Source organism: Vitis riparia, chromosome 9 (genome assembly GCF_004353265.1).
Source record: "Vitis riparia cultivar Riparia Gloire de Montpellier isolate 1030 chromosome 9, EGFV_Vit.rip_1.0, whole genome shotgun sequence".
In the NCBI taxonomy this organism is placed as follows: domain Eukaryota; kingdom Viridiplantae; phylum Streptophyta; class Magnoliopsida; order Vitales; family Vitaceae; genus Vitis; species Vitis riparia.
In genome coordinates, this window is record NC_048439.1 from 16,873,869 (window position 1) to 16,995,764 (window position 121,896).

The window sequence follows — 121,896 nt, forward strand, 5'->3', positions numbered from 1 at the left end:
TGATGCAAATAGACAAATTCATAGCAAAAGGCTAAGAGCACCTCATGTGAAAGTTGCATAAATTTATTTATGGATTAAAGCAAGCATTTTGCTCATGGAATAGATGTTTTGATTAGGCTATCAAGACTCTTGAATTTGATCAAAACAGGATGAGCCTTATGTGTACAAGAAAATGCAAGGAAGCATGGTCATGTTTTTAGTCTTGTACGTCGATGACATTATACTTATTGAGAATGATGTAGGGTTATTGTCGCTAGTTAAGATTTAGTTATTTACTCAATTCTAGATGAAAGATCTAGGTGAGGTGCAATATATTCTTGAGATAAAAGTCCTTCAAGATTATAAGAATAAGAAGATTACATTGTCTCAGGCCACCTATATTCACAATGTTTTGGTCAAGTATGTGATGTAGGACTCCAAGAAGGGGTCTACTACTCTTTAGGAATGAATGTCTCTTTCTCAAAATTAGTATCCTAAGATGATTGAGGAGAAAGATTGCATGAAGACATTAGTACCCTATGCTTCTATATTAGGTAGCCTTATGTATGCGATGCTATATTACTAGACTAAATATTTGCTTTGTTGTAGGAATGGTGAGTAGATATCAGTCCAATCCAAGCATAAAGCATTGGACGGTGATCAAGCACATACTCAAGTATCTTCAGAGAACGAGGGATTATATGTTGGTGTATCATTGCAATGAGTTTTTATCCCTTAGGTATAGGCATTCAGACTTTTAGTCTAATAAAGACTCTTGCAAGTCTACCCCCAGTTTTATGTTCACTCTAGGTGGTGGGTGTCACACCTCAAGACCCACACCAAGGGCGTGACAGTCATTTCACACCTCAAACCCGAAGGCTTAAAGCATAACCTGATCCAAACAATTGTCTTGTAATTGGAAGTTACCAATTACCAAATACCTGTTCATAGTAACGGAACAAAATTCTAAAATCTTCAAAACTGAACTTTAAATCTAAGCATCCATCAACCAAAATCCGTTATCCAAATAAATTGCAAACTCAAACAATTCAAGTCCTAACAAAAATTTTCATAATCTCCAAATCTCAACTTCAAACTATCATAAAAATAAAAAATAAAAAAATAAAAAAAAATTAAAAGTTCAATATCTAAATAGCTTCCAAAAACCAATTAATCCAAATGAACATAAACTCATAAGCTAAAATGTCCAAAATAACATCCTAAGAAAAATCCTAATGATGACCATTCCCTGACCTAGCCATCACTCCTCGCCCGAACTAAGGGTACCTGAAAAGTAATCAACAAATAGGAATGAGCTCAAAGCCCAATAAGGAACATTAATGCAGTATATGGCTCAAATATTTCAAGTTCACTTGCAAAATAGGAGATATTATAACTAATTATTTTCATAAATCTTTGAGTCGGTTTTGTCAATACATTCAAAACTTTTAATTTACACTTTCATTTCTGATTCAAACATTTTCATATCAAATTCAGTCAAAACATTCAAATCATTTATTTACTTTGGTCATCAAACATCAAATGGTGTCTAGTTAGGTGGGACTTTTCAAATAGGTGGCTAGCCTTAAATTGTTCCTTTAATGTGGATGGAACCAAACACTACTAGTACTAGTAACCTCTAACCAAACTCCTAGAAGCTGCGGTCCAAATCAATTACATTCCCCACCAAAAAATGTAAAGGTCAACTATTATATCCCGTTGACCAGGGCTAAACAAACCAGAGTCAAACACTTATTTCAATTATTCAAAATTTCAAAACATAATATCTCCACATTTCTCTATTGTAAACAAAATATAAGGTTCTAACATACTTTTCATGCAAAACATATTTGATCCATGCATAAAAAGAATAATAACTCAAAACGTTTCCAAATGATGTATATAAAAACTTATTTCTAAAAAACAACAACTGCATTAATTTCCCTTACCTTAAAAGCACTTAGAAACCTTGAAGAGTTTAGCCCCAAGAATCTAACTCCCACCTAGCATAACAAAAAGATACTATTATCACAAAAACTATTTTCCAACTTCTTAACCAATAACAATTTAATTAATTAGTTTCCCTTTATTTATTTTATTATTTATTAATTACTTTTTCTTTTTCAAAAATTTATCCTCAATAATTTGTTTCTAATTCCTAAACTAAATTGAATTTCTTAGAAATATTTATTTGAAATAATTTCTCTCATCACTTTATACAATAATTTATTTATTTAATCCAACCCCATCATTATGTAGGTTTTCTAGACCTACTTCTTCTTTTAATAATATTAACCTATATATATATTCTTTTTTTTTCCCATCCCAAATTCTACATGTCATTTAACTTTTCAAAGTACACACATCAATTCTACATGTCATTTGACTTTCCAAAGCACACACACCAAATGACATCATCTTCAGAATTTCTTCATTTTTTTATATACCCAATCACATCTCAAATCCTCCCTCAAAGACTTCTTCCATGTTATTTTTTTATTTTTATTTTAAAAAAAAACCCTAATCTAGATTGGGGTTTCTTCAAAAATTACCTAAAGTTTTCACAAAAAGTGACAGATTTAAGAAAATAAAATTGAAGAATTAGAGGGGAGGGAAAAAATCTTACCTATAGAGATCTGTTCTTCAAACCCTGAATTCCGACTTCAACCTAACACTCTCTGAAATTCTGTGAACATGAACGTTATTCAGAAAGGAACTAGAAGAACAATAATTTCTAATTTATACCTAGGGTATTTATTCAAAAAATTATATTTTTACCCTTCTTTCATTTTATTAAATTAATAAATTAATTAATTTAATTATTATTATTATTTTCCTAACTTCTCCCTAAAAAAAAATTGTGCGTTATAGTGGGGTTGTTAGTTAAACAAGTATGAAGCAATCTTGTATTACTAACTCCATTATAGAAGCCTATGTTGTTTCTTCTAAAGCAATAAAGGAAGTTGTTTGGCTTCAGAAGTTCCTATTAGGACTTGGGTAGTGCCCTTGACTGTATCGCCCCTAGTACTCTTTTATGATAACAATGGGGCAGTGGCACAATCTAAAAATCCAAGAAACCACCAAAAAGTTAAGCACATTGAGAAGAAGTATCACTTAATACATGAGATAGTATTGAGAGGAGATGTGGCAGTGGAGAAGATTGCTTCTATAAAGAACTTAATGAATCCCTTCACGAAGACTTTGTTTACTAGGGTCTTTAATGGTCATAGGGATAACTTAGGTGTCAGACGTGTTTCCAACATGCTTTAAGGCTAGTGGAAGTTTGTTAGGATTGAACCCTTGAAAGCATGACATGATGTAATATATAGATATTCATTTATAAATTTATTTATCTATCTTTCTTGGTTTCCTATCTATTATACCATATGCATTAATTGGTTATTTGAGGATACACACCCCACATCACTTGCATTGTACATGACTTGAGTGCATTAAGAGTTGCACAGAAGATCCAAGTCATGAGTTCTTTATAGACTAATTAGTTGTCCATTGTTAATTCATGGATTTAGGCAATCCATATGAGACTGTAGTGCACTACTTCCTAATTAGAGGGATGGCTTGTCTTAGTTGTCGAAATGGTTTTCACATGGTGAGTGCATTAATGTTTGTGATGCATACTGGATAAGACCTACGGTGAATTATGACATAAGATTATCAATTGTAATGATTTACCAAGTTACTATTGAGAGGATATTGAGCTTGTGTCAAAGTCAACTATAGGCTTTAAATTATGGTTGAGACCCTAAGGTGGTCATATATCCCTATGAATTGAGTTCCTATTGATGAAGGCTGGTGACAATGGGTATTCTCAATAAAGGCACCATGATATCTCATGGATCAAGACAGTATGTCCCCTTAGGTGATCCAAAGGACATGTGATTTAGAAGACTATGGTCATAACATTTCCTTTAATGGAAATTTGACATATGCTTCTTGTCGTTAGAGTATGTCAGTTGATCACATAATAAGTGAGATCTATAACTCAAGGTTGAAAAAGTAATCTTGATAAATGATAGCACTACTTTGTTATATTATAGAGACCAATTCATGAGACGTTTGCATACAGTGGATATTAAGTCACAAATCTGAGCTTCATGTCATTGTTATTTACATAAGGTATTATATTGCATTTGATTTTTTTTAGTGGATTATGAGAGATTTAGTACTCCTATGGGTCCCAATGGTCCCCACTCTAAACTCATATACTATGATGACACGATTTAGGAGAGTTAGATTAACTCTAGGTTCACTCTTGTGTGTAAGGCTATTTTGGTAATTATAAAAGGTTACACATGGGATAGTGAACAAGTTTTTTAGGTTAGGTTAATTGATTTATTAGATAACCTTGTATAGTTAATTAATCAAGTAAGACCCTTTTTGTGTTAAATTAATTAATCCAAGACTTGGTGAGTTCAAGTCACTTAAGCCCTATAGAGGAACCTTATAAATACCTTCTTAAGGATTAAGGTTTCCATCACTTTTGAGAGATATTCATTTTTCACCTCCAAAAAGAAAGAGAGAGGATCTAGGATTCCTCCCTTTCAAAGCCCACACTTTGGAGGGTCAACATCATGGTTCAAGTCATCGGGTAAAAGATCTTGGATGTACAAAACCTAGATTCTTCTTCATTGAGTGGAATTTATTTGGGAACATCCAAATTAAAGGTAAAGTTTTCTTAAACCCTATCTCCGGATCTTAGAATGTTAAAAAATTTATTTTTGCTTCTATTGCATAGGATCTAAAGGCCTATGGTAGTTTGCATGCACTTATACAATCCAGGATATGGGAACGAAGAAATCCAAGATTCCCAACAAATAGCACATACCTCATTATATTATGAATATTAATTAATGGGGAGTCTGCATATAGTGGATAATAGGTCAAGGACCCAAGTTGTATACTACCATAAAAAAACTAATTTCAGGAAGCTTCGTTTCATCGTGCTCTTAAAAATCATGAACACTGGGAAAATTAAGGGTCAATAATAGTGCTTCATGGAAATAAGTCAATCTCAATGCTTATGACGCGTGTGTACCTTGTCCTTCTAAAAGTGTCACTATATAAATATCCACTATTTATTGCAACCTTGGTGCTTATTAGAAGTATCATTTTCTGTCTCCTTACATAAATGCTTCAATTTCTCATTCCTAATATTCAAGTCCTCACACTTGACATCCACCCCAACACTTCGAAAAGACCTTGAATCCCTTTGAGCCAACACCCACACTGATGACCTTATAACTTCTTTTTTAACCACCACCGATGACCTAATCTCGAAAATAAAACCCTCACATCCCTAGAAACATCCACATATGGACAAGACTAGAAAATTTAGAAGACACACTCATTTCAGTAACATAAGAAGAAACTATATAGTTTGGATCTCAGTATTAATTGGTCATTCTAATAAAATTTGCATACTTGACAAGGACTTTAAAAGTGCTTGATCCAATATAATTAATGAATTTTGGGTTTAAGTAAGAGTTTTTTTTTTTTTGGAGTGATGTCCTATGCTAGAGAGATAGACACTTAGCATAAGCACTCTTACCTCATACTCCATGTTTTATATGAGGAAAAGGACAAGATGGAGATTGAGAATAATAAGAGAAATGGATGGTAGATGTTGGAATTTGATTTTAAAATTCAAATTCAACCGACACTTGTGGATGGGTAAAACATGGGTCGAGGGTTTTTTATTTATTTTGTTTTTAAATTCAAAATGGTTATGTAATAGAATGGAGATAGGCCCCATTTGAATTACCCTCTTTATCCGCACCAATGGGCATACCTATAAATAAGACAAACTATTAGTGGTTCTTTTGGTTGCTGCAATCCTAGTTATAGAGAATCTCTGGATTTTTTCTCTACTTCTATCCTATGGTATCCATCTGCAACTAGAACTTGAAGGCTTTGCAAACAAGGTATTTTTATCTATCTTATTTATTTATTTATGTTTATTTCTCACCCCTTAATTTGTTTATTTAATTGATATAATAAATAAATAAATTTGATGTTTAAATATTTTTGTTAGTAAATTATAAAAATTATTATTATACTTTCACGTATATTTAGAATCCATTTTACATTGATTCTAAAAGGCATTTTTAATCTAAAAAGTATTTTTGAAAAAAAATTAAGTGTACGTTTGACAATAATTTTAGAAAACGTTTCTAGTCTGTTTAATACTTGAATTATATAAATTTTTAAATATTAAAAAGGTTAAAAAAAAAAAAACTTCATAAAACCACCATCAAACGGACTCTAAGTATTTGCTAAAATTTAGACAACACTTTTAAAAATCTAAAAAATTATTAGCAGTATTAGAAAATTACTTTTAGTGTTTTTCAAAGAAACACTTGATAGGTAATTCTCTTAAAAACACTTTTTTTTAAATAAAAAAAAAACATTTTTACTAAAAACACTTCAAGTAAAAATACTATCAAATACATTCTTAATTTACTTCATAAATTTTATTTTAATAAAAAAATATGGTTTTATATATTAAAAGATTTTTTAGGTAACTTACAATATTTTAAATAATGTCTAATTTAAGCAATATCAATTTTAAATTATGTATATATATATATATATATATATATATATATATATAAAAGGGAAGTCTACACAGATTTTTTAACTTAAAATATTTTTACCATTTAATGGATAATTAACTTATTAATTGTTTTTATCATCTTTTTAGGGGAGATGATGATGAGATGCAATAAAGAGTGATCATGGTGCATCATGTGTATTACCATCCTAACAAGATAATATAAAAATGGCCAAAGTAATCCAAGGAGCATTTTCCAAAGTAATCTAGTGTTATAATAAAGGAATTTCTCCAATACAACCATTTTAAAATATTAAGGGTAGGTTTGACATTGTTTTTTTAAAAACATTTTTAATCTAAAAGTATTTTGGGGAGAAAAAAAAAAAGTATTTAGTAAAATTTAGAAAATATTTTTAAAATTTCAAAAAAAAAACACACACACACTTTATTGTATTTCATGGAAAAACACTTTATTGTCAGATTTCCTAAATACGCTTTTTGAGGAAACATTTCCACTAAAATCACTTCGAGTGAAATATTGTTGAATACACTTTAAATATTGTGGAGAATAGGTTTGTTAGTCTAGAAAAGAAATAAAAGAAGGGAAAACTAAAAGTGCATTTGAAGTACTTTTATCCAAAATGTGTTTAGGGGAAGTGTTTTTTTAAAAGGGTTTTTAAGATAATCGTCTATCAAGTGTTTCTCCATAAAATATTGATTTTTAAATTTTTAAAAGTGTTATTTAAATTTTACCGAATACCTAATTTTTTTTTAAAAATACTTTTTACGTTAAAAGTGTTTTTTAAAAACATTGTTAAATGAACTTTAAATTTGTGTGACAAGAATTTTAAGAAACCTTTATAACCTTTTTAATACTTGAAAACAACTCTTTTGATAAGAATTTTGAAATGTTGGAAACATTAGAAGTACTTTGAAGTCACCAACTCTTTTGATAAAAAATTTGAAATGTTAAAAACATTAGAAGCAATTTGAAGTCACTGTTGATTTCAAATTTTATCTATGAAAACCACTACAAATGTATTTAACATATAAGATTCATTTTTCAAGAACAAAATTATTTTTTTAGAAATTGTTAAACATACCCATCTAAAATATTTTTACTTAAATTTTTTTATAAATAAATTTATAGAAGTGTTAACCGATAAAATTCGAAGAGAATAAGAAGAAGAAAGGGTTTTGATATTAACCCAAAAAAGAAAGAAAAAGTTTTTTTAATCATTTTTCTTTTTAAAAAAATAAGGATTTTGACATTTTTCTCAATAATATCTCAACTATTTTTTTTGATTTTTTTTTTCAAAAAAGAAAAAAAAAAAACATTTTTCTCCATAATATCCTACTATTTTTTAAAAAAAAATTCAAAAAAAAATAAGGAATTGATATTAAACCTGTGATATTAGATGAAGAATATTGGGACAAAAGAGTTAAAAGGGCTAAGCTTTTGCTTTGAAAAAAAAACATTGAAATTGAGGAAGGCTATGATGCCTAATAAATAACACCTCGTGTATGTTTGATTCTTAAAAAATATTGAATATATATGTATATATATATATATATATATATATATATATATATATATATATATATATATATATATTTAAAAAAAATAATTTTTTAATATTTAATTATTATGAAAAATATAAAAAAAAATTAAGTTTAATTAAAATTAATTATGAATGTTTAAAAACAAAATGAATTTAAAATATCATATAATAAAAAGAAATTCTTTTTGTGTGTATTTTCTCTCAAATTCTCCTACAACCAAACATGGCCATAGGCCGTAGGCCACAGTTTTCGGTTTTCCCGCTAATTATTAGCTTTGAAAAGGAAGGAGAGGACTGGGGAGCAGGGTTGTATAGTGTAGTCAATTATTTTGAATAATATCCCATGGACATGGTAGTACTAGTCCCACATGGTCCAATCAGGCAATCACCCTTATTATAACAATAATTGACCTTTACTTTTATTTTATTGGCCACAAAACTTTCTTGGGCCCCGCACTCTGGCATGTGGGCACCCACGGATACCACTAGGTTTAGACTCCCTCATATTATTCTTACAACTATACTATATACATATTCATTCATTTATGGAATTATGCTAAGATACAATCATACAAAAGCTGTCACATGCCATCTCATATTTCAAATATAATATTGACACGTGTAATTTATGTCATATTTATGATATATAAAAATTTGCCCAATTTAATTTATACCTTCAAATAAATTCGAGCCCTGGTACTATGGGCCTTACTTATCATAATAATACTTATAATTATTCCTTAAAAGAAAAAGTTAGAAGAGTAAAAGAGTGTTTCGTCCTATGATTTAAAAATAGTCTTTTATTTTTCACTATTTTTTTTAAACAATTTTTAAAAACAAAAAACATGAGTTGTTTTGACCATATTTTTAAAATTTTGTTTTTAAAAATTGTTTTTAAGTTGAAAGAATGAAAAACAATTTTTAAAAATATGACCAAATGTCCTTTAATATTGCAGGATTTTTCTCAAATTTTAAAATAATGTACTCCTTTTAAAATTATTCTTAAAATTAATTTGCGAGTGCGTTAAACAATATTTCTATTCAAAGTGTTTGGTTTCAATGAAATTATTTTCATTGAAAATATGTTTAGAAGAATCACTCATAAAATATTTCTTCAAGAAACATTATAAGTGATTTTTCTTTTTTTTTTTAATTTTACCAAACACTTAATTTTTTTCAAAAACACTTTTTATGCAAGTTCGTTTAACAATGATTTTAGGAAATATTTCTAATTTTTAAAAGATAAAAATTTTCGAAAATTAAAAAAATTATAAACATTTCCTAAAATCACTACCAAATACAAACCGTTCCTACAATTATTACCAATCAGACTCAAAGTTTCTTCTTTATCTAAAAAATAGGGTTTTAACTTAAAAAATCCTCTTTGATATTTTTTTTGGAAAATAAAATTTTCAGAATTTGTTTTAAGAAAATACTTATTTTGTAAGATTACTTTAAGGTATTTTGAGGTTTTTTTTTTAATATTATGAGAGGTAATTGGAAATATGAAAAACACAAAAAAAAAAAAAATGGGAACTTTTATCACATGTACACAACACCTTTTTGCTACCCCTTTAATAATTTTTTTTTTCTCTTACAAATGAATACTACCATTTTAAATTTTTAAATAATGATTTATAATATTCGAAAAACTCACAACTCTCAGTTTATTTTAAAATATATATTGATAATATAAAAATTATAGGGGATACAATAAAAGCAAAAATATTTTTATTTTAATAGATATCATAAAATATTGACGTTCATATTATAGTAATGAACAAATTTTATTTTATTTTTATTTAAAAATGAAAAATAAAAAATAAAAAATAACTCTTGGCCTCTTGTGCTCCCTAAAGAATAAAGCATATTCTTTTGTACATGCCTTTTGGGCCCAGAGTCTATAGATATACGGGTTGATCATGTGTTGTCTTCAATCTTATCACCATTGTCTTGTACAGATTCTTTCAACAACTCTTCAATTGCAAAATTGATCTGATTGATTCCCTGCTGCAGATTGCATAAGGTTGGTTTTGCAGACCTGGGCATATTTCTTCCCTGCTTAAAGCATCCTCCATTTTGAATATGATCAGGGTATTCCAGAGACCCTGGGCTTCAGCCTCATCAGCATTCTGGGCTCACCATCATCACACTCCCAGGATGGGGAGATGAGAAATGTTCTCCTGTTCCAACCTGAAACCAGAGATTATAAGAGCACGGAACCATATGTTGTTAATCTGCATTGTTTTAGTAGACTAAAGGTGGTTATGGGTATTCTGACACCTAAATAAGTCATGTTATTATTTATATGTATACAAAGTGATGGCAGAAAACAGGATTCTTATCTAACTAGCAAACCGAAGAGGATGGAAATTTCTTAGTTTCTATAGAAACATCGAGTGCATTACACAAATTAAGGTAAAAATAAAAGAAACAGAGAAAACTCCAACAACATCGATGCCCCAACATCTGACTTGGTAAGAGCTCGAAAACCATACCTCTTGGTGATTCTTAGTAGAAGCAAGGATTATAAATGAACAGATTGGAGGTTTTCTAGCATGGCAGAAAAGCAAGGAAAATAGAGGACAAGGAAGTTCTGCACCAATTGCTTGGAATTGAAGAAATTGAAGGGGAGGAGGATACAAAAGTAGTCAAGAAAATCTTGGCCTTAGTTCAGATCTTCCATACTGTTTTTACACAATGAACATCCCAAAATGGACTTGACTAACACACAGGTTCCACTATTGGTGTGTCTGTAGGTGTGGGTTTTTTCCTCTCTTTCTCTGAATTATGAATTAAAACAAAATGTCAGAAGGACAAAAACCCATGTAAATAGGGAGATAAAATGGAACACCCAAGAGAGAATGGAAAATTGCAAAAATAAATAATTAAGTAAATGATTAAATAAAAATAAAAATAAAAGAATAGGGCTGAAAAGGCACACAGAGACTTACCAAAATCTAGCGAAGAAATCCTCCTATACCCTAGAGCCTCAACTGTAAAAACATGCAAGGACTGCAACACAACTTCTTTAATTCCTTTTTCTGAGCCCTAATCCATTCAAACATCCACAAATTGGACATCTGACTCCTCTCCAGTCTATTACATTTGATGACTATTCATTCATTGCCTATCAGATTGCTTCATATCAGTATGATTGGATTATTTTGATAGGTAGGACCAAGCCCAATGGTAGGTTTTGTTGGATATGCAGAAGATTGATACCAATTTGTTGGAGTAATGAGGTTGATAGAGAATCACACAATTACAAGGAAGATAAAATTGGGGAGAATTAAAACTTTATTGTCTTCTATCACTTTCTCATTCAAATATTACATAATCTCCTATTTATAAATACTTGAACTAAACAAAATAAAAACTCCTAAAAATAAGATATAGAAACCATCTAGGATGACACAACTCAAAAATAGAAACTAAATAACTACTCAATAAAATATTCTCCCTCGACTTTTTGCGACCATTGCCCATGAAGCATGGTCAAAACTGACCAAATCGCATGCCAACCCATCACAATCTCTTATCCTCCATCTCAAAGGCAAACTCAAGTCACCAACCTACGGAGACAAATCTATCTCCTAGTATTTGCAGACACTAAAAAAATTGTCTAATCAGCTTGCCTTATGCAGTGCTACTCCCATTGAAGAAGATCTAGTTATCCTTGCCATGAACAAACTTGGAAACGAGTGTAAAGAAGTATTTGGTGTCATTCACAACCAAGGAACTCCCATCTCCTATGAAGAACTTCATGATCAACTAGCTGATAATGAAGAATTTCTAAAAAGCAATACCACCCACCTTGAACCCATTCCCATCATAGCCAATCTCACCCAAAATCCAAAGTTGAACTCACAAGGCTAAAACCCAAAATTTCCCCGCTCCTTCTCAATGACAGATCTGAAGCAGTTTGGGATGAAATGGAGAAGTTTCGTAGAAGACTATCGATGTGGAAAAAACAATACATCTCAAAAGGGGGACGACTTATTTTGATTAGAAGTACTTTGTCGAGCTTGCCAATCTACTTCATGTCCTTGTTTGTAATCCCTAAAAGGGTAAGAATGAGACTAGAAACAATTCAAAGGGACTTCCTTTCGGGAGGTGGAAATTTGGGAAAGAAGCCTTATTTGGTTAGTTGGACTACTATTTGCACGGATAAAAAAGGCGGACTTGGTATTAGAAGCCTCTCTTTGCTTAATCGGGCCCTCCTTGAAAGTGGAGTTGGAGATATGTTTCTAAAGGGGAAATCTTGTGGAAGCAAATTAAAGAGGGGAAATATGGGAAGGAAGGAGCAAGCAAGCACCCTTTGTGAAGTTGGAGGTGGTTATGGGGTTGGTGTTTGGAAAGCTATAAGGAAGGGATGGAATCTATTCTTTAGTAAAACCTCTTTTGAAGTGAGTAATGGTAGAAGGGTTAAGTTTTGGACCATTAGATGGTGTGTGGAGGAGCCTTTGTGTACCTCTATTCCCTCTTTGTATGCTTTGGCTTGATCAAAGGAAGCTTAGGTGGTGGATTTGTCGGAAGACTTAGGAGGGGGAGGACTTTGGTCCCGCACTTCACAAGGAATGTGAATGATTGGGAGTTGGAAGTTGTTGAAAATTTCTTTTCAACGTTGCAAGTAAAGACTATTAGAAGAGAAGTTAATGACAAGGTGATTTGGAAATATGGAGAAAATGATTGTTTTCTGTCAAATGCAGCTTTCAAGGACTTTGGTCCCGCACTTCACAAGGAATGTGAATGATTGGGAGTTGGAAGTTGTTGAAAATTTCTTTTCAACGTTGCGAGTAAAGACAATTAGAAGAGAAGTTAATGATAAAGTGATTTGGAAAGATGGAGAAAAGGATTATTTTCTGTCAAATGCAGCTTTCGAGGAGGAGAGGTCAGTCCTTTTCCCAAAAAACATCATCTAGAACCCATGGGTCCCCTCTAAGGTTAGCTTTTTTGCATGGGAAGCAAGTTGGGGAAAAGTATTGACTTAAGACAATCTTCAAAAGAGAGGGCAGGCTCTAGTGAACAGATGCTACATGTGCAAGCTGGAGGGAAAATCCATTGATCACATGCTACTTCACTACTCCAAAGCAAGGATTCTTTGGCACCTTTTATTCTCCTTATTTAGAATAGATCAGGCAATCTCCTCGGTCAAAGACACCCTTTTAAACTAGCATGACTCCTTTGTAGGGAAGAAAAGGAAAAAGGTGTAGAAAGCCGCCCTTCTGTGCATTTTCTGGACAATTTGGAGTGAACATAATCAAAGAGCCTTTGAAGATACAGAACAAATGATCAAAAGTTAAAACTTTCTTTCTCTTGTAATCTTTCTGCTTGGATTAGCTTGTATATAAGTGAAGCTTCATTGCCTTTGTTTGATTTTATAGAGTGGGTAAGGTCCTATTGAGCGTATTGGGTGTTTTTTGTATCTTCTTCCGAGACCCTCCTTTTGGTGCTCCTTGTTTATGTCATATGTACTCTAGTGTATCTTAATTTTTCCTAATATATACTTATCTATCTTTACCTATCAAAAAAAATTCTTTTTAATCACATTATTTGGAATATTTAATAATTTTTGAAAAAAAATAAGAATTCTAATAAGTTATTGCACATGTTAAGCTTCTTTTTTCATGGTTTTATTCAGTTTTTAGGGCTTTTCAAAGCTTATAAATAAAACTAATTACTGTAAAACGGGATTAATAATGAATAATAAATAAAAAATTTGCACACCTTACAACTTTCAATTGTGAGACTTCATTGCTATTTTTTTTTTTTTTTTATTGGAAACGCCACAAAGATATATTAATATAAAAAGAAGTACAAGAAGAAGGATGAGAAATCCTCCCACCAAAGACAACTAAAAAACAGGAAAAAACACAAAAACAAACGAACTCCCACTAAGGACCAATCCCTATGGAGAAAACACCGCTATCCAATCCAACTGAATCACATTAAGGGGAGTCCCCTTAAATGCCTTGGAACAGAAAGTCCAAAGGGAAGCAAGGAAAACAATAGAGTCCCAAAGGGACTCTGAATTCCTTGTTTTATCCTCGAAAATCCTTGCGTTTCTTTCCCACCACACAACCCGAATTAGAGCTATGCTCGCAGCTTGCCACAAGACTACCCCTCTCTTAGAATTACCGAAGCCTTGAAAATTGATGGACATCATGTCATATATGCTCCTTGGGGAAACCCAATCCATCTTAGCTAACTGAAATAGCCTGTGCCACAACCCAATCGTCAAGGAACAATGAAGAAAAAGGTGATCTGCTGATTCCCCGTGCTTCATGCACAGGATACAAATATCAGGACTAAGGGCTTTGTAGGGTCTTCTCACTTGCAACATGTCATTAGTATTCACCTTCTTGTGTGCCACTAACCAGACAAAGGACTTCACTTTGAAAGGAACTTGAGACTTCCACACGAACTTTGAAGGAAAGTTCTGAGGAGATCCAGAAGATTGAGATAATGCTAGAAAAAAGGATTTGACTGAAAAAAGCCCTGAAGAGGATAATGGCCATAATCTAGCATCTGGGACCGCAGGGGAGAGATACAAATCATCAAGAGAGCGCATGAGGCCTTCTAAGTCCTCAATCTCAGAATCTGACAGGTTACGGCGAAAATTCAAATTCCACAAGAAAGGCCGAGATGGACCGAGAACTGAAGAAATAGAAATGTTTTTATCCACAACTACTCTAAATAGTCTTGGATATTGGGTTCCCAAAGATTGGTCCCCCCGCCACAAATCTTCCCAGAACCGAATTCTTTCCCCGTTTCCTACCACAAACCGAGTAATCAAAGAAAACCCCTGAAAGACTTGAGCAATAGCCTTCCAAGGACAGCGATGTGACCATCTAACTAGAGTGTTAGCATCCCAACCATTAGAGTGTGCACCATAAATGCTTAAAATGACCTGATGCCAAAGAGCTGAACCCTCTCTAGGGTACCTCCATAACCATTTCCCTAGAAGAGCGAGATTCCTCCAAGAAATATTCCCCAAACCCAAACCCCCTATTGTCTTCGGTTTGCACACCACGTCCCACCTCACTAAATGATCCCTTTTGCCTTCCCCTACCCCTGACCATAAAAAATCCCTTTGCAACCTCTCGATTTTTGCAGCCACTGAAGCGGGAATTTTGAATAGGGAAAGGAAGTAACTTGGCAACTGGGAAAGACAAGATTGGATGAAAGTTATCCTCCCCCCGAAGGATAAGTAGGCCTTTTGCCACTCATCTAATCTACTTGAGATTCTCTCAATCACTGGATCCCAAAAGCCACGCGCCTTAGGGTTCCCGCCCAAGGGGAGACCCAGATAAAGAATAGGTCATTCAGACGCCTTACAATCAAGCATCTCAGCCAATCTTGAAAGATGAACCTGATCAAGATTGATGCCATAAATACTACTCTTGTTAAGATTGACCTTGAGCCCAGAAATGTGCCCAAACACTAACAAAAGACTCTTCAGAGTCTGCAGCTCTTCCTCCCTTGAGTTAGAAAAGAATATGGTGTCATCAGCAAATTGCAAATGGGACACCCTAGTTCTATTCCTACCCACCCTGAAACCCTCCATCAAATTTCTTTCCTCAGCTCTCATAAGCATCCTACTCAGTACATCTGCGACTAAAGTAAACAAAAAAGGGGATAAAGGGTCGCCTTGTCTCAATCCTCTTGAAGCCTTAACCCACCCTTTAGCACTACCATTCACCAAGATTGCATAAGATACCGAAGATAAACATCCACTCATCCATTTCCTCCATCTAGGACTGAACCCCTTCTTTTCTAACACGTGATCCAAAAAATCCCACTTCACGTGATCGTATGCCTTTTCGAAGTCTATTTTGAATACGACACCTTCCTCCCTTGACCTTCTTCTCTCATCCACTATCTCATTCGCTATAAGAACCGCGTCCAATATTTGTCTCCCTTGAACAAAAGCGCCTTGAGTATAGTGGATGGTCTCATGTAAAACCCCTCTTAGACGCCCTGAGAGCACTTTGGCTATTATCTTGTAGAGACTAGTAATCAAACTAATGGGTCTAAAGTCTGATATTCTCTTTGACAGACTCTTTTTGGGAATTAGAACAATGAAAGAGGCATTAGTGCTTTGATTGATAATTCCACTCCTATGAAATTCAGCGAACACTCTCACCAAATCCTCCTTAATCACATCCCAAACTCTTGGAATACGGCAATAGTAAAGCCATCTGGCCCCGGAGCCTTGTCCCTATCCAACTGAAAAATGGCCTTATAAATCTCTTCTTCAGTGAAAGGGGAGTCTAACCTTAGCGCACTCTTTTCCGAAATAGGGGACCAATCTAATCCTTCAACACCCCAAGACTCTCCTGTAGGATTTGTGTAAAGCTTTTCAAAGTAATGTAAGATCTCCTCTGTGATACTCTCGGCGTTCTTCAGCACTAAGCCCCTCTCATCCTCCAACTCCTTGATGTATTTCCTATTCCGCCTGCCATTAGCCACTTTATGATAAAACTTAGAATTGCAATCCCCTTCCTTGACCCATTTCACTTTGGCTTTTTGTCTCCAATGAATTTCCTCCCTCAATATTAATTCCTCTAGCTCCCCTTTTCTTGAGGCTCTTTGGCTTAACAAATCAGGATTGAGACCCCCTTCCTGCTCAATGACATCAAAGTTAGCTAAATCATTGAGAATACTTTTTTTCTTTTCTTTAAGCTCTCCAAAAGAAAACTTATTCCACTCCTTCAACTTAGCTTTAACATATTGAAGTCTCCTCATGAACTTATGACCTTCCCATCCGTTTCCTTGAAACCTACTCCACCAATCTTTAAAGTTCTCCTTGAATTTAGAGTGTTGTAACCACATATTCTCAAACCTAAAAGGTGTTGGCCCCCACATAAACGGGTTGGTATCCATAACAATTGGCCAATGATCCGATGTCCTTCTGATTAAGGCTTCTTGAAGGCCTTGGGGGAAGAGCATCCCTCACTCATTTGAGTAGAGAAAACGGTCCAATCTCTTACACACTGGAGACTCTTGCATATTCGACCAAGTGAATGAAGCATTCCGAAGAGGCGGGTCAAGCAACTCACATTCTCTAATAAAACTATCAAAGTCCCTCATGCTTGGAGTTAGGCTAGAACCCCCCATTTTTTCTGAGCTTCTCCTAATGACATTAAAATCACCGCCCACACACCATAGCGGGTAAGTTAATCCAAATATGTCAAAAAGTTCCACCCAAAAATCCTTCCTTAGAGAGGGACTATTTGGACCATAAACAGCAGAAATCCAAAGAGGTCCACATTCGTCCAAAGAGAACTTGACTGAGACCGAGAAAGATCCTATTACCACCTCCTCTCTACACAGCTTTTTTGAATCCCAGATAATCAAAATCCCACCTGATGCCCCAGACGCCGGAAGAGCGACCCAATCCTTATTTCTGATCGTCCAGACACTACCCACAAACCTTCTATCACACTTCTCCTTCTTTGTTTCCTGAATCATCACAACATCCAGATTCTCTGACCTAAGAAAATCTTTAACCATCCTACGCTTATTCCTTGAACCCAAACCCCTCACGTTCTAGCTAATGATTTTCATGGGAAAACACGAAGACCCTAACCTTTCGAGCCAAAACCAACAAGTCTCAATAACCTATGAGGCCTCTATTCTTCCTCCTAGAATACACCTTAATGTCAAGAGAGCATAATACCTCTCGCACTTTGGCCATTTTCCCGGGGGACAGGCCATCAATAAGGAAATCCGAATCCTCCTTATGCGACCTGACAATAGATTCCTTAGGGGTACAGCACTCGGTCATCTGGTTAGATAAAGCACACTGGTTCTCCTCCTCAACACGGTCAGGGATGTCACCAGGATTTAAACAGTCAACACCACCTTTTTCATAAAAAAATTTTGAGATGCCTTGATTTTCCGTAGGAGACTGAGGAAGAGGGACTGAATTGGAAAGAAGAGGACCAGAGGGATTCATCAAAGGAGAATCCGGACTACAGAAAGGAAGAGAAGGAAACTCGGGTGGCTGAGAAGAAGAGGGCTGACATACCTCCAAGATTTTGGCTCCCGGAATTTCGCAAATCCCCTCAAAGATTGGTCCTTTACCTCTGGTTATTGAATTAGAAGGTGAAACCATGTCTGAATAGCCACGAGGATCAAACCCCACTCGTCCCATTAGCCCTCGGTTGACTTCCACGCAGCTCGCCGAGGTGTCCTCCTTCAAAATATTACCAGTCAGAGGACATCTGGAGAGAGGATTCACTATGATTCCTCGCTCCATCTGAAAGCCCATCCCAAACTCCTCTTCCATGATGCGGTCTTCACTTGACGACAACGATCCCCGTATGAAAATGGGCTCACTGCGACACTGATCTCCCTGTCGTCGATCGGCACTTGGAGGGAAGAGGTTAGACCACGTCTTCTTTGAGATTGCCGTCTCTTCCTCCTGCGTAGCATCTCTCGTGTGAACCGCGGGGGCTTTCCCCTTCCTCGCTTCGATCTCTTCCCTTCGCGACGAGACTTCCATACCAGAGGGCTTCATTCCTCCTAAGATTTGGCCCAACCCCGACGGGCCTTTACACTTACAGCCCACGGTGTTGTCTGACGATGGCCTAGGGTTGGGAAGGGACTGGGCCTTTAGCTCAACGGTCCGACCTTCTTCTCCAAAGAAAGCGTCGGCGCCGGCCCTTGCATCATCTGGACTGATCTTCGCGATCGCCTTTGTAGGAGAAGCATCTCGCTAGGGAGAAAGGGACGATGTCGATGCAGACTGGTGGGCTTGAGGATCTTCTGGGCCATCTTGAAGCCCACTATGCCTCATCCCACTTTGGGCCCTAACCTTGTGGGCTTTAGAGGAGGACTCTTTCTCAGGCCCAATAAAATCAGCTGGACCCGATCTGCTCCATCCTCCTCCTATCTCCCCTTTCTCTGCCAAACGCATCCTTGATTGCCGATGACGTGCCCGGGGAAGACTCCTCTTTCTGTAGCACTCGACGTCCCTAACATTGCCTCGTAGCCCTTCTGCAACTTTTGGCAACTGAGAGACCAACCACCCACTCTCACCCACTCGTTCCTACTACGATTGATTTCAGACGTGACAGCGTCGGCATCGTCGTCTTCTCCGATGACTGAAACTGCTACTGTATAGGACCATTCTCCATCTTCCACCTCAAGCAACGCTGGTAACACGACGTTTGGAAGCATCTCCACCCACAGCTTCACCCTCGTCAAGTCCACCAACTTCAAAGTTTCCTTTGCCACCTTCGTCACTCTCCCCCATTGCTTCAAAATGAAATTCAGCTGGATTTCATCCCACAAATGGAAAGGGAGACCTTTCAGAACTAGCCAGCCCCTCCTGAACTTTCCTTGAACCACCATATTTTCCTTAGGCGACCATTTCCTTAGCAGAATCGTCCTTCCTTTCACTAAAAGTCTTCCCTGATCGTGAACCCTTTCCGCTCTCCTTGTTGAACTCACAAAGAAGCATCCTTTAAAAGCGGAAATGGGGTTAATGGACACCATTCCTTTCATCCCCATCATCCTCGCAATGGCTCTTCCTTCGTGAGTCCAGTCTTGGACTTTTTCTTGGCTTTCACATATTACAGCTCTGGCCCATTTTCCAGCTGACCACGTACCTCCAGTCCTCAAACCAGCCTCTGCCACCACTTCTGCATATGACCGTCCTCCTCTGAAAGTGTCCCCATTCATCCGAATATCACCATTCTTCTCCTTCGAAGCTCCTCGTCTCGTTCAGAATACTCTTGCACTGATAGAATTGCCTTCCTAAGATCTTCCCATCCTTTCCCTTTGACGCCCTCGGGGACGACAAGAAAAAGAGGTTTCCTTTTTGTAACAAATTCTGTAATTTTCATGAACCGCCCTCTGTTATTGAAGCATATCTCCATCAAGAGGGTCTTAGTCTTGCCCCTGATCTTTCGTACAAAACCCCTGGAAGCCTCCACCTCCACAACTTTCTTCAAATGCTCCATCAGCCAATCCAACTCCTCCATGTCAAATCCTATTGAAACTACGAAACCTCGGCTCCTCTCTGTTACCGATACCCAAGTTCCACCATTCAAACCTTCAAACTCTACCTGAAAAGATTTTTTCTCCACAATAATCCTTTCAGCTTTGCACTTCATTCTCCTTTCCAGACTTCATTGCTATTCTAAGGTTATCTTTCTTTCTTTTTTTCTTTTTTTTTTCCTATCTTTTTTTTTTACCTTTTACCCAGCTACTATAATTGTATTCTTGTTTCCTTCCTTAAATCCTAAAAATTTGAAACCCTAGCCCACCTTATTTGATTGTAGATAATCATCTTAGCATTATCCTACCATCAAAATGTCCTAAGGTTGTCCTACATCAAAGTGTTCCCAACAGCTAAGATCAGTCAATACAAATCACTTGGCTAAGAAATCTGCCTCTTGATTTGGCAATTTATAGAGCAAGGTTGAGAAGCATTGAACCCTGAAGCTAGCCTTATTAGAAATTTCTTTAATCAACCAAACAACATCTATGAGGAAGATTTTTTTTTTTTTTTTCCTTTTGTATGAAAAACAAACATTATATTGCCATAAAATTAGTAAGCACTAAGTACAAACAAGGATAAAAAATTATTTTCCCATTACATAATCTGATGTATGAATTTGATCAAAAGAAAGAAAATTTGCACTACTCAGGAAAAGCGAAAGTAATTGCACAACTAAAATGGTCATAAGAGGAAGGACTTTAAATATACACATTTAACCTTGAACTCTTTCAAAGTTTAAAGTTCAAGAACCTCATAAGAAACCATCCTAAAAGATAACTTCCATTCTAATGCTTACATAACAATAGTTGATATACACAATGATAAAATCAAATTGACAAATCACATTTCCAGATATTTCATTCCATTACCAATAGATTGTCCAAAATTAGTTGACAAATGCAAAAAAAAAACCTTATTCTAAAGATTTATGACAGAAGAGGTCAGTTAGGATCCCACCATCAATATGCATCATAGTTTAGAGTTTTACTTTGAAGCAAAAGTGATCCTAGAAAATATTATCTCACAACTATAAACAGGAAGTAAATTTAAAATGCAAGTTATGCACAGCATTTTGATTGTTCCAACAATTTTGAAAAGGTCAAACTATAGCTAATCTAGTCCCTGAAATTCTAACTTTGATCAGCCAAATGACAAAGCAAAGGACAGAGCAAAAATATTTACCTGTGTTATTATGATAAGAATAATATGTACAACAATCAAAACAATAAAACAGTCATTACAGAACCAACAAGTTTATAGGAATCGTAACAAATTACAAAACAATTTTAATAAGCAATTTCCTTGAAAATGATGCACAATAAACCACATAGATCAGAACAAATGCATACCAGGAATAATGGCAATGACTGATGAAAGCACTGAATCTGTAAATTTGAAGATTTCCAATGAAACTTTCCTCATAAAGATAGTAGCAATATGCAAAAGATCAAAATTGCTCCCATAAAGCGACACCAAATTCATTCGGCTTAAACAGGCCACGAAACCAACTGGCCTCAAGATTCCTGAGTATAAACCTTATGCAGCTGCAGGTCTTTCAGGGGTTTCCCCAATATAGATATGATACTAGTTTCTCATGATTAGCATGATCAGCAATTCTTACCAGGCACAGACCTTTTCACCGAGCTTTTGGGTTTTATGTTTAGTCAGAGCTTCAAATTAGATTTTACAAGTGGAGGCCTTTTTCTTGATTGATTTCCCAGTCTTTTCCATCTCATCATACTGCTTTTCCCATGATGTAATCTCACATCTGTCTTGCCTTGCCTCATCCACCCTTCTCTCTCACCACTATCGCCTTCTACTGGATCCTTCAAAAGCTTCTTAAGCTTTGGATCATCCAAAAATCCTTTTGATCTCATCTCAGCATACAATTCTCTTGCCTTAACTAACCAGCCAAATTTTGTCAAGCCTTCTATCAGTAACTTGAAATGTTCAGAACCAGGCACTACATCAAACTGTTTCATTTCTACCCAAATCTTCAATGCATTCTCAGGTTGATCTAACTTGAATAAGTTATCGAGAATAAGAAGAAACGTATCACCATTAGGACCAAAACCAGCTGTTCTCATTTGTTTAAGCACTTCAAAAGTTTCTTCGTAGCTAGCACCCTCAAGAAATGCATGGTAAGTTTCAGTAGTTGGACCTAGATTTTCCCCTATCATAGCAGCCAATATAGTTCTTGCCTCTTCTAGTTTTTTTGCTTTACATAAAGGACGTATCATGCAGTTGTAAGAGGCAGAATCCAGTTGCAAGCCCATCTCTTTGATTTTTCCCAGGATTTTGAGAGCTTCCGTCAAGCAATTTTCATGAGTTAGTACATATATCAAAGAATTGTAAACCTCCAGGCCAGGGATCCAACCCCTTTTTTTCATATCATCAAACAATCTCAGTGAGTCAAAAAGATTTCCAAATTTGAGAAGCAGGAAATCATAAGAGTATAAGTAGTTGCATTAGGAACAATACAGCATTTTGACATTTCTCTCCAAATTCTCTTGGCTTCAAATATATCAAGAGCTACATTAGACCATCCATTAAGAATTATATTGAAGCCCTCAGTCTCCAAAGGAAAGAGCTTCTTATTTTGAAACATGAGCTCTTCAGCATCTTCAACATTCCCATGTTTACATAGAGCAGTCAGCAGTGTGTAGAATGCTTCCTGATCTGGAGATAGTCTGAACTTCTCCATAATGTGGAATGTTTTAATGGCTTTGCATGGATCATTTGCAGCAGTATATCTGTTAAAAACACAAATAGAAGAAAATAACATAATCTTACTCAATATTTATGGGGTGTGAAATAAACAAACAAAAATAAAAATAAAAATAAATGTGAAATTTGAATAAATCCTGCCAATTTAATTATCAGAAAAGACAAATGCCCTTTTTCTAGTTGGCAAAATTGAAGAAATCATTTACTTTCCTTTTCGAAAGAGAAAATAAAATAGAAGTGTGTTTTGAACTCAAAAAGATCAGTTTGATTTGGATTGTAAAAGTACTTCTATATGAGAGAAAAGACAAGAAGCCTTTTTTTCCAAACAAAAAACGACAAGCAAAAAGGGAAAAAAGGGGTTTATCAAAATATCACTGCATAACCATAAAAAATGCTTAAACACTATTACCACCCATACAGCAGCATCTGCAACTGATAAGCTAAGACAAAAATATTTATTTCTTAGTTTTTAATAAAGTGATCTTTTTAGCAAAACAATTTAGCAGACTTGGCTTTTGCTTTCACTTTGGAGCAAATCAGAACAACATAAAGCAAATATATCGCCATTTTCTTATCCAACTAAACCACACAATAAATAAGTGAAATTTCACTTTTCTATTGCAAAATTCAGAGCTCAAAAAATATAATGTACTAAAGAAGGTGATTCCACAATGAGATCCCAAACCAAAGTGTGACAATGTTCATTTTCACTCCAAAAAAAACACAAAAAAAAAAAAAACGAATGAAACTGTAAGAGACGACATAACACTGGATTGAGAGAAACAACTATCAATTTTTTTACATGCAGCAATCATACAAAGTTCCAATTTTTTTTAAAAAAAAATGGGGATGTCATTAAATCATTCCATTTCATTATTCACTCATATTGCTAATTGGTTGATTTAACAACTGCATTTACTTCCTTCAAAATTTATCCCAAATAGAATATATATATTTTTTTTTTCAATAACTAAAACTTATCTTTATTTCATTTTGTTATCTTATGGGGGCTTCTATACTCTTCATTTAGACCTTTTTCCTATTTGAGAATTGAAAGACAAGTGGTCTCACTCACTATTCATGGCAGGCCCTTAATTAGGCATCAATTTATAGAGGATTAGCATCATTTTAGAGTGTCAAAAAATAATATCAAACTTTGATGTACCATACTTAATTCTATAGAACCACAAACAGAATGGATAAGGCTTCCTAGGTGAAATAATTAAAAATTCAAGAGAGGGGAGTGGGGTGCAGAAGTGGGAAAAGGTGCAGCAGGATGAAAATATTTTTAAAAATGTAACTTATTTTTCCCTTTTTTGATCCAAAAAAGATTACAATATATTTTATTTTAAATAAGGAGACTAATCACTTAAAATTATATCTATGACCTTTTGTTGAATAATAAGACATTTTATTTTGCAAAAGTAAAATGCCATATAAATTAACGAATTGTCTTCTAAGGCAAAAGCCTTTTAGGGTGCCCAATTGATTAGGGCAAATGCCAGGATGTGTGGTAGAGGCACATAGTCTTAGATTCAAATTGTGCTACTAGTTGAATGCCTTGGATTACCTAGTCCTTATTATGGCAAGCACAATCAATACACCAAGGTTTGAGCCCCCATGAAAAGTCCGAAGGGCTTAGCCATGGAAGTTTCCTCGATCATCAAAAAGATATGCCGTGTAAGCCAGTAATCAATGAATAGATGTTACCTACAAAATCCCTTCTATGAAGCCTAAAATCATAATTGTTCTCTCTCAACCCTCTCAAGGAACTCCATTCTTTTCAAATACCTTGACCCTAAGTTTTCAGCACCTTACAAGTAACTTTACCAATCATTTTTTACTTTTTGTAAAGATTTCCTTTTCTATGTGGTGCCTTTTGTTTCTTAAATCTATTGGATAATAATGTTGCACAAAGGGGGTTGCAATGACTAAGCCCGAACGATTGTTTACCAAAAACATTGGTCTTTACAAAGTCGTAAGACCATGTAGTAAAATACCAATTTTCCTATTGCAACCTAATTTTACCTTCATAGACTTCTCAAGATATTTTCTCATGAAGTTTTGTTATGGCGGGAACGTTGACTAGAGATTTCTTATAAAAACATTAGTCCCGCCTAATTTATAATGAGAATATTTCAATTTTTTAGGGGCGATTCTTATAGTGCTATTCAAGGATTCAATAAGCTAATTCTTGTGTATGTCTATTTGTCAAGTTGTCCACCTAAACAGGAGGTTGTTATAGATGCTATAACAAATGATAATGTTGGTTTTTGGTTTAGGAGTTGGGTTTTTTATTTTCTTGAGAAACTAACGAGGCTTAGTGTTTATGTCATAATTGTTAAATGCATGCTTCAAGGCACCTAGGCTCAAGGAGCAAACACTCCCTAGCTATAGCCCCTTGCCTACCAACACATGCACATTGTTGGAGAGGCACACCTCATGTGTATTCTTCTTTTTTTTAATATTTTATTCTTGAAATTTCTAATTGTAGATTGAAATTTTATATAATTGTGTTAGTTTATTGTGCATACTTATTTTAAATACTTGAAATCTTAAATCTTTTGTTCCTCATATTGAATTTTGAGTCACATTTTATAAAATCAACATGTATCATATGTTGCGCCTCACTTCACTTAGGCGTGCATGTAGAGTTACACCTTACACCTAAGCTTTAGGACACTTTTGCACCTTAAGTGTGCTTTGCGCCTTTTCAAAACAATGTTTATTTTCCATTTTTAATTTGGTTTCTAGAAACACACACACACACGGATATATATATATATATATATATACACAGATCATAGCTGTGAAAGGCGCACCTAGGCTCCAGGTGGCACAACGCCATCCTCCAAAGCCTCCCTTGACTGTAGGCGCCACCCCTTCACATGCACACACACACACATATATATATATAGAGATCATAACTGTGAAAGGTGTACCTAGGCTCCAGGCAGCACGATGCCATGCTCCGAAGCCTCACTTGACTATAGGCACCACCCCTTCACAAAGGTGTTGATTCGGCGTGCAAGGCGCTCGCCTCCACCAAGGTATGACACCCCCAACAGGTGCGCCTCCTTCCTCATTCTTCTTCTTCTTCTAGTTTTCTTCTTCTTCTCCAGCGATGAGTTGCAGTGGAGAACATGATCAAACCTAAGCCTTTTTTCTTTTCTTTTTTTTTTTATTTGTTGAGACCAAAATGACATCGTTTTTCCCTTTTATTTTTTATTTTTTAAAAAAGGACCAAAACGACGTCGTTTTGGACCCTGTTATTTTAAAAGAAACAGGCCAAAACGACATCATTTTGGAGCCCATTTATTTTTTTGAAAAAAAGGATCAAAACGACGTCGTTTTGGACCTTTTCTTCACTTTCAGCCCCTAGATTGCTCATTTTGAAGCCAACAAAACCCAAAAACAAGCCCTAGCTTAGCCTCTGCCTCTCATGTGCCTGTGAAGAACAGAAGAAGACGAAGAGGAGGAGGAAAAATAAAGGAAAATTTATGGGGCCTTGGTATATGTGCTTAGGACAAATAAATGATTAGTAAATTATATTATATTATATTATATAAAATTATATATGTAAGATAGGGGGCGCCTCATTTCACTAAAGCTCCCACCTTAGACTCTAGGAGGACTTTGCACCTTAGTGCGCCTTGAGCCTTTTAAAACTATGTTGTAGATATACATAGTTTTAAAAAAATGGTATTTTTCAGCATTACTATGTTGACACATGCACACACACATATATTAGCTCACGATTGCAAATATACGTAGTTTAAAGAAAAAAAAGAAAGAAATATTTTTCAGCATTACTATGTTGACACATACACACATATATTAGCTCATGATTGCAAATATACATACTTTAAAGAAAAAAAAAAAAGAAATATTTTTCAGCATTACTATGTTGACACACACACACACATATATTAGCTCATGATTGCAGATATACGTAGTTTAAAGAAAAAAAAAAGTATTTTTCAACATTACTATGTTGACACACACACACATATATTAGCTCATGATTGCAGATATACGTAGTTTAAAGAACAAAAAAAAGTATTTTTCAGCATTACTATGTTGACACACACACACACATGCTCATGATTGCAGATATACGTAGTTTAAAACAATAAAGTATTTGTCAACATTACCATGAAATCAACTTTACAATAAAAGAAAATAGGAAAATTGCAAGAAAAGGAAAATAAAATACAAATTTGAATCTTTTATAGCTTTGTTAACTTTCTTAGATGAGGAGTGAAGAGTTTGAAAGTGTATAAATTTTTTAATTAATGTTATTATATTTTAGTTTAGATTTTTTATTACATGTATGATTTTCACATGTATGACATCAGCCACCTCAAGTATTTCTTTTATATTTTATAAAAGTTTGCAATAAAGATATTTTAGTCATTATATTTAAAAAACAATCATTAGTCTCCTAATGTTAAAATAAATCTACTTTAATCTTTTGAGTTGAAAACAATGAAAAGTAAGTCAAATTTGTTCAAATATTTTTACCTGGCTACACCTTATCCCACATTTCCCTTTTTTTATAGAAACTTTTATAGATAGAAAAAGAAGTATAAAGAATGAGATACCCTTTACAGAAAGCAACATTACAAGAAACCAGTAGCCATACAATAAACCACAATTCCAACCTCAAGTAACACTACTAGCTTGGCAAAGATTTCTTGATGCCAACTAAGAAATTTCTATCAAGGAGAAAGTTTTGTAGCAATGCTCATAAGAAATAGAATAGCGAGATGACAACATCTAGAATGGATTTTTGGTCAGCAAGCCAAGATATTTCATAAAAAGGGAAAAAAGATACCCATATACAGTCATGATCGAGGGGTTTCATTTTCCACCCCCTCTTCAATTATTAGATCACAATTGTTGTGTGACTGACTGCCTCCATGATGCCAATGAAATTGTCTTAAGATAGAAAAAAAGATTTGATTGTCTCTTCAAGCAAGAGACAGCACTTAAATGTAAGGTCTACAACATCTCACATTCAATGAGAGTGGATTTTGTTTTCCATTCCTATGAGAGTATAAATTTCATCATGTTTTCCGTTTGATTCAGAAATTTTTGGTTAGATTTTTATATATATTTGGCTGCACTTATGAATGAAATTATTATTCCTTTTTCTTGTTTGGGGGATTGAATATTTGCAATAATTTTTGTTTTGAGTGCATTGGTATTTCTTTGGGTTGTGCAAAAAGGCAAATTTAGGGTTCCAAATGAATACCTAAAACTAGATAGATTATAATTTTGATTTCAGTCTGTCTTGTAGTTTGTGCATGTTCGAGTTTTAATGCATGAAGGATTGGTTTTGCTTAATGTAAGTGGGTTTGGTTGATTCATGGATTATTGGATTTTTACCATGGACCTCTGCAATTTCTCTCCCAAAAATTCTGCCATTCAAAATTACTTTCTTATTATTTTTGTTGCTGCAACAGAAGCCAAGCAAGGCCCAAAATTCAAGTGGACTCGACAGATGAGTTAGTGCAACAATTCAATAGGAAGGCTAAAAATTTTCTCTATTTTACAGGATGTTTGATTATGAGAACATAAGAAACTTGACTCGATTAAAAAATTATGTCTAATGCATGTTGGTTGATATATCTAAAATCCAACTTGTGCATATTACATGTTTATTGTGATTTTCTACTGTATTATTATATTGGATGGTGATTAGATCTAGGTGTTATTTTATTATAATTATTTGTTTGTTAGATGAGAAAAAAGAATAAGAAAGAGATAGAAGGGATTAAGAATTATGTGGTAATTAAGCTGTAACGAATTTACAGCACAAGTTTAAGCTTTATAATTTTGTGGCCATGTGTATGGAAGGTTGTGAACCTATTGCAGTTGCTTTACCAATGCTTCTAATAAGATGTTTAATGCTTCATATAGATCAGAATATAAAAAATGTGATTAAAAGGAGACTCTGATTAGTAATATATTTCACATCATATATCATTATTCCCCAAAAGGGTTGGCATTGGCCTGAGCAGTAAGATCTCCATTGATGTTTACTCAAACTGCCATATGATTATTAAGGCGTCAAGGATGCAAACAAATCTTATCAACTATGAGATGATTCATGTTCATTATTTCAATATTATGACCCTTGGAAGGTAAGCTAAATATCTGGTGTTTATATGAAAACCTAGATTGCTCAATTTGCTTTCTCTAATAATGGAAAACAAGATGTGAAGCCAATTTAGCATTCCATTGCATCACATTTCCACCATGTTCCCCACACTTATCATCGATTCCTGCTTCTGATTCCTGCCACAACCAACCAGAATGGGAGATCTAGCACCTTTCCCATTCTTGGGCAATCCAGGAACAGTTGTAGCTACACTATCCCAACCTCAGATTCCCACCCAAAAAAAAAAACAAAACCATCCAACAGGCCCCTTAAGTTTCAGCAGCAGATAAAGAAGCACTATCACAAATATAATTAAGAACAACTTATCTTGTATGACCATACATCAAATGATAAATGGAATGCACATACTCCACTTCCTGATAGTTCCTTATTTCAACTAAAACTAAAATAAAGCTCCTTTTGGTTGCTAAGAAAATGTAGGAAAGGAAAAAATTACATATATTTTTAATGTTGGATTTTCGTAGTATGGAACCTCAAGAACAAAATCCCCCTTTGTTGAGCCTCATATAAATGAAGCTAAGTTGGGATTAGATTAGCGCTTTTTACTCACTGTAAGTTAAGACCATATAAAACATGAGATACAGAGTTCTATCTTCTTCCATTTTCTCCAGGTTTCTCAGCAACGAAACAGAGTGCAACTGCAAACAAATAAACAGAAAAGGGAACTGGGCCTCACCGATCAATCATGATGAGCATTGCCCGGCGAGTATCCACCGAAGACCGATGCAACTCACGAATCAAACACCAAGCAACACCGAACTTTTTACAATTCCCCAGTATCCATATCACCAACCCACGAGTCCTCTCACTATTACAACCCCATTTTTCACCCCAATTGAACACCCAATACGCCAATCTCCAATCCTCTCTCAACCCCCAAATCGCCCAATAAACCAACTCCTGGTTCGGCTCCACTCCGGACCCATCAAGAACAGCCATGACCTCGGCTTCCGAGGACAAACCCTCAAGCCGTTTGAGCAATTCGGGAAGACCCGATTTGAGTGGATCACAGACATCCTCTTTGCAACGGATCAAATCAAATGGGTCGTAGAGTGTTTGGGTAGAGAGGTGCCGGGGAACTGAGAAACGCGGCTTGTGTAGAGGTGTTCGAGGAAATGTGAGAGAGAGAGTTTGAAGTGAATGTGAGGAAACGGGGCGGAGGAGAAGGGTGAGGAAGAATTGAGGATAGATTCTTGGGAACGGGAGCTTCTTTGAGAGAGTGAAAAGTGCCATTTTGTGGGGCTTTGGTTGCAGCCTAGCAGGTAGAGTTTGGAGTAGACGGAGAAGGTTTGAGTCCAAGTCCGGGGCATGGTTCCAATCTCAAACTCTGTTTTCTGGAATTTAAAAGTTTCCATATAAGAAAGATTTTCTTAAATTAAATAAATAAATAATAATTATTTTAAAATTTCGTAAATAAAATAAAATTTTATGTAAATCCTACCAACATTACGTTTCATGTATGATGAGCCCTCCCACACATGACTAAAGTAAAAAAGTTCATAATAATAAAAATAAAAATAAAATTAAGATTAATAACAATAAAACTAGAAAAATAAAATTTAAATTAAAAAATATCATAGAAGATATTGAAATTCTTTGTGTGAACAATAAAATATGAAATAAAATCAAAATGGGAAAATAAATATAAAAAATAAAAATAAAAATAAAATAAAATGTTAGAGGAAATTGGTTTACCATCAAAATTTATGATTTGATATATAAAAATATTGGTTTCTTGCTCATAGTATATTGTTCCCTAATTAGTTCACTTTAATTATGTTGATTGATATCAACAAATTGCTTTTAGCTAAATAGAAAAAGTCAAATATTTGATTTTTTTTCTACTCAATCAAAAAACAAACACCACCTTAATAAAAAGAGTCCAAATGTCTTAAGGTTCGATTTCATATTATTCATGATACTTATGTGTAGTATAATGGTATGTTTTAGATTTATCTTATAGGTTAAATATTTGCATTTTGTAATCCTCTAAAAAAAAGCATAATAAATTAAACTAAAAAAAATTCTAACAAAAAGGGAAGATAATATTTCTTTTTTTTGTCCTGATATTAAGGAGCAAAAAAAGAAATTTAGGGAAAAATGTTTTTGTAAAATGGATAATAATAAATTGTAGGGACTTATGAATGATCATTTATATTAATATAAATCTCTTTTAAAGTCTCCATAAAAGGAAAAGACTTATTAATGAAAACATATTCTATTTTTCTCTTAGTATTCTCATTTATCTTCTTCTCATTTCTTCTTCCCATTCTTTTATTTTATAACACATGGAAGGCTCTAATCACAAATATTACAAGAAGGTACGTTATAATATAATTTTTTTATATGTAATTATTATAATTATGCATTGTCTTACATTATTTGATTATCTAAATTTTAATTATTTATATTTTGAAACTATGTAAACTAAATGTTAAAGGTCATACAGCCAAAAGCTATATGAAAAATATTATGGTTATATATAACCAAAAGCTATATAATTATTATTATGGTTCAAGAAATTATGAAAAATCAAAAGTTATATAAAAATATTATATTATTATACATAACTAGAAGCTATATATTATTATCATTACTCATAATCAGAAAGTATGAATATGAGAATATTAATGATGTCCATACTAACCATAGATTTTAGCCAAAAAAAAAAAAGAGTTTATTGCTTGTTGGGTTCGAACTTATTCAACAACTATCCAAGACATGATCTAATTTTATTTTTTTTTTCAATTATGCTACTTTAGTTAAGATTATTTGTTTATTTTTCATGGTATATGATTGTGCAACTCCTAATAAACTCAATTCATGTACAATGCAATTGAAATGGGTATGTATGCTGAGATAATCAATTAATGCAAATGAGATAATAAATTAAATAAGAAATATAAATAAATAAATTTATTAATGAATCTCAAACCGTTACACAATGTCATGTTTTCCAAGGCTCTATCCTAATAATTGTCATATCATGTTATGCTTTTAAAAGCTTTATCCTAACACTATTCACTAAAAAATTTATAAAACACCTACTCTTTCTATCTGTCTAATTATTTGATGTAATTAAGCATTCATATTGCTTCCAAATTTTTTTGTGTTCTTCCATCACAATATTCATGTCTTTCACCTCTTCTTTAAGAACTCATGTCCTTAATTAATGCATAGATGGAGGCTTAAACCTAAGTCCTAGCTTTGCAATAGCATCAATTCTAGGAACCTAATAAGGATTATTCATTGTACTGAATGAGAAACCTTTTGATTACATAAACCAACCAATTTTCCTATACATTTCCTTTCTCTTTTTTTTGCTTCCACTTGGAATTTGAAGTATTTTGTTTAAGCTATAAAGTGGTGAACTTATCCATGGGTCCCCTATGAACAGGCTCCCCACTCCCACTAACACTCTCAATCTCTAATGTCCCTATTATTTTATAAAAGACACTCTCAAGTTAAACCCATATTATCAATTTTCTTGGAATAATCCATTTCTATTAGCCCAATGGTTTTCCTAATCATGTTTTAATAATAAAAAAACCATAGTTAAGTTACTAATTAATTTGAATTATAAAGAATTTCAGATGTTAATTAGGAAATTCATCAAAAACCCTAATGATGCAAGATCAATACTTTTAGAGGACCTTTAATCATAGGAAACATATGTAAGATGAATGCATGGGTGCACTTAGGATTTACATATCATTTTATGCATATTTGAAAAACTCGGTTTATGCTTTAAAGTTACATTTCCATCAAAATCCAAGATCTATCAAATGAACCTTAGGCAAAATGTTTCAAAATTGGCATATAATTTTACTTAAAGACCTTGCCTAAGTGTTAGAAGCGAAGAGACCAGAAAAAGATAGGTTTTCGAGTAAAAAATGGTAAACCCATCAAGGCTTTGTCCAAATCGGTTCAACCGGCCAGGGTACCAATCGACCAATTCTCTCTTCTCGATCGAGAGGTGTAAAAAACACTCTCTTCTTCCAGTAGCGTTTCCTTCCCGGTCAAGGTCCGGTCGAGGATAACGGTCACCTACCAAGCATTAAATGCTCTAACAGCTAGTGAATTGGTCGACCACCAACTCAACCGGTTGAGGCTGCTTTTTGGTTTCCTTGGCTCTCGATGTTAGAAACCCATAAATAGAGAGCTCCACTTCATTTATGAGCAAGAGAACACCTGCATTTATTTGTTTACCTACTTGTTCTTGCCTAAAAGCTCTCATTTCTTTTCTTGGTGCATTATATTTCCATTTGCATATCCTTTAGTGCACCTTTGTGATTCGTCCTAGCCTTGAGTTGTATTTGAGCCTTTGTTGAATTAAGTTGAGAGATTCAGACTTGTTAATTGAGTGTTAAAGTCTTCAAGTGAGTTGAAACTTGAAGAGATTGTGTAAAAGCCTAATGGAGCCTGAATCTAAGTGTAAAGGTGATTAAAAGCTTAGTTGAAGTTTCAAGTTAGTGGAATCCTCATTCGGTTAGGAGCTTGAGGAGAGTGGACGTAGGAAAGAAAGTATTGAACCACTATAAAATATGAGTTTGATTTCTCTAACTCTATCTCTTTATATTTGTTTCTCTTATGCTTAAATTTGTTGTATTTAAAAAGAAATTTTTAAAAACCCAATTCACCCCTCCCCCCCTTTTGGTGTTTTTCTCTTTTAAGATTAGCCTTTATTTTCTCAATTTCTTTTTTATTTTTGTTCCTTATAATTAGTTAATGCCTTTTTGGATTCTAATCTAACGTTTTTATTGACTTTGTTACATGGTTTCATAACATGATAGGTTTTAGATAAGTGATGCTTAAGTCTATTTACCCCTCCCGTGCATCTTTAATTGCAAAACTTACATCTTATATACTTCTCTATGAAAACTTCAATAATATTTTTCCCACACAAAATCTTTTTGTGAAACTTTCAAATGGGAAGAACTCATAATAAAATAAAATAATAATAATAATAGAATTTATATATTAATTGACTTAAACAAAAATAGTAATATATGACTTGAAATCCTAAAGAAATAATTAATAATTAAAATCGAATTAATTAATTAATTTCATTTAATTTTACCATTTGTGATTTAAAATAAAATAAATATTTTCAAAATTAAAGAAAATAAATTTTTTTAAACATTTGTATAAAATGAACAACTAAAAAATAGAAATAAAAAATATAAAATAGAACATGAAGAAAAATGCAAACTATGGATATGGACATGGTGAATCGAGGTGAAAACAATTATGTGCAAATATCAATAACTTAAAAATTGACTTGGAAGAGAGTTCAATACCATCATAACTGTTTTGAATAATAGTTTTCTATTCTCCAAAACATAAAAATAGAAAAACATGTTTGACAACCACAAAACCGTGTTTTAATTTTTGTTCTTAAAAATAGAAAATACTGTGTTTTTAGATAATATCTTTTAATTGTTTTCGCTTGTTTTAAAAAATAATTATATAAACTTATAGAATGATTAAAAATAAAGCGATAGATATAAAAATTATTTTTAAAACATATTTAAAAATATTTAAAATATGTTAAAAATATTTCACGTTTCCAAATAGATTTTTGTTTTATAATACATTAGAGAATAGTTCTAAAAAAATGTTCTTAATAATTGTTTTCGAAAATAGTTACCAAACAAGCATAAGACATTTTACTACTACTACTACAAAAAAAAAAAAACTTCATATTTATTTCTTTTTCATAATCCCCATGATATATTATCAATGTCCTAGCAAACAAATCACTATGGCAAATCACAATATATTGTCGAAGTCAACATTATGATTGGCAAGTGGACGATACGGAAGTCCTTTAGTTACTAAGAAATAAACAAGAAAATTAGATGAATAATTTGAAAATAAAACTGAACATTTAAGAAACTACTCATTAGGTATTTTGTTGATTCATGTAGGGGTAACAAAGTTTGATACAATTCTTCAGCATGATTTGAACACAACATATTATTTATAAGTTTAGATTAAGTATAATTTAGTTTGGATTGAATATAATTCAGTTTAGATCAAATTAATGTCGACTTATATACTATTTGTGAGTTTGAATTAAGTATAATTCAATTTGAGTTGAATATAATTCAGTTTAAGTTAAATTCATGTCGACTTGCATAACTTATTTAATTAATAAAAAGTTTTTAGGTTAACTTGCATAATACGAATTTGATCTGAATTAACCCTTTTAATAATTCTACTAATTAACCTAATCATACTTTAAATTATTTGACATTTTAAATTTATTTTTAAATAAATAAATCAATTTAGTCATAAATGTATTTGATTGAAATATTAATCACAAAGACTTATACAAAATATAACTCAAGCTACTGACTAAATAAGGGGACCTGATTATAAATAAATTATATGACCTATTATTTATGTAATAATTAGGTAATATTTAAATTTATATTTTTTATATAATTATTATTCAGGTCAAGTTTAGGTTGACTTATATAATATAATATCTAGACTTTGACACGACACAATACATGATCCATCAATATGAATTTTCATTGATCGATTCATGTAAATGAAAAAACTCCCTTTGTATATTTACATTCCTTTTTTTGAACTTTTTTTTTTTAACTCTCTCTTTTTATTTTTAATTTTAATTTTTTAGTTTGAAGTAAAGTTATATCTGATTCTTAACAAATTTAAGGAAAACTATGAGAAAAAGAAAATAAAAAATAATAAAAAAAGATAAATTAAAAGTCTAAATTATTTTAATGCTGATTTCAAATTCATTTCTCTATAATAAAATGAGAAAAGTTTTTTTCTTATCATTTTTTTCTCTTAGTATTTATGGGAGCAATCATAGTTTTTATTTTTTTTCCCCATATTTTATTATGAAGGGAGTGACTTTGATTTTTTTTTTTTTTTTTCACATTTATTAAATTATTATGTCACAATTTTCAAATAAATATTTTTCCATTACATTAGGGGTCTAAAACCCCAAAAAACAAGACAAAGACGACTAGGCAGAGAAGGGGAGGGTTTAGCTGTTTGATTCCTGAGAGAATGGGAAGCGAAGCCAAGAGCAATGGCGGCAATGGAGGTTTCAGGTCAAGAATGGAGTACTACCTCTACAGTGGGGACAAGAAGCACGTCCTTGCGGGCATTGCCATCTTCAGCATCGCCTTTGGGATTCCATGGTATCTAATGACCCGAGGTTCGTCATTTTCCTGCTTTGTTTGATTGCATAGAAACTCTCGGAACATGAAAGAAAAAAAGAAAAGAGTCTGCAATTTTAGTCATCGGTTTTTCTTTATTTGATTAAATTCCTCCGTTTAAGCCCAATCTGGATGATAATCCCGAAATGTGCTTGTTTGGTTGCTGAGAAAATTTGGTAGCATCGGAAGAAGTTTCAAATTTCAGTTATGGGGTTTGCTTTGTTTGATTGAAATTCCATTCTGTAACGCCTGATGCAGCTACTCGGCTCTATTGTATGAAATCAAATTTTGTTTTCCTTTCTCTTCCCGGGCTTTCTTGGCCCAAAAAGAGGTTTGACTTGAAAAACCCTTAGTTTCGGCCAAATTATTTGTTGATACAAAAGTTAGTTTATTTAAAGAATATTGGAAATATGCTTGGTTTCTTCCAGTAGGGATTTGATCTTTTAATTTTGTGGAGTTCATTTGTTGATGGTTTTTCTTGGGGTTATGCCTCTTGTACGCTTGTTATTTTTCTGTTTTAGCTTCTGCAAATGCATTTGGTGAGATTTGATGGTATATAACGATCAACTCAATGAGAGATGGTGCAAAGCTGTCTGGATAAGCTCTGGATGGCGTCTGGCAAGGGTAAAGAACATGGGTTCTAGAACTGTGAGCATGTATTGAATATAGGATGCTGGATTTGATCCTTGGTTAGGATAAATTGAGGATGGCAAGAGGAAAAAGTGCAAGCAGGTATCAACAAAAGAACTTAGATATACCCTGTGAAAAACAGTGGGTTTGCACTGTGATGTATGCCATGCTGCGATTGGTGGATTTCTAGATAAAAGTGGCTTTACCTTCTTGAGACTTGTTCAGAATGGCTTTGGCCTTTGCTGTTGAAGCTGAGTTCAGAAGCCTTCTGAAACTTTTGCACAATGCAGAGAAGTTTGTGTATGGAGAGGAATACTTCTGTCATTTCTTGGATGGCAAACGTATTGGCAATTCCTTGGTGGTTTGTGTATCTTTCCAGAGAGATTTGGTACATTTCTAGGTATTATATTGTGGGGATGGTTAAGGAGAGCAATTAGGCAGCTGACTTCCTAGAAAAGCGGGGTGCTCTGACTAGGGAAACTTCCATGGGGAGATTGTGAATTTTCACTGTTAAAGAGAGCAACAGTAAGCTGACTTCCTAGCAAAGAAGGGTGCTTTGACTCTCCAAACTTTTTTGGAGAGTTATTTTCCTCCTTGATTTTGGCTTTTTGTTCAGTGTTTTTTTTTTTTTCCTTCTGTTTAGTTATTTGGCTATTTATTTATTTTCATTTCTTTCCTTGAATCTTGAAAGCTAATTCATTCTTCAAATTTGGTTATACTTTTTCTATTCCTAATAATATTATTGTTTTTTTTTTTTTTATAAATAAAAAGGGTAACGAAGCCCAATCCTTCTGTTCACTTGACAAAAGAGATAAGCACCATGAAAACATACCTTAGTTTTATCATATTGTTTGTAGTCAAGGATTATGAAGTGACATACCTGGCTTTTATTTTTTTTCTCCTTTTTTGATTGGAAACAATTTCACTGAATGATAAATACAAAGGACAAACAATCTCTCCAAGATGTACAATTAATGATCAAAAGGTTGAAACATATATTGCACACACCTGGCTTATGTAATTACTTTTGCTTGGAAATCAGTTTGCCTTTGAGAAATCCAAGATGATGTAATTAATTTTTTCATTGATTTGAAATTGAATGTCTGAAGAGGTTTTCTGCTCAAATTTGTTTTAGTTTTTTCTTGCCGTTAGTTTTGAATAGCTCCTCGTATAGAATGCTTGTTAGTTTATTATGTCATTTTCAAAAGGTAATTTCCCCAACATGTTTAATTAATTTGATTATGCCATTTGTTTGGGTATGGTAGGCATTAGAGATCATAAAAAGATTCATTCAAAATGATTTGTGGTTGTAATAGGGGTGCACTTATATCTGAGGAACATTCCTCTACTGGTTTGATAGAATTTTTATGGAATAACATTGGCCTGAAGCCCTTGGATTGTGAGAGGCTTTCTAAGTGATTTTGAAGGAGTTTCCATTGGAAGAGACCCTTGATGAACAAGGGTCTTGTTCGTGCATTTTAATGAATAAGGATTTTCGGTTCAATCACTAGTTCGGTTTTTAAAACATTGCATTTTGGTGATAAATTTGAACAAAATTATGGCCAAAGTTTCATCATGTTGCATTGGAAAATGCAATATTAGTGGCAAATAAAGCAATGTATGAGAAACCACAAAAGGCATATGATCATGTGAATTGGGCTAATTCACATATCAGAAAGAGATAGGTGTTGTAAAAGATGGAGGACTCGGAATGTTTATCTTCTGATAGTTTTGCAGTTTTAGGAAATCGAAGTGCCAAAGTTTGGGTTAAAGCAACTAAATAGGTTAATACAAGGCAATCCTACCATTGCTGTTGATTTTTTGGATAATTCTGCCAAGAGTTGAAGAGTGGCATTTTGGAAGACTTTTTGTTAGGAAGAAGTAGGATTAGTATGTTGCACTCATAGTTTGTAGATGATACCATTGTTTTTCAAGCGCTGGTACAAAAGATTTGCAAATACTAAAATCATTTGTCAATTCTCTGGCATATATTGGGTCTGAAGATAAATCTAGATAACTGCTATCATGAATCAAAACTAGCCATGATCACATAATAAGTTTAGCTACCTTGCTAGAGTGTAAAGGCTCTCATTAGCCCCCCTTGTCATCTTTAGGTCTCCCACTAGAGGGAACCTTAAGGATACTCTTTTTTGGACTTGGTGATAGATAGGATTTCTTGGACATTATATGGTTGAAAAAAAGCCTTCTTGTCCTTAGGTAGTAAAATAACCCTTGTGTAGTCTTATTTGTCCCACATTACTAGTTATTTATTTTTTTGTTTTCAAGATTCCAATCTGTGTCTTCTAAGATCGAGAAATTGTGAAGGGATTTTCTTTTGTCAAGAATGAGGAGGGTAAAAGAGACCTCCTTATTAGTTGAGACTAAGTGTGCAATCCTAAAGAGGAGGAGAAACCTGGGTTAGTAAGATTTCTTTGAGAGTTAAGCTCTCTTAGGGTAGTGACTGTAGAAGTTTCCCAAAGAAAGCAATGCTTCATGACATAAGGTTGTCTCGAGTATCTACAAGTTACACTCTAATGGTTGGGGTGCCAACATTACAATCAGGTAGTCACACTGTTGCCATTGGAAGACCATTTCACTGGTTTTCTCAGATTTTTCTACCCATACTCATTTTCAGTGGGGAATGGTGCTAAGTTCATTTTTAGAAAGACTTGTGGTATAAAGATCGATCATTTTGTTCTCAATTTTCAAGCCTTTTCAAAGTAATGAAAGCTAGATTTCCCTATTCCTCCATTCTCAGTTTCTCTTCTTCTTCGTATTTCTGGAACTCTAATTTTTGTCCTTAACTTATTGATTTGAAATTGAGAATCATGAAATTTTCATGTCTTCTGTTATTTTTGTGTGCATATCGCTATCCTTCCCAAATACGAATATTTGGTCATTGATGTTCTCATGTATTTACCGTAAAATCTTTCTTCTCATGTCTATCTATACCACTGACTTTGACCTCTTCTTTTGAGCTAATTTGATTTGAAAATCTGAAGTTCCATCTCAGATTAAGGTCCTTGCATAGGTGGGGGTAATAAGAAGATCAATACTGAAGATATGCTACGAGTGAGAAGGCCTTACAGAGCCCTTAATCTAGACTGGTACTGTGTTTCAGGGGTGCAGAGTGATAATCATTTTTTTACCATCTCCAATAACTTTGGGGTTTTGACATATGGTCATGAAGAGTAGTTGGGTTATATTAGGTTCCCTTTAGAAATGTGACTAATATGATGGCTATTTTTTTTAGGGTGTCCAGGAGTGTTGCTTGTCTCGTATTCATCTGGGTCGTTTGGCAGGAGAAAAATACAAGGATTTTTTTAAGACAAATGGAGGACCTTGAAGACTGTTTGAGACTTGATTTACTTTTATTCCTCTTTCTAGGCCTCTACTACCATAGCTTTTGAGGTTACTCCTACAAGTGTTTTACAACTTGATTAGTACTTGTCATGCAGTCAAAGAGGTTGCATAGAGAGTTGCTTCCAATTTGGATTCTGCCTCCAATGGGTTCATTTAAATGAAATTTTGATGAATGCACTTTAGGTAACCTAGCTCAATTGGCAATTGCAAGTGTGATTAGAGACCATAGTCATACAGTGTTGGCAGCTTTCCCAAAACCAGCTGATGAGAGGGCTTCAACACCGAGACAGAGATTTTGGCTTCTTTTTAGAGAGCTTACTATAAGCCAAGGTTTTTTTATCTCTTTAGCTTACGGGTGGAACAAGATTATGCTATTTGTAATATCTTGGTTGTCTAAATTGGAAAGAGGTCCTTGGAAATATGCTGGGTGGCTTCACCAAATTCTAGATGCTGCGAGCAACCTGGGTTGTGCCTTCTCTTCGTTTCCTCATTTTGCTAATCATGCTGCAGATCATTTGGCAAAACTAGGGGCCGAGTTTCTTTTCTTAGGGATCTTTTACCCCCTTAAGAAGAGTAGAGTTTCTCTAACTTGTACTGCATGTTCATGTTATATTTTCGAGATGTATGGTTGTCTTATTATTTTCAACAAGTTCATTCTCCCCATTCTTTTGATCAGCGTTTGTACATTTTGAAAGAATTTCCTATCCCTTTTTTGTACTTAAAAATTCATACTAGTGGTTAGTTTTTTCCTTGTCTATATACAATTCATTGGTTAATTTGCCTTCTGCCAAAATAATGCATTATATTTCTCTCCCTGTTTGCATATGACCAATGTGAGTAGGTTGGATGCATGTACCAATGGCAAGGGTGCCATAGTTTCTCATTTAGGAGCAGTTACCTTTAGTTTGAGTCTCGAGATGCCAATTTGATTTTAGAGAATTTTTCTATAGCAATCACTACATTTATAGTAGTTCTTTCCTAACCCTTTTTTACTAGAGATGACTGGCCCACTGGCTTTACCAATTGTCTGACAGTGTGTGTAAAGGGTGAGGTAAAGGAGGTCGTTATTCCAAAATCAAGACTCCTTTATTTTTTAGTATCCTTTCTTCCCTACTGCATATAAATTATTTTACTTTCTGATCCACCTTTTTCCTCTTCTCATAACTTAAATATCTTTTTGGAAACATCCATCATCATCATCAGTTTTTTCTTTAAATTTCAATTTTTTTTTTCAGGAAGAGCCCCATGAATTTGTCATAACTTTGAGTAGAAGGCACAACATCTTTCTCTTTGAGAACTAGGTACTATGTTTGGATAACACCATGGCAATATACAGTCACACAATAGTTTCATTTCAGATTCTTCTTCTGTATATCCGTTCTCTTGTAGCTGTATGATGTTCCCACATACAATTGGTGCCTTTCTTTCTTCTCTTTCTCCATCATTTTTAAGATAAAGGAAGAAAGAAACTCCAGATGCAAAACCTAAAATATATAAAATAAGGCCCACATGCAAATCACCGAGTCTCTGAACCATTTCAAACTCATCCAAATCTGGTCGTCCTCTGATATAGGGGGTAGCAATCAGTATGGTTCAGATGAGAAAAGAAATGCATTCCAATTCTTGTTTACTGGGGGGGAAACAATTAGAAATTGTTTTTTTTTTGTTCATTTATTTTTCAGTTTTTGGATTGACTGGTTCTCAAATATAAATAGTAAGGCCTGTAAGATGTGATACAGTTCTAGTGTTGTAGAACACTAACAGCTCTATTTTGAGTGTTTTACTCCATATGATTGCGTGCTTCTGCATTTTACTTACAACTGGTAGTTTGCCTATCTGGTAGTTTTCATATACAGAATTGTGATACTTTTAGTTCCTACCTGAATCTAATAAAAAAAATTTCTCCTTGTGAAGGAACAAAGCAAGATTCTCATCAAGATTACATGGACAGAGCTGAAAAAGCAAGGAGGGCAAGGCTTTCTACAAGTTCATCACCTGATAAAAATGATATTTGAAAGCTTACCATGAGGAGCATAATTTCTTCAAGAGACAATTGCGATGGTTAGAAGATATATTGGCCCGTCTCTTTTTAAGAACTTGCACAACAGCCTCGCTTCTCATGATCCACAAATAAATTTATACAAGCACATTTGCAGATAAGCTTTTGTTTCTTGTGTTGTTTTTTGAGTTGTATTACTGAAATGCTTTCTGAGAGGTACTCAAAATTGGTTTGGGAAGTAGAAATTGCTTGAAATTTTCCTATATGGGAATTTGATTTGACAAGTTGGCAGATCATTTTTTAGCATGGCTGATATTATTATTAATCAGGTGATCCAAATTATTGGTGGTGATTTTTTCTCATTTTTGGGGCTTTATTACTGGGCGTTTTGCTTTTGTGATGCCTATGGGCAGAGTTATAACACTTGCACGACATAATGAGCCTGTTGACAGAGAAAGGCCTCTGGCTGCTGGCACAAGATCTATTCCATGTTTGGAAGGTAGAGGAAAACAAAAACAAAAAAAAAAAAAAAGCAAGAATTTGCCCTCATTATGGCAAAGTAGATCAAAATGAACCAAAAATAGGATAGGTTGTTTCCAGTTGGAATTTGGAATAGCCGGAAATAAGTTGTTTTAGGTGTCCTTTGCTGAGAGATACGTATACACTTGAGGCGTTTAAGCTGCTTATATCATCTAATGTCTCTCTAAAAGATCAAACAATATGAAAATCATGACCATGGCTGTTCCAATGTGATAAAATGGACACTTGCCACAGAAAAAAAGTCATTCTAGGGTTCTTGGTCTGTGAAATGAAATTTCTGTTGCCATTTAGGAAAGGGTAACAAGACTCAAACCCTAATTTGGTGTTTTTCATGCACATTATCAACCCATGTGCACTTCAATTAGATTCACCTAACATATAAAGGACACATGTTTTGTCAAGTTTTAGAACAGTGCTTTAGGCTATGTTTGGTTCTCAGAAAATTTGTGAGAAAAGGTGAGAGAAAAAAAATATAAGGAAAGAAGAAATAAAGGAATTATGCAACTTCAAACTCATTTATTTTACTGTTTTATATAAAATAATTTGAAATTGCACAAGTTTTTAAATAATTTTAATTATCTGTACTTTTTAAAATATTTTTCATAGTAAAATCAAATATGAGAAATCATTTTTAATATCAATTTTTTTTTTCTTAATACTTTCTCGAAACCAAGCATATAAGAAAGAAACAACACGTACCAGCTGAATGTTAATGAAATCTTCTGTGTCATCAATGTATTCCTTCAGCTGAAACGACATGAAGAAACTAACTAATAAATTTTCTCCACCCCACCTGAAGTATATTAAAAGACAAGGGTCTACAAATGTAAAGAAAGATGCAGGATACCGAAGTTAGCTTGTTGAGGGTGCTATCAATGACAACAAAATATGCTTCCAACAACATCTCCAACTCTTCTATACTCTCTGTTGCACTCTCTGAACTCTTCATACTTTCATGCCGGCTTCTTGTGACGCTTAAGCTTTTTTCAAGCCTCCGTGTCTCAGGAGGTGAAGGAACAGGAGAAACTGGAGCAGAAACAGAGAGTGCACCATCAATTGATCTGTATCCCATCAAAGACTGCTCACCATAGAATGATGATTCCATCCGCCTTTTCTTCTCGGTGAGATACATTTCAGCCATGTCTCCATCATCATCCATTAATTGCTCTATCTCATCCCTAACCTATACCAATAAAATCCAGAAAGAAATTTGATTTTGGCAACCATTTACTTCGATGACACAAAGAAAATGAAATGTGGAGATGTATTACCTTTTGAACTCTTCGAGTCAAAGCAACAAGTCTGCTTTTCAATCGACGTGCACGTTCCAAGTTTAAGGTACTGATCTTTGATGTAAGTTCATCCAGCAGAGGATATGCTTCAATTTCTAATTCAGCTGCCTGATTGATTAGGATAATTGCCTAGATCAGATGACTTACAAGGTTTGGTAGTTCAACTTTGCTAAGATAATCTATGTTTTGACAAGTGGGAGTGTGGATCCGTATTTTTCATGTACATCCCCACTCAATCGACGAGACTCGCCTTTTAAGGTGAAAATTTATTTTTGGAAAAGTCGGAGTTGCTACTTATTTTATTTTATTTTAAAGGGGAAAAATAAAACAAGAAATAAAATCCTAAAGAAGTGACTCCATAATTTGGAAAAATGTGTCTTTTAAAAACCTGATTCTAGGTCTGGAGATCAGTTTACATATTGGGCAAGTACTTCAAAGATGTAACACTTCTTTAAGCCCCAAAGAGGTCTCTATTGGCTAAGTCAAAGGAAAAAATGGTAATTAATCAATTGATTGAAGGTACCTAGGTAGACTAAGGTGATTTTGAAACTAGCATGCAAAAAAAAAAAAATAAAAAAAACAAAAAATAAAATCACAATCGCAAAGGAAGGTTAGGATGTGTACTTGGACTGCTTCTCAAACGCTATCATAAGACATTAAAGTTAGCACAGAAAAATAGCACACGACATGTATTTTATCAGAGCAAATCAAACAGATATCTAGGCACCCAAAGATGGAATCAAACATAGATATGACTCACAACAAACATGCATGTTCATAGAATTCTGGAAAGTAGGTGATAAAGAGCATACTTGGATAGCATGCATAATTTATAAGATTCTTTGAAAAATGCTAGAGTGGTTAGGACAAGTATAAATTATACAATATCTTCATTATGTCTAATATACAGTACCAAAGCCAAAATCGAGCCAAGATAAGTCAAATGACTCCAAAAATAAATAACAAATTCAAGCAAAGTACAAGATCATCAACATACAATTAGAAAAGGAAACATCACAAAAAAATATCTTGAAGTGGAATTTAATTACAAAAAATTTCAGGAAACAACTCCTACACATCTAGAACAACATACCAAAAACCAAACACTGATTCAAATGACAGATTGCAGTAAAGACACCCAAAAGTTCTAGAAGGTCCAGATTAGGTAAAAAAATTAGTGACATGCATAAACGAATTTTTAAAAAATAATAAGAGATCACATAAAATTGTACAAAAAATCACACACTTCAAACTGTTTATATCACAAAATGAATTCAGGGTCAAGTAGTACTCAAAATATTTTTAAAACACTCCGGCTAATTAGATGTCCAGAATCCATCATGTACAGTAGGTATGAATTGAAAAATCATATCTCCCTCAAAAGAGCATATTTTTTTATTATTATTTTATGTATCAAAATTCAATTTCAAGAAGTCAAGAATTTGAGAAAAATATTCATTTAAATTAAAAAGATCAGAAAAAAAAATCTAATTTTGCAAAGTTCTCTCAAGTGTGTAGAAGTATGCCTAAATAGAGAATGTTGAAAAAGATGATCATAAATCGACTTTAAGAGAGGATTTTTGACTCAAATAACATTCTATAATCAAGTTCAAGAAGAAAAATCATACAAAATTTCAATTTTTTATAAAAAAAATTCTAAAGTTGCTAAAACGAATTTTAAAAACTAAAGGGTCAGTAATTGAATGAAAACTGGTAGCAAGGAAGAGTTTTGAAAAATTTTCTTATGTAGGGGTTCCATCAAGTCCCTATTCAATTTCCGTAAGTTTACCTGTGTAGACTTTTACCTTGGAAGCAATGTGTATCTCTTCCAGCTACTACTCAAGAACCTTTCCTTTCTTCAATCTTTCTCGTGCTTCGTTTCATCTTTCTTCCTTTCTCAAATTAGTAAGAGCCTTCTTTTTCAAACCCATAAGCTCTTTTTGGATCCATACCAAAACCACTCATTTGCGTTACTCAAGTCATCCATATGTGAAAGGTGTAGAACCTGGGTCTTATGATACTTGGGAAGCGATTGGAATAGCCATACTTGTCATCACTGACCCATAATCATGACAATGGAATCACAGTTGAAGATGGAGGTGGCCTATTGACTTTATCTGATGCAGGACATTCCTTAAAGCACAAATCCTATCCAATCCCGTATCTGATGCAAATCCAACTAAATAAATCTTCAGAAAGTGAAGAGTAGGTGGCGAAGGCACTTAAACTTGCGAATTTGGTAAATGCCCTAACGCTTTCACTACTTGTTCTTGAGCAAAGAGTCACTCTGAACTCTTTCCAGTCCATAATTGTTTGATGGGGCTTCCAAGAGATAGTGTCATTTGGCTTGGTGCCCTCGAAAAGAAAAAAAAAATCCAACCTGGATTAGCATTTAAAGAATAGAACAACTCCATAAAGCTGAAACTGAATACAAAATAAGGCCCAAAAAAAAAATTACAATTTCCAATCCAAACTCAAATGATCTTCATGGTCATTGAAAATGGGGGTAAGCTCACATGCTTATTGCCAATGAATTTTCGGAAATGTCATAGACAATAAGGTAAACGGGGCATGAATCGTGTCCATATGAGAAACTGTTCTTGCCCTCATAAGGTTCGAACCAAGCTCTTTTGTATAAGTTCCCCCCCTATGAGAGTTTGTTGGGATTCAGATATTGGTGGAGGAGGGATTTGGATAGGGGGGCTTTGCAAAGACTTCGGGTGGCCACGCATGCATGGATCACATGCGCAAGGGGAGGACCTTCTTTGTGTTGTTCCTTGTGCCCTAAAGTTGTGAACATGTGACTGATTTCAAGGTTGATGCATTCATCTCTTGGTTATAAATCTAGTGATATTTTTGCCACCAACTCCATTTATATAAATGCTTGATTCTTCAAGTGAATCAAACAAATTGCTTGACAAGAAATGCTATTTCATTGGTCCCAAAATGATGAGTTGTTTGGTAGCAGAGCACAAACTGTGAATAGTCACTTTCAGAGTACAGAATCACTATAATCCTAATCAAAACAATCCATGGTTTAGCTCGAGATATTCAAATGAAGATTAAAAAAAAAATGCTCAAAAACTTCTTCATCTGATGGTCTCCATCCAGCAACCTTCATTAGCAGTGCCTCAGCATCATCTAGAATTATTTTGATGATTCATCTCGAGATTGAATGATGTAGGAGCATCATTTATGTGTGAACTTTGGGAATACAAAAAGATCTACTTTGTGTTCAAGTTTCTTTTTTTTTTTTTTTCCAACCAAACACCTTCGACCCATATCCAATAGTATCAATCGATAACTTAGAATGTAGGATATTGTAATAATCGGGTATTTTAGGCCACGTTGGAAATTCTAGTTTGAAAAGTCTTCCTTTGAGTAGTGGTTGAAAAGAAAAAAGAAAAGTGATTGGAGAACACGTGTTAATTTTGAATTGGTGATATTCAATTTATTGTGTTGGTCAATTAGACAAGTTGAAAATTTTGTGACATGTTAACCTTATGGTAGAAATTTTCTTAGGATTTTAGAAATTGAAAATTTTCGGAAATGAAAAACGAAAACGAAAATGAAAAGTGAATTAATTAAGTAAAAATTAAATTAAAATTTCTTATTAATAAAATTGAGAAAATTAAATTTTTGGGTTGGTGTTTAATAAATTAATTTGTGTGTTTTTTTTTTAAAATGGAAATGAAACAAAAGCAAATGGGATAAATATAATAAAAGAAATAAAAAGGATTCAATGGGGCGTTTGGATACTGGGCTGTGGACAATGGGCTAGTGGTTAAATGAAAAAAAAAAGGAAAAGCAATTAAAAAGTGGCAGAACAGGGGAGAGAGAAAGAGCCTCGGCGGACTGTGGAGAAACCCATCTCGTCGGAACTTTAGCCTGCCATTTGGAAGGCCGAACAACGTCCGTTTTGGCTCAAATTTTGAAGAAGTGTTTTACTTGAGGAGAGGAACGATTCCACGATGGTCGATCGTGATTTTAACGGTCGAATTCTTAGATCTGTGGTAGGGGAACCTAACTCTAAAACTTTAATTAAATGCGTTTTTCCTTGGAAAAAAATTGTAAATCTTGTCATTATGAGTTAAATAGGTAATATTGGTGTTGTAGGAATTTTTGTGGATGATTTGGAATTTTTTTTTGGAATTTTTTTAATTTTGGGAATTTCTTTTTGGTTGCTAAATAATTGTTTTGGGTTGTTAAAAATTATTGGAATTGTTGGAAAATTCTAAAATTGTGGTATAATTTCGAATTTATTAATATGTGAATTTTTGAGAATTTTTGGAATATTTTTGATAATTTTATTGTAGAAAATTAATTATTTTCGAATATTGGAAATTATTATAATTGTTGAAAAATTCCGAAATTTTGGTATAATTTCAAGTTTATTGATATGTGAATTTTTGAAAATTTGTTGGGATATTTTCAAAAAATTTAATGTGGAAAATTTATTTTATTAGATTATTGGGAATGTTAGAATTGTTGAAATTATTGGGAAAATTTGAAATTGTGGCATTCATTTGCATCTTGGTTGTGTGAAGAAATGATAAAAATTGTGAAAAGTGTATGAAATGGAAAAAGAAAAAAAAAATAGTGATGAAAAGTAAAAGCCCGTATGAGACGAATTAAGAAGGGAGAGGGATTCCTAGGGTGAAAGACCCAAAAGTTTACCCCAAGAAGACTCCGAATGGGGAGTGTATTTGGGTGCGGACGCGTATTCTTCGATGAAAGCCCAAGAACGATAGTGCATTGTATGACTGTGTGTCACACGTTCATATGCATTTCATTTAATTTTTTAATGTTGTGGAATTGTGTAAAATATTAGATCTTAAATTACATGACTTGATTAATATTGTAGAAATGTTTCTTTTGTGTTCTTTGAAACTTAGTAATCCCCATTAACCCATTAGGTGTTAGCCACCCTACTGAGCAATGTGGAATGCTCACCCTTTCCTTTTTACATTTTTTTTAGATGCAAATATCACTCCTGAGGATCCACAAGTGAGGCAAAGAGGACTTCAGGATGCCTCTGGAGCGGTCTAGTGGAACGTGTCTTATTTATTGTGTTTGTGCTATTGGGACTTGTTTTAATAAATTGTGAACTATGGATATGTAATGAGACCCTAGTTTGATTAAGTTGTTTAGCTATGGACTTTTATTTTGGACTGTAATGATAATTAATACATTTTGTTGCTTTTGAGCATTGTTTGAGATATTATTAGTTGATGAAAACTCTAGTGTGAGGTATGTGTAGAAGAAAAAAAAAATTCAAAGTATTTTGGTTGACTGCCAGTGTGGAATAAGAGGAACCCTTATGGTCAAACCTTTGACCTGGGGTCATGGGCCAAATTTTGGGTCACCCATAATTTGGGTCATGACAACATGGTATCAAAGCCAAGGTTGCAATAATACCTTAGGGTCAATGTTTGTGGGTGTTTATGTGTATTGTAATGTTATGATTTTTTGTATGTGTTAGTTAATGAGTTGAGTATTAATTTTGTGATTGTATGAAAGTGAAAGTTGTGATAGTTGTTGAAGTTTGCTAAATGGGTACATGTGAATTCATTTTGCTCACCTTGGTAATGTGGTTGAATTAAGGATTATTAAATTTGAAATGGCAGGAAGGACCAGAAGAGGAAAATCTGAGAGAAATGAGGAGTTGGAGTCAGTAAGAGAAGAACTCCGAGAAGTAAGAAGGGAGTTGATTGGAGCCAAAATATGTGCTCTAATGGCACATATTCTATATGATTTGTGCACCAAAGGACATTTAAATCACCCAACTTGACCAAATCAATGCTAAGGCCTTAGCCATGAGTTTAATTTGTACTTTGGAGACTTATCTCAAGTTTAAGGGAAGAAAATGGTGCAAGTTGAATCACTTTAGATTTTGAAAGATCAAGAAAGGGCTAAATGAGGAAATAAGTGAGTCAAGACTCATGGACCATAAGGAAAGGTAATATGAGGATATCATGAGTTTTTAAGATGAGAAATGATCATTATGGAGTAAGAAAGAAGGCAAGAAAACATGGGAAATGAGGCATGAAGCAAGATTCAGTTGCATTGAAATTTAGAACTCAAAAATCTGATGGCATTATATACTCTGAATTTGAGGACAAATTTAGAGCCCTTTCTGGAGTCTATTGTATACATACTATATATCGTTTCGAAGCTTGGGAAGTCAGGAGTCCAACTCTTCAAACGATTTGCAAATCAAAGCTGAAATGAAGAAGTTATGGCCATTTGAAGACAACTGCACCAAGCTGGAGGGTCATTTCGAAATGATTTCGAAATTGAACTTATTATTTCGAAATTCAACTTATGAATTCGAAATCCACTTCAAAATGACACCAATTTCGAATTCACCCACTGCCACTTTGATGTTCCGCCTCCTCTACCTCAGGAATTGCATCTATTCAACTTATGAACTCGAAATCCACTTTGAAATGACACCAATTTCGAATTCACCCACTGCCACTTTGATGTTTCGCCTCCCCTACCTCAGGAATTGCATCTAGACACTCCATCCACCCTAAGTGAACCCCATATGACTAGAAATCACCATTTTATTATTTTTTAAATCATTTTTAGGAATTTATTTTGGAATAAGTGGCCAATGAGAGTGTGCCACATGTTAAGTAATTGATGATATTATATAAACTCTCTCAATTCTAGGTTTTAGGGATCTTGGATCTTTTTCCGGAGAGTTTGACATTGAAAGTAGAAGAAGACGAAAACTTTGGTTTGTTTTCTTTTTCCTCTTTATAAAATATATTGTTTTTAGTTTCTTTTGATTCAAATTATGGATTTTTACCCTATTATGGATTGTGAATGTGACATCACCCCCATGAGAGGCTAAGAGCCAACTTGGGGCTTGACGTATGAAAACCTAAGGGCTAGGAAACCTATAGGGACAATGGGTAAATTGTTATAACAATGAGATTAATTATTGGTTGGGTGATAATTTATCATTTTTTTATCCTATCCTTGTGAATTCGTTTAGGGAATGATATGGTAGGTTATTACCTGATACTAGTGATTCTTGGTAATACTTGATCATTAGTTATCCTCGTCTTCTCTACTATTATTTGCCCCTAAACAAAGCTATAAGGAGTAGGAAAGGTTAAAAAGTCAAATCTTAAATTGGTAATCAATCTCATTCATTTGATGGTTTTAGGAATCTGTTTTAAAAAGAAAAAAAATTAGGTTTCAGATGCAATTTTGAGTTATAGAACTCAACTTGATCACGAGCAGCTAAGGATCCCAAAACCTTAAGATCATATTACTTAAAAGACCCATGTTTTCTCTAATTTCTATACCTTACGTTGGATTGTGGAAAACCCCAAACTTGAATCAATTGAATTTAAAATCAATATTCATTTTTTTATTAATTTAATTTCTTTTACTTAGTTTCGCATTATTCACATATTGTTTTTTCACTTTAGGATTAAAACAAAAACAATTCATATATTCTAGTATTGATAATTTTCATAAGCCAGTCCTTGAGGACGATACCCGGAATACTACAAAAACCGTAGTGACTCTTTCTCTAGTTTTTCTTTATCAGAGTTATTACGTAAAAAGACTAAATATTTTGGTACAATAGAGAATTTCGGTCAAGAAATTGGTTGAGAGAGACTGTCTAGTTGGTGAGAGGCCACAATTCCAGGAGATCAGAAGATACCCAGGGCCATGAGGATTTAGACCACTCACATAGGAGGAGCTGCATTGAGAGGCCAATAATGAGCCAGATGGAAGTGATGAAGAGATTCATGGTGATGCAACCTCCATCTTTCAATAGAGAGCCTAGTGCGGAAGCAACTGAGCATTGGTTGAGGAGGATGAGAAGAATTCTAGTGGGGCTGGACATACTTAAGGAAAGAAGGGTAGGTCTGGCAGCATACATGCTTGTTGACAAAACTGATTTCTGGTGGGAATCAATGAAAAGAGTGTATGACACAAAGATTATGACCTGGGAGGAATTTGAGAGAATCTTCTTTGGCAAGTATTTTGGAGAGGTGGTTAAGCATGCCAAGAATATGGAGTTTGAGCACCTCATCCAAGGAACCATGTCAGTGTTGGAGTATGAGTCACGCTTTTCGGAGTTGTCTAGATTCGCTTTAGGGATGATCAGTGAGGAAAGAGAAAATGCTAGGAGGTTCCGGCCTGTTATTACGAATAGATTAGTCCCACTGGCAACAAGGGACTTCTGAGTTGGTTAAGAAGGTTTTGTTGGTGGAGCAGGACATTGAGGAAACCAACCAAATTCGGGAGCAAAAGGGGGACAGAAAAAGGAAACAAAGAATGAGGGAAAGTTCCCAGAGGAGATCCCAGGGCCTGTAGGAGAGGCAGAGGACTCAGCAATCTAAGGGGCATTCCTTGTTCTATACAGGAAGTGAGCAGAGTACTCAGAGGGTGGCTACTAATAGAGTATGTTATGGTTGTGAAGCGGGAGACCACTTATGGAGGGCTTGCCCATTGTGGGGCGTAGGTAGGCTCGACCTCAGTCTTAGGGAAGTTCTCAGCAACAGCCGGTAGTGCCTTTCCAACCCCCTCAATTTTAGTTGCCTTACTACCAGATGCTACAATTACCTCCAGCAACGCAGGAAACCAGGACATCTACCATGAGTAGTCAGACTCGTTCTTCTCAGGGGTCAAATACTAGAAATAGGGGAAGACAAACAACGTGAAGAGTTTTTGTCTTGATCCCAACAGAGCCAAAAGAGGACGCTCTTTTGGTGGAAGATATGATTTTGGTATATAGCACTTGGGTGTATGTTTTGTTTGATACTGGTGCAACTCATTCTTTCATTTCTGCATCTTGTGCTAATGCATTGGGGTTGAAAATGGAAATGGTAGAAAATTTGTTACTTATCAAGTCTCCTATGGCTACGAATTCTAGAGTTGATACAATATGCAAGGGGTACGTTATTACCTTGGTGATAGAGCACTTAATGTGGATTTGAGGATTTTGGATATGACTGGGTATGATGTTATCTTGGGAATGGATTGGTTGACGGTGTATAGAGCATTTATTGATTGTTATTGCCGCATGATAATATTTTGTCTGACAAATGGATTTGAGGTTTGCTTTGTTGGAGGGAAGTGTGTTAGTTTGCCTTTTTCGCAGTCCAATCCGTGCTATCAGTATGTGTTGAGGAATGGATCAATAAATTTCCTAGCTTGCCTTCGTGGTAAGGAGAAAGCCCAGAAGGACATTACAGAAATTCCAGTGGTGAGAAAGTTCCAGGATGTATTCTCATATGAGTTACCAGGTTTACCACCACATAGAGAATTTGATTTCCCTATTGAAGTATACCTAGGAATGAATCCTATTTCAGTATCCCCCTATAGGATGACCCCTCTTGAGTTGAAAGAATTGAAAACTCAGTTGGAGGAATTGTTGAGTAAGGGTTTTATTCGTCCAAGTACATCGCCATGGGGAGCCCCAATGCTATTTGTGAAGAAGAGGGATGGCACACTAAGGTTGTGTATTGACTATAGGAAGTTGAATAGAGTTACTATGAAGAATAAGTATCATTTCCCAAGGATCGATGACTTGTTTGATCAGTTGAAGGGTGCGAAGTATTTTAGTAAGATTGACTTGAGAACTGGGTATCATCAATTGAGGATTAGGGAAGAAGATGTTCCTAAAACCACTTTTAGAACGAGAATTCTTAATCATGCCTTTTGGGTTAACTAATGCCCCCGTTGCTTTCATGGATTTAATGAACAAAATATTTTGTGCTTACTTGGATCAGTTTGTGATTGTCTTTGTGGATGACATCTTGATCTACTCCAAGAGTTTGGAGGAACATAAGCAGCATTTGGTGACCACCCTTCGAACTTTAAGAGGATATCAGTTGTATGGGAAGTTGGACAAAGGTGAGTTTTGGCTTACTGAAGTGAATTTCTTAAGCTATGTGGTTTCTGAGACAGGAATAGCAGTAGACCATTCCAAGGTGGAAGCTATACAGGAGTGGCAAAGGCCTACTAATGTATTTGAGGTTAGAAGTTTCTTGGGGTTGGTTGGATATTATAGGAGGTTTGTGGAAGACTTCTCTAGGATTGCAGCACCAATAACTTGGTTGACTAGAAAATGGGTGAAGTTTGAATGGAATGAGGAATGTGAGAATGCTTTTCAGGAGTTGAAGCAGGAATTGACCATTGCTCCTATTAGTGGAGAGTTGTTTACGGTTTATTGTGATACTTCTACAGTGGGGCTAAGGTGTGTGCTAATGCAGTAAAGCAAAGTGGTAGCTTATGCCTCAAGACAATTAAAGCAGCGTGAGCGGAATTATCCAACACATGATTTGGAGCTTGCAGTAGTGGTGTTTGTCCTTAAGACTTGAAGACACTATTTGTATAGAGAGAAGTTTGAGGTGTACTCTGATCACAAGAGTTTAAAATACATTTTCACTTAAAATGATCTGAACTCTAAGCAGAGGAGATGGATGGAGACATTGGAAGATTATGATTTTGCTCTTCATTACCATCCTGGGAAAGCGAATGTTGTAGCAGATGCCTTGAGTAGGAAAAACTATGGCTAGTTGTCTAACTTGGGGTTGAGAAAGTTTGAGATGCATACAGTTATTGAAGATTTTGAGCTATGTCTTGGTTAGGAAGGACATGGTCCATGCTTGTACAATATATCGACTAGGCCAATGTTTATCCAAAGAATAGTGGAGGCCCAAGTCCATGATGAGTTTTTAGAAAAAGTTAAAACCCAGTTGGTAAAAGGTGAAGCAGATGAAAATTGGTCTATACATGTAGATGGGAGTGTGAGATTTAAAGGAAGGTTGTAAGTGCCAAGAGATGTGGACTTGAAGAATGAACTTCTAGCAGATGCTCATAGGGCAAATTATACCATCCACCCTGGGAATACCAAAATGTATCAAGACTTAAAAAGACAGTTATGGTAGAGTGAGATGAAGAGAGAAATTGCTCAGTTTGTAGCCAACTGCTAGATTTGTTAGCAAGTGAAAGCTGAACACCAAAAGCCTGCAGGGTTGTTGCAACTTTTACCTATACCTGAGTGAAAGTGGGATCACATCACTATGGACTTTGTGATAGGGTTGCCAAGAACTAGAAGCAAGAAAAATGGAGTTTGGGTAATTGTGGACCGCCTTACTAAGTCAGCTCATTTTCTAGCCATGAAGACTACTGATTCCATGAACTCTTTGGCTAAGTTGTATATACAAGAGATTGTGAGATTGCATGGGATACCTTTGACTATAGTGTTTGACAGGGACCCTAAGTTTACTTCTCAGTTTTGGTAGAGTTTATAAAAGGCTATGGGCACCTAATTAAATTTTAGCACCGTTTTTCACCCTCAAACTGATGGTCAATAAAAAAGAGTGATCCAAATCTTAGAAGACATGTTAAGGGCTTATGTTTTGGATTTTGAGGGAAATTGGGTAGATTACTTACCTTTGGCAAAGTTTGATTATAACAACAATTACCAATCTAGTATTGGCACCTTATGAAGCACTCTATGGGAGACCTTGTAGATCGCCCTTGTATTGGATAGAGACGGGTGAGAGTCGTTTGTTGGGACCTGAGATTGTCCAAGAGACTATAGAAAACATACAACTCATCAAGGAAAAGCTTAAGACTTCCCAAGATAGACAGAAAAGTTATGCAGACCAAAGGAGAAGGCCCTTGGAGTTTAAGGAGAGGGATTGGGAAGAGGCATATTTCGATTTAGGAAAAAGGGAAAGTTAACCCCTAGATTTGTGGGACCATTTCAGATTGATAAGAAAGTTGGCCCAATGACATACAAGTTAATCTTGCCTCAATAGTTGTCGCTTGTTCATGATGTTTTCCATGTGTCGATGCTAAGGAAGTGTACTCCAGATCCAACTTGGGTAGTGGACTTGCAAGATGTTCAAATTAGTGAAGATACTTCTTATGTGGAGAAACCTTTACGAATTCTAGAAGTTGGAGAACATAGGTTCAGAAACAAAGTGATCCCTGCAGTCAAAGTGTGGTGGCAACACCATGGGATAGAAGAAGCCACTTGGGAACCTGAGGAAGAAATGAGACAACACTATTCGCAACTCTTCTACGATTTTTAAGGTAAGTTCGTTTAAATTTTGGGACGAACTTTCTTTTAGGGGGGTAGGATGTAATGACTGGGTATTTTAGGCCACGTTGGAAATTCTAGTTTGAAAAGTCTTCCTTTGAGTGGTGGTTGAAAAGTAAAAAAGAAAAGTGATTGGAGAACACATGTTAATTTTGGATTGGTGAAATTCGATTTATTGTGTTGGTCAATTAAGTGAGTTGAAAATTTTGTACCATGTCAACCTTATGGTAGAAATTTTCTTAGGATTTTTTAAATTGAAAATTTCCGGAAACGAAAAATGAAAAGTGAATTAATTAAAATTAATTAGAATTAATTAAGTAAAAATTAAATTAAATTTGCTTATTAATAAAATTGAGAAAATTAAATTTTTGGGTTGGTGTTTAATAATTAATTTGTGTGTTATTAAAAAAAAAATGGAAATGAAACAAAAGCAAATGAGATAAATATAATAAAAAAATAAAAAGGATTCAATGGGGCCTTTGGATATTGGGCCATGGATAGTGGGATGGTGGTTAAATGAAAAAAAAAAAAAAGGAAAAGCAATTAAAAAGTGGTAGAATGGGAGAGAGAGAAAGAACCCTAGCGGACTGTGGAGAAACCCATCTCGTCGAAACTTTGGCCGACCATTTGGACGGCTGAACAACGTCCGTTTTGGCTCAAATTTTGAGGAGATGTTCTACTCGACGAGAAGAATGATTCTACGATGGCCGATTGTGATTTTAACGGTCGAATTCTTAGATCTGTGGTAGGGGAACCTAACCCTAAAACTTTAATTAAATGCGTTTTTCCTTCGAAAAAATTGTAAATCTTGTTATTATGAGTTAAGTAGGTAATATTGGTGTTATAGGAATTTTTGTGGATAATTTGGAATTTTTTTTGGAATTTTTGTAATTTCGGGGTTTTCTTTTTGGTTGCTAAATAATTGTTTTGGGTTGTTAAAAATTATTGGAATTGTTGGAAAATTTTGAAATTATGGTATAATTTCGAATTTATTAATATGTGAATTTTTGAGAATTTTTGGAATATTTTCGATAATTTTATTGTAGAAAATTAATTATTTTCGAATATTGGAAATTATTAGAATTATTAAGAAATTCTGAAATTTTGGTATAATTTCAAGTTTATTGATATGTGAATTTTTGAAAATTTGTTGGGATATTTTTTAAAATTTTAATGTGGAAAATATATTTTATTAGATTATTGGGAATGTTGGAATTGTTGAAATTATTGGGAAATTTTGGAATTGTGGCATTCATTTGCATCGTGGTTGTGTGAAGAAATGATAAAAATTGTGAAAAGTGTATGAAATGGAAAAAGAAAAAAAACTAGTGGTGAAAAGTAAAAGCCCGTGTGAGGCGAATTAAGAAGGAAGAGAGATTCCTAGGATGAAAGACCCAAACGTTTATCCTGAGAAGACTCCAAATGGGGAGTGTATTTGGGTGTGGACGCGTATCCTTCGATGAAAGCCCAAGAAGATAGTGCATTGTATGACTATGTGTCACACGTTCATATGCATTTCATTTAATTTTTTAATGTTGTGGAATTGTGTAAAATATTATATATTAAATTACGTGACTTGATTAATACTGTAGAAATGTTTCTTTTGTGTTCTTTGAAACTTTGTAATCCCCATTAACCCATTGGGTGTTAGCCACCCTACTGAGCAATGTGGAATGCTCACCCCTTCCTCTTTACATTTTTTTTAGATGTAAATATCACTCCTGAGGATCCACAGGTGAGGCAGGGAGGACTTCAGGATGCCTTTGGAGCGGTCTAGTGGAGCGTGTCTTATCTATTGTGTTTGTGCTATTGGGACTTGTTTCAATAAATTGTGAACAATGGATATGTAATGAGACCCTAATTTGATTAAGTTGTTTAACTATGAACTTTTATTTTGGACTGTAATGATAATTAATACATCTTGTTGCTTTTGAGCAGTGTTTGGGATATTATTAGTTGATGAAAACTCTAGTGTGAGGTATGTGTAGAAGAAAAAAAAATCAGAATGTTTTGGTTGACTGCCAGTGTGGAATAGGAGGAACCCTTAGGGTTAAACCTTTGACTTTGGTTCATGGGCCAAATTTTGGGTCGTGACATATATCGACTCTAAAACTTCGACCACCCAACAAAATGCCACCTAGACCTTGACTTATAGTTGCGGTAAATGTCACCATTTTAAACTTCAGATGAGTAAGCTTCGCTTCAAGTTGGTTTGACTCTTCCAATTGGATGCTTGTTAGTAGTAGTCACATGACTGTCGTATTTCAAATTCCATTGCTTGTTGTAGAGTTTGAGGATCCCCAAAGACACATCAGATTATAGTAGCAGCACCATTATCAAACCTAGAAAAGAGATTACTTGTTGGCAAAGACGGAGGAATGGGTAAGCCTCCAACATCAAGAAAATTAACGGTGATGAAATGAGTTCTGGTAAGAGTAGAGCACAGCTGTAAACAACAAGCATTGTTTCAGATGGAAGCTGATTCCTAATACAAATACAAGCAATCTTAATAAGTCTCTTCTGCTCATGCATATCTACATGCTTTGGAGATAATCTCGGGGTGTCTTGCAATTTGTCCTGCTTATCATCATCAATGGTTGTAGTGGTCTGTTGACTACTAACGTCATCCTTCTTCAACTGTTTCGCAAGTTCTGAATTCAATTTTTGATCCACTTGTAGCAACCAATTGATGGCAAGAAGGGTTGTTGTTACCCATTTTGGAACTTGAGGTTTCTCGCTGTCACATGCACTAGAAGCTGAACCCAATAAAGCTACAATCTTTAGCTATAGAATTTTCATTGGAATGATTTTCAACTTTATAGTTTGAGAACCAATCTATAATCTAAAGGTTCTAATCATGAAATTTATCTTTCAAACTCTTTTTTCTTTTTAAATAATACCCTCAGGTGAATTGACGAAAGACACATCCACCCTTGAAGTGCATCACTTCCTTCTTAAATTTCATTCAGTTTTGCAAGGGATGTTTCAACTACTCTTTTCCTATGTATCCTCCCATTCGGAATGATGTGACAACCATGTAATCATATGCCATCTTGATCAATAACTTCTACATGCAGGATTCGAATATTAGTAAAGCCAATTAGTCTCTTTTAATTCAGTATGGCACTTATCCAAACTTGCTCTCTTGAACCATTTGCTTCCTATTATGAGAACTGGAATCCTTAGCCATGAAATTCAAACTTGTCAGAAAGAAGACCACTTTTTGGCCAACAACGATGAAGTGGATTGAGTTTTGCCCACTTTCTCTAACAAGTCTCATAACAAAGGAATAGAGATGTGCAAACCGAAATGGCATATATGGGTGTGTGAACCAAAGATGGATGCTCGGGACGTGAAGGATCACATACGAAACCCCCAAAAAGAAGTAAGAGGAAAATCACAAAAAAGAATTGAAGCTCCATATCCTGTCTTCTCAATAGGGGCTTAACAAGAATAAGTGATGAACCCAAAGAATGGGTTTATAACAAGAACAATCAATTTCAGGACATCACACAACAAAGATTAATCCAAATCCATGCATATATCCAAACAAAGCCATATAAATAATGAATGAGACCATGCCACAAGTAATCCATACCCAAACCATAATAAAAGTAGAAAAAACAATCTTTAGCATTAATACACAAATTTGGAAGGTTAAAAAGAGATGAACAGAGAGCCACGATGATCATACATGAGAGTCCTTCTCTACTTCTCCAAAGACCAACGAGCTCCCATTCTCTTTGACCAGACCTGATAACCCAGATGAACTCCCTCTTTGTTTCTGCTTCCTCATTTCCTTATCTATTCCATGCATGCTGAAAGTCCCTACTTTGAAAACTTCTTCCCTCTTCCAAAACCACCAGCTTGTGGCAATTGGTAGTCGTCCCCCATAGGAGTCCTCTCTCTGAATTCTATGTCTCCTCTATCGAAAAAATTCTTTTTGAATTTCAAGAAGAATCATTTGTGCTTATCACCCAAGGAGTCCCACATTTTTCAGAAGCTTCTTCATCCATTTTTAACTCTCCAATGGTGATCTTCAATAACACCCAAAAGAATTTATTTCCTTCTCAAAGTCTTACAAATTTCAAAAGTTCTTCCTCATCTATTGGTAGATTTCCCTATAAAGGCATCAAATTATTGAATTAGATAAATTAATAAAAATTTTAGAGAATGATAATATGATAATAATAAATAAATGAGTAAATAGCAAGATAATAAACAAATAAATAAATAATAGTAAATAAGTAAGCAGATAAAAAAAAATAGGTGTTTGATAATAATAAATATAAAAAATAAAAATAAATAAACAAATAGATGAAAAATGAGCCACACAAGCCATGCAAGTTATGCAACCATGCAAGTTATACAAGTCATGTCTAGAATGTCTAATGGGTCAAGTGAGTCTAAGTGACCGAGGTGGGTCTAAAGTGGTGCCTAATAGACCAACTGTACCTAAATGAGCCTAAGGTGGGCCTAAATGAGTCTTAATGGGCCTAGGTGGTGCCTGATGATATAATTAAGTCTAATTGCTTAAATGTTTATTATTTCTTCTGTCTGGATATGATTAGAAAGTTTTTTTAAATACATAGGCTGGATATCAAACAACATGCATGTGATTTGGAAAAAATCATGGCCAGAACATGGATATGGTTTTCTTAGTAATTTACCTGGTTGATGTTTTTTGTTGTATGTGTATCTAGTGAGAATGTGGAGTAAGCAAGCCATAGTGTTTAGGATGGTTTGAAAATGGTTTAGGTGGCATTTTAGAATTTGCAGGATGTTTGCATGGTTCAATTACTGAGCCAAAATCTTTTGGAGATTAACTCTAGTAATTGGATAACCTTACTTTAACTCAAATTCAGATATCACTTCTATAAACTCAGTAACAAAACGAATAAGATGACACTAACGAAATGATCTCAATCCAACAGATGAACTGACAATTCACAATAATCTCTACTGTCATTCACCTCTTTCAATAAAATCATGATTTTTTATTTCATTTAGAAAATTCATCTCTCTTTTACTTATCAAAAAAAAAAAAAAAAAACAGAAAAAAACTTCATCTCTCTTTTGTTCTCTCCCTCACTTATATTTTCACAAGCATTAGGTGGAATCAAGGGAGAAATATGAAGGTGAATTTTGATGTCAATGATAATGGCAGCATTCAAATAATTTGTTAATATCAATGAAGATATACTTATTGATGTTGATGTCAAAAACCATTTTTTTGAAGATCAAGAATTGGTTGTGAAAGTCATGAGTTGCAATATAGTTGTAGTAAAAGCCGAAATTGGTCTTAAACAGAGCTAAAGGCAGTCTTCAGGATTCTTATACAATAATAGAGTGGTGCTACCTATGTATAATAATATAGTCACCTGTACTCTACTTTTCTTCCTCCTACTTGGTTATGCAATTGTTACGATAGAAACTATATCTTTACTTATTGCCATGGGTTGGTTCCCTATGTTTTTCAAGATTTGTCATGTCTGTTTATATTCTTGCTACTTAGGAATGATCCATCTCCATCATGGTTGTTCTTTTGCCATTTACCACAATCATATTCTAGATGAAAGAGTTTGTGGATTTTTTTTATTGGTTGAATTTGTCTATTTTCCATTTTTTTTTAAAACCGCTCAAATTGCAACATTGGTTAAACTTAGAGGTCATTTGGAAGTGGCTTTGAGAGGGCTAGAAGTGTTTTCTAATGCTTAAAAACTCAATTCAATAAAAATAAAATAAAAAGAAGCTTGACTAAGTGCTAAAATACCCTCTCAAAAAATGCAGAGAATTAGTTGAAAGGATTCTTGCGCTAGCTCTTTTAGGTGCTTTTTCAAAAAATCATTAGGCATAAAAAAGAAAAGAAAAGAAAAGAAAAGAAAAGAAAAATGTAGTCAAACACTTGGATTTCAATTGAGAAGTACATAATACCAAATGGTACATTTTCTTCATCAAAATTCTCTTTTCGTTCTACCTCAATAGTTTCAGCCCTTCTAAATTTACTCTTTCATCATCTTTGATTCACTTAATTTGTCTACATTTACCTGTGTCACCACCAGTAATGATGGAATTGGAAATCTTATTATGTAGAATTGATGTATATTGTGCTTGTGCTTTTTCTTGGTGTTGTATAACAGATAATAGCTATCAAAAGAACATTTTTAATTTATATTGGAATGGCTAATAGTTTGTCCATGAAGGTGAAAGGGCTTTTATTTATCAGAAACAACTTGGTTTGAATAAAGAAAGTGAATTTGTGTTTGCAGGTTGACATGAGAGCTAGGATTTGGGGAAACAATGGCTACTAAAGTGTGGGGAGATGATGATATTGAGTAATTTTTTGGATTTTGGATGGGAGATGATATTGCATGTATAGTTAATTGACTTTGATGCTATGTTGCAATCAAATTGGTTGCTAGATAGTGCCTCTTTAAGGGGTGATAATACCTAAGTCGGAACCTTTGGTTTGATCATCTGGTTGAAGTAACTACTTGGTCTTGTGCAAGTCTCTTGAATTAATTAAAGAAAGTGCCTATAGTTATTACTCATCGGTTGGAAGCATGTGGGTGAGCTTGGTATTTGGTTGTTGGTTGTTGCATTATAGCTTTGTTGCTATTAGTTATCAATTATCATACAAATAAGCAATACTAGTTTTTGAAATCAATACGTGATGGCTTTTGGTATTTGTTGAATATAAATTTAGATAAGTTTTTATAAAAAAATAATTAGCATGAGAAAAAAAAAAGTGGAGGATAAGGGATTTCTACCAACAAAATTATTTAATCACATGTAGAGATTATGCAAGGAAACATATTAAGATGTCCTTTAGGATATCCATCTTTCTATTTTTGGATTTTAATAGAAGTTGTCAAATCAAATTCAATTTTCAAAATGCAATTTCATTAACCTCAAACATATAAAAGTTTTTGTTAAAATTCTTAGTGAACTTAATAAAAGAACCAATAATTTCTTGTGTAAGGAAAATATCTTCTTTGTATTTGTCATGCATAATAATTTTAGAGTTTACAATTCTATTTATTTACGACACTTATATACACAAGGATTTTAGGTTAAGGATTAGCCCTAGTATAAGAATTACTATATTTAAATACGAACATTAGAGTTATAAGAGATAATTTAAAAAATCTCTCTTAATTTGAGGCACCAATCTTGCCTAATTTACTATACCAAATCTATCAACACTCCCCTATAAGTTGGCTTGAAAATATCTTGTATTCTCAATTTGCATATAAGATTATCAAATCGCCCTTTCAACAATCCCATGATAATAACATCGGTCGGATGTTCCTTAATTGGAATGTAAGACATTGCAAATAAATATATTTTCCAATTTATCTTAAATAAAATGTCAATCAATTCTATATACTTGGTTTTGTCATATTGGATTATATTTATGTTGATAGTTGCTTTGTTGTCACAGTAAAGTTTCATAGGCAATGAATTGGGAATTTTCAAGTCTTTAAGTAGTTTCATAACTAAAGTAACTCATAAATTTCATGAGCAATAACTTGAAACAACACACTTCAATAGTACTTCTTACCACCATTGTTTGTTTTTTACTTCTCTAGGTAATTAAGTTACCTTTAACAAAAGTGCAATATTGTGTAGTGGATCTTTTATCTGTTATACTACTTGCTCAGTCAACATTTATGTAGGCTTCAATCTATATATATAGTCGTAGTTCTCAAATTATAATCCTCATATTTGAGAATTAGTTGGATTGCTTTAAATTGTTCTTGTCTTAGTGAATGCATGAATTGACTCACAACACTAACTACAAAAGCTATGTTTAGATAAGTATATGAAATATAATTACCAAAACACCCTTATGCACAAGAGTGAACCTAGAGCCAATTCAACCCTCATAAACCGTGTCATCATGGTATATGAGCTCATAGTAGGGCTCACTATGACACAAAGGAGTATTGACTCCATCATAATCAAATTCTGAAGTTGATTCAACATTCTACTAAAGAGAATCAATTGCACTCTACTACCTTATGTAAATAATAATAAGACAAAACTCAAGTCCGACCTACTATTCATTGTATGTAAATTTAACAAGGTAGTGTGATCACCTATCAAGATTAACTCTCCAATCTTTGAGTTATAAATCCCACTTATTATGTGATAAATTGACAAACTCTAGCTCCAATAAGCATATGCCAAATTTCCACTAAAGGAAATACTATGGTCATAGTCTTCTAGACTTCATGTCCTTTAGATCAGTTAAGAGGATGCATCGTCTCAATCCATGAGATATTGGTGCCTCTATTGAGAATACTCATTGCTACCAGCTTCCATCAATAGTGACTCAATCCATGGGGATATATGATCACCTTAGGATCTCATCCATAGGTCAAAGCCTCATGTTGACTTTGGCATAGGCTCAATATACTCTCAAGATTGAAAGTTCATGTAGTATAGTAGCTTAGTGAATCATGATGAATCATAACAATTGATAGTCCTACGTCATGATTCACATTAGGTCTAATCCAGTGCGCATCAAATGCACTAGTGCACTTATCATGGGAAAATCAACAAGTCATCCCTCTAATTAAGAGGTAGTGCACTACAATATTAGATGGATTGTCCAAATCCATGAATCGACTATGGACAACTCATCACTCTACAAGAAACCCATGACTTGGATCTTCTATGCAACTCTTAATGCACCTAAGTCATGTACAATACAAGTGGTGTGGGGCATGTATGCTCAAGTAACCAATTAATGCAAATGAGATAATAAAGGGAAACCAAGAAATATAAATAAATGAGTTTCTATTTATTACATCATGTCATGCTTTCTAAGACTCAATCCCAATAGCTTTGTGCATATTCATGCCCATAATCAAGGAAAGTTTGATCCACATGCCTTGAAGTGCATCTTTGTAGAATATTTTGTCACAAAAAAGGGATATAAATATTAGCACCCATCTTCAAGGAAATTTTTTATCTCCATGGATGTTACTTTTGTTGAAAAACAATCATTTTCTCCATTCTTTATCTTAATTTTGGTAAAATAGAGTAATTTCTTAATTGTAACAATTTCTTAATTTTCATGTAATTAGTAAATTTATCCCTTGATTTTTAGGGATTGATAGGATTGTGATAGGATGTCAAACTCTCCTTAAATAGAATATGTGTATATATTTTCCTTTGGAAAGAATTATTCATAGTAGAAAATAATATTTTTCCCCTTCTAACCCTAACTTATATACATATTTGTACTCATAATTATATATCAAACACAAAATTGATATAATTGTCTAAACTATGAGCTACAAATAATTTTGTGCTACTAACATTAGTCCCTAACCACTTATGCTAATCCATTTATGTTTGACCACTTTCCTAACATATTTTGTTGGACTGTATCAATCATGGTCCTTGGGTTACATATTAAAGTAGTGACATCTTACCCTTACTTCATAACATAGTCTTAGGTTCAAGGATATAAAGTAAACTTTATAGTAGTCTATTATAAGGGTTCACACAATGTTGGAGTAGGGATCCATCCAACCACTCCCTTTAATAGTTGCAAATAACACATAAAGTATGATATATATATGTTACGACGAAGCCTATACAAGAGTGGGTGTCACTTTCTAATGTCATATGAATCTTAACCCAGTTTCCTCCCTGAGCGCCTAACTTGAGTTTCTTAACACAATCACTCGTCTAACATCTCACATTCGGCTTTGTTTAAGCTATATGAATTTATGAAATAATTTCATATTTGACTTTTATGTCTTATCTTAGCCTAGCTAAGGTGACGTTCCAAATATATAGTTTATTTTGCTCACTTTCTTAGCGCCAAAATAAATATCGTCTCATCCTACTCGCCATTTAAGCACTAGGGTGATTGTAGTGTGAATGGATCAATCTAAACCTGGTGACAATCAAATAATATATGCTAGTGGTATCAATTAAACTAAAAAAGAATCCACATTTATGAGGAATAAACGCATAAGATACTCATAAATAAAATGTCAACACAAGAGGAATTACAAATAAAATACATATCAAAGTCTTCACAGTCCTAAACTCCTCATATGAGTCTAAAAGACAAGTGAATCATCCATTATTCTACTGGTTGAAATATATTTTAGGACTACCTCCCTTTATGAAATAATGTCTCCAATGTAGTGAAAAAAGAAATTATATGTGTTTGGTTCCACCATGGTATTTATCTCATCCTTCATAAAAGTCATCAATTTTGTTGATTCAGGTGGAGTTAAAGTTTTTTCACAAGAAGCAGGCTTATCAAGGTCTAATTAAGTATTCATGTAAGATTCCCCTTCAATCTCAAAATGACGATAAGGAATTTGGCCACATTTGCTTCTACATAATTAGAGACCTTGTGAAGAGGCCTTTAGTGGCACATTCCCACTAGGAGGTAAGTCACTCCCACTATCTTTCACAATATCAAGATAGGCTTGTAATTCCCTTTCCTCGCTCAAAGATTGTGTTGTTTCCTCTTGCAACTCACAGAATTCAAGACTTTTCTTTTACTTCACTAATATTAAGAAAATCGTTTTCTATAAAATCAACATTATGTGACTATTTTTCAAATAAAATTGGAAAATTTATTTGTATATTTTCACCCTTAACATAAGTGTTTATTTATTATTAGTTTTTTTAAGTAATGTCAATTTTAAATTATATCTAAATGTAAAAAAAAAGCATTTGGATAAATTATATAGAAAAATTTATTCATTTTTTTTAATAATTAAGAGAAGGTTATAAAAGTAATGTTCAATAATTAAACTCATTTAAATAAGATGTATTTTTTTTCCTTAACTAAAAAAATATAAAAAAGAAGTCTCACATTTTTTATTATTTAAATCCCAATAAAACCTCATTACTTTTGTCTTTTTTTAAGATAATTAAGTCCTTATTTTTATCATCAAATTAATTTTAACAATTGTCTTAATGAAATACATGGGGACTTGGCAATGATTATAATGATCAACATTTAACTATAGCATAAATAAAAAATGATGGAGCCATGGTTTACTTAGTCATGATCAAATTGACATTTCAATTTTTGGTTGAAATGATGTTCACATAACATCATAAACAAATCATCTATATATTATTAAAATTAAAATTTAAAGAATATTTGTAAAAATAATTTAAAAAAAATAAAAAACTATCTAGCCCTCAATCATCAATTTTTAATGACCTCCAAATGAGAATTTAAAAATAATTATTTTTTAAAATATTCAAATATTTGAAAATGAGTCTCAACTATCCATTTCCAATGACCTCCAAATAAGAATTTAAATATTTGAATATTTAAATATTTGAAATCAATCTCAATGGTCAATTTTAATGACATGGAAATCAAAATTTAAAGTGATAATTTTTTAAAATATTCATATATTTGATTTTTTAATAACAGGATTAAAACCCACGTGATAAAATGGGATGTTGTCAATTTGAGATGATAATATTATTTGATAATTTGGATTTCATCCAATTCAAATGCCAATAATTGATTTAATACAAGCCTCCTCGCTTGTTCAAATAAACTCATCATTTTACAATTTATGATCATAATTGAATCATAACTCATAAGACATCTTCCATTTTCTCTAGTAAGTTCCATTTTTTAATACACATCAATAAAAGGGTTATAAAAATTTTAAAATTTAAGCATAGATAATTTTATCATCATTTTATTATGATTATAGTAAGTGATTAATTGTTAATAAACCGTAATATTTAGAATGCATTTGATAGTGTCGTTACTTAAAGTATTTTTAATGAAAGTATTTTCTCTAAAAACGTTTTTAAGAAAATAATTTATCAAGTGTTTTTCTAGAAAATACTATAATTGATCTTTTTAGCAGCAAAAGTTATTTCTTTTCAAAAATATTTTTTTTGGCTAAAAACGCTTTCTAAAATTACTATCAAATAAACTCTTAGAATGCATTTGAGAGTGATTTTAGAAACCGTTTTTAGTATTTCTAATACTTGAATGATAAAAATTTTCAAACATTAGAAATATTAAAAATGCTTCTTAAAATCACTAACTCTTAGTTGTATAGGTAGATAATTAAAAATGATACTACATATAATGCCATAATATTTAGAGTTAGTTTGGTAGTGATTTTGAAACACTTTTAGAACTGTTTGATACTGATTCTAAAAAAAAAATTTAACTTAAAATATGTTTTTTTTTTTAAAAAAAATTAGGTATTTGGTAATTTTTTTTTTATAGAAATACTTGATAAATGAATGATTAGTTTGATAAAATTTAGGAAATATTTTTAAAAATTTTAAAAATCACTTCTAGTATACATGGATAAACACTTAAGAGGTAATTTTCTAAAAATATTTTTAGAGAAAATCCTTTATCAAAAAACATTTTTTGATAAAATTAAAAAAATACTTTAAAAAGTGGTGTTGGAATATAATCACTCTTAAATGGAGGGCTTTAGGCATTATTTAGATTTTATTTTTTTAAGTTTAAAAAAATATTTATTTTTTAAATCATATTTTGTTAACAACGTAGAAATACAACTAAAATTCATGATTTTACTAATAATTCCGTACGACATGAATTACATGCCAGGCTTTCAAAACAAGGACAAGCCGACAACGAGAAAAAGAACCGCAAGGTAACCGTACAAGTTACAACTTGAGGGAAATTAGAAAGAAGAGCAGCCACAAGTGGGTAAACAATTTACACAGATATTCACTTTCTCAGGATGACGTGGCGTCACGTGATTGGATTACGAAGGCACGTGGGGAGAAAACTTACTGGAGCGGATCCTGAAACTCCTCAAACTCAAACTGACTTCTACCCATTCAAATTTCTTTCTCTTTGCTTTGGTCGGTTCCTCTCAGGCCTTAAACGACGTCGTTTGTACGGGAATACCCGCTTCTCCCCAACAGCACCCTGAAATGCTCCCTGCTTCCCACCTGTCATCTCTCTGTTTTTCAATCTAGGGTTTCAGAATTCTTCAGTGGGTCGATTTCATCCTGCGCTGGACGATCAAGGCTCCTGATTCAGTTTGCGATCAGAACCCTAGGTTTCTGAAACGATCAACGACGTCATTGGAGGTAATCTTGTATATATATATATATATATATTTTCTGTTTGGTTTCTTAGAAAATGGTGGAAAAGGAAAATTGGAGGTTTTAATTGAGGGGGAAAAATGGCAATCAACTCTGCTGAGTGGTTTGTTTTCTTAGAAAACGAGATACGGAAATTTGTAAAATAAAGGAAAGTAGAACTTTGAGTTTTAGGCGATTTTGTTATTTTTGTTTATGAGAATTGAGAACAACTCAACAAAGCATAATAGTTGTATTCGGTCCAATTGAGTCAGTTTTTCTACCGTTCTCAGTGATGAAATTTTTTGGTTTAAGATTCTGATTTTTCTTTTTAATTTCATGTTCCTACATTTCCTTGGGTACCAAACGGAATCTAAATAAATGCAGGATTTCCTGAATGCCCGGCCTGAATAGTTGTGATATATGGATTTTTGTGTTATTAACTGAGCAAAGGTCTCCAAACCGTGTATCTTTTCACCATATTTGTTGAATTGGAATGATCATTGAGATTTGCACTTTGAGGGCAATGTCAGATGAAAATTTTGTGGAACATCCTTAGTAAATAAATTTGTGCATTCTTGATAGAGGACCATAGATTTTCTTTTCACTTTCTTGTTTCCATCTTGATCTCATTTCTCTGTTGATTGCTCTTTTTTTTTTTTTTCTTTGAAGTTTAATTTTTTTAATATTGCTGTCCATCATTTACATGTTAATTATGGTTAATGTTAATCTCAATTTGTCTTGGACCTTTCTCATATTGTTTTTGTATGTGTCTTGAATTGTTTATTTTGGTTGATCTTGTAGCTTGTTCAATAGATGTGGCAATCCATTCTTATCACTTCTTTAGGGGACACTAATATCTGTTTGATTATAGTTCTGGTCCAAAATGATCGTGGAAAATATTATGGAACCTTAAAAAAAGTAGCTTTGGGAACTGCTGGGGTTGGGTCCTGGTTTGATAAAACATAATAAGAAAACATGAAATAGTCAATCCCTAACTAGAAATTACCATTTCAGTTGGCAGGTGGAATGTCATTCCATGTTTAAAACCCACACACAACAAGATGGGTTGGTGATATAGGCAAGTTAGATTTATTTTTATTTTTTTCTCTCTTAATAATAGTTTTGTTTTGCCTTTGTCACTTTGTATGCAAAATTTCCTGCCATCTTCTAAGCATAGTTCTTTTTCTTCATAAGTAGGATGTACTGTTTCTTTTTGTATTTATCTGATTTTGTCTTTTTCTTTTTCTTCTTTATATATATATATATATGTATGTATGTATTTATATATATATGTATATATACATATTATTTTTATTATTATTTTGGGTTTTTGTTGTTTTTTTTTGTGCTGTTAGTATTGGGTTTAGTTGAAATCACTTTTAATGTCAGAATCTCATATAAAAAAAGGCTTGTTTTTAAGGACCAAATGCTAAGATGATGATTTTAAGATGCATGGCACTTTTTACCATAGGATTGTATGCTTACCAATCAATGGTTGGTCCATCTTTGTAAAGAATAGACCAATGAATTATTGGCATAATTATATCTTGGTTACTCTGATATTATTACCATTATTTAGTGGTAGTAAGTGCCTTCCTGATATAGTTTTCTATCTCATGATTACTTAAGAATTCATTCATGTAATAATAATAAAAGACAATAATAGTAGTAGTTGTTATCGTTGTTACAATTATTATTATTTTTACTATTAGGAGTGGGTTTATTCATGTCTTGTACCTGTCTCAGCCTTGAAAGATTTTCATTAATGGCGGATCTCAAAGAACGCCTGCTGCCACCAAAACCTGCATCAGCTGTGAATCTTAGAGAAGCGTCATATCGACCAACTGCCTCTGGGCGTCAGCCTTTTCAAGGCATGGATTTTCTAGGACTGAAGAAGCGTGGCCAAGGTGTTCGATCATGGATACGTGTCGATGCATCGGGAAATTCCCAGATTATTGAGGTTGACAAGTTCACTGTTATGCGCCGCTGTGATCTTCCTGCTCGTGATCTTCGCCTACTAGATCCACTGTTTGTTTACCCCTCAACAATTCTTGGTAGAGAGAAGGCTATTGTTGTAAATCTAGAGCAGATTCGATGTATTATCACAGCTGATGAGGTTCTGCTCTTGAACTCCCTTGATAGCTATGTATTGCAGTATGTGGTGGAGTTACAACGGCGATTGACAGCACCTGCAATGGGTGAGGGTTGGCAAATGGAAGATGCTGACTTGAACCGAAGGAGAGGATGTAGCAATTTTGACAATGGGTTCGTGAACACATCACCTGATTACTTACCTTTTGAGTTCAGGGCTCTTGAAGTTGCCTTGGAGGCAGCTTGCACATTTCTTGATGCTCAGGTATGTGCATGAATTCACCAAATTCTAGGACTTAATTCTGTGTGTATGCGTTGGTGGTGGTGGAAGTGTGGGTCGGGTGGGGGATGGTGCTCCATGTGTGTATTGACAGCCTACTAAAATCAGTGCTGTCGACTTAACCAGGATAATTTCACCTCACTTGAGGCAAACCAATTGTGATTGTGGAATTTTTATGGTATACCTTTTTGATGCATAATACCCACCTTCAAGATTTTTATGTATTAGCTTCAGTTTACACGTCAGTCATGTACAGACATAGAACCAACTAATTGAAATTTATGTAAGTTTAGAACCCAAAGCTCAAGTATCGATTAAGGGTATGGTCTTAAACACTGTTGCCGAGTTGAAATTTTGTTGCTTAGCAAGTGTCAACAATCATGGGATTTTATGGAGTAAGAAAGGTGCAAAACCATGACTTTGTATTGGTAAATGTTTATCTGTGTGCATTAGTTAGGTTTTTCTCAGTACACTCTTATATCTCAACATTTTAAACTATCTAGGGCCATGCTTGCTTTATTTATTTATTTTTGTTTCTTGTTAAACCAAAGACTAATGTGGCTTTTTTCATGACCTGAATCCATACTTTTCTTTGTATTTCTTTAGCTTTGAAAAATGTTTTTGTACATAATTAGAAGGTATATACGGTGGCATGGTGCTTCTTCAGGATTCACATAAAAGATGTTATTATTGCTCTATTCTAAATCTCATGGGCAGTGATTGGTGAATGGTCTTTAACAAGGAATATCTTGACACATGTGGTAAAGGGTTGGGGAGGGTTTATGGGAGGTTTCAAGTTCAAGTCCCAATGGGGACAAAATTTACCTATCAGAAAAAAAGAAAAAAAAGAAAAAAAAAGGAAGGAATACCGCGGTATCTACATTTAGTCATCTAAATGTCTCTTTTGTTGGTTTTAAGCAGTTTATTCATAGCAATATGCATTACCTTGAAAAATGGTTATGTACATTTATTAATGTGGGGCCCACATGTGTAAGCCAAGTTTGTTCTTTGTCAACCCAATTTGAGCCCCACTATACCTGGTCAATTGTAGGTTGTTTTGTTTATTGACCTTAATTCATGAACCTAGCCAATGGATAGCTAACTAGCTAAAGTTTAAATCTTAATTTGCAAACCATGATGACAAGAAAGGCTTGCCAGGGACAGAAAGGAAGAGTGGAAGAGGGTTTCATTTCTTTAGTCATCATAGTTTGGCTTCTTTAGTCTTGGTTTCTGTATCTTCAGTTTTCAGAATTAACTAAGCTACATGCCTATGCCTATGACAACTTTTTCATAGGCAACCATGCAAAATGGTTAGATCCTACTTGAACCAACCTGTCATGGGAGGTAAAAATGACCCCAGTATTGGATTGATATTGAAGCACCTTTTGTCTTCTTTCCCACTTAGCTGATCTAGGCACATAATGGGATCTGCCTCCACCTGACATTATTTATGTTAAACATCTTAACTTCCAATTATTTGAATTATGAACTGCAAGTGGTGGCACTTAAAAGCCAGAGTAGGAATGTCTTTTTAGTGTTATTTGTTTTTGGCTGTGTTCTTTTGTTTTCTTTTGTAAAGAGGCTACCAAAAAGAAAAGAATGCTTTTCAAGAGGTTTCAACTTTCAATGATCTGGTTCCCATGGGGTGCTATGATAGATAACCACAGATTCCTATTTTTGTGGTTATCTCTATGAGGGGGATAATAAGTCTTAGTTTAGGTCTTTTCAGTTTTTAAGTGCCAAAAGTGCTTGTTTGACTGAAGGCTTCTCACTGCCATCTTAAATTAAGCAAGGCTTTGCTTTGGTGCTTTGACTTATTGAAGTGTTTGGAATGCACTTGGCAAATCAAAGAACCACTTAACCTTTATTCATGAGCACAATTCCAAAATTCTAAAGAAAACAGCAGAAGTTAGTGTCTCTGTATGAACCTTCACTGAGATAGCTCATATGCCTTTTTACTCAGATTCACAAGAAAACCCAATTACTGATGATACATAAGGTTTTCAATATCCATAAAATTAAAATAAAAATAAAAATGTCTTAGTTAGTTCCTTCTTTAATGCTATATCTTCTTCCACCTACTTTGTTCATTTGTTTATGTAAACTTCATTTTGGAAATCCAAATTCTCACCAAAATTAAAGGCCTTTGAATAGCTTGTGGCAAATCAGTAGGTCAATATCAATGATTTTCTCCAAACAAGAAGGTCTAACAAAAACTTTTAGCTCAGAGTGTTATGTTATGTGCAGTGGGGAATCTGTTGATCATGTTCTTTTGTGGGAGATTTTTTTTATCCCTGTGAGTTCTAGTGAGTGTTGTCCTATCCAATTTGAATTGTGTAGATAGAGTTTCCATTTTCGGACTAGTACACACCTGTTTTCCTTTTTTTATCAGGCTTTGTATAGAGGCTTTTGTACTTGTCAGAATGATTTGCCATCCTTCTTTGTATTTATTATTTCAATATGAAATGGTTGTTTTTAGTTAATTAATTAATTAGTATTTTTTTTTTAAATGATTCTTCAAGATCCACATAAGTTGATGCTTTGCTAACTACACCTGGTTTGCAAGAAAATAGTTGTGGAAATTTACTGAAAACATGTGGAGATATTCGTTGAACCTTCAGTAAATGCTAAGCGGGATCTTAGCACACTGCTGTAACTTGAGCACACAGAACACTGAAACCACCCTTGGAAATTAATAGGCTGATTATCAAAGAGCTCTTATGTCAAGGTTCCTTTTATTTGTTGAATAAATATGATTTATTTTTGAAGTTGCAGTATGAGGTTTTTGCAGGAGATGGTTCTAGATTGAGACAGCTACTTGATCCAAAGTTTCTGTGAGTTGTACCTTCCTAAACAAGTTCTCAGACATAAGATTTAGAAGAGGTAAGAAAAAGACCTAACCAATTCTAATCCATCAAATAGTAATCCAGAACCAGATGGAAGGCGGGCATGGGAATTGAGGTCCAAAAACCATACAGGGAGTTTAAGTCAATGAAATGATTTGAAATCAAGCTTAATTTTATCTAATATAATAATAGTTTCTTATAACCACCCCCCACCCTCAAACCAACAAAAAAAAGAAAAAAGGAGGGAGGAATCAAATGAGAGAAACTTGTATAGAAGATATAATTAAGTTATAATGAATATGAGTGCTGACTGCTGGAAAAGTTTTATATAGATTAAAAGAAAATATTTGGGAATGATGCTATGAATCATGACAGGAAAAAGCTTTGGGAAACATGACAAGAAGGTTTATAACAACATTTCTTTCTTGAGTTTCCAAGTGCCCTAAACATTTTTCCCAAAGCATAAAGTGTTTCAGAAAGGTCTCACTAGAGTTTCCAAAAATTTACTGACAAGTTCTAATAAAGGGTAACCAAGAACTTTGTGAGGACTCTGCAATGATATATGCTCTTTGGGAATTGCTATCTAGCCATGAAATTACTAGTCAAGGTTGCCATCCTAATGGGTCTGAGAGATATGTTGCTTACCTGTGTTGGTTCTATGCTAGATACAGAGATTGGGTTACAGTTGTACATAGGAAAAAAAATGCAAATTTGGTGCTCTCACTATGATAAAATGAGAGGGAGTGAAGTGTTTTGGAAGTCAGGTCCAGGATTTGCCAAGAGAACAAGACGTTTTTCTCCTAGGATTTTTTCCATTGAGAAAAAGGTGACACTTTGAATACACATTCATGTTGTACCTTCTTTGCTACGCTACATAATCTCCAACTTGGTGGACAAGCTCTAAATTGCTTGGCTATGACAAGAAAGTGAGGAAGTTGTTGCATCGAATGCAACATTGTAATTGTCTGCTTCTCTTGTTCAGTCCTCAACCTGCTATTACTCGTTTGAACCATCCTACCATTACTTGCCTTCAAAACATTATTTTAGGTCTTATTTCTTGATTACTGGATTTCCCTAATGTCCATCATGGATTGGTGATGTTGGTGTCTTTTGAATGCATTTCTTGCAATTTTCATTTAGTGTCCTTACTGGTGTTATTCATTGCCTTGCAATAGATGGCAAGGCCATCTTTTCCAGCAATATTTCTTCCTTTATATTGAAATCCTAACAGAGTTTGAGGTTGTGGGGTTGGTGGTAGTTAATATTACAGGTTACTTCACATATACTTTTCAGGAGTTTAATTATGACATCTCTTTGAATTCTATATTATTAATAGAGGCATTTTCATTCCTGTGTTAGCTAGTGATAGGCTGATAGCTTCATATTTGATGTTACAAGCTGGACAGGCATATGTTCTCCAACTTTGAGATAGTATCATGTTCTTGCATTTGACAGTTTTTATATGAAGTGCAGAATATTTAGGTAGGAGACAAATTATAATAGAAAATAGAAACTGGATGCATGGAACTGCCACACATCAGAAGATGAATCCACATAAAAGGTGGCCAGGTGAAAGAAAATTGCTTGAGAAGATAAAATCATGTAAAAAATGAAAATAGTAAGTTAGCACTTAAATGGACTGTTTTGGCTACTGCTTGTCTCCTTGTCCACTCAACTTCATTGAACTGGGGGTTTTATCTTTCTGATGATTAGACATCTGTTTCTCCCTTTTAAAAGGAAATTTCTATAATTGGATTATATGTGGAAGGAGCCAAAAGAACCAACAATGTAAAAACCTGTTGTTGAAATACTTGGTGAAGATCTTTTTAACCGAATATTAAGCTTCTTGACTGTTTTTGTCAATTGAAATTAGAGTGATTTTTTTTTTTTTAATTCATTTCATTTCGTTGGATGAACAATTCACTTCTGCTTGCACATCAATATCATTGCTGATCATGCATTTCATCGTAATGTTTCTGTCATGTGCTTTTGGTGACTGGACTTGATGCTGCTCCCTTTTATTTTCTTTATTTTTCCAAGGTCCAAAAAAACTAATAATGGAGTTCCACATTCTGTTGCAGTTACAAATTCACAATGTTGTTAAAATATTTAGTAACAGAAGTATTTCTTGGACTAACATGAAGTTTCTCAATTGCTTTTGACAACTGGAATTAGACCAGTCTCATTTCATTCACAAAAGGAATTATATCATGTATACATTAATCTCTTTACAGATCCTGCATTTAACTTGTCTTTGTAAAGCATGTGTTCCTGTTGGATACTTCTTGCTGCATGTATCTTATCCGACTTATTTATTAGATGGAAAATACGAGAAAAGCTATACCAAGAATTGGTTCAATTGAGCTGCTAGTGTTCTTTATTTATATGTTGATACAATAGCTCGTTTGATCATGCTCCCACTTGTCAAAACTTAGATTATCTTAGCAAAGTTGAACTACCAAACCTTGTAAGTCATCTGATCTAGGCAATTATCCTAATCAATCAGGCAGCTGAATTAGAAATTGAAGCATATCCTCTGCTGGATGAACTTACATCAAAGATCAGTACCTTAAACTTGGAACGTGCACGTCGATTGAAAAGCAGACTTGTTGCTTTGACTCGAAGAGTTCAAAAGGTAATACATCTCCACATTTCATCTTCTTTGTGTCATCAAAGTAAATGGTTGCCAAAATCAAATTTCTTTCTGGATTTTATTGGTATAGGTTAGGGATGAGATAGAGCAATTAATGGATGATGATGGAGACATGGCTGAAATGTATCTCACCGAGAAGAAAAGGCGGATGGAATCATCATTCTATGGTGAGCAGTCTTTGATGGGATACAGATCAATTGATGGTGCACTCTCTGTTTCTGCTCCAGTTTCTCCTGTTTCTTCACCTCCTGAGACACGGAGGCTTGAAAAAAGCTTAAGCGTCACAAGAAGCCGGCATGAAAGTATGAAGAGTTCAGAGAGTGCAACAGAGAGTATAGAAGAGTTGGAGATGTTGTTGGAAGCATATTTTGTTGTCATTGATAGCACCCTCAACAAGCTAACTTCGGTATCCTGCATCTTTCTTTACATTTGTAGACCCTTGTCTTTTAATATACTTCAGGTGGGGTGGAGAATTTATTAGTTAGTTTCTTCATGTCGTTTCAGCTGAAGGAATACATTGATGACACAGAAGATTTCATTAACATTCAGCTGGTACGTGTTATTTCTTTCTTATATGTTTGGTTCCGAGAAAGTATTAAGAAAAGAAAAAAAAATTGCTATTAAAAATGATTTCTCATATTTGATTTTACTATGAAAAATATTTTAAAAAGTAAAGATAATTAAAATTATTTAAAAACTTGTGCAATTTCAAATTATTTTATATAAAACAGTAAAATAAATGAGTTTGAAGTTGCATAATTCCTTCACTTCTTTTTTCCTTATATTTTTCTTCTATATGTTTTTTCTCTTGCCTTTTCCCACAAATTTTCTGAGAACCAAACATAGCCTAAAGCACTGTTCTAAAACTTGACAAAACATGTGTCCTTTATATGTTGGGTGAATCTAATTGAAGTGCACATGAGTTGATAATGTGCATGAAAAACACCAAATTAGGGTATGAGTCTTGTTACCCTTTACTAAATGGCAACGGAAATTTCATTTCACAGACCAAGAACCCTAGAATGACTTTTTTTCTGTGGTGAGTGTCCATTTTATCGCATTGGAACAGCCATGGTCATGATTTTCATATTGTTTGATCTTTTAGAGAGACATTAGACGTATCTGTTATTTTGCTCACAGGATAATGTCCGAAACCAGCTGATCCAATTTGAGCTACTACTCACAACAGCAACTTTTGTTGTTGCCATCTTTGGGGTTGTAGCAGGCATATTTGGTATGAATTTTGAAATACCAATGTTCGATGACCCGGGTGCATTCAAGTGGGTTCTTATAATCACAGGAATATGTGGAATCATTATATTCTGTTCATTTGTGTGGTTTTTCAAATACAGAAGACTCATGCCGCTGTAGATGGATAGTGAAATTGCAGTTAGGAAAATGGAAAGAATATATTTAGTATTACTATTATCATCATCATCATCATTGTTGTTCTTGTACTTTTGTAGATCAAACCAATAATTGAAAATCAAAAGATGGCACTCTCAGAGCAATTCTTTCTGGTAAGAATTTAGATCTTCATTGTTTTTTCCTGTAAATTATTACATGAAAAGTTGCTCCTAATTCACACAGGCAGGACTTCCTGGATATGCCTTTCTCTTTTTCCCTTTATATCCTGGCCTGTATGGGATTCAGGAACACTGAAAGGAATTTGTAAGTAATTATCAGAAGAAACCCTAAGAGAGAGATAGAGAGTGTTAAATCATCTCATTCAAAGAGTCCATATTTCTGAGTTGATGGTTCCTTGTATGGGAGATTTTGAGAGAGAGAGATGCTGACGGTTCCTTGTATGGAAGATTTTGAGAGAGAGAGAGATGCTGACGGTTCCTTGTATGGAAGATTTTAAAAGAGGATAAAATAAGTTCAAATGATTAAAAAAATGTCCCATCTTTTGGAAGATGTTTCATGGTGATGGTTAAGGTTCAGCTTCAGCTTCAGCTTTCAATTAACAAAACTAAAAAGACCAAAGGCCTAAGTATTGATAAATCAAAGTTGTTGAGCTCACTCATAATGCACTAAAACTCTCTCAGCAAAGGACACCAAAAACAACTTATTTCCGGCTATTCCAAATTCCAACTGGAAACAACCTATCCTATTTTTGGTTCATTTTGATCTACTTTGACATAATGAGGGCAAATTCTTGCTTTTTTTTTTTTTGTTTTTGTTTTCCTCTACCTTCCAAACATGGAATAGAACTTGTGCCAGCAGCCCGAGGCCTTTCTCTGTCAACAGGCTCATTATGTCCTGCAAGTGTCATAACTGCCCCATAGGCATCACAAAAGCAAAACGCCCAGCAATAAAGCCCCAAAAATGAGAAAAAAGTCACCACCAATAATTTGGATCATCTGATTAATGATAATATCAGCCATGCTAAAAAATGATCTGCCAGCTTGTCAAATCAAATTCCTATATAGGAAAATTTCAAGCAATTTCTACTTCCCAAACCAATTTTGAGTACCACTCAGAAAACATTCCAGTAATGCAACTCAAAAAACAACCAAGAAACAGAAGCTTATCTGCAAATGTGCTTGTATAAATTTATTTGTGGATCATGAGAAGCCAGTCTGTTGTGCAAGTTCTTAAAAAAAGACGGGCCAATATATCTTCTAACCATCACAATCGTCTCTTTAAGAAATTATGCCCCTCATGGCAAGCTTTCAAATATCATTTTTATCAGATGATGAACTTGTAGAAAGCCTTGCCCTCCTTGCTTTTTCAGCTCTGTCCATGTAATCTTGATGAGAATCTTGCTTTGTTCCTTCACAAGGAGAAATTTTTTTTATTAGATTCAGGTAGGAACTAAAAGTAGCACAATTCTGTATATGAAAACTACCAGATAGGCAAACCAACAGTTGTAAGTAAAATGCAGAAGCACACAATCATATAGAGTAAAACACTCAAAATAGAGCTGTTGGTGTTCTACAACACTAGAACCGTATCACATCTTACAGGCCTCACAATTTATATTTGAGAATCAGTCAATCCAAAAACTGAAAAATAAATAAACAAAAAAAAAAAAAAATTTCTTATTGTTTCCCCCCCAGTAAACAAGAATTGGAATGCATTTCATTTCTCATCTGAACCATACTGATTGCTACCCCCCATATCAGAGGAAGACCAGATTTGGATGAGTTTGAAATGGTTCAGAGACTCGGTGATTTGCATGTGGGCCTTTCTTTTATATATTTTAGGTTTTGCATCTGGAGTTCTTTCTTCTCTTATCTAAAAAACGATGGAGAAAGAGAAGAAAGGCATCGATTGTATGTGGGAACATCATACAGCTACAAGAGAAAGGATATACAGAAGAATCTGAAATGAAACTATTGTGTGAATGTATACTGCCATGGTGTTATCCAAACATAGTACCTAGTTCTCAAAGAGAAGGATGTTGTGCCTTCTACTCAAAGTTATGACAAATTCATGGGGCTCTTCCTGAATAAAAAATAATAATAAAATAAAAAATTGAAATTTAAAGAAAAAACTGATGATGATGGATGTTTCCAAAAAGATATTTAAGTTATGAGAAGAGGAAAAAGGTGGATCAGAAAGTAAAATAATTTATATGCAGTAGGGAAGAAAGGAGACTAGAAATAAACGAGTCTTGATTTTGGAATAACGACCCCCTTTACCTCACCCTTTACACACACTGTCAGCCATTTGGTAAAGCCAGTGGGCCGGTCATCTCTAGTTAAAAAGGGTTAGGAAAGAACTACTATCAACGTTAGTGATTGCTATAGTAAAATTCTCTAAATTGGCATCTCGAGACTCAAACTAAAGGTAACTGCTCCTAAATGAGAAACTATGGTACCCTTGCCATTGGTACATGCATCCAACCTACTCACATTGGTCATATGCAAACAGGGAGAGAAATATAATGCATTATTTTGGCAGAAGGAAAATTAACCAATGAATTGTATATATACAAGGAAAAAACTAACCACTAGTATGAATTTTTAAGTGCAAAAAAGGGATAGGAAATTCTTCCAAAATGTACAAAAGCTGATCAAAAGAATAGGGGGAATGAACTTGTTGAAAATAATAAGACAACCATACATTACCTATCAAAAAAATAAGACAACCATACATCTCGAAAATATAACATGAACATGTAGTACCAGTTAGAGAAACTCTACTCTTCTTAAGGGGGTAAAAGATCCCTATGAAAAGAAACTTGGCCCCTAGTTTAGCCAAATGACCTGCAGCATGATTAGCAAAATGAGGAGACGAAGAGAAAGCACAACCCAAGTTGCTCGCAGCATCTAGAATTTGGTGAAGCCACCCAGCATATTTCCAAGGACCTCTTTCCGATTTAGACAACCAAGATATTACAAATAGCATAATCTTGTTCCACCCGTAAGTTAGAGAGATAAAAAACCTTGGCTTATAGTAAACTCTCTAAAAAGAAGCCAAAATCTCTGCCTCAGTGTTGAAGCCCTCTCATCAGCTGGTTTTGGGAAAGCTGCCAACACTGTATGACTATGGTCTCTAATCACACTAGCAATTGCCAATTGAGCTAGGTTACCTAAAGCACATTCATCAAAATTTAATTTAAATGAACCCATTGGAGGCAGAATCCAAATTGGAACCAACTCTCTATGCAGTCTCTTTGACCGCATGACAAGTACTAATCAAGTTGTAAAACACTTGTAGGAGTAACCTCAAAAGCTACGGTAGTAGGGGCCTAGAAAGAGGAATAAAAGTAAATCAAGTCTCAAATAGTCTTCAAGGTCCTCCATTTGTCTTAAAAAAATCCTTGTATTTTTCTCCTGGCAAACTATCCAGATGAATATGAGACAAGCAACACTCCCGGACACCCTAAATGAAATAGCCATCATATTAGTCACATTTCTAAAGGGAACCTAATATAACCCAACTACTCTTAATGACCATATGTCAAAACCCCAAAGTTATTGGAGATGGTAAAAAATGATTATCGATCAACTCTGCACCCCTGAAACACAGTACCAGTCTAGATTAAGGGCTCTGCAAGGCCTTCTCACTTGTAGCAAATCATCGGTATTGATCTTCTTATTACCCCCACCTATGCAAGGACCTTAATCTGAGATGGAACTTCAGATTTTCAAATCAAATTTGCTCAAAAAGAAGAGGTCAAAGTCATTGGTATAGATAGACATGAGAAGAAAGATTTTACGGTAAATACATGAGAACATCAATGACCAATTTTTTGTATTTGGGAAGGATAGCCATATGCACACAAAAATAACAGAAGACATGAAAATGTCAAGATTCTCAATTTTCGAATCAATAAGTTAAGGACAAAAGTTAGAGTTCCAGAAATACGAAGAAGAAGAGAAACTGAGAATGGAGGAATAGGGAAATTCTAGCTTTCATTACTTTGAAAAGGTTTGAAAATCGAGAACAGAATGATCGATCTTTATACCACAAGTCTTTCTAAAAATGAACTTAGCACCATTCCCCACTGAAAATGAGTATGAGTAGAAAAATCTGAGAAAACCAGTGAAAAAGTCTTCCAATGGCAACAGTGTGACTACCTGATTGTAATGTTGGCACCCCAACCTTTAGAGTGTAACTTGTAGATACTCGAGACAACCTTATGTCATGAAGCATTGCTTTCTTTGGGAAACTTCTACAGTCACTACCCTAAGAGAGCTTAACTCTCAAAGAAATCTTACTAACCCAGGTTTCTCCTCCTCTTTAGGATTGCACACTTAGTCTCAACTAATAAGGAGGTCTCTTTTACCCTCCTCATTCTTGACAAAAGAAAATCCCTTCACAATTTCTCGATCTTAGAAGACAGATTGGAATCTTGAAAACAAAAAAATAAATAACTAGTAATGTGGGACAAATAAGACTACACAAGGGTTATTTTACTACCTAAGGACAAGAAGGCTTTTTTTCAACCATATAATGTCCAAGAAATCCTATCTATCACCAAATCCAAAAAAGGGTATCCTTAAGGTTCCCTCTAGTGAGAGACCTAAATATGACAAGGGCTAATGAGAGCCTTTACATTCTAGCAAGGTAGCTAAACTTATTATTTGATCATGGCTAGTTTTGATTCTTGATAGTGCACAGTTATCTAAATTTATCTTCAGACCCGATATATGCCAGAGAACTGACAAATGATTTTAGTATTTGCAAATCTTTTGTACCAGCGCTTGAAAAAAAAATGGTATCATCTACAAACTATGAGTGCAACATGCTAATGCTACTTCTTCCTAACAAAAAGTCTTCCAAAATGCCACTCTTCAACTCTTGGCAGAAGTATCCAAAAAATCAACAGCAATGGTAAAAGAAAAGGGGAAAGTGGATTGCCTTGTATTAACCTATTTAGTTGCTTTAACCCAAACTTTGGCACTTCGATTTCCTAAAACTGCAAAACTATCAGAAGATAAACATTCCCTAATCTGAGTCCTCCATCTTTTACAACACCTATTTCTTTCTGATATGTGAACTAGCCCGATCCACATGATCATATGCCTTTTGTGTTTTCTCATACATTGCTTTATTTGCCACTAATTTTGCATTTTCTAATGCGACATGATGAAACTTTGGTCATAATTTTGTTCAAATTTATCACCAAAATGCAGTGTTTGAAAAAACCAAACTGGTGATTGAACTGAAAATCCTTATTCATCAAAATGCATGAACAAGACCCTAGTTCATCAAGGGTCTCTTCCAATGGAAACTCCTTCAAAATCACTTAGAAAGCCTCTCACAATCCAAGGGCTTCAGGCCAATGTTATTCCATAAAAATTTTATCAAACCAGTAGAGCAATGTTCCTCAGACATAAGTGCACCTCTATTACAACCACAAATAATTTTGAATGAATCTTTTGATGATCTCTAATGCCTACCATACCCAAACAAATGGCATAATCAAATTTATTAAACATGTTGGGGAAATTACCTTTTGAAAATGACATAATAAACTAACAAGTATCCTGTAGGAGTTGTTCAAAACTAATGGCAAGAAAAAACCTAAAACAAATTTGAGCAGAAAACCTCTTCAGATATTCAATTTCAAATCAATGAAAAAATTAATTGCATCATCTTGGATTTATCACAGCAAAACTGATTTCCAAGCAAAAGTAATTACATAAGCCAGGTGTGCACAATATATGTTTCAACTTTTTGATCATTAATTGTACATCTTGGAAAGATTGTTCTTACCAAGGGATTGCTGAAAGGGCGATTTGATAATCTTATATGCAAGTTGAGAGTACAAGATATTTTCAAGCCAACTTATAGGAGAGTGTTGATAGATTTGGTATAGTAAATTAGGCAAGATTGGTGCCTCAAATTAAGAGAGATTTTTTAAATTATCTCCTATAACTCTAATGTTCATTTTTAAATATAGCAATTCTTATACTAGGACTAATCCTTAACCTAAAATCCCTATGTATATAAGTGTTGCAAATAAATAGAATTGTAAACTCTAAAATTATCATGCATGACAAATACAAAGAAGATATTTTCTCTACACACAAGAAATTATAGGTTCTTTTACTAAGCTCACTAAGAATTTTAACAAAAACTTTAATACGTTTGAGGTAGATAAAATTGCATTTTGAAAATTGAATTTGATTTGACAACTTCTACTAAAATCCAAAAATAGAAAGATGGATATCCTAAAGAACGTCTTAATATGTTTCCTTGTATAATCTCTACATGTGACTAAATAATTTTGTTGGTAGAAATCCCTTATCCATCTTTCTATTTGATTTGACAACTTCTACTAAACTGGTGATTGAACTGAAAATCCTTATTCATCAAAATGCATGAACAAGACCCTAGTTCATCAAGGGTCTCTTCCAATGGAAACTCCTTCAAAATCACTTAGAAAGCCTCTCACAATCCAAGGGCTTCAGGCCAATGTTATTCCATAAAAATTTTATCAAACCAGTAGAGCAATGTTCCTCAGACATAAGTGCACCTCTATTACAACCACAAATAATTTTGAATGAATCTTTTGATGATCTCTAATGCCTACCATACCCAAACAAATGGCATAATCAAATTTATTAAACATGTTGGGGAAATTACCTTTTGAAAATGACATAATAAACTAACAAGTATCCTGTAGGAGTTGTTCAAAACTAATGGCAAGAAAAAACCTAAAACAAATTTGAGCAGAAAACCTCTTCAGATATTCAATTTCAAATCAATGAAAAAATTAATTGCATCATCTTGGATTTATCACAGCAAAACTGATTTCCAAGCAAAAGTAATTACATAAGCCAGGTGTGCACAATATATGTTTCAACTTTTTGATCATTAATTGTACATCTTGGAAAGATTGTTCTTACCAAGGGATTGCTGAAAGGGCGATTTGATAATCTTATATGCAAGTTGAGAGTACAAGATATTTTCAAGCCAACTTATAGGAGAGTGTTGATAGATTTGGTATAGTAAATTAGGCAAGATTGGTGCCTCAAATTAAGAGAGATTTTTTAAATTATCTCCTATAACTCTAATGTTCATTTTTAAATATAGCAATTCTTATACTAGGACTAATCCTTAACCTAAAATCCCTATGTATATAAGTGTTGCAAATAAATAGAATTGTAAACTCTAAAATTATCATGCATGACAAATACAAAGAAGATATTTTCTCTACACACAAGAAATTATAGGTTCTTTTACTAAGCTCACTAAGAATTTTAACAAAAACTTTAATACGTTTGAGGTAGATAAAATTGCATTTTGAAAATTGAATTTGATTTGACAACTTCTACTAAAATCCAAAAATAGAAAGATGGATATCCTAAAGAACGTCTTAATATGTTTCCTTGTATAATCTCTACATGTGACTAAATAATTTTGTTGGTAGAAATCCCTTATCCTCCACCTTTTTTTTTTCTCATTCTAATTACTTTGTTACAAAAACTTATCCAATTTTATATTCAACAAATACCAAAAGGCATCACGTGTTGATTTCAAAAACCAGTATTGCTTATTTGTTTGATAATTGATAACTAATAGCAACAAAGCAACAATGCAACAACCAACAACCAAATACGAAGCTCACCCACATGCTTCCAACTGATGAGTAATAACTATAGGCACTTTCTTTAATTTATTCAGGAGAATTGCACAAGGCCAAGTAGTTACTTCAACCAGATGATCAAACCAAAGGTTCCGATTTAGGTATTATCACCCCTTAAAGAGGCACTATCTGGCAACCAATTTGATTGCAACATAGCATCAAAGTCAATTAACTATACATGTAATATCATCTCCTATCCAAAATCCAAAAAATTACCCAATATCATCATCTCCCCTCACTTTAGTAGCCTTTGTTTCCCCGAATCCTAGCTCTCATGTCAACCTGCAAACACAAATTCACTTTCTTTATTCAAACCAAGTTGTTCTTGATAAATAAAAGCCCTTTCACCTTCATGGACAAACTGTTAGCCATTCCAATATAAATTAAAAATGTTCTTTTGATAGATATTATCTGTTATACAACACCAAGAAAAAGCACAAGCACAATATACATCAATTCTACATAATAAGATTTCCAATTCCATCATTACTGGTGGTGACACAGATAAATGTAGACAAAGTAAGTGAATCAAAGATGATGAAAGAGTAAATTTAGAAGGGCTGAGAGTATTGAGGTAGAAAGAAAAGAGAATTTTGATGAAGAAAATGTACCATTTGGTATTATGTACTTCTCAATTGAAATCCAAGTGTTTGACTACATTTTTCTTTTCTTTTCTTTTCTTTTTTATGCCTAATAATTTTTTGAAAAAGCACCTAAAAGAGCTAGCGCAAGAATCCTTTCAACTAATTCTCTGCATTTTTTGAGAGGGTATTTTAGCACTTAGTCAAGCTTCTTTTTATTTTATTTTTATTGAATTGAGTTTTTAAGCATTAGAAAACACTTCTAGCCCTCTCAAAGCCACTTCCAAATGACCTCTAAGTTTAACCAATGTTGCAATTTGAGCGGTTTAAAAAAAATGGAAAATAGACAAATTCAAATCAAAAAAAAAAAAAATCCACAATCTCTTTCATCCAGAATATGATTGTGGTAAATGGCAAAAGAACAACCATGATGGAGATGGATCATTCCTAAGTAGCAAGAATATAAACAGACATGACAAATCTTGAAAAACATAGGGAACCAACCCATGGCAATAAGTAAAGATATAGTTTCTATAGTAACAATTGCATAACCAAGTAGGAGCAAGGAAAGTAGAGTACAGGTGACTATATTATTATACATAGGTAGCACCACTCTATTATTGTATAAGAATCCTGAAGACTGCCTTTAGCTCTGTTTAAGACCAATTTCGGCCTTTACTACAACTATATTGCAACTCTTGACTTTCACAACCAATTCTTGATCTTCAAAAAAATGGTTTTTGACATCAACATTCAATAAGTATATCTTCATTGATATTAACAAATTATTTGAATGCTGCCATTATCATTGACATCAAAATTCACCTTCATATTTCTCCCTTGATTCCACCTGACGCTTGTGAAAATATAAGTGAGGGAGAGAACAAAAGAGAGATGGATTTTTTTTTTGTTTTTTTTTTTTTATAAGCAAAAGAGAGATGAATTTTCTAAATGAAATAAAAAATCATGATTTTATTGAAAGAGGTGAATGACAGTAGAGATTATTGTGAATTGTCAGTTCATTTGTTGGATTGAGATCATTTCGTTAGTGTCATCTTATTGGTTTTGTTACTAAGTTTATAGAAGTGATATCTGAATTTGAGGTAAACTAAGGTTATCCAATTACTGGAGTTAATCTCCAAAAGATTTTGGTTCAGAAATTGAACCATGCAAACATCCTGCAAGTTCTAAAATGCCACCTAAACCATTTCCAAACCATCCTAAACACTATGTCTTGCTCACTCCACATTCTCACTAGATGCACATACAACAAAAACATCAACCAGGTAAATTACTAAGAAAACCATATCCATGTTCTGGCCATGATTTTTTCCAAATCACATGCATGTTGTTTGATATCCAGCCTGTGTATTTAAAAAAACTTTCTAATCATATCCAAACAGAAGAAATAATAAACATTTAAGCAGTAAAAACCACTTGGTGCAGTCTAGGTTAAGGTGATGTAATGCAACAGGGGGGGAAGGAAAAAGGAAAAACTACCTTTTAACCTATATAATGGTGTTTACAATAGATGATTTATGCTTATAAGCACTCATGCATGCTTGTCAAGCCATTCTTCAAATAGTAATGAACATCATCCTCATATGCTACCACCCAAGTGAAAATAAAAAAAACTGAGCTTGACATCAAGCATGAACAAATGCAAGTTTTGCCTAGATGTGCAAAGTACTGTTACCTGCATGCAATAACATTTTGAAGAGCAAGAACATGTAGGAGCTAGAAAGTTCGCCCATAATCAAAACTAATTTCAATCAAGGAAAATTTAGAGTCCAAAAATAGAAGAAAAAACTTATAACAATGACATAAAACAGTCATAATTTTCATAATAAGAAAAGAAGGGAAAAACATGCCTGGCCTCTCTTGCAATTGAAATATGTTTCCCGTAGTCCCACACATTCACTTGATATCGATGGGCTTTTCTCTCCACAACATTCCTTAAATGATCGCTTCTCAACCTAGACAAAGCAATTAATACCTTAACATTCAAGTAAAACACCACATACATATCCAAAAAACTATCCAGCAAACCACCAGGGGATTTTTACAAATTTTTGGGTATAATAGAAGAAATTTAGATGCTCAACTGGAAGGGAAGTTAATGGAGTCTCACTTAAAAAAAAAAAATTAATGAAGCATCGTTTTAAACTACTTAGTGCAAAAGATACCTAGAATGTTCATAGATTGATTAAATTGTCCCTGTATTCTTTTTTATATGGAGGTATGCTTAACAAACCCACTAACTTAAAAAAACAAAACAGCAAAGCAACTTTCAAAATCCCCAAAAGAAAAACGTTGAAAAATCTTAACAGAACTTGTTTAGAAAGAACAACTAAAAAAACACCCCATTAGTTTGAAATGAAAACAAAAACTTTCTTTAAGTCTTTATTGCTAAGTACTACTAAATTTTTTTATAGAAACCTCTACTACAAGGAAAAAAGACTTTATAATAAGTAAATAGGACTAAAACATTCAGCACATGAATAAGAAATGACAAAACCCATGCTCAAACAACTACCGAATTTTCCTTATTACTAAATAAAAAGATGCTCAATGATAATGCCAATCACCCAAAATTTACAAAATGACACAAATGCCAAGATATTTCTACCATTGTCCTGCATCAAAGGTTCAATGAGGTTATTATGAGAGTTGGAGGGTCTCATTGCAATATTTTGTTTTGACACAAAATTGCCAAAGGGGGAGACTGTTTGCGTATTCGTTTAGGTTCATGGGTTTGTTCCATTTCTTATGTGTCTGATGCATCATATTTATCAGGATCTAATCAATTTCCAATCAACTTCGAGCAACTTCAAAGTTGATAATTCTTGAGGTATGTATGCATTTGGTGTTATTAAGGTTTAAGAAATGGCTCTGAAAAATCACAAGGTGTTCATTTTGGAGAAAAAGACGAAAAACAAAGTTCAAAAGACAAAAACGGGGTAGGACATTTGCACCTCCTGAAGGAGAATTCAAACATCCTATAGAGCATTCAAACGCCAAGTTGGGGAACATTCCATACAGGAATCGAACATTCCCTTTGGGCGTTCAACTGCTGGCCTAATTTTTTGGTGATTTTTATTTCATCTTTCATATTTTGGGGGGCATTTTGGTAAAATTGTACTTAAAATTGTTTTCCAAGTCCATACACTAAGTTTTTTTTTTTTTAACCTTGATACTCTAACTTTCAACTTTTTTAGAGCAATCTTAGAAGATCTTTTTGGCAAGAAAAGGTATTCAATCCACTAGCTACAGCACAAGGTTGAGGTTTCCACTAAGGAACACGATATGTTGCATTAAGGACGTGAAGGAGTGTAAGTGCTGGCTGGTATAAGACCCAAGGAGTAGACGCACTCAGATAAAGTAAAACTGTGTACATGCCTTTTAGATTTAGTGGATTATTTGTGGTTGATCGACCATTCATGATTTTTTACATCTACAGAGTTTCTAGGAAACTTAATAGATGGTTTTTCCATGTTAAATCTTGTGTTTCCTGTGTTCGTTTGATTTTATCTTTCAATGTGAGCATAATTGAAATCATTGAAATTATAAAAACCAGATGAAAAATTTTAATTCAAGTGTATCTCACTTGGACCACTTATAGACCTCCCCTTTAGGTAGTTCTGTTAATCAAGACAAGAACTTTCAAGGGCCTCAATGTGCTCAGTTGGTCAAGTCAAGTTTTGGGGTGTACGATAGAGGCGCCCAGTCTTGGGTTCAATTCCTCTTGCTGATTGAATGCCTTGGATTACCTAGTCTTGCTTGTGCAAGTCCGGTTAGCACCCCAAGGTTTTGGGTCCACATGGAGGGTCTGAAAAGGCTTGCCATGGAAGGTTCCTTAGTTATCAAATATACTAAACATTCAGACTACATACCTCATTTCTGGCGACTGGACAGATTGTACAAGCTACTTTACCTCAATATGTCATTACGACCCTTAAAACTCCAAAATGCATTATTAAAAAAACCAGACCCAAACCAGAGGAACACATATTAACTAAATCCTATAATAAGGATAAAGAAATAAATGCATTTTATGTACAATAACATTGAAATATGTGGTTTTTAGTATGATAATTAGCAATCCTACACAAGAAGCATCCATTTTCTTAGCATTTCCACACTCAAACTGGAGCTTAACCTCTTAACAAGCCTAAATTATTAATTATTTCTTAACATTTGTGCAAATTGAAGTTCAAATGGATTTTCTTTCACAAACCCTAAAACAGTCTCAGCATTTTTACAGTCGAATTGGAATATAAATATTTTTCTTCCAAAAACGATTAAAATGTTTTTTTTTTAGCATATATACAGCCAAATTGGAGTCCCAATTTTTTTTTTTCATAAGAAAACTAGAGAGTAAAATGGTCTGTTAGCATATTCATACAGATAAGATTTCAAATGATTTTCTCCTAAAAGCCCTAAACCCTAACTTATTTTCACAGTAAAATTGAAGTTTTAAATGATTTTATTTAATAAACACTAAACCCTGAATCCATTTCTCGAAATTCTTACACTCAAATTGGAGTGCAAACCATTTTTCTTTTAAAATAGTTCCCTAGCGTTTTCTTTATACACTCGAACAGGGCTCTAAATACGATTTTCTTTTATAAACCCTAAACCCTTAAAAAGTATCCTAGCACTTTTACGCTTAAATAGAAATTCAAATGTTTCTCTTTGAAAAAAGCCTCAACCCTACAACAATACCTTAGCAATTTTACGCTAAAATTGGAGATCAAATCAAATTATTTTGTTCTAAAATCCCTAACCCTAAAAAGAGAATCGTTAATACATGAATGTGATGTACAAAATATATGTGGTTCCTAACAGAATAGGCAACAAAGCTACTTTGCCGACCACTGCCACTAAATCACCACCCCCCAAAACCCTAACTGTAACCCTAGAACAGTTTGAAAAAGAATCATACAAGGTATTACCTTAACACAATCGGTTTCGCTGAGGCATTTTACAAGCTCCATTGCCAGGCCCTTGCAAGACTTCGACATTTCCAGATTTCTCCTCCTCGATTTTGCCTAGGTTTTTCAGCTGTCACTCTGAAACATAAGGTTCTTTCAGTTCAAAACGGTGGTGTTTCAATGACTCCATAGACAATACCACCTTGAGTTTAAATAAGAGGTCAAAAGTTTGGCGGATCGATTTTCTGTTTAGCTTATATCTCTCCTGGGTTTATAGAAAATGTTCTTCATTGCCCTTTGCCCAAAATAATAATAAAAATAATATATATACATAAAGAAGAAAAAGAAGAAGACAAAATAAGATAGATACAAAAAGAAACAGTACATCCTACTTATGAAGAAAAAGAATTATGCTTAGAAGATGGCAGGAAATTTTGCATACAAAGTGACAAAAGCAAAACAAAACTATTATTAAGCGAGAAAAAAATAAAAATAAATCTAACTTGCCTATATCACCAACCCATCTTGTTGTGTGTGGGTTTTAAACATGGAATGACATTCCATCTGCCAACTGAAATGGTAATTTCTAGTTAGGGATTTGACTATTTCATGTTTTCTTATTATGTTTTATCAAACCTGGACTCAACCCCATCAGTTCCCAAGGGCCAAAGCTACTTTTTTTAAGGTTCCATAATATTTCCCACGATCATTTTGGACCAGAACTATAATCAAACAGATATTAGTGTCCCCTAAAAAAGTGATAAGAATGGATTGCCACATCTATTGAACGAGCTACAAGATCAACCAAAATAAACAATTCAAGACACATACAAAAACAATATGAGAAAGGTCCAAGGCAAATTAACATTAGCATTAGATAACATTAACCATAATTAACATGTAAATGATGGACAGCAATATTAAAAAAATTAAACTTAAAAAAAGAGTAATCAACAGAGAAATGAGATCAAGATGGAAACTAGAAAGTGAAAAGAAAATCTATGGTCCTTTATCAAGAATGCACAAAATTATTTGCTAAGGATGTTCCTCAAAATTTCCATCTGACATTGCCCTCAAAGTGCAAATCTCAGTGATTATTCCAATTCGACAAATATGGTGAAAAGATGACGGTTTGGAGAGCTTTGCTCAGTTAATAACACAATAATCCTTATATCACAACTATTCAGGAAATTCTGCATTTATTTAGATTCCGTTTGGTACCCAAGGAAATGTAGGAACATGAAATTAAAAAGAAAAATCAGAATCTTAAACCAAAAAATTTCAACACTGAGAGCAGTAGAAAAACTGACTCAATTGGACCCAATACAACTATTATGCTTTGTTGAGTTGTTCTCAATTCTCGTCAACAAAAATAGCAAAATGGCCTAAAACTCAAAGTTCTACTTTCCTTTATTTTACAAATTTCCGTATCTCGTTTTGTAGGAAAAACAAACCACTCAGCAGAGTTGATTGCCATTTTTTCCCCCTCAATCAAAACCTCCAATCTTCATTTTCCACCATTTTCTCAGAAACCAAACAGAAAAAATATATATATACAAAATTACCTCCAATGAGAAACCTAGGGTTCTGATCGCAAACTGAATCAGGAGCCTTGATCGTCCGGCGCAGGATGAAATCGACCCACTGAAGAATTCTGAAACCCTAGATTGAGAAACAGAGAGATGACAGGTGGGAAGCAGGGAGCATTTCAGGGTGCCGTTGGGGAGAAGGGGGATTCCCGTACAAACGACGTCGTTTAAGGCCTGAGAGGAACCGACCAAAGCAAAGAGAGAGAAATTTGAACAGGTAGAAGTCAGTTTTGAGGATCCGCTCCAGTAATTTTTCTCCCCACGTGCCTTGGTTATGCAATCATGTGACGCCATGTCATCCTGAGAAAGTGAATTTCTGTGTACCCACTTGTGGCTGCTGTTCCTTTTAATTTCCCTCAAGTTGTAACTTGTACGGTTACCTTGCGGTTCCTTTTCTTTTTGCCTTTATCCCGTTAGTGATGACATTTCCATTCTCAAACCTCTTTCTTCTCAACCCCTTGAATCCTCTTCCAATGAATCTCTTACCATTCCTTTTACTGCCTCTAATCGTCCCACTCGAGTTAGGAAACCATCATCCACTCGTACTTCTACCCATCACCCTCTTTCTCAGGTTCTTTGTTATAACCATCTCTCATCTTCTTACCGAGCCTTTGTTTATTCCATTTCCTTAAACATTGAACCTACTTGTTACACTGAGGCTGCTATGATTCCGGAGTGGCAACAAGCAATCTGCAACTAATAGTTCCTTGTTTATTTAGACTAATGACAACTCTTTTACTATTTTGTTGGTATATGTTGATGACATAATTGTGGCAAGCAACAATGAGAAATATCTGGAGGATTTGAAAAGGTTCCTTAACAGTTAATTCAAGCTCAAAGACCTAAGAAATTTAAAATACTTCTTAAGTCTTAAGGTAGCAAGATCCAACAAAGGAATATCAATCAATCAAAGACACTATGCTCTTCAAATTCTAAGTGAAGTTGGTTATCTTGGGTGCAAAGCTTGGAAAACTCCAATGGATCCAAACATTAAACTTTCATAGAATGAAGGAGACCCACTCGATGATCCTACCATGTTTAGAAGAATGATTAGCAAGCTTTTGTATCTCACCATAACATAATTGGATCTATCATATTCAGTCAATCGACTTAGCTAATTTCTTACTAAGCCAAGAGTTCCGCATCTTCATGCAGCTTGTCATGTTCTTTAGTACATCAAAGGAACGGTTGGTCAAGGATTGTTCTTTTCTGCTTTTTTTTTTTTTCATTGTTTTAAAAGGGTTTGCCAACTCAGATTGGGTGACATGCCCATGTACTAGAAGATCAGTCACAAGTTTTTGTATTTTCATTGGAGATTCTTCAGTTTCTTGGAAGTAAAAAAAATAGTACATTGTTTCAAGATCTTCAGTTGAAGTAGAATACCGAGCCATGGAAAATGCTACTTGTGAATTGATGTGGATGCTCACTTTGTTTAAGGATTTGCACATTCAAGTACACCAACCTGTCGGACTGTTCTGTAACATCCAAGCAACTTTACACATAACTGCAAATTCTATTTTTCACGAGCGAACAAAGCACATAGAAATCGACTCTCACATCGTGAGAGAGAAGCTGCAGAGTGGGCAGCTGAAAACTCCTCACGTTTCATCTCAGTATCAAGTGGCAAACATGATGACAAAGCCCCTTCTTCCTGCTCAGTTTATTTTTCTTCTTGGCAAGATGGGAGTGCACAATATTTACTTTCCATCTTGAAGGGGAGTATTAGAAAATGTTTGAATTAAAATGGACAGGACATCGAGCACATTATTCTGAACAAGTGAATAGTTTTTTTTCAATGGCAAAAAAATGTTTATACAGTGCATGTATCGTGACATGAATGATATGTGTACATGATCAGTTCATTGTTAAAAAAAATTATTATATTATTGGTTGGTCCAATAATCACTTGGTTTAATATATAAGGTAGCATCTGATTTGGATAACTTCAATTAATTTCTAAAAAAATAATAAAAAATTCATAATATTTTAATACATGATGCTAATTGTTTGAATAATTGGTGTCATTATGGTGTTTAACTATGGTTTACCTACCCTAATAATATATGTTATTAGGACGCAGTCAAGTATTTAGTCTCATACTAATAGTTTCTTTTCACTTAATAATGTTTTGTTGTTTCATGGAAAGATGGATCAAGGCTGCCGTCATATATCTATATATATAGTTTAATTGACTAGAAGATGTCGAATTGGACAACTTTAAGGGTAAATGGTCGATTAAAGAACAAATTTTGTTGGCCAAGAGTGTAAGTTGGGACAAGTGCTTAGTGCCTATAAATCCATATCCTTTTCTCTTCTCTGCCACTCATTCACCCACACACGCTTACAAAACATAAGTAGAAACCATGGGCGGTGGAGGAGATTTCACTGTAACTCTGACTAGGAAAGATGTAGTTGCAGCGGTGCTGCCCATGCAGGAGTATTGGCTACCACTCTCCAACCTGGATTTTGTTTTTGCCTCCACTAGATGGGAGCTTGTTTTTATGTTACAAGAAGCCCCATGAGTGTCAGTGGAGGTGAAAACTTCACCTTTGGATCCATGGTCAGGGTTCTGAAGGAAGCCATGGCCCAAGCACTGGTACCCTATTATGCTTTTAGAGGAGAAGTTTTGTCGAACTCATTGGGTGAGCTTGAGCTTCTCTACAATAACCATGGGGTTGATTTCCTGGAGGCTTACGTAGATGTAAAGCTATAAGACCTCAACTAGTATAACCCTGACGAAAGTATTGAAGGCAAGCTTGTCCCTAAGAAAAAACATGGCGTTCTCTCTGTCCGGGTAACCCTTTCCCTCCCTGAATATCAAAATACAGCATATAAGCATATTTGTACATTAATGTGACTATATGTAGTTTTTGTTTATGCAAGCTGGTGGATCACATGCTTGGTTCAAAATAGAAAGGAAATAACTCACAATAAAACTTAATACTGAATTTTTAATGTGCATGCACGCATTTTTTATTCATCTTTGTTGTGAAGGATATTCAAAGAATTAAGTTGCAATGCATGCTCTCATGGTAAAATTACTCTTACTACATGCTAATTCCAATAGGCTTATTTTGAAAAAAAAAATGAACTATTGGTAAGTAACTGAGCTCAAATGTGGTGGAGTTGTGGTTGCCTGTACATTTGATCATCGGATAGCAGATGCATATTCTACCAATATGTTCTTAGTTTCATGGGTTGAGATCGCTCAATGCAAGCCATTATCTGTAATACCGTCTGTCCGACGCTCTCTCTTCAACCCTTGACATCCAGGATCCTATGATCCATCCATTGACAACTTGTGCATCCTCTACTCAGCCTTACCTCATCCTAGAGCTCAGCAGCACCAAGCTGATCCTCTCATAAGCAACATTTTCTATGTCATGGCTGAACAACTCATTCTACTTCAAATACTAGCCACCAGGAAGGGTAGCTCGCACAAGAGGACTAAACTAGAGCCTCTCAGTGCTTTTTTGTGGAAGATGGTGGCCAAAAGTGCTGCAATGGTAGGAAATTCAAACAAAAAGATATGTAAGATGGGCGTTGTGGCGGACAGAAGACAGAGGTTAAGCATTGGAGAGGAGGATAAAGAAGCAGCCATGGCTTCATACTTAGGAAATGTGTTGTCCATCCCCTTTGGTGAGAAGACAATACATAAACTCAAAGAAAAACCATTGAGTTGGGTGGCAGATGCAGTTCATGACTATCTCTGGAAGGGGCAACGACAAAGTAGCACTTCTTGGGGCTCATAGATTGGATGGAGGCTCAACGGCCAGAACCGGCTTTAACAAATAAATACTACAGTAGTAGTAGTGATGAACCAGCATTCGTGATGTCATTAGGGTGGAGATTCCCAGTGTCAAAGGTGGATTTCGGGTGGGGTAGGCCGGTTCTGGGATCATACCATTTTCCATGGGATGGGGAAACTGGGTACGTGATGCCAGTGCCAAGTTCGGCCAGAGATGGTGACTGGGTGGTGTACATGCACCTCTTGAAAGGCCAAATAGAGTTGACTGAGAAGGAAGCTGCTCATATCTCTTGGCCTTTAACATCCAAGTATCTTAAATTATAGATCATATCTCTACCCTCTGTTAGCAATATACATGGAAGTTCCAAGTCATATGTGTATGTTACGTATGTGTGTAGGTAGATGTTGTAATGCCCTAAACCCAATTTAGGGGTAAAATGGTAATTTAGAAATTAATAATTAATTACAGTAATTTAATAAGGGTAAAAAGGTTTTTTCATATTTAAAGCCCCTAGGAATAAATTAGATTTTTTTTATCGTCTATATTCAGAAAACCCTTTTACATAGAGATTAGAAAGATTAGAGAGCATAGGGTTGAAGATTTGGAGGTTTATGGTTTGAAGATCACATTTTTAGATAATATTTTTAATCCTTAAATTAATATTTTATATTCATTAATTAGTTTTGAACATTTTAGATATTCTTTGGAATATCTCAATTTTGATTAGAATTTGTTTAATTAATTTCTAAGTCAATAAGATTAAAAATTTATGAACATAGTTTGATTAATTAATGAAGATCAACAAATTTTGATTACTCAACTGAATAGATCTAGATAAAAATAATATATATATATATATATATATATATATATATATATATATATATATATATATATATATATATATATATATTTTCGGATGTGAAAATTACATAAAATTTGTGAGGGTGGAGATTAAAAGTTTTGACTTTAGAGAGGAGAAAAAAAATGATGAAAGATGTGTGTAGGTAGGAAGGATTTGGCATGTTGGAAAAAAAAACCTAAGAAATGACCTCGCATTGACCTAGGAAAGGAAGTAATAATAATAATAATAATAATAACATCAACAACAACAACAATAATAATTATAACAATAACAATAATAATAATAATAATAATAATAATAACAATAATAATGAATAGAGTTGTTGTGGAGTTGTTGGGAAAAAAAAATTGCATGGGGTATTTGTTAAGTTTTAGTATGAGATTTAAATAATAGTAATAATAGTTTAATGCAAATAAATATTCTTAAAATATTTAATTTAGATAAGTTAGAAAATATAAATAAATTATTGTTTAAGAAGTTGAAAATAAAATTGGATAGTAATAATATTAACATGAGAAATTAATTAGGATCCTTTATACTAAATAAAATAATTTTAGGATTGTCAAATTTATATATTTAGATAAATAATCAATGGTCAACATTGTGTATGATATTATGTTAGGTGAGGAGGAAATTCTTCAGAGTTAAATACTTCAAAATTTTGAGTGCTTCTTCAATGTAAAGGAAATTAATACAGATTTTGTAAAAGAAAATAATTTTCTTTTTATATTGTGTTTTGGAATGTGTAAAAATATTACTTTTATCTTTATGCATGGATCAAATATATATTTTGTATGAAAAATATATTTGAACATTTTCTTTGTTTATGAAAAATGAAAAATTAAGGAGATACAATGTTTTGTTTTGTAAGTTTGAACTAATGAAATAAAGTGTTTGACTCTGAATTATATGACCCTAGTCAGTGGGTTATAATTGTTGACATTTTCGGCTCTAGTCAACGGGTTATAATAGTTGACATTATATATGGCCCTAGTCAATGGGTTATAATAGTTGACATTATATATGGCCCTAGTCAACGAGTTATAATAGTTAACCTTATGGCCCTAGTTAACAGGTTATAATAGTTGACCTCATGGCACTAGTCAACGAGTTATAATAGTTGACCTCATGACCCTAATCAACAGGTTATAATTGTTAACATTTGGTTTTGTTCACCTTAAATGGAACAAATCTGAAACTAGTTACTCAATTGTGAAGTCCCACCTAATTGGGGACCATTTGTTATACAATAACCAGAGTAAAGATATTTTGAATATATTCAATTTGGTTTGATGAGAAATTGTTTTGAAATGGATATGAGAAAATTTTGTTGAAAGGTTTGAATGTATTAGCATTTTTGAACTCAAAAGTTTTTACGAAAATAAGTATATGTTATATCTTCTATTTGCAAGCATGATTGAAAATGTTTGATTCATGAAACTGTATTAACGTTCCTTATTGAACTTTGAGCTCATCCCCCTTTGTTGATAATCTTTCAAGTAACCTCAGTTCAGGCGAAAAGTGACCGTTATGAGGGAAATTTGGCTTTATTAGGACATTTGGTTAAACTCTCTTTGTTTTGGACATTGTTTAGATGTCAAAATTTAATTCTCATTTGAATTGTTTTAAGTTTGGAGTTATTTGGACAATAATACTTTGGTTGATGTATTAGTTTTTTTTTTTAAGTTAATACTTGGAGATTTTAGAATTTTGTCCTACTACTCTGAATAGGAATTTGGCAATTAGTAAATTTCCAGTTACAATATGAATATTTGTGTCATTTCTACTTTGAGCCTTTAGACTTGAGGTGTGAAATGATCGTCATGCCCTTGGAGTGGGTTTTGGGGCTTGACAGATGTGGATAAGAAAGTTTGAATGATGGATATGAGAATGACTACAAAGACCAAGAGTGGTACGAAGAAATGAAAATATTTGTCTTAATTTTGTTGTAGATAAGAAATAATGAATTGATACAGGTTGTATATATTGTTACATAAACCCCAAGGGGGACTCCTTGAAATGGAAAAATAAATAAATAAATTGCTGCAGAAAAGATTTGAGATACATTAATTTCCATACCAAACCCTAGATTTCCTCCAAGATCACCAAATGAGATGCGTTCAAAGATCCTTGCAAAAGTAGCTAATAAATTTGTGGCTTCTCTTTGGTCATGAGAGTTTAGATGGCTTCCAATTGTGGTGGATATTTTGGTTGGATAGCTCATCAATTCAGTGACGACAAACTAAATGAAATTGAAATTTTAGAAGTTGGGAATTTCCTTGGAAATATTTGTAGGTAATACTTTGATAAATCAAATGGTACATAATTGATAATTTCAACATCATTGCATACTCCATGACGGGTTTCACTTCCTATTTGAGTTTGAAAAAGAAGAGTTTAAAGACAAAAAAAATCTCTGGAAAAACACCCCTACATGATATGAGAAAGAGACACTTCACCATTTTACTTATGTAATTGATCGATTGAATTTTGGGCCCCCTTGTACCTAAATGCAAGGGTACAAACCTAAATACAACCTAAAATCGTGATCATTTTTCCTCTCAAATTAAGATTGTCATCTGTTGGCCTTTTAATTGCAGTGATCCTACCAAAGAATGCATGCATGGGCAGGCGCCAGGAAGAGATGATAAAAAAATAAAAATAAAAATAAATAAAAAAACAAAAAAAAAAACAATGATAATGAGGAAGAATGAATAAGAAATGCACAAAGAAACCATACCTAAAATGCTTCTTTCTCCAGAATATTCGCAGACCCCCCTCCCTTTCAAAAAAGCTCCCCCCTGTTTCCTTCAAACAACTCACCCTATATTTTTCTTCTGAGTCCAACCTCACCTACTCCCCAGCCCTCTCACACGTCTCTCTTGTCTCATCTTCAGACCTCCTCATGCAAGCCTTCACCAACTCCCTGCTCTTACTCAGACCATCATTGCCCTCTATCTAGTTCCAGTCGTCCCCTCTACCAGCTACTCCAGCTGCTCCAATGCTTCAAATGAAAGACCTCATTTACCCGATCCCAATGAGGGGTGGTAAAAAAAAAAAAAAAAAAAAACCTTTGGTCCATTGAGGGGTCTACAAATATGCTCATTTTCGGTAGAGTTCACGAGTATAGGAACATGAACACTAGAGTGAAAAGAAAGTGTGAGAAGTGAGTGAAATGAAGTGAACTCTACCGAAGAAAAAGAAAGACCCCTAAAGGTACATAAGTAGAACACAAGCTTACTCAAGGCTCTAAAATCCTAAGAAAAAGGTAGCTCTCAGAGTGCCTCCAAAAGTGACTCAAAAATCAATGTCAAAGATGAGTAACGGTCAAACCACCTTGGAGTACAAGAAAGAATGCATCCAAATGGGGTTGCCCTATGTGAACTACATGAGAACGCTAAGTGTAGGGTGCCCAACCACATGACCGAAATATGTGTCATGAACTCAAAGGACTATGTCATGTGCAGGGGAAGAGGAAGTCTAGAAGAGCATGATGAACAAGCGATAAGCACAAGGTAATGAGGTGAGAAAAATGCGGATGAATGTAAAATTATGAAGGCAAGATGTGCAATGCTAGTGAATATGGATGCCAAAAGCTATGACTTTGAATGACAAGGCTAAAGAAGAATGGCTTTGAACACCAAAAGGGAGGAAAAATGGTGACTCTAAATGTCGGAATGGGTATGCACAACAGCTCTGAATGTCAAAACTAAAGGAAGGCGGTGGCATCAAACGCCGAAACTGAGAAGAAATGGTAACTTTGAACGTTAAACGGAAAAGAGACATCATGGCTCCGAATGTCTAACTAAGGACAAACAACGGCTCTAAACGCCGAAACTGAAGATGTGACTCTGAACGTTAAAATGAAAATGAGACATGATGGCTCTGAATGTCGAACTAAGGACAAATGACGAATCCGAACACCGAAACTGAAGATGCAACTCTGAATGTCAAAATGAAAATGAGACATGATGGCTCTGAATGTCGAACTAAGGGCAAATGACAGATCAGAAAGTCGAAACTGAAGATGCGACTCTGAACGCCAAAATGAAAATGCGACTCTGAATGTCAAAATGAAAACGTGACTTTGAACGTCAAATGGAAAAGAGACATGATGGCTCTGAATGTCGAACTGAGAAAAAACAACGGCTCTGAACGCTGAATTGAAGATGTGACTCTAAACGTAAAAATGAAAATGAGACATGATGGCTCTGAATGTCGAACTAAGGACAAATGACGGATCCGAACGCTAAAACTAAAGATGCGACTCTGAACGTCAAAATGAAAATCAGACATGATGGCTCTGAGTGTCAAACTAAGGGCAAATGACGACTCTGAACGTCAAAATGAAAATGAGACATGATGGTTCTGAATGTCGAACTAAGAACAAATGACAGATCTGAGCGTCAAAACTGAAGATGTGACTCTAAACATCAAAATGAAAATCAGACATGATGGCTCTGAATATCAAACTAAGGAAAAATAACGGATTTGAATGCCGAAATTGAAGATGCGGCTCTAAACGCCAAAATGAAAATGCGACTCTAAACGTCAAAATGAAAACGTGACTCTGAATATCAAACGGAAAAGAGACATGATGGCTCTGAATGTCAAACTAAGGACAAACGACGACTCTGAACGCCAAACTGAAGATACGACTCTGAACGTCAAAATGAAAAAGAGACATGATAGCTTTGAATGTTGAACTAAGGACAAGTGAAGAATCCAAACGCCGAAACTGAAGATGCAACTCTGAACGTCAAAATGAAAATGAGACATGATGGCTTTGAATGTTGAACTAAGGGAAAATGATAACTCTGAACGCCAAATTGAAGATATGACTCTGAACGTCAAAATGAAAATGAGACATGATGGCTCTGAATGTCGAACTAAGGACAAATGACAGATCCGAATGTCGAAACTAAAGATGCAACTCTGAACGTCAAAATGAAAATAAGACATGATGACTCTGAATGTCGAAATAAGGACAAATGACGGATCCAAACGCTGAAACTGAAGATGTGGCTTTGAACGCCAAAATGAAAATGCAACTCTGAACGTCAAAATGAAAACACGACCCTGAACGTCAAATGGAAAAGAGACACGATGGCTCTGAATGTCGAACTAAGAACAAATGACGGCTCTGAACGCCAAACCGAAAATGCGACTTTGAACGTCAAAATGAAAATAAGACATGATGGCTCTGAATGTCGAACTAAGGACAAATGACGGATCCAAAAGCCGAAACTAAAGATACAACTCTGTACGCCAAAATGAAAAAGAGTCATGATGGCTCTAAATGTCGAACTAAGGGCAAATGACGGTTTTGAACGCCAAACTGAATATGTGACTCTGAACGTCAAAATGAAAATGAGACTTGATGGCTCTGAATGTCAAACTAAGAATTGTCAAACTCATTAATAATTTCAATGCAAAGCATCACTTGATTTGAACGTCATATTTATAGTGAGAAAATTTATAACAATATAATTATATGCAAAAAAAAAAAAAATGATAGTCATTATGAACCAATTTTTGTATTAATAAGTTTATTATTTGAGTTTCAAATTATTTTTAAACATTACTAAACTTGTTAATGAATCCAACACATTAAGTCTTGTTTAATTTGGAACTTATTTATCTGGTGAAAAAAAATAGAAAATAATGATTCTTTGTAGAATAGAAACACTAGAGTCATTCTAAACCAATTTTATTTGAGTTTTAAGTTATTTTTAAAAATTATTAGACTCATTAATGGATTCAATGCATTAAGTCTTGTTTTAATTTAGAGTTCATTTTTCTTGGTGAAAAATATTATAATATAATGATTCTATGTAGAAGAGAAACAATTTGATGTGAAATTTATTTGCTTCATAAAAATTTTTAGAAAAAATAAAAGAGATTTACGAAAACATGTGTAATTTAAAAGATGATCATGTTTAAAAAATTTTAGTATCGATATTAAATTGTCGAGAGAAAAAAGAAATGATACCATGTTCAATTTTATTTATCTTTTATGTTTTTTTTTTATTTCCTATATTTTTCTTTTATTTTTAAAAACCAGTGAAAACAACTTTTACTTGTTCTCTTAAAATTGTTATTGGTTTCATTTTGTTTTTAAAAAACCATTTCCAAATAACAACGACCAAATGGTATTAGAAATTTTAAAAATAAAAAATTATTTTTAAATCACACGACGGCTCTTAAATTCCAAGAATTTCAATGGGGCTTGTATATCCCAAAAATTAAAAATGTCCAACTTTAGTGTAATCCAAATCTCATATCTATCATATTCATGCAAATACTTCCATAAGACTTTCTTTAGGCAGGTTGATTTTTATTTTTTATTTTTGTTCCTTTAACTAGTTTTTTTAAATTAATTTATATGGGCTCAATTTGATTTGGAAATATTACAAATATATAAAAAGAAAACGATGATTTTAATTATATTCGTTGCCATGGCTGCAACTCCTCTCAAATATCCTTTTTGAATACAAACATTGTAAGATAGTGACTATAGTATCAATGTAAATGTCCAAACCTTGATTCTTTGAACTTGCTCCAAATATGGTCGTCCTTGCCCTTGCTAGTTGAATTGACTTCCAATTTGGACTGACCTCCAAAATTATATGGAAATGAGGATATGGATTCTGAGAAAAAAAAAAAAGCAAAAATAAAAATAAAAATAATCCATTTTCAACACTTAATTTGAGTGATTTTTTGGGGTTGCCAAAAATATCTTATCCTGAATTGTCCCTATTTTGTATTTGTCCTTTTAAAAAATTGCTAAAATAAATATATAACTTATGGAAAATGGTATGGTGTCTGTCAAATGAATCTCATACCAAACTCCCAATATTTTAATAATTAAAAAAATAATAATATCAAAGGAAATTCAAAGAGAGAGAGAAGTACACAAATGAAGAAAATAAGATGTAATTAAGATAAAAATAAATAAAATTATTTTTATTGTGTGACAAATTTTTATTTACCATCACTTTTTTAAGCCCAAATAAAAAAGACCTTTTACAAGGGCGTGAGTGTTAATTAGTCTGCCCATTGTTTCAAAGACAAGACAACCGGGAGGAAAGAAGACACGAAAAGTAAAAGTGGACCACCATGGAAGACATCACTAAATTATTATTTTAATTTTGAAAATACCACTTAATATAATTGAGTTTATTTTGCCTTTTCCAATCAATTTAACTTCTGGCTTATGGGCAACCTTAAAAGACTACTAACACAGTAGTCCCCACCTACCCTTTTCGAATTTGGTGGGCTTTGAAAACTCCTGATAAGATTATGCACCTACCCCTTTCCCAAGGGGTCCACACCTACCCAAAATCATAGTGTAAGAATATTTCTTCCAAAGATGATGCAGTATTATTATTATTATTTGAACAATTTGTTGTTCCACTATTTACAGAGGGATGATTAAAAAACCATCTCCATATATACAAATAGACAGTTGGTCTAAATAAGTAGGAATACGAGTATTTATTTTTCAAATATAGGGATTGATATGAGATGAATAGTCGCGAATTCCAGCTCCTTCCCATCCCATCCACTCTTCCCACAACTCCCAATCAGGATCGTCATATCCTCTCATGGATTCGTCTATCTCCTCGAACATCTCCCCCGTGCTTGTCGATTCTTCCCTGAAATTGCTCATCACAGTCTGCGCAAACACCATGTGTCAATCAGATCAGCCAATTTTTTTTATTTTTTTTTATATTTACAGATGAGAACAAATCTAATATCACAACATTCCAGTATTAATTTAGGGCTGGAAAATTTGGCAAATAACAGAACAGAAAAGAACAAAACAAAAAAGCTTGAGCATAGCTGGCCCAATCCGACCAACAGGACAAGGAACACGGAGAAAAAGTGTGATAAACATACATCGTAAGCTTCGTTGATGAGGTGAAACTGTACACCGCAATTGCTTCCTCTGCACACATCCGGATGATACTGAAAATTTCAAAAAAGAAAAAGAAAAGAGACATATTCAGGCCAAATCAATCAATCAATAAATTTCTCCCTCCAATAGAATCGAGAGAAATAGTATCGAAAATCAGAAATGAACCTGCAAAGCTAATCGTCTGAAAGCCTTTTTCACTTCAGATTCAGAAGCACCAGGTTGAATCCGAAGAGTCTTGTAGGGATCAGTGAGATTGAGAGACGCAGAGACACGAGAAACCCTAGATCGATTCGCCTTCTTTCTGGACCATCGATCCCTCAACTGAATCCAGGGAGAAGATCCTCCGGCACCGATCATCTCACCAACACCACTCACCGCCATTCTCCAAAGATACGATAAGAAGAGAAAATAGAACGAATATACGAACGAAATGGAAAACGGAAAAAGGAAAGCAGATGAAGAAATAGGATGGTTTGAGACGGGGGGGGAAGAATGAATAAAAATAAGAACAATAATGGAAGAGAAGGAGAAGAGGGGAGGTATAAATAAATAAGAGTGAAGGAAGGAGGTAGGGGTGGAGGGTCCTTATCCACAGGCCGTTTAGAGGGTGACGTGTAGGTGACTTCCCGAAACTCACGTTCTTATCCACTCGTCAGATTTCACAACTTGGGTTTATTTCAGGCATATTCCTCCTCCTCCTCCTTCGTAATTTATTTATATATATATATTATTATTATTATGGGATAAAAAGAATCTAACTAAATTCTACCCACGAGGATTGGATAAAAAAAATTATGATAAAATTCCGACATGTTAAATTTAGAAGAATTAATCGGTAAAAATGAATTAATATTTCTCAGTGAATTTATCTTCTTCCATGTTCTTGTTTGAAGAGTAATTTATTATTTATATAAATATATTTAATTATTCCAAGTATTTAAGCCATTTTTTTAAAAAGAAATATTGTTATTTTTACCGAAAAATAATAAGGACATTTTTATTGAGACTAAAAAGAAGATAAAATGTTAGTTTTCCAAAATTTGGTTTCCAACTACCCTTTTAATAAAATAATCCTATAAAGAATTAATTGGTTAAAATTGATGAAATAATATTTATATTTATGAAATTAACTCCTTTCATGCTTTGGTTTGAATAGTAACTTATTTTTGACATAAATATTCTTTATTATTTTAAGTATTTACATATATGTTTTAGAAAAAAAATAGATATTTTTACAAGAAAAAAAGAAAAATATTTTTGTCAAAATAAGACAAAAAATAGATGAATGATTAAATTTCTAAAATTGGGTTTCCAATAATCATTTTAAACAAATAATCCTTTTATATAAAAGAAATTAATTAGTTAAAAGGAATTAAATAATCCTCGTATTTATGAATTTAACTCATGTCATGTTTTTGTTTGAAAAGCGACTTATTTTTAATATAAATGCTCTTAATTATTTCAAGTAGTTACAAGTATGATTTAAAAGAAAATGTTACTTTTACAAGAAAAATTTGAGGGTATTTTTGTCAAAGTGGAGCAAAAAATAGTTGAAGATTAGATTTCCAAAATTGGGTTTTCAATAAGTCTTTTAATTAAATAACCCTTTTATCAAAACATAAATTTATATTTGAATAACAAGTATAAAGTGAAAAAAAAAAACCTCTTTAATTATAACTTATACCCTTTTAACAATATAATGCATCTAGTTAAATCATTTCATTATTTTAAAGAAAAAAATAGGTTATATTTGGTTCCTGGAAAATATCAAGGAAAGAAAAAATAAATATTTTTTATTCCTAGAAAATACAAAAAAAAAAAAAAAAAGCTGGCTGAGAAAAATTATTTTTCATATCTAATTAGTTAGAAAATTGAATATAATTTAAATTAGTTAGAAATTTATTACCTTTATAACACTTTAATACTCGTTAATCTTTGTGCATGAAAATTAAAATAATTAAAATAAGTTTGAAGTAACACATACAAATAATTGATCAACTTTAACCCTATTTTTTGTGCTAATTTTTATATTCTTTCATTTTTCTTTATTTTCTTTCTCTTGCATTTCCCTTAAATTTTCCGTAAACCAAAATATAAATAAAATTAATTAAAAACTTATTATTTTAAAATTATTTAATCTTTATATAAAAAGTTAAAATAAGTGAATGAATTTAAATCAGCTAAATTTTTTTTTTTTTTCATTTTTTATTTATTTTACTTTTCCCTTTTTTTTTCTTCATATTTTACTTCAAATTTTCAACAATCAATCATTAGATGATGTTTATTTATTTATTTATTTATTTGTTGATATTTGACTTTTTCTATTTAACTAAAAATAACTTAATAAATATTAACTAATGTACCTAAACCGAACTTATCTACCAAACAATATAACTAAACTGAACTTATTATCAAGTTCGGTTTAGTTATGTTAGTAGATACCAATAAGTTATTTTAAATAAATAAATAAATCAAATATTTTAGTTGATATATTTCAATTTTTTTAAATTATTAAAATTTGTTTGCGGAAAATTTATCTAAGTACAAAAAATTATTAACACAACTAAATTTTTATCTATGTTCCGTTTATGGAAAATTTAAGGGAAATACAAGAGAAAGAAAATAAAAAAAAATAAAATGAAAAAATATAAAAATTAGCACAAAAAAAAAAAAAAAAAACAAAAAAATAGGGTGAAAGTTGATCAATTATTTGTATGTGTTACTTCAAATTTATTTTAATTATTTTAATTTTCATACATAAAGATGAATGAGTATTAAAATGATATGGACTAACATAACTAAACCAAACTTGATAATAAATTCTTTCTCTTGTATTTCGGTTTAGTTGTGTTAATAATTTTTCATACTTGGATAAAATTTTATAGAAATAAAATTAAAACAATTTGAATGACACTATCCAAATTTTAAAAGTAAGCAAACAAAACTGCCTTAAAAGAAAAGGTTTACATACTTTTCTAAGTATTACGTGCCAAACTTATGAATACTAGAGTTTGATGAAAGAAATGGAAATATCTCATTCATTATTAGGGTGATTCCACCTTTTATTCACAAATATAATTTATCATTCCAATTATAGTCAAACACAAGAAAGACAAATTACAAAAGGAAATGAAATTTGCAAACGTGAAAAGAAATAATTTCTTTCATCAAGATAACTTGCGGACACTAAACTCTCTCTTATTGATAAGATAAGATATGAAAAGTTATAGCATATCTCAGGATACAATTTCAATGAAATATGATATCCTTAAATGTTAAATCCAACAGACATAATATTTAAGATAATTATATATAAAATAAAAATGATATTACATTCTAATATTTTTTATTAAAAAAATATTTAATTTTTTTTTATGTTGAATAATATTTCTGATTAAAATATTTAAATTTTATAAATAATTTTTAATATTATGTTATTTAATATATATAAATAATTTATATATTAAATAATACATATATTAATAGTAAATATTTTTTAGTCATTTTTAATCACAATTTTAATTTTATTACAAAAATTTTATTTATAAATAAAAAAATTTATGATATATGAGATATGTATATTCAACTTAGCATTAACATATTCCTAGGGATATAAAAAAGAGAAGAGATAATATATTCTACCATCTATCCTATCTTATGTTTAATTAAACATAAAATAAAATAAGTGATATGATAACTTATTTTATTTTATCACCACTTGAACAAAGGATGTGATATGTTACTATTGTCTCTTGTGACTAAGATTTATTGATGATAATTAAAGTCTTATTATTAAAATATTTCAAAAAAAAAAAAAAAAACAACAACAACAACAAAAGCAAAAACATACACATGAACACATGCCTTGAGAAGCCCTAACTTAATGAGTATTTTGGGGAGATATTTAGATTTCAACTTTTTGTATTTTTGGCGCCAACTCTATTTTTAGGGGTTTGTTTGTCTCGTCCGCCCAACTTTCGGTCTGGGTTGGGAAGATGTATATTACTGATTAAAGGGTGGTCATCGTTTGTACAAGAAACTTAAAATATAAATATATATATATATATATATATATATATATTTATGTGATGTAAAATTAGTGTCTTTATCCCATTTCAATAAAATCTCTTAAAAATTTCAAGATTTCAAAACTTTGCAAATAAAACCCATGATGAAATTATTAAAATTTGTTTCACCTATTATTTTTATATTAAGGATATGATTAAAATATTTTTAATGTTATTATTTATTTGAAAAATAAATTAAGACAAATAAATACACGTTTAGCTTCTTTCTTATGAACCTACTTTTTTTAAAGAAGAAACTTTCAAATTTTTTAAGGCTACGTTTGATTCTTGAAAATTTTGAGGGACATGTAAAAGAAGGAAAATAAAGATGAAAAATAGAGAAAATAAAAAATAGATTTAAAATTAATAAATTATTTTTATTTACTCATTCAAACTCATTTCGCTTATTTTAACTCATCAATATATAGATTAAATAATTTAAAAATATGTAAGTTTCTAATTAGTTTTAATTATATTTGATTTTTTTTAATATTTTTTATAAAACAATTAAATATAAGAAAATCATTTTTCTTTTTTTAGTACTTTTCAATAACCAAACATAACTTAATATATTTAAGAAGAACGATTTTTTCTTTTCTTTCGAAACAAATGTAACCTTATATATTTAAAAATAACAAAAAAAAGAAAAAAGAAGATAACTCATTATTTAATCATTTCAATTATGTTGAAGAAATCTACTTATGAAATAAAATTATTTAAATGTATTAAATAGAGAATAAAGGAAACGTGAAACTTGTTTTTATAAATATAATAAAACAATAAGGAATATGAGATTTGTTTATTTATGGAGCCTTAGGACCACTTCTTTGGTTTCTTGTGTGTTCCAATGCTAGGACCACTTCTTCCGTGAATGTTCCAAATTATTTCATCCCACAATAATTAATATGTATGTTTTTAATTTAGAGGATATATTTAAGAAAATAAATTGTTCTTAAAAATATTAGAGTATTTTTCTACATTTTTTAAATATAATATATTACTTTACTATAGTAATTATGGTATGCATTGTACATTTTTTTTTTATAATATCCACTTCATTTTATACATATAGAGAGAAATTAAATTTGTAAAAAAATCATATTTAAATGATAATGAATTTGAAGTAGTATATACAAATAATTTATTAATATTAATATTTTTAAAATTTTAAATTTATTTTATTTTAATGATATTTTCCCCATTTTCTCAAAAGCCTTAAATTTTTATAGAAATTGGGTCAAACAAACACATAAGAAAGATGCTTTGATCACTTCATCTTCACATGACGTGAAATAAAATAATGGAAATGTTATAGCTTTTGATTATTGTTTATTCATGGGGCCTACGCTTATATGTGGCATATTGTCACATGAGAACATCGAAAAGGTAAAGGCTTTGGACCCCTTCTTTAATCTCTTCTGTGGACTTCAGCGCCCACCCCCGGCTCATCGAGTGTTCCTCATTTGGTTCAAATCTCTCTCTCTCTCTCTCTCTCACTCATGGACCATGGACTCTAGGCTTGGGTCCACTCATTAAGTGTTCCTCATTTGGTTCATCCCAATATTCCTCATTTGGTTCAAATCTCTCTCTCTCTCTCTCTCACTCATGGACCATGGACTCTAGGCTTGGGTCCACTCATTAAGTGTTCCTCATTTGGTTCATCCCAATAATTAACTTTTAGTCCTCTCTCTCTCTCTCTCTCTCTCTCTCTCTCTCTCTCTCTCTCTCTCTCTCTCTCCTCTCTCTCTCTCTCTCTCTCTCTCTCTCTCTCTCTCTCTCTCTCTCTCTCTCTCTCTCTCTCTCTCTCTCTCTCTCTCTCTCTCTTTAAATTTGAGATACCCTTCAATTAGTTCAAATGTCTATCAAAATTTATTTCACAAAATTAGAAGTCAATATCTCTCTCTATTTTCTCTCTCTCTCTATTTTCTTTAAATTTGAGACACGCCCTTCAATTAGTTGAAATGTCTATCAAAATTTATTTTACAAAATTTACCAAATATTTAGAAGTCAATATCTCTCTTTCTCTTTCTATTTTCTTTAAATTTGAAACACGCCCTTCAATTAGTTGAAATGTCTATCAAAATTTATTTCACAAAATTTACCAACTATTTAGAAGTCAATATCATTGAATATTATACAAAAGGAATCAAGTGCAATTTGATGAAAAGTCACGTTATCTCTTATAGGAGTCGATTGACATCACGTTCACGTCTAGTGGAAATGTAAAATTCAAATTTTGACAAATTCATGAAAACAACATTTGTTTTCTATTGTAAGCAAGAGTAGATGGTCCCCCAAAACATGTGCTTTATTAAGATTAGTCAAATTTGATTCATAATCGCCGTTTGTTTTAGGCAAAGACTTATGGTGACATTCATCAACACCTTCCTCAAGGAGTTGACTATTCAAGGATAGTTCTTTATTATCTTTGGTATATACTAGTTATTCTTGACTTAGCCAAGCTCCAAATTTCTCCAAAGCTTAGAAAGTTTCTTTAAAATAGTAGTATAAATATTTTACTTATATTGAAAATTGTTTTTTTAATGTTTTATAGAATAAAAGTCTGTTTGACAATCTGAAATGTTTTAACATGTTTTTAATATTTTTAATAATAATTTTTTTTGTCTAGACCTTTATTTTTAATCATTATATACGTTTGTATAATTATTTTTTAAAATAATTCTAAAAAAAAGTAAAATAACTAAATAAATGTTCTCTAAAAAAAAAAAAATAGTTTCCTGGTTGCCAAATGTATTTTATAGTTTTTTATAGTGTTAAAAAATAATTATAGTAATAAGTAAGGTGCTACATAAGTTTATAGTGTTAAAAAATAACTAGATACCAAATTTGGGTATTGTTTTATTTGGAGCAAGGCTTCCAAACTAATTTTTGTTTTTATTATTTTTATTTTTTATTTTATTAAAACTTAAAACTTACAAAATTTCAAAATAATGTTATGAATCACTCATTAAAAAAATATTCCCATTCTTCTTCTATAAAAAAATGCAATTGAATAAAGAGGTGTCGGTTTGTATACATTTACGGTTTGTTTGAAAACTATTTTCGAGAATAGTTTTTTATTCTCCATGATAAAAAATAAAAAACATGTTTAACAACTAAAAAATGTTTTTGCTTTTTGTTCATCACAAATAGAAAACAAAGTGTTTTCATAAAATATCTTTTAGTTGTTTTCATTTATTTTTTTAGTGTTGTTTTAAAAAATAATTATACAAACATGTAGAATAATTAAAAATAAAGCATTAAATATAAAAATTATTTCTAAAACATATTTAAAATAAAAAAAATATGTTAAAAACACTTTAGATTTCCAAACAGAATTTTGTTTTATAAAACATGTTTTCAAAAACTATTTTTAAAAACTATTTTTTTAAATTACTATACAAACCCTTAATGTTTCTACATTTTAAAAGCAAAAACTAATAATAATTTATATATAAAAAATAAGAACACTTAAAGGCTCATTTGATAACCGTTTTCGAAGACAATTATGAAAAATAATTTTTACGAACAGTTTTTGAAAACTGTTCTTAGATTTTTATAGAACAAAAGTTTATATGGAAACCTAAAATATTTTTAATTTATTTTAAATATGTTTTAAAAATAATTTTTATATTTAGTGTTTTATTTTTAGTCATTCTACATGTTTGTATAATTATTTTTTAAAATAGTCCTTAGAAAATAAGTAAATATAATAAAAAATAACTAAAATATGTTATTTAAAAACACCCTATTTTTTTGTTCTTAAGAATAATAAATAGAAAACAATTTTTGGTTATTAAACGTATTTTATGTGTTTTTATTGCGTAGAATAAAAAATTGTTCTAAAAAATAGTTACCAAACAAATTCGTAAAAGCTTTGATTAAAAACTAATTATTTTTAATAGAAGGATTTATATATACTAGTAAGTGTACACGTGTCAAAGCACGTGACTGAATATGAAAAAAGTCCAACAAAAAAATTAGTATGTGAATTTATTATTTCAAGACTAGTGTAAAATCAAGTGGAGATTCAAAATCAAATAATTGAATTAAACATGAAACCAAATTTAAAAAAAAAAAATTAATAAATGGGATTAGATATAAATAAGATCATACTTTTTGGCACCAAATTTTATGTTAATAAAATTATTTTTAACCAATTTTCTTATATTAAAAAAATAAATACCACATTGGTCATTGGCCATAACATTTACCAATCTTAATTTAAATACATCATTTATTTATTTTACACTAAATTTGTAAATTTTTTTGAGTTAATTATTTTATATATAGTTTAAATACTTTTTTTTTCCTTTTATATAAAAAATTTTCAATAAAAATTAGAACACAAATGACTTAATTTGAGCAAGAAATTTGTGGATTTAAAAAAAAAAAGAAAAATCTTGAAAAAAAAAAGGACGGATAGCATACCCATAAGAGTTGAAGAGAAAAATTTGAAAAGAATAGAGAATGCCAAAAGAAAGAGAAAAATTTTCAAATTTTAAAGATGAAAAATGAAATGGTCACAAGAAATTTTGAAAAGTTATCAAACTTTTAATGATAAATTTTTATAACATTGATTATATTAATAGTATGGTTTTAAAGAGGATGAGATTTATAACTTTTAAGACATTTTTGTAATGAAAAAAATAAAAAGTAAATAAAAAATTAATGATTGGTTTTTTATGCACTTCTTTTAAAGAAAAGAAAATAAAAAATTTATGTTAAATTTAAAAATTCTTATGAAAAAAATCATTGACTATATTATGTTGTTAAAAATTATATTTTTAATTTTTTTTAAAAAACTATTATATATTTTGTAAGACTTATTATTATTTTTTTATTTGTAAAGATAAAAAATAGAACTAGATTAAATCAAATAATTTCATATCAAAGAAAAATATATAATATATCAAATTATTCAATTAAACAAAAAATATATAAAGGAAAAATAATTTTTGTTCTAAAAATATTTAAAAAAAATCAAAAGAATTAAAATCTCAATAGAAAAATTTTCTTCATCTTGGTAAATGAGTTATGAAATTTTTTTATTCAATAACTATCTATAATATAATAAGTGTTGTTATTAATTCACTATTATTTAATTAAATATGAAAACTTAAAAGATTTAAATATCTCAAAATGAATGGAAACCACTATTACGGTTATAAAAAGTAAAAAATTTCATGTAATATTTAAAAAATAATAATAATTTATTTTATTGAACAAATGAAAGATAAGTTAAGATAATAAGAAAAAATTAATAATAATATAAGTATTAAATACATTTTATTTATTTTCTCAAAATACACTCTAATGGAAATTTTTTATAGGACAACTAAATATGAAAAAAATTATTTTCCTTAATATTTTTTTTTCCTTTATACTTTCTAGGAACTAAACACAACCTTTGGGTCTGTAATGGTAACTTTAAAAATGGTTTCGGTTACGTCAAATAATTAAAACCGTAACAAAAATGAGAAGATTAAATTATTTTAAAAAGATTAAATTATTATTTAAGTTGATTATTAATATTGATAAGAGTATTTCAAGGAATAAAAAAAATGAAAGACTGCTGCTATGTTTATAAGTAGTATTATATATGTTATTATTATAAACCAGAATAAGAATAAAATATGTGTTATCGTAGAAGCAAAGCCACTCACCTTTTATTCAATTTTTTATTTCCAATAATTGCACCCTTAAATATTTAAAAAAAAATTGGGTCAAACGGGCCATTGAATGGTGATTTCACATTATTTTCTAGGAAGCTCCTAATCACAGGACATGAAATAAAATAATGGATATGTCATAGCTTTTAATTACAAGAACCAAAAGATGGATTAGCTTTGTTTATTAATGCACTCAAGAATGGACATGTGTCATATTGTCATATGAGAACACAGAAAAGATAAATGTTGTGGACCACTTCTTTGGTTTCTTGTATGATCCAAGGCCTTGGACCCACTTCAGAAGTTGGCTTTTAGATTTTGTTTGGGGGCATATTCTAGCAACTAAAGTGGCCCAATAACAGCTGACCAAGTGATATGAGAATTGGTAACAGATTTTGATGGTGTCTCTAGGAATAAGAAGCAATATTAGAAAATCTATTAGTTGAGGAAGTGTTTAGTGGAATAGAGAAATTAATTCCATCTCTAGCCCTTCATCTCTTTAGATTGTTTTTTGAAATTAGAATAGGAATAAAAAATTCTATCACTAAGATTTTGAAATTAGAATATGAATGAGCAATTTTTTAAGAGGGAATTAAACCTTTTTTTTTTTTTAAATAAATTGAATCCGAACATATTGAGGAGGTCAATGAAAGAAACAATCACACATAAGATACAATATTTTTTGTGTAAAACCTTCACACAAAATAAAAAACCGTAAAATTAGAGACTTAAATCAACAATCCACTATACGAGAGAAATAGTACATAATGTAACACTTTATGTACTTTAGTGGATTTCACCTTAGCACCTGAAGAGATGCAGGTTTCCTTCATAGCCTGACAAAAGTAGGAAAATATTTTTTGGGAGCTTTGAAAACGAGAAGAAAAACTAGGTTTTTCAAAATATTTGCGTCAAACCTAAAACCAAATTTAGGAAGAGTATATATAGGATACAAGTACCTAATAGACTCAAATTGGGATTTCTAAAATAAATCTAATTACAATTGTAAAAATAAATCTAATTACAATTGTAAAAATGAAAGAATTAGAATGATATCATGTTCAATTTTATTGTTTTTTCTTTGTTTTTCTTTTATTTTTAAAAACGGGTGAAAACAACTACTTGTTTTCTATTTGACTTTGTTCTTAAAAAACTATATTTTGAAAATAATGACCAAACAGTGTTAGAAATTTTAAAAAATAGTTTTCTATTTTTAAAAATAGAAAACTGTTTTAAAATCACATGATCAAACCGACTCTAATATTGTCTTTTAATGAGTTCATTTATTTCTTAATGAAGCTTTGTTGACAAACTTTGATAGGGAAGATCAATGTAATATTCCAAAATAAAGGGGTGAGAAAGAACTTAGAGATATGGAAAGAAGAAGAGATGCAAAGCACCTATTTGAGAGAAAACGGAAGAGAAAAACTAAAAGAAAATTGAACAATATTAGCAACACTGATAAGGGCTTTGTTTCTTATATACAAAAATTTAGAAATTAGTTACAAACAATTAACACCTTTCTAATTAGTTGCAAACAACTAATAGCCTACTAACTACTTAATAATTCTAATTAACACCCCCTCTTAAGCACATAGGGTGGGAAAGGACTATGAGTTTTCTTCAAAGATGAAGGAAACTCTAAGTGGAGAGAACTTTGGTCAAAATATCAACAACTTGGTCTTCAAATGGAAGAAATTGAGAGTTATGAGTTTTTTGCAAGACACATTCTCAAACAAAATGATAATCAATTTCCATATGTTCAGCCTGAGAATAAAGAATGGGATTTGTAGCCAAATAAGTGGTGTTGAGATTATTATAGTAAAGAACAAGATGCTGAAATAAGTGAACAAAGAGCTCTTTAAGTATGGATTGGATTCAAGTGAGTTTGATTGTTGCATTAGCTAAGCCCCTATAGAGCAGGAAATCACCTTTTGTTTAGAAGCTAACCAAGAGACCAAATTACCACAAAAAAAATATACAGTAGCCCATTGGTAAAAAACGATAATAGATCTCGTCGTTAAAATAAAGATACTTATCCTTCATTATTCATTAGTGGGAGGTGAACCTTATGACAAATATGTTAAGGAACATTTATTATCAAGGCAAGATACCCAATTAGCGTTTGTATAAGCAACAAGATCAAGTAAGGAAGATGGTTGGAAAGAAAACTCATAAAATAATGAACCTTTAAGATAACGAAGAACATGCTTTATAGCTTGAAGATGAGTAGAGGTTGGAGCATGCATAAATTGGTAAAACTTATTAATAGAATAATTAATGTCTAGTCTAGTGATTGTGCAATATTGAAGGACACCCACAAGACTCTGATACAAAGTGAGATATTCTAATATAGTACTATCAATTATAGATAGAACATGACCAACAACCATTGGAGAAGCCATAGACTTTGATTTGGACAAATTAACATGTTGAAGAAGCTGATCATAGTATATCTAACTTGGCTTAAATGTAAAGAAGATCCAAATTTGAACACCTCTATGCTAAGAAACTTGTTTTATTATCATCCATAATTTCAAAGTCTTTTAATTCATTTAAAAAAAATTAAACTTCATTTTAATTGTGAACGAAAACTTTTAAAATATAAAATGTATTCAAAATTATATACTAATTTTTTTCAAAAGGAAAAAAAAAAAAAAAAAAATTCAACTTCACTATCTCTTGTGTAATGGAAGAAGAAGATGGATTGGGCACGTAACATTGTATGGATTCCAGGAAGACGCGTGGCTGGTTGATAACACAGAAAAAGGTCTCGATTTGGACCGCTTCTTCAATATCTTTATTCAACGTGGCCCAATATGAATTATGAATTATTATTGGGCCCCAAGAAGAAGAATAGAAATCTAACAATCCAAACATCCAAGGAGAGGACACGTGGCTTCACAGAAGAAGAAAACAAGAGGCCAATCAACACTTTCCTTTTCTGCATGTGAATTGGAGAGTGCTTTTCATTCCATCTATCATGAATTTGCATTGTTGTACCTTTAGAAAAAAACTACAAAATAGAGGTTTCTAATTTTCATCAAAATATTTTTATTTTTATTTTTAAAAATTAAAAATAGCAACACTTTTATTAATTATATAATGAAAAGTAGATTAAAACATTTGGATAAAAAGAACAAACCATATTCCTAGATGGAGAGAATAACCCCACCTTTTGAAACTTTAAGATTATGTTTAGATTTTGGAAAATTTGAGGGAAATGTGAATGAAAGAAAATAAAAAAGGAAAAGTAGAAAGAAAAAAAAAGTGAAGGAAAATAATAAAATAAGTTTAAATTTAATAAATTATTTTTATATATTTCTACAAACCCATTTTATTTATTTCTTTCTATTATAGCAAAATTAAATAATTTTAAAATATATAGATTTTAAATTAATTTTAATTATATTTATTTATTTTATATATATATATTTATAGTAAAACCAAATATGAGAAAACAATTTTCTTTAACATTTTTTTTCTTTCCCTAACATTTTCCGGGAATCAAACATAGCCTAAATATAATCTCATTCATAGAAAAACAAGCCTTCTATTCTTCTCAATAATGTTTTTCTTTCCCTTCCCCTTTTCATTTTCTTTGTTTCAGCTTTCAAAGTGTATATAAAAAAAAAATGATAGAGGGCATTTTATTCCATCACATTTTTTAAATTGCTGCTTATTTTTTTATTTAAAAATTATTTTTTTATTTTAATCATGTGTCTCAAAACATTATTTCAATAAACCTTTTGTTATTCTTATCACCATTTCAATAATTAGAAATGAGATATCATTGTAGTCCATTCATTCATTTGGATATGGAGGTTAATTTTAGGTGTGAATTTCCTATTTTAAATTGATATAAAAATTTTGATAGTAATTTTATATATTTTATGTTTAATTGTTGTTATTAAGAAAGTAAAACTATGTATATGTTTTAAATTATTTTCAATTTTTTAATCATAAAAATAAAAATAAAGTATAACCCAATCTCCGGTGTTGCCTTTTTACATGATAACTTTGATCACAAAACATCAAAGATAAGATTAACAAGAGTTATAGTATTCTGATTATCATACTTTAGGATCAACACTAATGTATTTCATTGTTTTAGTTAACAAAATTAAGTGTTTTTCTTATATTAAAGGAACTATAAGTTGAATAAAGAATAAAATATGATTGCAAAAATATCTAATCCTAAGAATATTACAAGTTTAATTTTGAATTTATTGAGAGAGATTGAGATTTTTCTTACTTCAAGGAGAGTCAATCCAAGATTAAACCGCATCTTAAGATCAATTTAAATTTGAGACTCTATGAGCCAATTCATTTTACATCTTAAAAGTATTTTAAATCAATCCTAACATTTATTTCTCATTTTAACATCCAAGCCTTAGTTTCATCTACAAGATTCATCTTGATCTTATTTATAATTAATCAAAGAGTTTTATTTAATGATCAAAATGAGATGGTCAAGCATCATTAGAACAAGATTAAACATTGATTGTCCCTTAATAGAGATAAACTACTTAGAAAATATATTCAATGATAATGAAAATGGAAATTAAAGAGTTCAGGTTTGGAGTTTACCATCCTTCTCCAAATCATATATAACTAGCCAAATATGGTGGATGATTTCTCCTCACAACTCATATTTGGCTGCCAAGAAAATCAATAAATGAATAATGGAAAAGAAAAACTAAAGCCTTATTGAAGAAGAATTAAAAACAAGAGTTTCCAATCTATCTCTACCATCTACATAACTATAATATATATATATTATCCTAACCTAAACATGTGGTGCCCTCTAAAGGGCCACTTTAATCAAAATTATATTAAAATATCCAAAAAAAAAATGAGAAAAAAAAAAAAATACAAGAATCATGAAGTTGGAACTTGGTTCAAAGTAGATAGGTATTGGATTGGTTGCCTTTCAAACTAAAGCACTACAATTCAAAATTTCAATGCTTGGTTTGAATTTAAGAAAACACAGTTCAAAATTTCAAGATCCAATATGAAATTGGGAAGTTCATTTCAAATTGCAGTTCTAGTTTTTTATTTTTAGCTTGCCCTATTCAAACGACTTCTAGTCTTTACATGGCTTCTTTTCAACAATCATATCTCCTTTGTTCCAGCTTCGATTCATGTACCATTTAAAACTTTAGAATCTTAACTTCTCGACATTTAAAAACATACCTAAAAATCATTAGAACTCATGGAAGACATTCTAAAATTTAATTCCAATTCAAGGTTAGTTTTTTAGCAATGCACAACTATGTCTTTGGCTTCCTAATTTTTGTTTAGTTCACTCTAATATCCAAATGGCATTGGAGTTAATTAAGATGATTCTTTATCATCTTCTCTTTCTTGCTTGGCTAAAATTACTTAAGACTCAAACATGTGCTTCATATTATCTCAAACTCAACTTTTGAGGGTTGCTAATCTTGCTTGTTTTACTTCAAACTTCACTCCAACCCTTAAGCATTACTTCTAACTTGAGTCACCTTGCTTCTTTGAGCTTGCCTTGCCCATTTCCTTCTTTCCTTGGTTTGATTTTTGCTCCAAATTGCCTCTAACATGGTTGCATACTATTTGAATCTCTCAGTTGGTTCATTTTCTCATATTCTATGCTCATACCATGATCTATATGCCCTTACTTGAATTCTTCTCATTTTTCTTAGGCCCTAATCTACTCTCCCTTGAGTGATTGATCCCATTTTCTAATTTAGTTTAGGTGTGTTTATTCTCTTTGTATTTATTTCTATCATTTGCATTTAAACTCAAGATAAATATTAAATCCATGGCTAAAATGCTAGCACCAATTCGAGTTAAGGTGAATGATTTGAAACTTTTGTATCATCTAAATCATGTTACTAATGTATCATTTAAGCTCATTATTAGTCTCTAACCAATCATCAATCTCATCTAATTGGCCCTATGCATCTCCTAAAAGTGAATGTCACTTCATTCCATGATTAAGGATGTGGATCTAGTTGAGGATGCAATCATGGTCATAGTAGATATAATTCCAGACAACTCTAGTTGTTCTAATCATTCTCAAAATAGGAAAAATACACCTTATCACCAAAAGTGAAACAATATTGAAGCAATATAAAAAAAAAATGGGAGAAGACATACAAGACTAAAGACTTATGAGAACAAATGCTACAAATATGGCATGAAAAGGCATTGGTTGCATATCTTTCATATGCTAAAGTATTTAGTTGACCTTTACGAAGACTCATTAAAAGTAAAAAAGAAAGAATCTTGAAATGAACTTCATTGGTAGTAATGGAATTGAAGACATAACCCACTTGGATTTATCAGACTTCTTTAAAGATCCTAGTGGCAAAA

General features: G+C 32.8%; 8 protein-coding genes and 1 pseudogene across 9 annotated transcripts; 4 read left to right on the forward strand and 5 right to left on the reverse strand.

The window, feature by feature from the left end:
- Positions 1-9,935: 9,935 nt before the first annotated feature.
- On the reverse strand, positions 9,936-30,342 carry LOC117922586 (pentatricopeptide repeat-containing protein At1g80880, mitochondrial-like). The gene is given in 4 exon segments (XM_034840746.1): positions 9,936-10,305; positions 21,478-22,562; positions 22,565-22,881; positions 29,719-30,342. Coding segments are annotated over 3 exon segments (1,644 nt in total). The 5' UTR covers positions 30,276-30,342; the 3' UTR covers positions 9,936-10,305; positions 21,478-21,792.
- Positions 19,803-20,240, reverse strand: LOC117921860 (transcription factor Pur-alpha 1-like). The gene has a single exon (XM_034839813.1). The coding sequence runs from the start codon at positions 20,238-20,240 to the stop codon at positions 19,803-19,805; it is 438 nt and encodes a 145-aa protein (XP_034695704.1).
- A 5,696-nt stretch (positions 30,343-36,038) lies between the features above and the next one.
- Positions 36,039-42,585, forward strand: LOC117921689. Its single transcript, XM_034839644.1, has 2 exons — positions 36,039-36,240; positions 42,149-42,585. Exons 1-2 carry the CDS (start codon positions 36,090-36,092, stop codon positions 42,247-42,249), a joined length of 252 nt encoding a protein of 83 aa, XP_034695535.1. The 5' UTR covers positions 36,039-36,089; the 3' UTR covers positions 42,250-42,585.
- Positions 42,586-43,130: 545 nt separating this feature from the next.
- On the reverse strand, positions 43,131-44,219 carry LOC117921862 (magnesium transporter MRS2-1-like). Its single transcript, XM_034839814.1, has 4 exons — positions 44,045-44,219; positions 43,621-43,956; positions 43,433-43,520; positions 43,131-43,144 (listed from the first exon to the last, which is right to left on the reverse strand). The coding sequence occupies exons 2-4, from the start codon at positions 43,930-43,932 to the stop codon at positions 43,131-43,133; spliced, it is 414 nt and encodes a 137-aa protein (XP_034695705.1). The 5' UTR covers positions 43,933-43,956; positions 44,045-44,219.
- Positions 44,220-51,810: 7,591 nt separating this feature from the next.
- Positions 51,811-52,281, forward strand: LOC117921863. The gene has a single exon (XM_034839815.1). It carries the CDS (start codon positions 51,811-51,813, stop codon positions 52,279-52,281), a length of 471 nt encoding a protein of 156 aa, XP_034695706.1.
- Positions 52,282-68,990: 16,709 nt separating this feature from the next.
- LOC117922684 (magnesium transporter MRS2-1-like) lies at positions 68,991-78,851 on the forward strand. Of its 2 annotated transcripts, none has more exons than XM_034840864.1 (6): positions 68,991-69,251; positions 70,992-71,601; positions 76,969-77,097; positions 77,186-77,521; positions 77,620-77,667; positions 78,582-78,851. In XM_034840864.1, exons 2-6 carry the CDS (start codon positions 71,011-71,013, stop codon positions 78,645-78,647), a joined length of 1,170 nt encoding a protein of 389 aa, XP_034696755.1. In that variant the 5' UTR covers positions 68,991-69,251; positions 70,992-71,010; the 3' UTR covers positions 78,648-78,851. The 2 variants fall into 2 exon arrangements, with proteins under 2 accessions (XP_034696755.1, XP_034696754.1); XM_034840863.1 differs by having other exon boundaries at positions 78,256-78,639.
- Positions 78,852-79,444: 593 nt separating this feature from the next.
- On the reverse strand, positions 79,445-93,448 carry LOC117921429 (cytochrome c oxidase assembly factor 5-like). The gene is made up of 5 exons (XM_034839277.1): positions 93,245-93,448; positions 91,701-91,817; positions 88,617-88,721; positions 86,381-86,446; positions 79,445-79,891 (listed from the first exon to the last, which is right to left on the reverse strand). The coding sequence occupies exons 2-4, from the start codon at positions 91,767-91,769 to the stop codon at positions 86,405-86,407; spliced, it is 216 nt and encodes a 71-aa protein (XP_034695168.1). The 5' UTR covers positions 91,770-91,817; positions 93,245-93,448; the 3' UTR covers positions 79,445-79,891; positions 86,381-86,404.
- Positions 93,449-95,631: 2,183 nt separating this feature from the next.
- Positions 95,632-97,340, forward strand: LOC117921864 (annotated as a pseudogene).
- A 7,902-nt stretch (positions 97,341-105,242) lies between these two features.
- Positions 105,243-106,298, reverse strand: LOC117921610 (chaperone protein dnaJ 8, chloroplastic-like). Its single transcript, XM_034839551.1, has 3 exons — positions 105,969-106,298; positions 105,785-105,853; positions 105,243-105,560 (listed from the first exon to the last, which is right to left on the reverse strand). Exons 1-3 carry the CDS (start codon positions 106,182-106,184, stop codon positions 105,387-105,389), a joined length of 459 nt encoding a protein of 152 aa, XP_034695442.1. The 5' UTR covers positions 106,185-106,298; the 3' UTR covers positions 105,243-105,386.
- Between the last annotated feature and the right edge of the window lie 15,598 nt (positions 106,299-121,896).

Coding starts and splice junctions, on each gene's coding strand:
- LOC117921860 (XM_034839813.1), bottom strand. CDS start 20,240: ATGAAGTGCAAAGCTGAAAGGATTATTGTGGAGAAAAAATCTTTTCAG.
- LOC117921689 (XM_034839644.1), top strand. CDS start 36,090: ATGGGAAGCGAAGCCAAGAGCAATGGCGGCAATGGAGGTTTCAGGTCA. Junction 36,241..42,148: donor ATGGTATCTAATGACCCGAG/GTTCGTCATTTT, acceptor CTCCTTGTGAAG/GAACAAAGCAAGATTCTCAT.
- LOC117921862 (XM_034839814.1), bottom strand. CDS start 43,932: ATGGATGATGATGGAGACATGGCTGAAATGTATCTCACCGAGAAGAAA. Junction 43,521..43,620: donor CCCTCAACAAGCTAACTTCG/GTATCCTGCATC, acceptor ATGTCGTTTCAG/CTGAAGGAATACATTGATGA.
- LOC117921863 (XM_034839815.1), top strand. CDS start 51,811: ATGAGCCAGATGGAAGTGATGAAGAGATTCATGGTGATGCAACCTCCA.
- LOC117922684 (XM_034840863.1), top strand. CDS start 71,011: ATGGCGGATCTCAAAGAACGCCTGCTGCCACCAAAACCTGCATCAGCT. Junction 71,602..76,968: donor GCACATTTCTTGATGCTCAG/GTATGTGCATGA, acceptor CTAATCAATCAG/GCAGCTGAATTAGAAATTGA. Junction 77,522..77,619: donor CCCTCAACAAGCTAACTTCG/GTATCCTGCATC, acceptor ATGTCGTTTCAG/CTGAAGGAATACATTGATGA.
- LOC117921429 (XM_034839277.1), bottom strand. CDS start 91,769: ATGTCGAAGTCTTGCAAGGGCCTGGCAATGGAGCTTGTAAAATGCCTC. Junction 88,722..91,700: donor GCGAAACCGATTGTGTTAAG/GTAATACCTTGT, acceptor TGCTTTGTCTAG/GTTGAGAAGCGATCATTTAA. Junction 86,447..88,616: donor TCAATTGCAAGAGAGGCCAG/GCATGTTTTTCC, acceptor TTGTGTTTGCAG/GTTGACATGAGAGCTAGGAT.
- LOC117921610 (XM_034839551.1), bottom strand. CDS start 106,184: ATGGCGGTGAGTGGTGTTGGTGAGATGATCGGTGCCGGAGGATCTTCT. Junction 105,854..105,968: donor TCAGACGATTAGCTTTGCAG/GTTCATTTCTGA, acceptor TGAAATTTTCAG/TATCATCCGGATGTGTGCAG. Junction 105,561..105,784: donor TCATCAACGAAGCTTACGAT/GTATGTTTATCA, acceptor GTGTTTGCGCAG/ACTGTGATGAGCAATTTCAG.